The sequence below is a fragment of the Dendrobates tinctorius genome, unplaced genomic scaffold, assembly GCF_039654945.1.
Source record: "Dendrobates tinctorius isolate UK_male_01 unplaced genomic scaffold, ASM3965494v1 ptg000261l, whole genome shotgun sequence".
Taxonomy (NCBI): Eukaryota; Metazoa; Chordata; class Amphibia; order Anura; family Dendrobatidae; genus Dendrobates; species Dendrobates tinctorius.
In genome coordinates, this window is record NW_027361928.1 from 553,321 (window position 1) to 697,499 (window position 144,179).

At 56.2% G+C, this 144,179-nt stretch overlaps 2 protein-coding genes across 2 annotated transcripts; both read left to right on the forward strand.

Annotated features, from left to right (window-relative positions):
• The first annotated feature begins 32,290 nt into the window (after window positions 1-32,290).
• On the forward strand, window positions 32,291-54,900 carry TRAIP (TRAF interacting protein). The gene is made up of 15 exons (XM_073558874.1): window positions 32,291-32,511; window positions 37,233-37,290; window positions 37,360-37,443; window positions 37,545-37,584; window positions 38,009-38,136; window positions 39,242-39,336; window positions 39,404-39,517; window positions 50,110-50,197; window positions 50,520-50,609; window positions 50,772-50,860; window positions 50,936-51,091; window positions 51,729-51,780; window positions 51,854-51,979; window positions 54,127-54,177; window positions 54,340-54,900. Exons 1-15 carry the CDS (start codon window positions 32,414-32,416, stop codon window positions 54,451-54,453), a joined length of 1,383 nt encoding a protein of 460 aa, XP_073414975.1. The 5' UTR covers window positions 32,291-32,413; the 3' UTR covers window positions 54,454-54,900.
• Window positions 54,901-55,027: 127 nt separating this feature from the next.
• Window positions 55,028-110,141, forward strand: CDHR4 (cadherin related family member 4). Its single transcript, XM_073558873.1, is given in 20 exon segments — window positions 55,028-56,070; window positions 57,220-57,356; window positions 57,358-57,414; window positions 58,903-59,065; window positions 59,520-59,611; window positions 69,807-69,899; window positions 70,028-70,131; window positions 70,231-70,361; window positions 70,434-70,617; window positions 71,393-71,543; window positions 84,645-84,747; window positions 84,935-85,147; window positions 88,841-88,986; window positions 95,599-95,743; window positions 98,065-98,279; window positions 98,395-98,534; window positions 99,540-99,596; window positions 99,687-99,783; window positions 109,731-109,758; window positions 109,837-110,141. Coding segments are annotated over 20 exon segments (2,379 nt in total). The 5' UTR covers window positions 55,028-56,003; the 3' UTR covers window positions 109,893-110,141.
• The last annotated feature ends 34,038 nt before the right edge of the window (window positions 110,142-144,179 follow it).

Genomic DNA, 144,179 nt, shown 5'->3' on the forward strand with positions numbered 1-144,179 from the left:
CTCCCCACAGAGCCAGCGTCCCCACAGAGCCAGCCTCCCCACAGACCCAGCCTCCCCACAGACCCAGCCTCCCCACAGACCCAGCCTCCCCCCACAGAGCCAGCGTCCCCACAGAGCCAGCCTCCCCACAGACCCAGCCTCCCCCCACAGAGCCAGCCTCCCCACAGAGCCAGCCTCCCCACAGAGCCAGCCTCCCCACAGAGCCAGCCTCCCCACACTGCCAGCCTCCCCACACTGCCAGCCTCCCCACAGAGCCAGCCTCCCCACAGACCCAGCCTCCCCACAGACCCAGCCTCCCCACAGACCCAGCCTCCCCACAGACCCAGCGTCCCCACAGACCCAGCCTCCCCCCACAGAGCCAGCCTCCCCACAGAGCCAGCCTCCCCACAGACCCAGCCTCCCCCCACTGAGCCAGCCTCCCCACAGACCCAGCCTCCCCACAGAGCCAGCCTCCCCACAGACCCAGCCTCCCCACAGACCCAGCCTCCCCACACTGCCAGCCTCCCCACAGACCCAGCGTCCCCACAGAGCCAGCGTCCCCCCACAGAGCCAGCCTCCCCACAGAGCCAGCCTCCCCCCACAGAGCCAGCCTCCCCACAGATCCAGCCTCCCCACAGAGCCAGCCTCCCCACAGACCCAGCCTCCCCACAGACCCAGCCTCCCCACACTGCCAGCCTCCCCACACTGCCAGCCTCCCCACAGACCCAGCGTCCCCACAGAGCCAGCGTCCCCCCACAGAGCCAGCCTCCCCACAGAGCCAGCCTCCCCCCACAGAGCCAGCCTCCCCACAGACCCAGCCTCCCCCCACAGAGCCAGCCTCACCACAGAGCCAGCGTCCCCCCACAGAGCCAGCGTCCCCCCACAGAGCCAGCGTCCCCCCACAGAGCCAGCCTCCCCACAGACCCAGCCTCCCCACAGAGCCAGCGTCCCCACAGAGCCAGCGTCCCCCCACAGAGCCAGCGTCCCCACAGAGCCAGCCTCCCCACAGACCCAGCCTCCCCCCACAGACCCAGCCTCCCCCCACAGAGCCAGCCTCCCCCCACAGAGCCAGCCTCCCCACAGAGCCAGCGTCCCCCCACAGAGCCAGCCTCCCCACAGAGTCAGCCTCCCCACAGAGCCAGCGTCCCCCCACATAGCCAGCGTCCCCCCACAGAGCCAGCCTCCCCACAGACCCAGCCTCCCCACAGACCCAGCCTCCCCACAGAGCCAGCGTCCCCACAGAGCCAGCGTCCCCCCACAGAGCCAGCGTCCCCACAGAGCCAGCCTCCCCACAGACCCAGCCTCCCCCCACAGAGCCAGCCTCCCCACAGACCCAGCCTCCCCCCACAGAGCCAGCCTCCCCCCACAGAGCCAGCGTCCCCCCACAGAGCCAGCCTCCCCACAGAGCCAGCCTCCCCCCACAGAGCCAGCCTCCCCACAGAGCCAGCCTCCCCACAGAGCCAGCGTCCCCCCACAGAGCCAGCCTCCCCACAGAGCCAGCGTCCCCACAGACCCAGCCTCCCCCCACAGAGCCAGCGTCCCCACAGACCCAGCCTCCCCCCACAGAGCCAGCCTCCCCACAGAGCCAGCGTCCCCCCACAGAGCCAGCCACCCCACAGAGCCAGCCTCCCCACAGAGCCAGCGTCCCCCCACAGAGCCAGCGTCCCCCCACAGAGCCAGCCTCCCCACAGAGCCAGCGTCCCCACAGACCCAGCCTCCCCCCACAGAGCCAGCCTCCCCACAGAGCCAGCCTCCCCACAGACCCAGCCTCCCCACACAGCCAGCCTCCCCACAGAGCCAGCCTCCCCACAGAGCCAGCCTCCCCACACTGCCAGCCTCCCCACACTGCCAGCCTCCCCACACTGCCAGCCTCCCCCCACAGAGCCAGCGTCCCCACAGACCCAGCCTCCCCACAGAGCCAGCCTCCCCACAGAGCCAGCGTCCCCACAGAGCCAGCCTCCCCACAGACCCAGCCTCCCCACAGACCCAGCCTCCCCACAGACCCAGCCTCCCCCCACAGAGCCAGCGTCCCCACAGAGCCAGCCTCCCCACAGACCCAGCCTCCCCCCACAGAGCCAGCCTCCCCACAGAGCCAGCCTCCCCACAGAGCCAGCCTCCCCACACTGCCAGCCTCCCCACAGAGCCAGCCTCCCCACAGAGCCAGCGTCCCCACAGACCCAGCCTCCCCACAGAGCCAGCCTCCCCACACTGCCAGCCTCCTCACAGAGCCAGCCTCCCCACAGACCCAGCCTCCCCACAGAGCCAGCCTCCCCACACTGCCAGCCTCCTCACAGAGCCAGCCTCCCCACACTGCCAGCCTCCCCACAGAGCCAGCCTCCCCACACTGCCAGCCTCCCCACACTGCCAGCCTCCCCACACTGCCAGCCTCCCCACACTGCCAGCCTCCCCCCACAGAGCCAGCCTCCCCACAGAGCCAGCCTCCCCACAGAGCCAGCCTCCCCACAGACCCAGCCTCCCCCCACAGAGCCAGCCTCCCCACAGAGCCAGCGTCCCCACAGAGCCAGCCTCCCCACAGACCCAGCCTCCCCACAGACCCAGCCTCCCCACAGACCCAGCCTCCCCACAGACCCAGCGTCCCCACAGACCCAGCCTCCCCCCACAGAGCCAGCGTCCCCACAGAGCCAGCCTCCCCACAGACCCAGCCTCCCCCCACAGAGCCAGCCTCCCCACAGAGCCAGCCTCCCCACACTGCCAGCCTCCCCACAGAGCCAGCCTCCCCACACTGCCAGCCTCCCCACACTGCCAGCCTCCCCACAGAGCCAGCCTCCCCACAGAGCCAGCCTCCCCACAGACCCAGCCTCCCCACAGACCCAGCGTCCCCACAGACCCAGCCTCCCCCCACAGAGCCAGCGTCCCCACAGAGCCAGCCTCCCCACAGACCCAGCCTCCCCCCACAGAGCCAGCCTCCCCACAGACCCAGCCTCCCCACAGAGCCAGCCTCCCCACAGAGCCAGCCTCCCCACAGACCCAGCCTCCCCACACTGCCAGCCTCCCCACAGACCCAGCGTCCCCACAGAGCCAGCGTCCCCCCACAGAGCCAGCCTCCCCACAGAGCCAGCCTCCCCCCACAGAGCCAGCCTCCCCACAGACCCAGCCTCCCCCCACAGAGCCAGCCTCACCACAGAGCCAGCGTCCCCCCACAGAGCCAGCCTCCCCACAGAGCCAGCGTCCCCCCACAGAGCCAGCGTCCCCCCACAGAGCCAGCCTCCCCACAGACCCAGCCTCCCCACAGAGCCAGCGTCCCCACAGAGCCAGCGTCCCCCCACAGAGCCAGCGTCCCCACAGAGCCAGCCTCCCCACAGACCCAGCCTCCCCCCACAGACCCAGCCTCCCCCCACAGAGCCAGCCTCCCCCCACAGAGCCAGCCTCCCCACAGAGCCAGCGTCCCCCCACAGAGCCAGCCTCCCCACAGAGTCAGCCTCCCCACAGAGCCAGCGTCCCCCCACATAGCCAGCGTCCCCCCACAGAGCCAGCCTCCCCACAGACCCAGCCTCCCCACAGACCCAGCCTCCCCACAGAGCCAGCGTCCCCACAGACCCAGCGTCCCCACAGAGCCAGCGTCCCCCCACAGAGCCAGCGTCCCCACAGAGCCAGCCTCCCCACAGACCCAGCCTCCCCCCACAGAGCCAGCCTCCCCACAGACCCAGCCTCCCCCCACAGAGCCAGCCTCCCCACAGAGCCAGCGTCCCCCCACAGAGCCAGCCTCCCCACAGAGCCAGCCTCCCCACAGAGCCAGCGTCCCCCCACAGAGCCAGCCTCCCCACAGAGCCAGCGTCCCCACAGACCCAGCCTCCCCCCACAGAGCCAGCGTCCCCACAGACCCAGCCTCCCCCCACAGAGCCAGCCTCCCCACAGAGCCAGCGTCCCCCCACAGAGCCAGCCTCCCCACAGAGCCAGCGTCCCCCCACAGAGCCAGCCTCCCCACAGAGCCAGCGTCCCCCCACAGAGCCAGCGTCCCCCCACAGAGCCAGCGTCCCCACAGACCCAGCCTCCCCCCACAGAGCCAGCCTCCCCACAGAGCCAGCCTCCCCACAGACCCAGCCTCCCCACACAGCCAGCCTCCCCACAGAGCCAGCCTCCCCACAGAGCCAGCCTCCCCACACTGCCAGCCTCCCCACACTGCCAGCCTCCCCACACTGCCAGCCTCCCCCCACAGAGCCAGCGTCCCCACAGACCCAGCCTCCCCACAGAGCCAGCCTCCCCACAGAGCCAGCGTCCCCACAGAGCCAGCCTCCCCACAGACCCAGCCTCCCCACAGACCCAGCCTCCCCACAGACCCAGCGTCCCCACAGACCCAGCCTCCCCCCACAGAGCCAGCGTCCCCACAGAGCCAGCCTCCCCACAGACCCAGCCTCCCCCCACAGAGCCAGCCTCCCCACAGAGCCAGCCTCCCCACACTGCCAGCCTCCCCACAGAGCCAGCCTCCCCACACTGCCAGCCTCCCCACACTGCCAGCCTCCCCACAGAGCCAGCCTCCCCACAGAGCCAGCGTCCCCACAGACCCAGCCTCCCCACAGAGCCAGCCTCCCCACACTGCCAGCCTCCTCACAGAGCCAGCCTCCCCACAGACCCAGCGTCCCCACAGACCCAGCCTCCCCCCACAGAGCCAGCGTCCCCACAGAGCCAGCCTCCCCACAGACCCAGCCTCCCCCCACAGACCCAGCCTCCCCCCACAGAGCCAGCCTCCCCACAGAGCCAGCCTCCCCACACTGCCAGCCTCCCCACAGAGCCAGCCTCCCCACACTGCCAGCCTCCCCACACTGCCAGCCTCCCCACAGAGCCAGCCTCCCCACAGACCCAGCCTCCCCACAGACCCAGCCTCCCCACAGACCCAGCCTCCCCACAGACCCAGCCTCCCCCCACAGAGCCAGCGTCCCCACAGAGCCAGCCTCCCCACAGACCCAGCCTCCCCCCACAGAGCCAGCCTCCCCACAGACCCAGCCTCCCCACAGAGCCAGCCTCCCCACAGACCCAGCCTCCCCACACTGCCAGCCTCCCCACAGACCCAGCGTCCCCACAGAGCCAGCGTCCCCCCACAGAGCCAGCCTCCCCACAGAGCCAGCCTCCCCCCACAGAGCCAGCCTCCCCACAGACCCAGCCTCCCCACAGAGCCAGCCTCCCCACAGACCCAGCCTCCCCACAGACCCAGCCTCCCCACAGACCCAGCGTCCCCACAGAGCCAGCGTCCCCCCACAGAGCCAGCCTCCCCACAGAGCCAGCCTCCCCCCACAGAGCCAGCCTCCCCACAGACCCAGCCTCCCCCCACAGAGCCAGCCTCACCACAGAGCCAGCGTCCCCCCACAGAGCCAGCCTCCCCACAGAGCCAGCCTCCCCACAGAGCCAGCGTCCCCCCACAGAGCCAGCGTCCCCCCACAGAGCCAGCCTCCCCACAGAGCCAGCCTCCCCACAGAGCCAGCGTCCCCACAGAGCCAGCGTCCCCCCACAGAGCCAGCGTCCCCACAGAGCCAGCCTCCCCACAGAGCCAGCCTCCCCCCACAGAGCCAGCCTCCCCCCACAGAGCCAGCCTCCCCCCACAGAGCCAGCCTCCCCACAGAGCCAGCGTCCCCCCACAGAGCCAGCCTCCCCACAGAGTCAGCCTCCCCACAGAGCCAGCGTCCCCCCACATAGCCAGCGTCCCCCCACAGAGCCAGCCTCCCCACAGACCCAGCCTCCCCACAGACCCAGCCTCCCCACAGAGCCAGCGTCCCCACAGACCCAGCGTCCCCACAGAGCCAGCGTCCCCCCACAGAGCCAGCGTCCCCACAGAGCCAGCCTCCCCACAGACCCAGCCTCCCCCCACAGAGCCAGCCTCCCCACAGACCCAGCCTCCCCCCACAGAGCCAGCCTCCCCACAGAGCCAGCGTCCCCCCACAGAGCCAGCCTCCCCACAGAGCCAGCCTCCCCACAGAGCCAGCGTCCCCCCACAGAGCCAGCCTCCCCACAGAGCCAGCGTCCCCACAGACCCAGCCTCCCCCCACAGAGCCAGCGTCCCCACAGACCCAGCCTCCCCCCACAGAGCCAGCCTCCCCACAGAGCCAGCGTCCCCCCACAGAGCCAGCCTCCCCACAGAGCCAGCCTCCCCACAGAGCCAGCGTCCCCCCACAGAGCCAGCGTCCCCCCACAGAGCCAGCCTCCCCACAGAGCCAGCGTCCCCACAGACCCAGCCTCCCCCCACAGAGCCAGCCTCCCCACAGAGCCAGCCTCCCCACAGACCCAGCCTCCCCACACAGCCAGCCTCCCCACAGAGCCAGCCTCCCCACAGAGCCAGCCTCCCCACAGAGCCAGCCTCCCCACACTGCCAGCCTCCCCACACTGCCAGCCTCCCCCCACAGAGCCAGCGTCCCCACAGACCCAGCCTCCCCACAGAGCCAGCCTCCCCACAGAGCCAGCGTCCCCACAGAGCCAGCCTCCCCACAGACCCAGCCTCCCCACAGACCCAGCCTCCCCACAGACCCAGCCTCCCCACAGACCCAGCCTCCCCCCACAGAGCCAGCGTCCCCACAGAGCCAGCCTCCCCACAGACCCAGCCTCCCCCCACAGAGCCAGCCTCCCCACAGAGCCAGCCTCCCCACACTGCCAGCCTCCCCACACTGCCAGCCTCCCCACACTGCCAGCCTCCCCACACAGCCAGCCTCCCCACAGAGCCAGCCTCCCCACAGAGCCAGCGTCCCCACAGACCCAGCCTCCCCACAGAGCCAGCCTCCCCACACTGCCAGCCTCCTCACAGAGCCAGCCTCCCCACAGACCCAGCCTCCCCACAGAGCCAGCCTCCCCACACTGCCAGCCTCCTCACAGAGCCAGCCTCCCCACACTGCCAGCCTCCCCACAGAGCCAGCCTCCCCACACTGCCAGCCTCCCCACACTGCCAGCCTCCCCACACTGCCAGCCTCCCCCCACAGAGCCAGCCTCCCCACAGAGCCAGCCTCCCCACAGACCCAGCCTCCCCCCACAGAGCCAGCCTCCCCACAGAGCCAGCGTCCCCACAGAGCCAGCCTCCCCACAGACCCAGCCTCCCCACAGACCCAGCCTCCCCACAGACCCAGCGTCCCCACAGACCCAGCCTCCCCCCCACAGAGCCAGCGTCCCCACAGAGCCAGCCTCCCCACAGACCCAGCCTCCCCCCACAGAGCCAGCCTCCCCACAGAGCCAGCCTCCCCACACTGCCAGCCTCCCCACAGAGCCAGCCTCCCCACACTGCCAGCCTCCCCACACTGCCAGCCTCCCCACAGAGCCAGCCTCCCCACAGACCCAGCCTCCCCACAGACCCAGCCTCCCCACAGACCCAGCGTCCCCACAGACCCAGCCTCCCCCCACAGAGCCAGCGTCCCCACAGAGCCAGCCTCCCCACAGACCCAGCCTCCCCCCACAGAGCCAGCCTCCCCACAGACCCAGCCTCCCCACAGAGCCAGCCTCCCCACAGACCCAGCCTCCCCACAGACCCAGCCTCCCCACACTGCCAGCCTCCCCACAGACCCAGCGTCCCCACAGAGCCAGCGTCCCCCCACAGAGCCAGCCTCCCCACAGAGCCAGCCTCCCCCCACAGAGCCAGCCTCCCCACAGACCCAGCCTCCCCCCACAGAGCCAGCCTCACCACAGAGCCAGCGTCCCCCCACAGAGCCAGCCTCCCCACAGAGCCAGCCTCCCCACAGAGCCAGCGTCCCCCCACAGAGCCAGCGTCCCCCCACAGAGCCAGCCTCCCCACAGACCCAGCCTCCCCACAGAGCCAGCGTCCCCACACAGAGCCAGCGTCCCCCCACAGAGCCAGCGTCCCCACAGAGCCAGCCTCCCCACAGACCCAGCCTCCCCCCACAGAGCCAGCCTCCCCCCACAGAGCCAGCCTCCCCCCACAGAGCCAGCCTCCCCACAGAGCCAGCGTCCCCCCACAGAGCCAGCCTCCCCACAGAGTCAGCCTCCCCACAGAGCCAGCGTCCCCCCACATAGCCAGCGTCCCCCCACAGAGCCAGCCTCCCCACAGACCCAGCCTCCCCACAGACCCAGCCTCCCCACAGAGCCAGCGTCCCCACAGACCCAGCGTCCCCCCACAGAGCCAGCCTCCCCACAGAGCCAGCCTCCCCACAGACCCAGCCTCCCCACAGAGCCAGCGTCCCCACAGAGCCAGCGTCCCCCCACAGAGCCAGCCTCCCCACAGAGCCAGCCTCCCCACAGACCCAGCCTCCCCCCACAGAGCCAGCCTCCCCCCACAGAGCCAGCCTCCCCCCACAGAGCCAGCCTCCCCACAGAGCCAGCGTCCCCCCACAGAGCCAGCCTCCCCACAGAGTCAGCCTCCCCACAGAGCCAGCGTCCCCCCACATAGCCAGCGTCCCCCCACAGAGCCAGCCTCCCCACAGACCCAGCCTCCCCACAGACCCAGCCTCCCCACAGAGCCAGCGTCCCCACAGACCCAGCGTCCCCACAGAGCCAGCGTCCCCCCACAGAGCCAGCGTCCCCACAGAGCCAGCCTCCCCACAGACCCAGCCTCCCCCCACAGAGCCAGCCTCCCCACAGACCCAGCCTCCCCCCACAGAGCCAGCCTCCCCACAGAGCCAGCGTCCCCCCACAGAGCCAGCCTCCCCACAGAGCCAGCCTCCCCACAGAGCCAGCCTCCCCCCACAGAGCCAGCCTCCCCACAGAGCCAGCGTCCCCACAGACCCAGCCTCCCCCCACAGAGCCAGCGTCCCCACAGACCCAGCCTCCCCCCACAGAGCCAGCCTCCCCACAGAGCCAGCGTCCCCCCACAGAGCCAGCCTCCCCACAGAGCCAGCCTCCCCACAGAGCCAGCGTCCCCCCACAGAGCCAGCGTCCCCCCACAGAGCCAGCCTCCCCACAGAGCCAGCGTCCCCACAGAGCCAGCCTCCCCCCACAGAGCCAGCCTCCCCACAGAGCCAGCCTCCCCACAGAGCCAGCCTCCCCACACAGCCAGCCTCCCCACAGAGCCAGCCTCCCCACAGAGCCAGCCTCCCCACACTGCCAGCCTCCCCACACTGCCAGCCTCCCCACAGACCCAGCCTCCCCCCACAGAGCCAGCGTCCCCACAGACCCAGCCTCCCCACAGAGCCAGCCTCCCCACAGAGCCAGCGTCCCCACAGAGCCAGCCTCCCCACAGACCCAGCCTCCCCACAGACCCAGCCTCCCCACAGACCCAGCGTCCCCACAGACCCAGCCTCCCCCCACAGAGCCAGCGTCCCCACAGAGCCAGCCTCCCCACAGACCCAGCCTCCCCCCACAGAGCCAGCCTCCCCACAGAGCCAGCCTCCCCACAGAGCCAGCCTCCCCACACTGCCATCCTCCCCACACTGCCAGCCTCCCCACAGAGCCAGCGTCCCCACAGACCCAGCCTCCCCACAGAGCCAGCCTCCCCACACTGCCAGCCTCCTCACAGAGCCAGCCTCCCCACAGAGCCAGCCTCCCCACACTGCCAGCCTCCTCACAGAGCCAGCCTCCCCACACTGCCAGCCTCCCCACAGAGCCAGCCTCCCCACACTGCCAGCCTCCCCACACTGCCAGCCTCCCCACACTGCCAGCCTCCCCCCACAGAGCCAGCCTCCCCACAGAGCCAGCCTCCCCACAGACCCAGCCTCCCCCCACAGAGCCAGCCTCCCCACAGAGCCAGCGTCCCCCCACAGAGCCAGCCTCCCCACAGAGCCAGCCTCCCCACACTGCCAGCCTCCCCACAGAGCCAGCCTCCCCACAGAGCCAGCGTCCCCACAGACCCAGCCTCCCCACAGAGCCAGCCTCCCCCCACAGAGCCAGCCTCCCCCCACAGAGCCAGCCTCCCCACAGAGCCAGCGTCCCCCCACAGAGCCAGCCTCCCCACAGAGCCAGCCTCCCCACACTGCCAGCCTCCCCACAGAGCCAGCCTCCCCACAGAGCCAGCGTCCCCACAGACCCAGCCTCCCCCCACAGAGCCAGCCTCCCCACAGAGCCAGCCTCCCCACACTGCCAGCCTCCCCACACTGCCAGCCTCCCCACAGAGCCAGCCTCCCCACACTGCCAGCCTCCCCACAGAGCCAGCCTCCCCACAGACCCAGCCTCCCCACAGAGCCAGCCTCCCCACACTGCCAGCCTCCTCACAGAGCCAGCCTCCCCACAGACCCAGCCTCCCCACACTGCCAGCCTCCTCACAGAGCCAGCCTCCCCACACTGCCAGCCTCCCCACAGAGCCAGCCTCCCCACAGAGCCAGCCTCCCCACACTGCCAGCCTCCCCACACTGCCAGCCTCCCCCCACAGAGCCAGCCTCCCCCCACAGACCCAGCCTCCCCCCACAGAGCCAGCCTCCCCCCACAGAGCCAGCCTCCCCATACTGCCAGCCTCCCCCCACAGAGCCAGCCTCCCCCCACAGAGCCAGCCTCCCCACAGAGCCAGCCTCCCCACACTGCCAGCCTCCCCACAGAGCCAGCCTCCCCACAGAGCCAGCGTCCCCACAGACCCAGCGTCCCCACAGAGCCAGCCTCCCCACACTGCCAGCCTCCTCACAGAGCCAGCCTCCCCACAGACCCAGCCTCCCCACAGAGCCAGCCTCCCCACACTGCCAGCCTCCTCACAGAGCCAGCCTCCCCACACTGCCAGCCTCCTCACAGAGCCAGCCTCCCCACACTGCCAGCCTCCCCACACTGCCAGCCTCCCCACACTGCCAGCCTCCCCACACTGCCAGCCTCCCCCCACAGAGCCAGCCTCCCCACAGAGCCAGCCTCCCCACAGACCCAGCCTCCCCCCACAGAGCCAGCCTCCCCACAGAGCCAGCCTCCCCCCACAGAGCCAGCCTCCCCACACTGCCAGCCTCCCCACAGAGCCAGCCTCCCCACAGACCCAGCCTCCCCCCACAGAGCCAGCCTCCCCACACTGCCAGCCTCCCCACAGAGCCAGCCTCCCCACAGAGCCAGCCTCCCCACAGACCCAGCCTCCCCACACTGCCAGCCTCCTCACAGAGCCAGCCTCCCCACAGAGCCAGCCTCCCCACACTGCCAGCCTCCCCACAGAGCCAGCCTCCCCACAGAGCCAGCCTCCCCACACTGCCAGCCTCCTCACAGAGCCAGCCTCCCCACACTGCCAGCCTCCCCACACTGCCAGCCTCCCCCCACAGAGCCAGCCTCCCCACAGAGCCAGCCTCCCCACAGAGCCAGCCTCCCCAGACTCAGCCTCCCCACAGAGCCAGCCTCCCCACAGAGCCAGCCTCCCCACAGAGCCAGCCTCCCCACACTGCCAGCCTCCCCACACTGCCAGCCTCCCCACACTGCCAGCCTCCCCACACTGCCAGCCTCCTCACAGAGCCAGCCTCCCCACAGACCCAGCCTCCCCACAGAGCCAGCCTCCCCACACTGCCAGCCTCCCCACACTGCCAGCCTCCTCACAGAGCCAGCCTCCCCACACTGCCAGCCTCCCCACAGAGCCAGCCTCCCCACACTGCCAGCCTCCCCACACTGCCAGCCTCCCCACACTGCCAGCCTCCCCACAGAGCCAGCCTCCCCCCACAGAGCCAGCCTCCCCCCACAGAGCCAGCCTCCCCACAGACCCAGCCTCCCCACAGAGCCAGCCTCCCCACAGAGCCAGCCTCCCCACAGAGCCAGCCTCCCCACAGAGCCAGCCTCCCCCCACAGAGCCAGCCTCCCCCCACAGAGCCAGCCTCCCCACACTGCCAGCCTCCCCAGAGCCAACCTCCCCACACAGCCAGCCTCCCCACAGAGCCAACGTCCCCACAGAGCCAGCCTCCCCACAGAGCCAGCCTCCCCACAGAGCCAGCCTCCCCACAGAGCCAGCCTCCCCACAGAGCCAGCCTCCCCACACTGCCAGCCTCCCCACAGACCCAGCCTCCCCACAGAGCCAGCCTCCCCACAGACCCAGCCTCCCCACAGACCCAGCCTCCCCACACTGCCAGCCTCCCCACAGACCCAGCGTCCCCACAGAGCCAGCGTCCCCCCACAGAGCCAGCCTCCCCACAGAGCCAGCCTCCCCCCACAGAGCCAGCCTCCCCACAGACCCAGCCTCCCCACAGAGCCAGCCTCCCCACAGACCCAGCCTCCCCACAGACCCAGCCTCCCCACAGACCCAGCGTCCCCACAGAGCCAGCGTCCCCCCACAGAGCCAGCCTCCCCACAGAGCCAGCCTCCCCCCACAGAGCCAGCCTCCCCACAGACCCAGCCTCCCCCCACAGAGCCAGCCTCACCACAGAGCCAGCGTCCCCCCACAGAGCCAGCCTCCCCACAGAGCCAGCCTCCCCACAGAGCCAGCGTCCCCCCACAGAGCCAGCGTCCCCCCACAGAGCCAGCCTCCCCACAGAGCCAGCCTCCCCACAGAGCCAGCGTCCCCACAGAGCCAGCGTCCCCCCACAGAGCCAGCGTCCCCACAGAGCCAGCCTCCCCACAGAGCCAGCCTCCCCCCACAGAGCCAGCCTCCCCCCACAGAGCCAGCCTCCCCCCACAGAGCCAGCCTCCCCACAGAGCCAGCGTCCCCCCACAGAGCCAGCCTCCCCACAGAGTCAGCCTCCCCACAGAGCCAGCGTCCCCCCACATAGCCAGCGTCCCCCCACAGAGCCAGCCTCCCCACAGACCCAGCCTCCCCACAGACCCAGCCTCCCCACAGAGCCAGCGTCCCCACAGACCCAGCGTCCCCACAGAGCCAGCGTCCCCCCACAGAGCCAGCGTCCCCACAGAGCCAGCCTCCCCACAGACCCAGCCTCCCCCCACAGAGCCAGCCTCCCCACAGACCCAGCCTCCCCCCACAGAGCCAGCCTCCCCACAGAGCCAGCGTCCCCCCACAGAGCCAGCCTCCCCACAGAGCCAGCCTCCCCACAGAGCCAGCGTCCCCCCACAGAGCCAGCCTCCCCACAGAGCCAGCGTCCCCACAGACCCAGCCTCCCCCCACAGAGCCAGCGTCCCCACAGACCCAGCCTCCCCCCACAGAGCCAGCCTCCCCACAGAGCCAGCGTCCCCCCACAGAGCCAGCCTCCCCACAGAGCCAGCCTCCCCACAGAGCCAGCGTCCCCCCACAGAGCCAGCGTCCCCCCACAGAGCCAGCCTCCCCACAGAGCCAGCGTCCCCACAGACCCAGCCTCCCCCCACAGAGCCAGCCTCCCCACAGAGCCAGCCTCCCCACACAGCCAGCCTCCCCACAGAGCCAGCCTCCCCACAGAGCCAGCCTCCCCACAGAGCCAGCCTCCCCACACTGCCAGCCTCCCCACACTGCCAGCCTCCCCACACTGCCAGCCTCCCCCCACAGAGCCAGCGTCCCCACAGACCCAGCCTCCCCACAGAGCCAGCCTCCCCACAGAGCCAGCGTCCCCACAGAGCCAGCCTCCCCACAGACCCAGCCTCCCCACAGACCCAGCCTCCCCACAGACCCAGCCTCCCCACAGACCCAGCCTCCCCCCACAGAGCCAGCGTCCCCACAGAGCCAGCCTCCCCACAGACCCAGCCTCCCCCCACAGAGCCAGCCTCCCCACAGAGCCAGCCTCCCCACACTGCCAGCCTCCCCACACTGCCAGCCTCCCCACACTGCCAGCCTCCCCACACAGCCAGCCTCCCCACAGAGCCAGCCTCCCCACAGAGCCAGCGTCCCCACAGACCCAGCCTCCCCACAGAGCCAGCCTCCCCACACTGCCAGCCTCCTCACAGAGCCAGCCTCCCCACAGACCCAGCCTCCCCACAGAGCCAGCCTCCCCACACTGCCAGCCTCCTCACAGAGCCAGCCTCCCCACACTGCCAGCCTCCCCACAGAGCCAGCCTCCCCACACTGCCAGCCTCCCCACACTGCCAGCCTCCCCACACTGCCAGCCTCCCCCCACAGAGCCAGCCTCCCCACAGAGCCAGCCTCCCCACAGACCCAGCCTCCCCCCACAGAGCCAGCCTCCCCACAGAGCCAGCGTCCCCACAGAGCCAGCCTCCCCACAGACCCAGCCTCCCCACAGACCCAGCCTCCCCACAGACCCAGCGTCCCCACAGACCCAGCCTCCCCCCACAGAGCCAGCGTCCCCACAGAGCCAGCCTCCCCACAGACCCAGCCTCCCCCCACAGAGCCAGCCTCCCCACAGAGCCAGCCTCCCCACACTGCCAGCCTCCCCACAGAGCCAGCCTCCCCACACTGCCAGCCTCCCCACACTGCCAGCCTCCCCACAGAGCCAGCCTCCCCACAGACCCAGCCTCCCCACAGACCCAGCCTCCCCACAGACCCAGCGTCCCCACAGACCCAGCCTCCCCCCACAGAGCCAGCGTCCCCACAGAGCCAGCCTCCCCACAGACCCAGCCTCCCCCCACAGAGCCAGCCTCCCCACAGACCCAGCCTCCCCACAGAGCCAGCCTCCCCACAGACCCAGCCTCCCCACAGACCCAGCCTCCCCACACTGCCAGCCTCCCCACAGACCCAGCGTCCCCACAGAGCCAGCGTCCCCCCACAGAGCCAGCCTCCCCACAGAGCCAGCCTCCCCCCACAGAGCCAGCCTCCCCACAGACCCAGCCTCCCCCCACAGAGCCAGCCTCACCACAGAGCCAGCGTCCCCCCACAGAGCCAGCCTCCCCACAGAGCCAGCCTCCCCACAGAGCCAGCGTCCCCCCACAGAGCCAGCGTCCCCCCACAGAGCCAGCCTCCCCACAGACCCAGCCTCCCCACAGAGCCAGCGTCCCCACAGAGCCAGCGTCCCCCCACAGAGCCAGCGTCCCCACAGAGCCAGCCTCCCCACAGACCCAGCCTCCCCCCACAGAGCCAGCCTCCCCCCACAGAGCCAGCCTCCCCCCACAGAGCCAGCCTCCCCACAGAGCCAGCGTCCCCCCACAGAGCCAGCCTCCCCACAGAGTCAGCCTCCCCACAGAGCCAGCGTCCCCCCACATAGCCAGCGTCCCCCCACAGAGCCAGCCTCCCCACAGACCCAGCCTCCCCACAGACCCAGCCTCCCCACAGAGCCAGCGTCCCCACAGACCCAGCGTCCCCCCACAGAGCCAGCCTCCCCACAGAGCCAGCCTCCCCACAGACCCAGCCTCCCCACAGAGCCAGCGTCCCCACAGAGCCAGCGTCCCCCCACAGAGCCAGCCTCCCCACAGAGCCAGCCTCCCCACAGACCCAGCCTCCCCCCACAGAGCCAGCCTCCCCCCACAGAGCCAGCCTCCCCCCACAGAGCCAGCCTCCCCACAGAGCCAGCGTCCCCCCACAGAGCCAGCCTCCCCACAGAGTCAGCCTCCCCACAGAGCCAGCGTCCCCCCACATAGCCAGCGTCCCCCCACAGAGCCAGCCTCCCCACAGACCCAGCCTCCCCACAGACCCAGCCTCCCCACAGAGCCAGCGTCCCCACAGACCCAGCGTCCCCACAGAGCCAGCGTCCCCCCACAGAGCCAGCGTCCCCACAGAGCCAGCCTCCCCACAGACCCAGCCTCCCCCCACAGAGCCAGCCTCCCCACAGACCCAGCCTCCCCCCACAGAGCCAGCCTCCCCACAGAGCCAGCGTCCCCCCACAGAGCCAGCCTCCCCACAGAGCCAGCCTCCCCACAGAGCCAGCCTCCCCCCACAGAGCCAGCCTCCCCACAGAGCCAGCGTCCCCACAGACCCAGCCTCCCCCCACAGAGCCAGCGTCCCCACAGACCCAGCCTCCCCCCACAGAGCCAGCCTCCCCACAGAGCCAGCGTCCCCCCACAGAGCCAGCCTCCCCACAGAGCCAGCCTCCCCACAGAGCCAGCGTCCCCCCACAGAGCCAGCGTCCCCCCACAGAGCCAGCCTCCCCACAGAGCCAGCGTCCCCACAGAGCCAGCCTCCCCCCACAGAGCCAGCCTCCCCACAGAGCCAGCCTCCCCACAGAGCCAGCCTCCCCACAGAGCCAGCCTCCCCACACAGCCAGCCTCCCCACAGAGCCAGCCTCCCCACAGAGCCAGCCTCCCCACACTGCCAGCCTCCCCACACTGCCAGCCTCCCCACAGACCCAGCCTCCCCCCACAGAGCCAGCGTCCCCACAGACCCAGCCTCCCCACAGAGCCAGCCTCCCCACAGAGCCAGCGTCCCCACAGAGCCAGCCTCCCCACAGACCCAGCCTCCCCACAGACCCAGCCTCCCCACAGACCCAGCCTCCCCACAGACCCAGCGTCCCCACAGACCCAGCCTCCCCCCACAGAGCCAGCGTCCCCACAGAGCCAGCCTCCCCACAGACCCAGCCTCCCCCCACAGAGCCAGCCTCCCCACAGAGCCAGCCTCCCCACAGAGCCAGCCTCCCCACACTGCCATCCTCCCCACACTGCCAGCCTCCCCACAGAGCCAGCGTCCCCACAGACCCAGCCTCCCCACAGAGCCAGCCTCCCCACACTGCCAGCCTCCTCACAGAGCCAGCCTCCCCACAGAGCCAGCCTCCCCACACTGCCAGCCTCCTCACAGAGCCAGCCTCCCCACACTGCCAGCCTCCCCACAGAGCCAGCCTCCCCACACTGCCAGCCTCCCCACACTGCCAGCCTCCCCACACTGCCAGCCTCCCCCCACAGAGCCAGCCTCCCCACAGAGCCAGCCTCCCCACAGACCCAGCCTCCCCCCACAGAGCCAGCCTCCCCACAGAGCCAGCGTCCCCCCACAGAGCCAGCCTCCCCACAGAGCCAGCCTCCCCACACTGCCAGCCTCCCCACAGAGCCAGCCTCCCCACAGAGCCAGCGTCCCCACAGACCCAGCCTCCCCACAGAGCCAGCCTCCCCCCACAGAGCCAGCCTCCCCCCACAGAGCCAGCCTCCCCACAGAGCCAGCGTCCCCCCACAGAGCCAGCCTCCCCACAGAGCCAGCCTCCCCACACTGCCAGCCTCCCCACAGAGCCAGCCTCCCCACAGAGCCAGCGTCCCCACAGACCCAGCCTCCCCCCACAGAGCCAGCCTCCCCACAGAGCCAGCCTCCCCACACTGCCAGCCTCCCCACACTGCCAGCCTCCCCACAGAGCCAGCCTCCCCACACTGCCAGCCTCCCCACAGAGCCAGCCTCCCCACAGACCCAGCCTCCCCACAGAGCCAGCCTCCCCACACTGCCAGCCTCCTCACAGAGCCAGCCTCCCCACAGACCCAGCCTCCCCACACTGCCAGCCTCCTCACAGAGCCAGCCTCCCCACACTGCCAGCCTCCCCACAGAGCCAGCCTCCCCACAGAGCCAGCCTCCCCACACTGCCAGCCTCCCCACACTGCCAGCCTCCCCCCACAGAGCCAGCCTCCCCCCACAGACCCAGCCTCCCCCCACAGAGCCAGCCTCCCCCCACAGACCCAGCCTCCCCATACTGCCAGCCTCCCCCCACAGAGCCAGCCTCCCCCCACAGAGCCAGCCTCCCCACAGAGCCAGCCTCCCCACACTGCCAGCCTCCCCACAGAGCCAGCCTCCCCACAGAGCCAGCGTCCCCACAGACCCAGCGTCCCCACAGAGCCAGCCTCCCCACACTGCCAGCCTCCTCACAGAGCCAGCCTCCCCACAGACCCAGCCTCCCCACAGAGCCAGCCTCCCCACACTGCCAGCCTCCTCACAGAGCCAGCCTCCCCACACTGCCAGCCTCCTCACAGAGCCAGCCTCCCCACACTGCCAGCCTCCCCACACTGCCAGCCTCCCCACACTGCCAGCCTCCCCACACTGCCAGCCTCCCCCCACAGAGCCAGCCTCCCCACAGAGCCAGCCTCCCCACAGACCCAGCCTCCCCCCACAGAGCCAGCCTCCCCACAGAGCCAGCCTCCCCCCACAGAGCCAGCCTCCCCACACTGCCAGCCTCCCCACAGAGCCAGCCTCCCCACAGACCCAGCCTCCCCCCACAGAGCCAGCCTCCCCACACTGCCAGCCTCCCCACAGAGCCAGCCTCCCCACAGAGCCAGCCTCCCCACAGACCCAGCCTCCCCACACTGCCAGCCTCCTCACAGAGCCAGCCTCCCCACAGAGCCAGCCTCCCCACACTGCCAGCCTCCCCACAGAGCCAGCCTCCCCACAGGGCCAGCCTCCCCACACTGCCAGCCTCCTCACAGAGCCAGCCTCCCCACACTGCCAGCCTCCCCACACTGCCAGCCTCCCCACACTGCCAGCCTCCCCCCACAGAGCCAGCCTCCCCACAGAGCCAGCCTCCCCACAGAGCCAGCCTCCCCAGACTCAGCCTCCCCACAGAGCCAGCCTCCCCACAGAGCCAGCCTCCCCACAGAGCCAGCCTCCCCACACTGCCAGCCTCCCCACACTGCCAGCCTCCCCACACTGCCAGCCTCCCCACACTGCCAGCCTCCTCACAGAGCCAGCCTCCCCACAGACCCAGCCTCCCCACAGAGCCAGCCTCCCCACACTGCCAGCCTCCCCACACTGCCAGCCTCCTCACAGAGCCAGCCTCCCCACACTGCCAGCCTCCCCACAGAGCCAGCCTCCCCACACTGCCAGCCTCCCCACACTGCCAGCCTCCCCACACTGCCAGCCTCCCCACAGAGCCAGCCTCCCCCCACAGAGCCAGCCTCCCCCCACAGAGCCAGCCTCCCCACAGACCCAGCCTCCCCACAGAGCCAGCCTCCCCACAGAGCCAGCCTCCCCACAGAGCCAGCCTCCCCACAGAGCCAGCCTCCCCCCACAGAGCCAGCCTCCCCCCACAGAGCCAGCCTCCCCACACTGCCAGCCTCCCCAGAGCCAACCTCCCCACACAGCCAGCCTCCCCACAGAGCCAACGTCCCCACAGAGCCAGCCTCCCCACAGAGCCAGCCTCCCCACAGAGCCAGCCTCCCCACAGAGCCAGCCTCCCCACAGAGCCAGCCTCCCCACACTGCCAGCCTCCCCACAGACCCAGCCTCCCCACAGAGCCAGCCTCCCCACAGACCCAGCCTCCCCACAGACCCAGCCTCCCCACACTGCCAGCCTCCCCACAGACCCAGCGTCCCCACAGAGCCAGCGTCCCCCCACAGAGCCAGCCTCCCCACAGAGCCAGCCTCCCCCCACAGAGCCAGCCTCCCCACAGACCCAGCCTCCCCACAGAGCCAGCCTCCCCACAGACCCAGCCTCCCCACAGACCCAGCCTCCCCACAGACCCAGCGTCCCCACAGAGCCAGCGTCCCCCCACAGAGCCAGCCTCCCCACAGAGCCAGCCTCCCCCCACAGAGCCAGCCTCCCCACAGACCCAGCCTCCCCCCACAGAGCCAGCCTCACCACAGAGCCAGCGTCCCCCCACAGAGCCAGCCTCCCCACAGAGCCAGCCTCCCCACAGAGCCAGCGTCCCCCCACAGAGCCAGCGTCCCCCCACAGAGCCAGCCTCCCCACAGAGCCAGCCTCCCCACAGAGCCAGCGTCCCCACAGAGCCAGCGTCCCCCCACAGAGCCAGCGTCCCCACAGAGCCAGCCTCCCCACAGAGCCAGCCTCCCCCCACAGAGCCAGCCTCCCCCCACAGAGCCAGCCTCCCCCCACAGAGCCAGCCTCCCCACAGAGCCAGCGTCCCCCCACAGAGCCAGCCTCCCCACAGAGTCAGCCTCCCCACAGAGCCAGCGTCCCCCCACATAGCCAGCGTCCCCCCACAGAGCCAGCCTCCCCACAGACCCAGCCTCCCCACAGACCCAGCCTCCCCACAGAGCCAGCGTCCCCACAGACCCAGCGTCCCCACAGAGCCAGCGTCCCCCCACAGAGCCAGCGTCCCCACAGAGCCAGCCTCCCCACAGACCCAGCCTCCCCCCACAGAGCCAGCCTCCCCACAGACCCAGCCTCCCCCCACAGAGCCAGCCTCCCCACAGAGCCAGCGTCCCCCCACAGAGCCAGCCTCCCCACAGAGCCAGCCTCCCCACAGAGCCAGCGTCCCCCCACAGAGCCAGCCTCCCCACAGAGCCAGCGTCCCCACAGACCCAGCCTCCCCCCACAGAGCCAGCGTCCCCACAGACCCAGCCTCCCCCCACAGAGCCAGCCTCCCCACAGAGCCAGCGTCCCCCCACAGAGCCAGCCTCCCCACAGAGCCAGCCTCCCCACAGAGCCAGCGTCCCCCCACAGAGCCAGCGTCCCCCCACAGAGCCAGCCTCCCCACAGAGCCAGCGTCCCCACAGACCCAGCCTCCCCCCACAGAGCCAGCCTCCCCACAGAGCCAGCCTCCCCACACAGCCAGCCTCCCCACAGAGCCAGCCTCCCCACAGAGCCAGCCTCCCCACAGAGCCAGCCTCCCCACACTGCCAGCCTCCCCACACTGCCAGCCTCCCCACACTGCCAGCCTCCCCCCACAGAGCCAGCGTCCCCACAGACCCAGCCTCCCCACAGAGCCAGCCTCCCCACAGAGCCAGCGTCCCCACAGAGCCAGCGTCCCCACAGAGCCAGCCTCCCCACAGACCCAGCCTCCCCACAGACCCAGCCTCCCCACAGACCCAGCCTCCCCCCACAGAGCCAGCGTCCCCACAGAGCCAGCCTCCCCACAGACCCAGCCTCCCCCCACAGAGCCAGCCTCCCCACAGAGCCAGCCTCCCCACACTGCCAGCCTCCCCACACTGCCAGCCTCCCCACACTGCCAGCCTCCCCACACAGCCAGCCTCCCCACAGAGCCAGCCTCCCCACAGAGCCAGCGTCCCCACAGACCCAGCCTCCCCACAGAGCCAGCCTCCCCACACTGCCAGCCTCCTCACAGAGCCAGCCTCCCCACAGACCCAGCCTCCCCACAGAGCCAGCCTCCCCACACTGCCAGCCTCCTCACAGAGCCAGCCTCCCCACACTGCCAGCCTCCCCACAGAGCCAGCCTCCCCACACTGCCAGCCTCCCCACACTGCCAGCCTCCCCACACTGCCAGCCTCCCCCCACAGAGCCAGCCTCCCCACAGAGCCAGCCTCCCCACAGACCCAGCCTCCCCCCACAGAGCCAGCCTCCCCACAGAGCCAGCGTCCCCACAGAGCCAGCCTCCCCACAGACCCAGCCTCCCCACAGACCCAGCCTCCCCACAGACCCAGCGTCCCCACAGACCCAGCCTCCCCCCACAGAGCCAGCGTCCCCACAGAGCCAGCCTCCCCACAGACCCAGCCTCCCCCCACAGAGCCAGCCTCCCCACAGAGCCAGCCTCCCCACACTGCCAGCCTCCCCACAGAGCCAGCCTCCCCACACTGCCAGCCTCCCCACACTGCCAGCCTCCCCACAGAGCCAGCCTCCCCACAGACCCAGCCTCCCCACAGACCCAGCCTCCCCACAGACCCAGCGTCCCCACAGACCCAGCCTCCCCCCACAGAGCCAGCGTCCCCACAGAGCCAGCCTCCCCACAGACCCAGCCTCCCCCCACAGAGCCAGCCTCCCCACAGACCCAGCCTCCCCACAGAGCCAGCCTCCCCACAGACCCAGCCTCCCCACAGACCCAGCCTCCCCACACTGCCAGCCTCCCCACAGACCCAGCGTCCCCACAGAGCCAGCGTCCCCCCACAGAGCCAGCCTCCCCACAGAGCCAGCCTCCCCCCACAGAGCCAGCCTCCCCACAGACCCAGCCTCCCCCCACAGAGCCAGCCTCACCACAGAGCCAGCGTCCCCCCACAGAGCCAGCCTCCCCACAGAGCCAGCCTCCCCACAGAGCCAGCGTCCCCCCACAGAGCCAGCGTCCCCCCACAGAGCCAGCCTCCCCACAGACCCAGCCTCCCCACAGAGCCAGCGTCCCCACAGAGCCAGCGTCCCCCCACAGAGCCAGCGTCCCCACAGAGCCAGCCTCCCCACAGACCCAGCCTCCCCCCACAGAGCCAGCCTCCCCCCACAGAGCCAGCCTCCCCCCACAGAGCCAGCCTCCCCACAGAGCCAGCGTCCCCCCACAGAGCCAGCCTCCCCACAGAGTCAGCCTCCCCACAGAGCCAGCGTCCCCCCACATAGCCAGCGTCCCCCCACAGAGCCAGCCTCCCCACAGACCCAGCCTCCCCACAGACCCAGCCTCCCCACAGAGCCAGCGTCCCCACAGACCCAGCGTCCCCCCACAGAGCCAGCCTCCCCACAGAGCCAGCCTCCCCACAGACCCAGCCTCCCCACAGAGCCAGCGTCCCCACAGAGCCAGCGTCCCCCCACAGAGCCAGCCTCCCCACAGAGCCAGCCTCCCCACAGACCCAGCCTCCCCCCACAGAGCCAGCCTCCCCCCACAGAGCCAGCCTCCCCCCACAGAGCCAGCCTCCCCACAGAGCCAGCGTCCCCCCACAGAGCCAGCCTCCCCACAGAGTCAGCCTCCCCACAGAGCCAGCGTCCCCCCACATAGCCAGCGTCCCCCCACAGAGCCAGCCTCCCCACAGACCCAGCCTCCCCACAGACCCAGCCTCCCCACAGAGCCAGCGTCCCCACAGAGCCAGCGTCCCCCCACAGAGCCAGCGTCCCCACAGAGCCAGCCTCCCCACAGACCCAGCCTCCCCCCACAGAGCCAGCCTCCCCACAGACCCAGCCTCCCCCCACAGAGCCAGCCTCCCCACAGAGCCAGCGTCCCCCCACAGAGCCAGCCTCCCCACAGAGCCAGCCTCCCCCCACAGAGCCAGCCTCCCCACAGAGCCAGCGTCCCCACAGACCCAGCCTCCCCCCACAGAGCCAGCGTCCCCACAGACCCAGCCTCCCCCCACAGAGCCAGCCTCCCCACAGAGCCAGCGTCCCCCCACAGAGCCAGCCTCCCCACAGAGCCAGCCTCCCCACAGAGCCAGCGTCCCCCCACAGAGCCAGCGTCCCCCCACAGAGCCAGCCTCCCCACAGAGCCAGCGTCCCCACAGACCCAGCCTCCCCCCACAGAGCCAGCCTCCCCACAGAGCCAGCCTCCCCACAGAGCCAGCCTCCCCACAGAGCCAGCCTCCCCACAGAGCCAGCCTCCCCACACAGCCAGCCTCCCCACAGAGCCAGCCTCCCCACAGAGCCAGCCTCCCCACACTGCCAGCCTCCCCACACTGCCAGCCTCCCCACAGACCCAGCCTCCCCCCACAGAGCCAGCGTCCCCACAGACCCAGCCTCCCCACAGAGCCAGCCTCCCCACAGAGCCAGCGTCCCCACAGAGCCAGCGTCCCCACAGAGCCAGCCTCCCCACAGACCCAGCCTCCCCACAGACCCAGCCTCCCCACAGACCCAGCGTCCCCACAGACCCAGCCTCCCCCCACAGAGCCAGCGTCCCCACAGAGCCAGCCTCCCCACAGACCCAGCCTCCCCCCACAGAGCCAGCCTCCCCACAGAGCCAGCCTCCCCACACTGCCAGCCTCCCCACAGAGCCAGCCTCCCCACACTGCCATCCTCCCCACACTGCCAGCCTCCCCACAGAGCCAGCGTCCCCACAGACCCAGCCTCCCCACAGAGCCAGCCTCCCCACACTGCCAGCCTCCTCACAGAGCCAGCCTCCCCACAGAGCCAGCCTCCCCACACTGCCAGCCTCCTCACAGAGCCAGCCTCCCCACACTGCCAGCCTCCCCACAGAGCCAGCCTCCCCACACTGCCAGCCTCCCCACACTGCCAGCCTCCCCACACTGCCAGCCTCCCCCCACAGAGCCAGCCTCCCCACAGAGCCAGCCTCCCCACAGACCCAGCCTCCCCCCACAGAGCCAGCCTCCCCACAGAGCCAGCGTCCCCCCACAGAGCCAGCCTCCCCACAGAGCCAGCCTCCCCACACTGCCAGCCTCCCCACAGAGCCAGCCTCCCCACAGAGCCAGCGTCCCCACAGACCCAGCCTCCCCACAGAGCCAGCCTCCCCCCACAGAGCCAGCCTCCCCCCACAGAGCCAGCCTCCCCACAGAGCCAGCGTCCCCCCACAGAGCCAGCCTCCCCACAGAGCCAGCCTCCCCACACTGCCAGCCTCCCCACAGAGCCAGCCTCCCCACAGAGCCAGCGTCCCCACAGACCCAGCCTCCCCCCACAGAGCCAGCCTCCCCACAGAGCCAGCCTCCCCACACTGCCAGCCTCCCCACACTGCCAGCCTCCCCACAGAGCCAGCCTCCCCACACTGCCAGCCTCCCCACAGAGCCAGCCTCCCCACAGACCCAGCCTCCCCACAGAGCCAGCCTCCCCACACTGCCAGCCTCCTCACAGAGCCAGCCTCCCCACAGACCCAGCCTCCCCACAGAGCCAGCCTCCCCACACTGCCAGCCTCCTCACAGAGCCAGCCTCCCCACACTGCCAGCCTCCCCACAGAGCCAGCCTCCCCACAGAGCCAGCCTCCCCACACTGCCAGCCTCCCCACACTGCCAGCCTCCCCCCACAGAGCCAGCCTCCCCCCACAGACCCAGCCTCCCCCCACAGAGCCAGCCTCCCCCCACAGAGCCAGCCTCCCCATACTGCCAGCCTCCCCCCACAGAGCCAGCCTCCCCCCACAGAGCCAGCCTCCCCACAGAGCCAGCCTCCCCACACTGCCAGCCTCCCCACAGAGCCAGCCTCCCCACAGAGCCAGCGTCCCCACAGACCCAGCGTCCCCACAGAGCCAGCCTCCCCACACTGCCAGCCTCCTCACAGAGCCAGCCTCCCCACAGACCCAGCCTCCCCACAGAGCCAGCCTCCCCACACTGCCAGCCTCCTCACAGAGCCAGCCTCCCCACACTGCCAGCCTCCTCACAGAGCCAGCCTCCCCACACTGCCAGCCTCCCCACACTGCCAGCCTCCCCACACTGCCAGCCTCCCCACACTGCCAGCCTCCCCCCACAGAGCCAGCCTCCCCACAGAGCCAGCCTCCCCACAGACCCAGCCTCCCCCCACAGAGCCAGCCTCCCCACAGAGCCAGCCTCCCCCCACAGAGCCAGCCTCCCCACACTGCCAGCCTCCCCACAGAGCCAGCCTCCCCACAGACCCAGCCTCCCCCCACAGAGCCAGCCTCCCCACACTGCCAGCCTCCCCACAGAGCCAGCCTCCCCACAGAGCCAGCCTCCCCACAGACCCAGCCTCCCCACACTGCCAGCCTCCTCACAGAGCCAGCCTCCCCACAGAGCCAGCCTCCCCACACTGCCAGCCTCCCCACAGAGCCAGCCTCCCCACAGAGCCAGCCTCCCCACACTGCCAGCCTCCTCACAGAGCCAGCCTCCCCACACTGCCAGCCTCCCCACACTGCCAGCCTCCCCACACTGCCAGCCTCCCCCCACAGAGCCAGCCTCCCCACAGAGCCAGCCTCCCCACAGAGCCAGCCTCCCCAGACTCAGCCTCCCCACAGAGCCAGCCTCCCCACAGAGCCAGCCTCCCCACAGAGCCAGCCTCCCCACACTGCCAGCCTCCCCACACTGCCAGCCTCCCCACACTGCCAGCCTCCTCACAGAGCCAGCCTCCCCACAGACCCAGCCTCCCCACAGAGCCAGCCTCCCCACACTGCCAGCCTCCCCACACTGCCAGCCTCCTCACAGAGCCAGCCTCCCCACACTGCCAGCCTCCCCACAGAGCCAGCCTCCCCACACTGCCAGCCTCCCCACACTGCCAGCCTCCCCACACTGCCAGCCTCCCCACAGAGCCAGCCTCCCCCCACAGAGCCAGCCTCCCCCCACAGAGCCAGCCTCCCCACAGACCCAGCCTCCCCACAGAGCCAGCCTCCCCACAGAGCCAGCCTCCCCCCACAGAGCCAGCCTCCCCACACTGCCAGCCTCCCCAGAGCCAACCTCCCCACACAGCCAGCCTCCCCACAGAGCCAACGTCCCCACAGAGCCAGCCTCCCCACAGAGCCAGCCTCCCCACAGAGCCAGCCTCCCCACAGAGCCAGCCTCCCCACACTGCCAGCCTCCCCACAGAGCCAGCCTCCCCACAGAGCCAGCGTCCCCACAGACCCAGCGTCCCCACAGAGCCAGCCTCCCCACAGACCCAGCGTCCCCAGACTCAGCCTCCCCACACTGCCAGCGTCCCCACACTGCCAGCCTCCCCACAGAGCCAGCCTCCCCACACTGCCAGCCTCCCCACACTGCCAGCCTCCCCACAGAGCCAGCCTCCCCACAGAGCCAGCATCCCCACAGAGCCAGCGTCCCCACAGAGCCAGCCTCCCCACAGAGCCAGCAACCCCACAGAGCCAGCGTCCCCACAGAGCCAGCGTCCCCACAGAGCCAGCGTCCCCACAGAGCCAACCTCCCCACACTGCCAGCCTCCCCACAGACCCAGCCTCCCCACAGAGCCAGCCTCCCCACAGAGCCAGCCTCCCCACAGACCCAGCCTCTCCACAGAGCCAGCCTCCCCACAGAGCCAGCCTCCCCACAGAGAAAACGTCCCCACACTGCCAGCCTCCCCACAGAGCCAGCGTCCCCACACTGCCAGCCTCCCCACAGAGCCAGCGTCCCCACACTGCCAGCCTCCCCACAGAGCCAATGTCCCCAGAGCCAACGTCCCCACAGAGCCAGCGTCTCCACAGAGCCAACCTCCCCACACAGCCATCCTCCCCACAGAGCCAACGTCCCCACAGAGCCAGCGTCCCCACAGAGCCAGCGTCCCCACAGAGCCAACCTCCCCACAAAGCCAGCCTCCCCACAGAGCCAACGTCCCCAGAGCCAACGTCCCCACAGAGCCAGCCTCCCCACAGAGCCAGCCTCCCCACAGAGCCAGCCTCCCCACAGAGCCAGCATCCCCACACTGCCAACCTCCCCACAGAGCCAGCACCCCCACAGAGCCAACCTCCCCACAGAGCCAGCGTCCCCACAGAGCCAGCCTCCCCACAGAGCCAGCGTCCCCACAGACCCAGCCTCCCCACAGACCCAGCCTCCTCACAGAGCCAGTGTCCCCACAGAGCCAACGTCCTCACAGAGCCAGCGTCCCCACAGAGCCAGCGTCCCCACAGAGCCAGCCTCCCCACAGAGCCAGCCTCCCCACACTGCCAGCCTCCCCACAGAGCCAGCCTCCCCACAGAGCCAGCCTCCCCACAGAGCCAGCCTCCCCACAGACCCAGCATCCCCACAGACCCAGCATCCCCACAGACCCAGCGTCCCCACAGAGCCAGCCTCCCCACAGAGCCAGCCTCCCCACAGAGAAAACGTCCCCACACTGCCAGCCTCCCCACAGAGCCAGCGTCCCCACACTGCCAGCCTCCCCACAGAGCCAGCGTCCCCACACTGCCAGCCTCCCCACAGAGCCAATGTCCCCAGAGCCAACGTCACCACAGAGCCAGCGTCCCCACAGAGCCAACCTCCCCACACAGCCAGCCTCCCCACAGAGCCAACGTCCCCACAGAGCCAACGTCCCCACACAGCCAGCCTCCCCAGAGCCAACGTCCCCACAGAGCCAACGTCCCCACAGAGCCAGCGTCCCCACAGAGCCAACCTCCCCACAGAGCCAACCTCCCCACAGAGCCAGCGTCCCCACAGAGCCAACGTCCCCAGAGCCAACGTCCCCACAGAGCCAGCCTCCCCACAGAGCCAACCTCCCCACAGAGCCAGCGTCCCCACAGAGCCAGCGTCCCCACAGAGCCAACGTCCCCAGAGCCAACGTCCCCACAGAGCCAGCCTCCCCACAGAGCCAGCGTCCCCACAGAGCCAGCCTCCCCACAGAGCCAACGTCCCCACACTGCCAGCCTCCCCACAGAGCCAGCATCCCCACACTGCCAACCTCCCCATAGAGCCAGCGCCCCCACAGAGCCAACCTCCCCACAGAGCCAGCGTCCCCACAGAGCCAGCGTCCCCACAGAGCCAGCCTCCCCACAGAGCCAGCCTCCCCACAGAGCCAGCCTCCCCACAGAGCCAGCGTCCCCACAGACCCAGCCTCCCCACAGAGCCAGCCTCCCCACAGAGCCAGCCTCCCCACAGAGCCAGCTCTCCCCACAGATCCAACGTCCCCACAGAGCCAGCCTCCCCACAGAGCCAGCCTCCCCACACTGCCAGCCTCCCCACAGAGCCAGCGTCCCCACAGAGCCAACCTCCCCACAGACCCAGCGTCCCCACAGAGCCAACGTCCCCACAGAGCCAGCATCCCCACACTGCCAACCTCCCCACAGAGCCAGCGTCCCCACAGAGCCAGCGTCCCCACAGAGCCAGCGTCCCCACAGAGCCAGTGTCCCCACAGAGCCAGCCTCCCCACAGAGCCAGTGTCCCCACAGAGCCAACGTCCCCACAGAGCCAACGTCCCCACAGAGCCAGCCTCCCCACAGATCCAACGTCCCCACAGAGCCAGTGTCCCCACAGAGCCAGCGTCCCCACACTGCCAGCCTCCCCACAGAGCCAGCATCCCAACACTGCCAACCTCCCCACAGACCCAGCGTCCCCACAGATCCAACCTCCCCACAGAGCCAGCGTCCCCACAGAGCCAGCGTCCCCACAGAGCCAGCCTCCCCACAGAGCCAGCGTCCCCACAGAGCCAGCCTCCCCACAGAGCCAGCCTCCCCACAGAGCCAACCTCCCCACAGAGCCAACCTCCCCACAGAGCCAGCCTCCCCACAGACCCAGCCTCCCCACAGACCCAGCCTCCCCACAGAGCCAACGTCCCCACAGAGCCAACGTCCCCACAGAGCCAGCATCCCCACAGAACCAGTGTCCCCACAGAGCCAACCTCCCCACACTGCCAGCCTCCCCACACTTCCAGTGGGTCGCCCTCGCACACCTAGGGCAGCGGGGTACTCGGTACCGGGCCGGTGTCACGGTGGGAATGTGTCACAGCAGCGGTGACCCGGTCCGTGGCCCTGGGCTCCCAATATCAATGGCGGTGTTGTTAATGGTGTTAAAGTTTATATGAATAGTTTGTGACGCCACCCGTAGTGTTTGGCAAGATGTTGAGCCAACGCTGCATACAGATCCGCTGGGACTGATGGTGTGGTGCAACAAAGATGGTATAGCTCCCCACAGGTGGAGCTGTAGTCCCAGGGCAGTGTAGGTGCAATGGATGAGGAGAGGCGCAGAATGGTATGGAGGCTGGTACCCAGATGTAGTGGTGCGGGAATAACTGGAGGACACCAGAGTATGCGGTTCCAAAGCTTTACTCACTGTTTGCAGTTCACACAACTGCCTGCCTCCATACCGTGTTCTCCAGGTCAGGGCTCCAGCCAACCTCCAGGCAGGATAGGATTCTCCCCTCCACACTCCGCCAACATGTACCTTACTGAACGACTCCTCCAATGCGCCTTTAGGTGCGAAGCACTCCAGTACTTAGTTTCCCAGGAATGCCTCTCTCTAGGTGTTCCTAGTCTCTACTTGTATGACAGACAGCTGTAGCCTGCTTCGGGGACTCCTCACTGCGTCCCGGCTCTCTATTCCGTTGCTGTTGTGTCCCAAGGCGTTAGCGGCTCACTACTCCTCCGGTGTCTGTTGCCGGACATAAAGATCCAATCAACCTCGGGGACCGGGCCCCGGCCTTTGCGCTCTCTGGACTGGAAGGGTTCTCTCTCTTTCTCAACCTGCTTCCCAGCGTCCTTCTATTCTCCTTCGTTCCGATCTGTTCTATCTTTCTTATGGAAGGTTAGGTTATCAATCTTATCAGTCTCTTTCTCTGGTCTTTCTCTTGCCAGCAGCCCAGATCACTGGGACCTGCTGCAGCACGTCCCTCAGACACCCATCTTCTCTCTCCTCTAACCAACTAACCCATAACTCCCTCTTTTATATCATCTCACTCCACCCGCCTCCCAGCACCTCTCGTGTTACGAAGCAGGGTTCCATGAGGGGTGCTCTGCTAACCCCCAGCCTGAAGCTGTTAGGTGGCCCCACTGACCTATCCTGTGTGTGGAATGCAGGTGTGGAGCGTGGTCAGGAGTTCCCACCTTACCTGGATGGTGGGGCACTACACGTTAGGAGAAGGTGCAGTACCTCTGTGACGACTGAAGCCTCAGGGGCGCCATACCAGCGTCCCCACAGAACCAGCCTCCCCACAGAGCCAGCCTCCCCACAGAGCCAGCCTCCCCACAGAGCCAGCCTCATGCCTACGTTACGGGGTGGTGTACATGAGTGGCAGGCTGCTCTCCCACAGTACACATAATTGATGCCACGTGTGCGTCTCCTGACGGGCGGCCGGTGTCTCACAATCAGTGATTGATGGCCGCCGCAGTGGACAGTGACAAATAGCCGGAGAGCATCAAAGCCTCATCATCCTCCAGGCAGAGGCCGCCATCACCGCAGGATGAAAGGGAAGACCCTCCCCCCTGTGGCCCTTCAGCCTGACCCCTGGGGAGACCCCAAGGCACAGAATCAGGGGGCACACTGACATCCAGTGGAGGTGACGGGTACTGCGAGCAGTGTCACCTGACCCCATCCAGTTCAGCCTATATTCCGTCAGAATAAATCCCCAGATCTCCGTCCTTCTAAAGAACCTAATCACTGTCAGATACAATCTTGTTACGCTCCAGGAAGACATCCAGGCCTCTCCTGAACCCCTCGGCTGAGTTCGCCATCACCACCTCCTCAGGCAGGGAATTCCAGATTCTCACTGCCCTAACAGTAAAGAATCCTCTTCTATGTTGGTGGAGAATCCTTCTCCCCTCCAGATGCAGAGAATGCCCCCTTGTGACCGTCACCTTCCTTGGTATAAACAGATCCTCGGAGAGATATTTGTATTGTCCCCTTATATACTTATACATGGTTATTAGATCGCCCCTCAGTCGTCTTTTTTCTAGACTAAATAATCCTAATTTTGCTAATCTCTCTGGGTATTGTAGTCCCCCCATCCCCTTTATCAATTTTGTTGCCCTCCTTTGTACCCTCTCTAGTTCCATTATATCCTTCCTGAGCACCGGTGCCCAAAACTGTACACAGTCCTCCATGTGCGGTCTAACCAGGGATTTGTACAGAGGCAGTATAATGCTCTCATCATGTGTATCCAGATCTCTTTTAGTGCACCCCATGATCCTGTTTGCCTTGGCAGCCGCTGCCTGGCACTGGCTGCTCCAGGTAAGTTTATCAGTAACTAGGATCCCCAAGTCCTTCTCCAGGTCAGATTTCCCCAGTGGTTCCCCGTTCAGTGTGTAATGGTGATATTGACTCCTTCTTCCCATGTGTATAACCTTACATTTATCATTGTTATACCCCATCCGCCACCTTTCCGCCCAAGTTCCCAACTTATCCAGATCCATCTGTAGCAGAATACTATCTTCTCTTGTATTGACTGCTTTATATAGTTGTGTATCATCTGCAAATATCGATATTTTACTGTGTAAACCTTCTACCAGATGGTTAATAAATATGAAGATCAGAGGTCCCAACACCGACCCCTGCAGTCCCCACTGGTCACAGCGACCCAGTTAGAGAATATCCCATTTATAACCCCCCTCTGCTTTCTGTCACTCACAGGATTGAAATAAAAACGGTGGCGACAGACGAGGGGGCGGCGAGAGAAGAGACTATGGCGCCTTCTCCCCTCCCCATGACTACTCCTGTCAGGGTCCGCTCATCACGGCCCCTCTGACAACTCCTCCTGTCAGGGTCCGCTCATCACGGCCCCTCTGACAACTCCTCCTGTCAGGGTCCGCTCATCACCGCCCCTCTGACAACTCCTCCTGTCAGGGTCCGCTCATCACCGCCCCTCTGACAACTCCTCCTGTCAGGGTCCGCTCATCACCGCACCTCTGACAACTCCTCCTGTCAGGGTCCCCTCATCACCGCCCCTCTGACAACTCCTCCTGTCAGGGTCCCCTCATCACCGCCCCTCTGACAACTCCTCCTGTCAGGGTCCGCTCATCACCGCCCCTCTGACAACTCCTCCTGTCAGGGTCCGCTCATCACCGCCCCTCTGACAACTCCTCCTGTCAGGGTCCCCTCATCACTGCCCCTTTGACAACTCCTCCTGTCAGGGTCCGCTCATCACCGCCCCTCTGACAACTCTTCCTGTCAGGGTCCGCTCATCACCGCCCCTCTGACAACTCCTCCTGTCAGGGTCCGCTCATCACCGCCCCTCTGACAACTCCTCCTGTCAGGGTCCGCTCATCACCGCCCCTCTGACAACTCCTCCTGTCAGGGTCCGCTCATCACCGCCCCTCTGACAACTCCTCCTGTCAGGGTCCGCTCATCACCGCCCCTCTGACAACTCCTCCTGTCAGGGTCCGCTCATCACCGCCCCTCTGACAACTCCTCCTGTCAGGGTCCGCTCATCACCGCCCCTCTGACAACTCCTCCTGTCAGGGTCCCCTCATCACTGCCCCTTTGACAACTCCTCCTGTCAGGGTCCGCTCATCACCGCCCCTCTGACAACTCTTCCTGTCAGGGTCCGCTCATCACCGCCCCTCTGACAACTCCTCCTGTCAGGGTCCGCTCATCACCGCCCCTCTGACAACTCCTCCTGTCAGGGTCCGCTCATCACCGCCCCTCTGACAACTCTTCCTGTCAGGGTCCGCTCATCACCGCCCCTCTGACAACTCCTCCTGTCAGGGTCCGCTCATCACCGCCCCTCTGACAACTCCTCCTGTCAGGGTCCGCTCATCACCGCCCCTCTGACAACTCCTCCTGTCAGGGTCCGCTCATCACCGCCCCTCTGACAACTCCTCCTGTCAGGGTCCGCAGACTCGGTGCTCTCTGGGCTGATGACGTCACACGCCACGCTCCGTTCTCGGTTAATCTTCCCGCCGGTCGCAGCCCCGTGACGTCATGACGTCGCCCTGCGCAGCCAATCAGGAGCCGCGTCTCTGGTGACGTCAGTGACCGCGGTAAACACGAGTCTGTGGCGGTGATGCCGCTCCGCGCTCAGTGCTCCATCTGCTCCGACTTCCTGGATCACCTCAGCGATGTGGCGGCCATCCACTGCGGGCACACCTTCCACCAGCGCTGGTGAGCGTCCCCCCCGGATACTGTGTGCGCCCGGAATACCGTCCCCCCTGTATACTGTGTGCGCCCGGAATACCGTCCCCCCCGTATACTGTGTGCGCTCGGAATAGCGCCCCCCCCCCCTGTATACTGTGTGCGCCAGGAATAGCGTCCCCCCTGTATACTGTGTGCGCCCAGAATAGCGTCCCCCCCCGTGTATACTGTGTGCGCTCGGAATAGCGCCCCCCCCCCCTGTATACTGTGTGCCCCCGGAATACCGCCCCCCCCCCTGTATACTGTGTGCGCCCGGAATAGCGCCCCCCCCCCTGTATACTGTGTGCCCCCGGAATAGCATCCCCTCCCCCCCTGTATACTGTGTGCCCCCGGAATACCGTCCCCCCCGTATACTGTGTGCGCTCGGAATAGCGCCCCCCCCCCCCTGTATACTGTGTGCGCCAGGAATAGCGTCCCCCCTGTATACTGTGTGCGCCCAGAATAGCGTCCCCCCCCGTGTATACTGTGTGCGCTCGGAATAGCGCCCCCCCCCCCTGTATACTGTGTGCCCCCGGAATACCGCCCCCCCCCCTGTATACTGTGTGCGCCCGGAATAGCGCCCCCCCCCCTGTATACTGTGTGCGCCCGGAATACCGTCCCCCCTGTATACTGTGTGCGCCCAGAATAGCGTCCCCCCCCGTGTATACTGTGTGCGCTCGGAATAGCGCCCCCCCCCCCTGTATACTGTGTGCCCCCGGAATACCGCCCCCCCCCCTGTATACTGTGTGCGCCCGGAATAGCGCCCCCCCGGATACTGTGTGCCCCCGGAATACCGTCCCCCCCCCTGTATACTGTGTGCCCCCGGAATAGCATCCCCTCCCCCCCTGTATACTGTGTGCGCCAGGAATAGCGTCCCCCCTGTATACTGTGTGCCCCCGGAATACCGTCCCCCCTGTATACTGTGTGCCCCCGGAATACCGTCCCCCCTGTATACTGTGTGCCCCCGGAATACCGTCCCCCCTGTATACTGTGTGCCCCCGGAATACCGTCCCCCCTGTATACTGTGTGCCCCCGGAATACCGCCCCCCCCCCTGTATACTGTGTGCCCCCGGAATACCGCCCCCCCCCCTGTATACTGTGTGCGCCCGGAATACCGTCCCCCCTGTATACTGTGTGCGCCCAGAATAGCGTCCCCCCCCGTGTATACTGTGTGCGCTCGGAATAGCGCCCCCCCCCCCTGTATACTGTGTGCCCCCGGAATACCGCCCCCCCCCCTGTATACTGTGTGCGCCCGGAATAGCGCCCCCCCCCCTGTATACTGTGTGCCCCCGGAATAGCATCCCCTCCCCCCCTGTATACTGTGTGCCCCCGGAATACCGTCCCCCCCGTATACTGTGTGCGCTCGGAATAGCGCCCCCCCCCCCCTGTATACTGTGTGCGCCAGGAATAGCGTCCCCCCTGTATACTGTGTGCGCCCAGAATAGCGTCCCCCCCCGTGTATACTGTGTGCGCTCGGAATAGCGCCCCCCCCCCCTGTATACTGTGTGCCCCCGGAATACCGCCCCCCCCCCTGTATACTGTGTGCGCCCGGAATAGCGCCCCCCCCCCTGTATACTGTGTGCGCCCGGAATACCGTCCCCCCTGTATACTGTGTGCGCCCAGAATAGCGTCCCCCCCCGTGTATACTGTGTGCGCTCGGAATAGCGCCCCCCCCCCCCTGTATACTGTGTGCCCCCGGAATACCGCCCCCCCCCCTGTATACTGTGTGCGCCCGGAATAGCGCCCCCCCGGATACTGTGTGCCCCCGGAATACCGTCCCCCCCCCTGTATACTGTGTGCCCCCGGAATAGCATCCCCTCCCCCCCTGTATACTGTGTGCGCCAGGAATAGCGTCCCCCCTGTATACTGTGTGCCCCCGGAATACCGTCCCCCCTGTATACTGTGTGCCCCCGGAATACCGTCCCCCCTGTATACTGTGTGCCCCCGGAATACCGTCCCCCCTGTATACTGTGTGCCCCCGGAATACCGTCCCCCCTGTATACTGTGTGCCCCCGGAATACCGCCCCCCCCCCTGTATACTGTGTGCCCCCGGAATACCGCCCCCCCCCCCTGTATACTGTGTGCGCCCGGAATACCGTCCCCCCTGTATACTGTGTGCGCCCAGAATAGCGTCCCCCCCCGTGTATACTGTGTGCGCTCGGAATAGCGCCCCCCCCCCCTGTATACTGTGTGCCCCCGGAATACCGCCCCCCCCCCTGTATACTGTGTGCGCCCGGAATAGCGCCCCCCCGGATACTGTGTGCCCCCGGAATACCGTCCCCCCCCCTGTATACTGTGTGCCCCCGGAATAGCATCCCCTCCCCCCCTGTATACTGTGTGCGCCAGGAATAGCGTCCCCCCTGTATACTGTGTGCCCCCGGAATACCGTCCCCCCTGTATACTGTGTGCCCCCGGAATACCGTCCCCCCTGTATACTGTGTGCGCCCGGAATAGCGTCCCCCCCCCCCCTGTATACTGTGTGCCCCCGGAATACCGTCCCCCCTGTATACTGTGTGCGCCCGGAATAGCGTCTCCCCCCCCCCCCCTGTATACTGTGTGCGCCCGGAATAGCGTCCCCCCCCCCCCTGTATACTGTGTGCGCCCGGAATAGCGTCCCCCCCCCCTGTATACTGTGTGCGCCCGGAATAGCGTCCCCCCCCCCCTGTATACTGTGTGCGCCCGGAATAGCGTCCCCCCCCCCCCTGTATACTGTGTGCGCCCGGAATAGCGTCCCCCCCCCCCCCTGTATACTGTGTGCGCCCGGAATAGCGTCCCCCCCCCGTGTATACTGTGTGCGCCCGGAATAGCGTCCCCCCCCCCCCCCCGTATACTGTGTGCGCCCGGAATAGCGTCCCCCCCCCCTGTATACTGTGTGCGCCCGGAATAGCGTCCCCCCCGTGTATACTGTGTGCGCCCGGAATAGCGTCCCCCCCGTGTATACTGTGTGCGCCCGGAATAGCGTCCCCCCCGTGTATACTGTGTGCGCCCGGAATAGCGTCCCCCCCGTGTATACTGTGTGCGCCCGGAATAGCGTCCCCCCCGTGTATACTGTGTGCGCCCGGAATAGCGTCCCCCCCGTGTATACTGTGTGCGCCCGGAATAGCGTCCCCCCCGTGTATACTGTGTGCGTTCGGAATAGCGTCCCCCCCCCCGTATACTGTGTGCCCCCGGAATAGCGTCCCCCCCTGCATACTGTGTGCACCCGGAATAGCGTCCCCCCCTGCATACTGTGTGCACCCGGAATAGCGTCCCCCCCTGCATACTGTGTGCGCCCGGAATAGCGTTCCCCCCCCCCGTATACTGTGTGCGCCCGGAATAGCGTCCCCCCCTGTATATTGTGTGCCCCGGAATGGCGTCCCCCCTCCCTATATATTGTGCGCGCCCAGAATAGCGTCTCCCCCCCCCCCCCTGTATACTGTGCGCGCCGGAATAGCGTCTTCCCCCCCCCCCCCCCCCTGTATAGTGTGCGCCCGGAATAACGTCCCCCCCCCTGTATACTGTGTGCGCCCAGAATAGCGTCCCCCCCCCCCCCCGTATACTGTGTGCGCCCGGAATAGCGTCCCCCCCCGTATACTGTGTGCGCCCGGAATAGCGTCCCCCCCGTATACTGTGCGCGCCCAGAATAGCGTTCCCCCCCGTATATTGTGTGCCCCCGGAATAGCGTCCCCCCCTGTATACTGTGTGCGCCAGGAATAGCGTCCCCCCCCCTGTATACTGTGTGCGCCCGGAATAGCGTCCCCCCCCGTATACTGTGCGCGCCCAGAATAGCGTTCCCCCCCGTATACTGTGCGCGCCCAGAATAGCGTTCCCCCCCGTATATTGTGTGCCCCTGGAATAGGGTCCCCCCCTGTATACTGTGTGCGCCCGGAATAGCGTCCCCCCATATACTGTGCCCCCCCGGAATAGCGTCCCCCCCCCTGTATATTGTGCGCGCCCAGAATAGCGTCCCCCCCTGTGTACTGTGTGCGTCCGGAATAGCGTCCCCCCCCCCTCCCCCCTGTATACTGTGCGCGCCCAGAATAGCGTCCCCCCCCTCTGTATATTGTGTGCCCCGGAATAGCGTCCCCCCTTATATATTGTGCGCGCCCAGAATAGCGTCTCCCCCCCCCTCCCCTGTATACTGTGCGCGCCGGAATAGCGTCTCCCCCCCCCCCCCCCCTGTATACTGTGCGCGCCCGGAATAGCGTCCCCCCTTATATATTGTGCGCGCCCAGAATAGCGTCTCCCCCCCCCCCCCCCCTGTATACTGTGCGCGCCGGAATAGCGTCTCCCCCCCCCTCTGTATACTGTGCGCGCCCGGAATAGCGTCCCCCCCCCCCCTGTATACTGTGTGCCCCCGGAATAGCGTCCCCCCCTATATACTGTGCGCGCCCGAAATATCATCCCCCCGTATACTGTGCGCGCCCGGAATACCGTCCCCCCCTGTATACTGTGTTCCCGTCATACCGTCCCCCCCCCCTGTATACTGTGTGCGCCAGGAATAGCGTCCCCCCCCTGTATACTGTGTGCGCCAGGAATAGCGTTCCCCCCCCTTTATATTGTGTGCGCCAGGAATAGCGTCCCCCCCCTGTATACTGTGTGCGCCAGGAATAGCGTCTCCCCCCCGCCTGTATACTGTGCGCCAGGAATAACATCCCCCCCCCCGTGTGACGTGTGCTCCCGGGGTATATCTCCCCCCTCATGCGGGTCTGGGGCTCTTCCTCTCTCCTCAGCCTGGAGCAGTGGTTCTCCTCTGCCCCGCACCGGACGTGTCCTCAGTGCCGCATCCAGGTGAGTCCCGTCCTCCTCGCTCCCAGTGCTGCCCCTGGTGGCCGCCATTGGTAACGTGCTGTCTCGCAGGTCAGTAAGCGGCAGATCATCCAGAAGCTTTTCTTTGATGTCGGATTGGAAGAAGACGTGACCCTTGACCCCGAGTCCCTGAAGGTGCGCCGCCCCCCCCCCCCCCCCTGCTCCAGCATGTGTGTGTGTATATATATGGGAGGTGTGCGCAGTGTAACGGTCTCATCTCCTTCCTCACTTTACAGAATGAAGTGGATCGGATAAAGGCGAGTCTCCACCTGAGAGGTGGGTCCTGCGGGGGGGGGCACTGACGCTTCAGATGTGGGTGACCGTGGGTCTCTTCTGGAGGGCGCTCTACAGTGACCCAGGGGGCAGCAGCACAGGAGGCCGGGGTGGGCAGGAGCCCCTGTGTGAGGCTTAATCCATCCCAAGGGCCGACAAGCTGGTGATAATGAAAATTCGGGGGCTGCGAGGAGGGAGGCGGGGCGGAGACTGAAGTGGGGGGGGGGGCAGAGGCGGCGGAGGGGGCTGTGGCGGCATCTCTTCTCAGTCCAGGTGTAACCACCACCCACTAGCGCAGCCTCCGATCAGATTAGGGGTCCGGAGGTTACAGCCGATCACCCAGTGAGGCCGCTGCTCAACCACGGAAGGTTTCTGCACACAAGTGTAGAACTTGGTCATTCAGGGGTTAACAATGTTGCTCTTGCAGAGAAGGAAAAGCGGGAAAGTCACAAGCTGGTGGACTACCTGCGGGAAATGCTGGAGATCCGGAACGTCACCATAGAAAGTCTCCAGAGGAAGGTGGACGAGCTGGAGATGCTGTGCGCCTCCCTGAAGGTACCGGGGCAGCGGCCCCCTCCTCCTCACCCTCTGCCAGGACATGGCAATGTCATTGTCCTCGATTTCCCCCCCCCGCTCTGCCTCCTTGACCCCCCCCCCCCCCTGCTCTGCCTCCTCGCCTCTTATTATTAATAATACAATATTTCAATGGCACGAGTGATTACAGAGAGTAGTGGTCGGGGGAGAAACCTCCACCACCAACTAGCATTAGCCGCAGGAAAACCCCATCCACCGTATAAACAGAAAGAAGGGAGTCTAAATCCATGTGTAAGAAAATATCCCAACTCTTTTATTAGATACATTACATTAAGACCTGGTCAATGTACAGTGATATGGCGGAGTGTAAAGCTGAGAGACCAAGGTGCAACACTAGTGCAGTACTGTAGACAGTAGGGAATATCAGACTTGTACAGAGAGAGCCAGTGCCGCAGTATAAATGAGGCCCCACAGACAAAGATAGGTAGAGGCGTGATAAACCCCCTAGTGAGGTGTACAAATGACCAAGTGATCCCTCATCTATCCGTCAGAGGGTCATAACTGTCACAAACGTCCGCACACTGTGCCCCGACGCGCGTTTCACGTGGGCTTCATCCAGGGCGGATGTGACGTCACTTCTGGTCTCTAACCCGGAAGCATGCGCCGCAATGAGCAGTATAGGGGACACCTGGGGCAGCGCAATATAAGGAGGACATGGAGACAGTGAACATTGCAACAGCCCCCGGAAGAAGCCCACGCGAAACGCGCGTCGGGGCACAGTGTGCAGACGTTTGTGACAGTTATGACCCTCTGACGGATAGATGAGGGATCACTTGGTCATTTGTACACCTCACTAGGGGGTTTATCACGCCTCTACCTATCTTTGTCTGTGGGGCCTCATTTATACTGCGGCACTGGCTCTCTCTGTACAAGTCTGATATTCCCTACTGTCTACAGTACTGCACTAGTGTTGCACCTTGGTCTCTCAGCTTTACACTCCGCCATATCACTGTACATTGATCAGGTGTTAATGTAATGTATCTAATAAAAGAGTTGGGATATTTTCTTACAGATGGATTTGGATTCCCTTCCTCCCTTTCTGTTTATTCGCCTCTTATTATTGTAGCGACAGATGAATTTCTTTGACCTGCAACAATCAGAGACAAAAGCTGCGAAGGAAGAGGCGCGACGCCTGCGGAACAAGCTGCAGCAGCTGCAGAGGTGGGTGTGACCATGGGCGGGGCTTCTTGTCAGCAGTGCCAGCCAATCACCTGTCTGTCTGTCACAGCATCGAAGTTCTGCTGCAATCTCAGCGACCAGAGGTGGAGACCATGATCCGAGACATCGGCTCCGGAGCCGCCGCTGTGGAGCAACTCGCCATATACTGCGTGTCACTAAAGAAGTGAGTGCAGCTCTGGGGTATGATGCAGGAGGTAACTCAGGATCAGTCATGTAATGTATGTACACAGTGACTGCACCAGCAGAATAGTGAGTGCAGCTCTGGGGTATGATGCAGGAGGTAACTCAGGATCAGTCATGTAATGTATGTACACAGTGACTGCACCAGCAGAATAGTGAGTGCAGCTCTGGGGTATAATACAGGAGGTAACTCAGGATCAGTAATGTATGTACACAGTGACTGCACCAGCAGAATAGTGAGTGCAGCTCTGGGGTATAATACAGGATGTAACTCAGGATCAGTAATGTAATGTATGTACACAGAGACTGCACCAGCAGAATAGTGAGTGCAGCTCTGGAGTATAATACAGGATGTAACTCAGGATCAGTAATGTATGTACACAGTGACTGCACCAGCAGAATAGTGAGTGCAGCTCTGGAGTATAATACAGGATGTAACTCAGGATCAGTAATGTAATGTATGTACACAGTGACTGCACCAGCAGAATAGTGAGTGCAGCTCTGGAGTATAATACAGCATGTAACTCAGGATCAGTAATGTAATGTATGTGCACAGTGACTGCACCAGCAGAATAGTGAGTGCAGCTCTGGAGTGTAATACAGGATGTAACTCAGGATCAGTAATGTAATGTATGTACACAGTGACTGCACCAGCAGAATAGTGAGTGCAGCTCTGGAGTATAATACAGGATGTAACTCAGGATCAGTAATGTAATGTGTGTACACAGTGACTGCACCAGCAGAATAGTGAGTGCAGCTCTGGGGTATAATACAGGATGTAACTCAGGATCAGTAATGTAATGTATGTACACAGTGACTGCACCAGCAGAATAGTGAGTGCAGCTCTGGGGTATAATACAGGATGTAACTCAGGATCAGTAATGTAATGTATGTACACAGTGACTGCACCAGCAGAATAGTGAGTGCAGCTCTGGAGTATAATACAGGATGTAACTCAGGATCAGTAATGTAATGTGTGTACACAGTGACTGCACCAGCAGAATAGTGAGTGCAGCTCTGGGGTATAATACAGGATGTAACTCAGGATCAGTAATGTAATGTATGTACACAGTGACTGCACCAGCAGAATAGTGAGTGCAGCTCTGGGGTATAATACAGGATGTAACTCAGGATCAGTAATGTAATGTATGTACACAGTGACTGCACCAGCAGAATAGTGAGTGCAGCTCTGGAGTGTAATACAGGATGTAACTCAGGATCAGTAATGTAATGTATGTACACAGTGACTGCACCAGCAGAATAGTGAGTGCAGCTCTGGAGTATAATACAGGATGTAACTCAGGATCAGTAATGTAATGTGTGTACACAGTGACTGCACCAGCAGAATAGTGAGTGCAGCTCTGGGGTATAATACAGGATGTAACTCAGGATCAGTAATGTAATGTATGTACACAGTGACTGCACCAGCAGAATAGTGAGTGCAGCTCTGGGGTATAATACAGGATGTAACTCAGGATCAGTAATGTAATGTATGTACACAGTGACTGCACCAGCAGAATAGTGAGTGCAGCTCTGGAGTATAATACAGGATGTAACTCAGGATCAGTAATGTATGTACACAGTGACTGCACCAGCAGAATAGTGAGTGCAGCTCTGGAGTATAATATAGGAGGTAACTCAGGATCAGTAATGTATGTACACTGTGACTGCACCAGCAGAATAGTGAGTGCAGCTCTGGAGTATAATACAGGAGGTAACTCAGGATCAGTAATGTAATGTATGTACACAGTGACTGCACCAGCAGAATAGTGAGTGCAGCTCTGGAGTATAATACAGGATGTAACTCAGGATCAGTAATGTATGTACACAGTGACTGCACCAGCAGAATAGTGAGTGCAGCTCTGGAGTATAATACAGGATGTAACTCAGGATCAGTAATGTAATGTATGTACACAGTGACTGCACCAGCAGAATAGTGAGTGCAGCTCTGGAGTATAATACAGGATGTAACTCAGGATCAGTAATGTATGTACACAGTGACTGCACCAGCAGAATAGTGAGTGCAGCTCTGGAGTATAATACAGGATGTAACTCAGGATCAGTAATGTAATGTATGTACACAGAGACTGCACCAGCAGAATAGTGAGTGCAGCTCTGGAGTATAATACAGGATGTAACTCAGGATCAGTAATGTAATGTATGTACACAGTGACTGCACCAGCAGAATAGTGAGTGCAGCTCTGGAGTATAATACAGGAGGTAACTCAGGATCAGTAATGTATGTACACAGTGACTGCACCAGCAGAATAGTGAGTGCAGCTCTGGAGTATAATACAGGATGTAACTCAGGATCAGTAATGTAATGTATGTACACAGTGACTGCACCAGCAGAATAGTGAGTGCAGCTCTGGAGTATAATACAGGATGTAACTCAGGATCAGTAATGTAATGTATGTACACAGTGACTGCACCAGCAGAATAGTGAGTGCAGCTCTGGAGTATAATACAGGATGTAACTCAGGATCAGTAATGTAATGTATGTACACAGTGACTGCACCAGCAGAATAGTGAGTGCAGCTCTGGAGTATAATACAGGATGTAACTCAGGATCAGTAATGTAATGTATGTACACAGTGACTGCACCAGCAGAATAGTGAGTGCAGCTCTGGAGTATAATACAGGATGTAACTCAGGATCAGTAATGTGATGTATGTACACAGTGACTGCACCAGCAGAATAGTGAGTGCAGCTCTGGGGTATAATACAGGATGTAACTCAGGATCAGTAATGTAATGTATGTACACAGTGACTGCACCAGCAGAATAGTGAGTGCAGCTCTGGGGTATAATACAGGATGTAACTCAGGATCAGTAATGTAATGTATGTACATAGTGACTGCACCAGCAGAATAGTGAGCGCAGCTCTGGAGTATAATACAGGATGTAACTCAGTATCAGTAATGGGTTTTTTTGTTTTTTTTATCAGATAGTTTTTATTCACATTTTCATTATAACAAACAAGTGAAAAACAACTGGATCACCATCCATTTCCCCCCCCCCCCCCCCCAACACCCCACACCCCCATCCCGGTCCACAAAAGAAATAAGAAAATTATACACAAAAAGCACAAATCTTATGAAAATATAAAATACATGCACATAGACACAGTGGATAACAGTGTCGACCAAGATCAGCTATTAGATGAATAGGTTTGCTGCCGGCAGACCCGGGGTGTCCAGCAAACCAGCCCAAATTTGCTCAAAAGTACTCGGTCGTCCCCTCTTAAGGTATATGGCTTTTTCTCTATAGAGTATATAGTGTAATTTATTGATATATTCTGTCCGAGATGGCACCTTATCTGAAATCCAATGGTCTGCTATCAGCTTCCTAGCAGCATAAAGCATTCTGGCAACTGCGGTTTGAAGGTATTCATCTCCCCCCACATAACCCAAGACACAGACAACGGGGTCTCGCGGGATATCCTGTCCTGTAGTCACATGGATCAAATTAAGGACCAGAATCCAAAATACCTGCAGGCAGGGGCACGTCCACAACATATGTAAGATATCAGCATTCTCGAGCGCACATTCAGGGCACTGCGAATCCCTCCTCATCCCCATATCAAATAACCATTTAGGGGTTCTATAAACTCTATAAAGAATATACAATTGGGACAAACGATTGGGTTCGCTAAGAGACAGCCTGGGGACCATCTGCAGAATAGATTCCCATTGATCCCCTGAAATGGCGCCCAACTGTTGCTCCCACATGGCCAGCGCTCCTATCGGATGCTTCACCAAAACCCCTGAAAGAAGTCCACCGTACACAAACGCGATTCAACCCCTAGTGGATGCCTGCAGCCCGAGCCTGCTGACTATTCATTTGGTCCTGCACTGTGTAGGCATGCCGCAACTGCAGATACTGGAAGAACATAGAGTGTTGGAGCGGAAAATCCCGTCTCAGTGTGTCAAACCCCATCCTCCACTAACTGCGACAGCCACCAGATACCTATTCGCCTCCATTGCGCAAAACCTTTAAGCGACCTCATTTGTGGCAAATACAGGGTATCCCAAATAGGGGAGTGTTTTGTGAAACCCGTGATTCCTCTTAACTGTTTAATTTTATCCCACACTTTAATCATGAGAAGGACCGTAGGATATCTAGACGCCCAAGGTCTAAATCTGCCCGCTTCTATATTGGATAACAGCGACCCCTGACCCACAAGAGACCGGAAAATCACCAGGCCCCCCGCTGTCTCCGCTGGGAAGCCCTCCATTCCCCCCGCCATGTGCTGACATTGAGAGGAGAGAAAGTAGAGCCACGGATTGGGCAGCGCCAGCCCCCCCTCCTCTTTAGATTTTTGTAAATGTTCCAATTTGATCCTTGCACCCTTCTTTAACCAAATGAGTTCTCTAAATATCGCATTAGTTTTGTAAAACCTATTTTGAGGGAGCCAGACTGGGGCGTTGTGAAGAACATACAGAAGCTGCGGCATGATCGCCATTTTCAGTTCACTCTCCCCTCCACAGAAAGATGCAGCTTAGCGCAGGCCGTAACCTTCCCCTTAATCCTGGCCATCAGTGGCGAGAGATTCAAATACTCAAAATCCATCAGTTTATTAGATATCATAATACCCAGAAGTCGTTACAGCCGGCACCTGTGACGTTAATTGGGATCGGATCTAAAGGGAGAACCGCAGATTTTTCCCAGTTAATAACTAGTCCCGAGACAGCTCCAAAAGAATTCAGGAGCAGCCAAGAACATAAGCAAGTCATCAGCATACAGTGCTACCTTCTCCTGTCCTCCAGATCTGAACCCCTCGATGCCCTTCTCATATCTTATTCTGGAGGCCAGAGGCTCTATCGCTAAAGCAAAGAGTAGCGGGGACAGAGGGCAGCCCTGCCTCGTACCTCTATAAAGAGGAAAAGGGTCAGACAGTGATACATTTGCTCGTATTCGAGCCTTCGGTTTGGAATATAGGAGCCTGATCCAGCTAATAAAACCGGGACCAAACCCCATACAGCGAAGTGTAGCCCAGAGGTAGGTCCACTCTACACTGTCCAATGCCTTGGCGGCATCCAGAGACAGGACCACCCCCCCCCCCCCCCCACGCATTATCCGCCCTCACCTGCATGTTCAAATACAGTCGCCTAATATTTATGGCCGTAGACTTACGAGGCATGAAACCCGTCTGATCCGAATGTACTAACGATTCCACCACCTTCGAAAGTCGAGTGGCCAAAACCTTCGCCAGGAGCTTAATGTCCACCGTCAGGAGGGAAATGGGTCTATATGACGCCGGGAGTGTCGGGTCTTTGTCCTTTTTTGGCAGCACAGTAATAATAGCTTCCTGCATAGAAGACGGGAGAGCTCCAGAACTGAGACTATCATTGAATACAGCCAGCAAGGTAGGGAGTAGTACAGATTCATACTTTTTGTACACCTCAACCGGTAATCCATCCACCCCCGGCGCCTTACCATTGGACATAGATCCCAAAGCCTCTTCAAGCTCCCCCAAGTCCAGCGGCTCATCAAGCATACGTCTCGCCTCGTCAGTCAGACATGGGAGTTTAGCTTCCCCAAAAAGCTGTCAAGGTCTTCAGTCGAGGCCCTGGTGTGTGAGGAGTATAACTCGGTATAAAAAGTCTCCAAAATTCTCAAAATACCCAGTGCAGGATCAGTAATGTATGTACACAGTGACTGCACCAGCAGAATAGTGAGTGCAGCTCTGGGGTATAATACAGGATGTAACTCAGGACCAGTAATGTATGTACACAGTGACTGCACCAGCAGATTAGTGAGTGCAGCTCTGGAGTATAATACAGGAGGTAACTCAGGATCAGTAATGTATGTACACAGTGACTGCACCAGCAGAATAGTGAGTGCAGCTCTGGGGTATAATACAGGATGTAACTCAGGATCAGTAATGTAATGTATGTACACAGTGACTGCACCAGCAGATTAGTGAGTGCAGCTCTGGAGTATAATACAGGATGTAACTCAGGATCAGTAATGTAATGTATGTACACAGTGACTGCACCAGCAGAATAGTGAGTGCAGCTCTGGGGTATAATACAGGATGTAACTCAGGATCAGTAATGTAATGTATGTACACAGTGACTGCACCAGCAGAATAGTGAGTGCAGCTCTGGAGTATAATACAGGATGTAACTCAGGATCAGTAATGTAATGTATGTACACAGTGACTGCACCAGCAGAATAGTGAGTGCAGCTCTGGGGTATAATACAGGATGTAACTCAGGATCAGTAATGTAATGTATGTACACAGTGACTGCACCAGCAGATTAGTGAGTGCAGCTCTGGGGTATAATACAGGATGTAACTCAGGATCAGTAATGTATGTACACAGTGACTGCACCAGCAGAATAGTGAGTGCAGCTCTGGGGTATAATACAGGATGTAACTCAGGATCAGTAATGTAATGTATGTACACAGTGACTGCACCAGCAGAATAGTGAGTGCAGCTCTGGAGTATAATACAGGATGTAACTCAGGATCAGTAATGTAATGTATGTACACAGTGACTGCACCAGCAGAATAGTGAGTGCAGCTCTGGGGTATAATACAGGATGTAACTCAGGATCAGTAATGTAATGTATGTACACAGTGACTGCACCAGCAGATTAGTGAGTGCAGCTCTGGGGTATAATACAGGATGTAACTCAGGATCAGTAATGTATGTACACAGTGACTGCACCAGCAGAATAGTGAGTGCAGCTCTGGGGTATAGTACAGGATGTAACTCAGGATCAGTAATGTAATGTATGTACACAGTGACTGCACCAGCAGAATAGTGAGTGCAGCTCTGGGGTATAATACAGGATGTAACTCAGGACCAGTAATGTATGTACACAGTGACTGCACCAGCAGAATAGTGAGTGCAGCTCTGGGGTATAATACAGGATGTAACTCAGGATCAGTAATGTATGTACACAGTGACTGCACCAGCAGAATAGTGAGTGCAGCTCTGGAGTATAATACAGGATGTAACTCAGGATCAGTAATGTAATGTATGTACACAGTGACTGCACCAGCAGAATAGTGAGTGCAGCTCTGGGGTATAATACAGGATGTAACTCAGGATCAGTAATGTAATGTCTGTACACAGTGACTGCACCAGCAGAATAGTGCGTGCAGCTCTGGAGTATAATACAGGATGTAACTCAGGATCAGTAATGTATGTACACAGTGACTGCACCAGCAGAATAGTGAGTGCAGCTCTGGAGTATAATACAGGATGTAACTCAGGATCAGTAATGTAATGTATGTACACAGTGACTGCACCAGCAGAATAGTGAGTGCAGCTCTGGGGTATAATACAGGATGTAACTCAGGATCAGTAATGTAATGTATGTACACAGTGACTGCACCAGCAGATTAGTGAGTGCAGCTCTGGGGTATAATACAGGATGTAACTCAGGATCAGTAATGTATGTACACAGTGACTGCACCAGCAGAATAGTGAGTGCAGCTCTGGGGTATAATACAGGATGTAACTCAGGATCAGTAATGTAATGTATGTACACAGTGACTGCACCAGCAGAATAGTGAGTGCAGCTCTGGAGTATAATACAGGATGTAACTCAGGATCAGTAATGTAATGTATGTACACAGTGACTGCACCAGCAGAATAGTGAGTGCAGCTCTGGGGTATAATACAGGATGTAACTCAGGATCAGTAATGTAATGTATGTACACAGTGACTGCACCAGCAGATTAGTGAGTGCAGCTCTGGGGTATAATACAGGATGTAACTCAGGATCAGTAATGTATGTACACAGTGACTGCACCAGCAGAATAGTGAGTGCAGCTCTGGGGTATAGTACAGGATGTAACTCAGGATCAGTAATGTAATGTATGTACACAGTGACTGCACCAGCAGAATAGTGAGTGCAGCTCTGGGGTATAATACAGGATGTAACTCAGGACCAGTAATGTATGTACACAGTGACTGCACCAGCAGAATAGTGAGTGCAGCTCTGGGGTATAATACAGGATGTAACTCAGGATCAGTAATGTATGTACACAGTGACTGCACCAGCAGAATAGTGAGTGCAGCTCTGGAGTATAATACAGGATGTAACTCAGGATCAGTAATGTAATGTATGTACACAGTGACTGCACCAGCAGAATAGTGAGTGCAGCTCTGGGGTATAATACAGGATGTAACTCAGGATCAGTAATGTAATGTCTGTACACAGTGACTGCACCAGCAGAATAGTGCGTGCAGCTCTGGAGTATAATACAGGATGTAACTCAGGATCAGTAATGTATGTACACAGTGACTGCACCAGCAGAATAGTGAGTGCAGCTCTGGAGTATAATACAGGATGTAACTCAGGATCAGTAATGTAATGTATGTACACAGTGACTGCACCAGCAGAATAGTGAGTGCAGCTCTGGAGTATAATACAGGATGTAACTCAGGATCTGTAATGTAATGTATGTACACAGTGACTGCACCAGCAGAATAGTGAGTGCAGCTCTGGGGTATAATACAGGAGGTAACTCAGGATCAGTAATGTATGTACACAGTGACTGCACCAGCAGAATAGTGAGTGCAGCTCTGGGGTATAATACAGGATGTAACTCAGGATCAGTAATGTATGTACACAGTGACTGCACCAGCAGAATAGTGAGTGCAGCTCTAGAGTATAATACAGGATGTAACTCAGGATCAGTAATGTATGTACACAGTGACTGCACCAGCAGAATAGTGAGTGCAGCTCTGGAGTATAATACAGGATGTAACTCAGGATCAGTAATGTATGTACACAGTGACTGCACCAGCAGAATAGTGAGTGCAGCTCTGGGGTATAATACAGGATGTAACTCAGGATCAGTAATGTAACGTATGTACACAGTGAGTGCACCAGCAGAATAGTGAGTGCAGCTCTGGAGTATAATACAGGATGTAACTCAGGATCAGTAATGTATGTACACAGTGAGTGCACCAGCAGAATAGTGAGTGCAGCTCTGGGGTATAATACAGGATGTAACTCAGGATCAGTAATGTATGTACACAGTGAGTGCACCAGCAGAATAGTGAGTGCAGCTCTGGAGTATAATACAGGATGTAACTCAGGATCAGTAATGTATGTACACAGTGAGTGCACCAGCAGAATAGTGAGTGCAGCTCTGGAGTATAATACAGGATGTAACTCAGGATCAGTAATGTATGTACACAGTGAGTGCACCAGCAGAATAGTGAGTGCAGCTCTAGAGTATAATACAGGATGTAACTCAGGATCAGTAATGTATTTACACAGTGACTGCACCAGCAGAATAGTGAGTGCAGCTCTGGGGTATATACTGTGACTGCACCAGCAGAATAGTGAGTGCAGCTCTGGGGTATAATACAGGATGTAACTCAGGATCAGTAATGTAACGTATGTACACAGTGAGTGCACCAGCAGAATAGTGAGTGCAGCTCTGGAGTATAATACAGGAGGTAACTCAGGATCAGTAATGTAATGTATGTACACAGTGACTGCACCAGCAGAATAGTGAGTGCAGCTCTGGGGTATAATACAGGATGTAACTCAGGATCAGTAATGTAACGTATGTACACAGTGAGTGCACCAGCAGAATAGTGAGTGCAGCTCTGGAGTATAATACAGGAGGTAACTCAGGATCAGTAATGCAATGTATGTACACAGTGACTGCACCAGCAGAATAGTGAGTGCAGCTCTGGGGTATATACAGTGATTGCACCAGCAGAATAGTGAGTGCAGCTCTGGGGTATATACAGTGACTGCACCAGCAGAATAGTGAGTGCAGCTCTGGGGTATATACAGTGACTGCACCAGCAGAATAGTGAGTGCAGCTCTGGGGTATAATACAGGAGGTAACTCAGGATCAGTAATGTATGTACACAGTGACTGCACCAGCAGAATAGTGAGTGCAGCTCTGGGGTATAATACAGGATGTAACTCAGGATCAGTAATGTAATGTATGTACACAGTGACTGCACCAGCAGAATAGTGAGTGCAGCTCTGGGGTATAATACAGGATGTAACTCAGGATCAGTAATGTAATGTATCTACACAGTGACTGCACCAGCAGAATAGTGAGTGCAGCTCTGGGGTATAATACAGGATGTAACTCAGGATCAGTAATGTAATGTATGTACACAGTGACTGCACCAGCAGAATAGTGAGCGCAGCTCTGGAGTATAATACAGGATAAGTGATGCCCAGTAACGTTCAGGTGTTTCTGTGGATCGGGCGGTCGTTTTCGAGGTGGGCTCCTGGTGGGTCAGATCTTTTCGTCTCTGGTACGGGCTGATGGTGCGCTCTTGCCTGCGCAGGTTGGTGGTCGTATCTGTGATTGAGGGCCGGATGCGTTATATCAACAGTTTACCTTTCCTCCCTCTCTGACCCCGGCTGTATCTCTGGGGTCTGCTGCTCGGGGGGGCGGTCGCGGGGTCAGCAGAGACTCGTTAATATAAATAATTTGTTTTAGTGCAGGATGAGGCTGCCGGGGATTAGAAGCTGATGGGGCTGAGCTGCTGCTTGCTGTCTGGGGGGCTGCAGTGGTTGTGGACCCCCCCTCACCTACTGCTTTTAACCTCTTGTATTCCTTCTGTTTTCAGGGAGTATGAGAATCTGAAAGACATGCGGAAATCGTCCTCTGAGATGATGGAGAAGCTGAAGAAAGAGCTGTTCTCCTCCAATCACAAGGTCTGGTGGGGCAGGGAGAGGGGCTGTGCTCATGGGGTCTGGAGGGGGCTTCTCTATACCTCAGCTGTCAGGGTGTCGCCTGCACAGTGTGTGCTACATGCCGTTCTCTGGGGTGTCGGGTGGGGGGGGTCTCTGTCTCACACGCGGGGCACTCTGCACACTACTAATCGCAGGCTTGGGCTTTTTCTTCCATATCTCTTCATGTATTAATGCGCTGGTGACTCTGTTGAGGGTCCAGCACTCAGCCATGACACCCCGGTACCAAGCTGTGCCTGCAGAGCTGGCGCTCGCTGAATATCGCCTGGTTTCTTCCCCCTCTTAGGTCCAGATGGCGGAGCACGAGCTGGCCAGGACGCGGGACGAGCTCGGGGTTGCACAGAAAGAGCTAGAGAATGCAGACAGGGAAATCCTGGTGAGATCTGGCCCTCAGGGGTCGTTACTAGTGGGCAGTGCTGCCACCTGGTGGCCGTTGTGGGGGGGTGCAGGTCTGGTTCTGTGTAATGGGGTCCACATCAGGGGAGGGAGGGGGGATGTTTCTGCGGCTTCTGCTGTCACAATCATGTCACTGTCTCAGAGTCTGAAGAAGAAGGTGGAGTTCCTGCAGAAGACGCTGAGCTCGCCGACCGCCACCAACGAGGCCATCAGCCGGCTGATATGTGAGAGGTGAGGAGACCCTCCGCGTACGGGCCGGGTCCACCACGTACTGTGCTCATGACGCCATGCTCCCTTCCCCCATAGTCCTGCGCCCATCGGTCTGCAGCGGCCGAGGCTCCGTCCTCCGATGATGGGCGATGACATTAACCTGGAGCTGAGATTTGACGTCAGCACCCCGGAGCCGACCGCACAGAAGGCCGCCATCGCTCCATGGAAGAAGATCAAGCTGGACAAGAGCATGTAAGAAGGAAGCAGACATGACGCTTGTGGGGGGTCTGTTCCTGAGCGTGGCTCCTCCACATCAGTGGGTCAGGAAGTTCATTGCCAGAGGCGTGGAGGGTCCATGGAGCAGTGAGGGTGGACGCACCCTGGGGGGGGTGGTGGTAATATGGGGCTGGCTCGGCAATACACGGCCATCTGTCTGATGCTGGTGGCCATTGCTGCACATCTGTCCTCTGCGTTCATCACCGGATGTGGCGAGGTACAGTGCCGTAATGGGGGTCCTTTTCTGAGGAATAGTCGGCACATAATCCCCCCGATGACCAGTTGCAGTCCATACAAATGCTAATGTACAGGTGGGGTCTCCCCCCGAGCGTCGGTGCTGGGGTCTATAACCCCCCCCCCCAAGCGTCGGTGCTGGAGTCTCCCCCCGAGCGTCGGTGCTGGCCACTGCTCTTCATTTCTTCTCGGTCTAGTGATGGGTGTTTCCGGGATTAATGGAGTCGCTGCTAACTACTCCTCGCATTCACACCTGTGAATGACGCCCCGATCACAGGTGGCAGGGGCTCCGATGTCACACGGGGCCACGGAGGGTTCTCGGCTCAGGCGGCTCATCCGTGTCGCGGCTGTCACTTGACTGCAGTGTCTTTTCCTACAGGCCGCCTGACAGCCAGAATAAGAGCGCTCTGCAGGACGCTAGAGGGTTATTGGTAAGCGTCCGCTCCAGGCGTTAACACCGCGGTGACTCTCATCCTCCCGCGTGACGCTGTCTGTTCTCCTTAGAGCTTTGCTGGGAGAATGAATGCAGCGACTGACGAGGAGGAGGAGCTGCCGCCATTTATAAAGAATTCTCTGCTGCACAAGAAACCAATGAGGGGTCTGATGAGTGCGCGGCCAAGCGAGGGCATCGTGAGTACCGCCGGTTACGTGGGGGCGGCTGAGCGCGGGCGTCGTGAGTACAACCTGGCACGTGGGGGCGGCTGAGCGCAGGCATTGTGAGTACCGCCGGGCACGTGGGGGCGGCTGAGCGAGGGCGTCGTGAGTACAACCTGGCACGTGGGGGCGGCTGAGCGCAGGCATTGTGAGTACCGCCGGGCACGTGGGGGCGGCTGAGCGAGGGCATCGTGAGTACAACCTGCCACGTGGGGGCGGCTGAGCGCGGGCATTGTGAGTACCGCCGGGCACGTGGGGGCGGCTGAGCGAGGGTGTCGTGAGTACAACCGGGCACGTGGGGGCGGCTGAGCGAGGGCGTCGTGAGTACAACCTGGCACGTGGGGGCAGCTGAGCGCAGGCATTGAGTACCGCCAGGCACGTGGGGGCGGCTGAGCGCGTTCGTCGTGAGTACCGCCGGGCACATGGGGGCGGCTGAGCGCGGGCATCGTGAGTACCGCCGGGCACGTGGGAGCGGCTGAGCGCGGGCATCGTGAGTACCGCCGGGCACGTGGGGGCGGCTGAGCGTGGGCATCGTAAGTACAACCAGGCACGTGGGGGCGGCTGAGCGTGGGCATTGTAACGCCGGGCCCGTGGGGGGCGGCTGAGCGTGGGCGTCGTGAGTACAACCGGGCCTGTGGGGGGCGGCTGACCGTGGGCATCGTGAGTACAACCAGGCACGTGGGGGCGGCTGAGCGTGGGCATTGTAACGCCGGGCCCGTGGGGGGCGGCTGAGCGTGGGCGTCGTGAGTACAACCGGGCACGTGGGGGGCGGCCGAGCGCGGGCGTCGTGAGTACAACCGGGCCCGTGGGGGGCGGCTGAGCGCGGGCGTCGTGAGTACAACCGGGCCCGTGGGGGCGGCTGAGCGCGGGCGTCGTGAGTACAACCGGGCCCGTGGGGGCGGCTGAGCGCGGGCGTCGTGAGTACAACCGGGCCCGTGGGGGCGGCTGAGCGCGGGCGTCGTGAGTACAACCGGGCCCGTGGGGGCGGCTGAGCGCGGGCGTCGTGAGTACAACCGGGCCCGTGGGGGCGGCTGAGCGCGGGCGTCGTGAGTACAACCGGGCCCGTGGGGGCGGCTGAGCGCGGGCGTCGTGAGTACAACCGGGCCCGTGGGGGCGGCTGAGCGCGGGCGTCGTGAGTACAACCGGGCCCGTGGGGGCGGCTGAGCGCGGGCGTCGTGAGTACAACCGGGCACGTGGGGGCGGCTGAGCGCGGGCGTCGTGAGTACAACCGGGCACGTGGGGGCGGCTGAGCGCGGGCGTCGTGAGTACAACCGGGCACGTGGGGGCGGCTGAGCGCGGGCGTCGTGAGTACAACCGGGCACGTGGGGGCGGCTGAGCGCGGGCGTCGTGAGTACAACCGGGCACGTGGGGGCGGCTGAGCGCGGGCGTCGTGAGTACAACCGGGCACGTGGGGGCGGCTGAGCGCGGGCGTCGTGAGTACAACCGGGCCCGTGGGGGGCGGCCGAGCGCGGGCGTCGTGAGTACAACCGGGCACGTGGGGGCGGCTGAACGCGGGCGTCGTGAGTACAACCGGGCACGTGGGGGCGGCTGAGCGCGGGCGTCGTGAGTACAACCGGGCACGTGGGGGCGGCTGAGCGCGGGCGTCGTGAGTACAACCGGGCACGTGGGGGCGGCTGAGCGCGGGCGTCGTGAGTACAACCGGGCACGTGGGGGCGGCTGAGCGCGGGCGTCGTGAGTACAACCGGGCCCGTGGGGGGCGGCCGAGCGCTGGCGTCGTGAGTACAACCGGGCACGTGGGGGGCGGCCGAGCGCGGGCGTCGTGAGTACAACCGGGCACGTGGGGGGCGGCCGAGCGCGGGCGTCGTGAGTACAACCGGGCACGTGGGGGGCGGCCGAGCGCGGGCGTCGTGAGTACAACCGGGCACGTGGGGGGCGGCCGAGCGCGGGCGTCGTGAGTACAACCGGGCACGTGGGGGGCGGCCGAGCGCGGGCGTCGTGAGTACAACCGGGCACGTGGGGGGCGGCCGAGTGCGGGCGTCAGGGCATATGGGGGTGGCAGGCACCTTGTCCATTACACCCGGATGGTGCCATTTATAATGTGTCCCGTGCAGATCTGGGCCGTTGGTGGCCATATTGTGTTGAGTCGTGTCTTTTCCTTCTAGGTCAGGACCGGATTCGATGGGTTGGGCGGACGCTCAAAGTTCATCCAGACGGTATCCTTTAGTGACCCACCGCCACTATTGTGCCGCCTCCAGCTCGTGGTCATCCGGTGTGACTCCAGATTCGGTCCGCGCTGTCTGCTCGTGTTGTCAGGGGATGTCTCTATTATTAATCTACTACTGATAAAAAAAATTTCTTTAACCCTTTGCTGTCAGAGCAACGTCATTGACATCCGGCCTCTGCCCCCTAAGGTAAAGCGGAAGAAGGTGTCCAAGCCGCCGGCCCCCAGCTCCGCCGCTCAGCCGCGACTGGAAGATTACTTAAAGTAAATGATGCCGGAGGAGGAGCCCCGACCTCCACGTGCCTATAGAGGCCACTACTGCAGCAAAGTGCGAAGATCCCGCGGGAAGGCTGGGCCAGCAGTCGAGGCGGCTCATGTGGCTTTCCACATCCTTAATCTGCTCTCTTATTGGACGACTGAAGGACTAATGTTTAGTGATGGTGGATAATGTCCCTGCAGGCTGGTACTGTCCATACGCTGGCCTCTGACCCCAGTGCCTGTGCGGCGGCCCCTCTCCCTCCTTGGTGCGGCGGCCCGCTCATCCCCTTCTATGAATGCCCCATCAGATTGGACAGCATGGTCGCCCCTGGGGTGCATACCCTCGTGTTATGGGTGGGGGGATCGGTGTACTTTGGGGGTCTCTCATTTTATCGTTGCTGACGACTTTGTGACGTCTCGTGTTCAGTTTTCTAATAAATGCTTGATGTGACGAGGACACTGAGGGTGATGTCGCTGCTTGGGATTTGTCCCACCACTGGCCCCTGCAGTTGGCGGCCGGGGTCACTGGGGGCTCGAGATTCCTGATGAAGAATATGAGCAGGACCACTTCTGTCATCTGTGGGGGCTGAAGCTTACTGCTGGTGAGTGAAAACTGCGGTTAGAAAGTGAAAGAACTGGGAGCGCAGGTGGTCTTCTCTTCCATCCTCCCAGTGGATGGCCATGGAACGAGGAGGTGGAATAAGATTCTGCAGGTGAACAACTGGCTACGTCGATGGTGCCGTCAGCAACGATTTGGATTACAGAGTGAATTACCTATACGATGTAATTTCCAATGTCCCCTGTGGGAGGCGCTGATGTGACATTTACTGCTCGGGACCCCTACAGACTACAGCTGAGGAGGGGGTCCGCATAATGTGATCAGAAAGGCCTGGCTGATAACAGCGAGTCATGGAGAATAGCAGCCGCCTCCTGCAATACACAAGCGCGGGAACAGGAGATGCTCTCCAGTACCAACACCTGGATACTGCGCTTTTCCAGATCCCTCTATGGGACCCCAACCCTCCAGAGCAGTCTCTGGGACCCCCTCTCCCCTCCAGAGCAGTCTCTGGGACCCCCTCTCCCCTCCAGAGCAGTCTCTGGGACCCCCTCTCCCCTCCAGAGCAGTCTCTGGGACCCCCTCTCCCCTCCAGAGCAGTCTCTGGGACCCCCCTCTCCCCTCCAGAGCAGTCTCTGGGACCCCCTCTCCCCTCCAGAGCAGTCTCTGGGACCCCCTCTCCCCTCCAGAGCAGTCTCTGGGACCCCCTCTCCCCTCCAGAGCAGTCTCTGGGACCCCCTCTCCCCTCCAGAGCAGTCTCTGGGACCCCCTCTCCCCTCCAGAGCAGTCTCTGGGACCCCCTCTCCAGAACCAGCGCTGTTGCTCTGTCTCTGTATGGAGTCCGGCAGGGGTGTTGCAGCCGCTCCCTGCACATTTTGTGTTTATTGCCCAGAGCTCCCGGGACAACAGGTTGAGCAGAGCCGAGTGTTGTTAGTTACCTGAGAAGGCACTACTACCCTCATCAGTCACAGCAGACACTGCAAGCGAGGAGAACCCAGAAGATCATGGGGCGCGTCCATCTGATGCTGCCGCTCGCTGCCCTCTGCTTCATCCACTCTGTGCGCAGCCAGGGTAAGAGATAGCGGGGCCGTACGTATAGACTCGAGGGGGGGGGGAGCGGGGCCGTGTGTATAGACGGGGGGGGGGGGGGGGTTGGGAGCGGGGCCGTGTGTATAGACGGGGGGGGGGGGGGTTGGGAGCGGGGCCGTGTGTATAGACGGGGGGGGGGGGGGGGGGGGGAGCGGGGCCGTGTGTATAGACGGGGGGGGGGGGGGGGGGGGAGCGGGGCCGTGTGTATAGACGGGGGGGGGGGGGGAGCGGGGCCGTGTGTATAGACGGGGGGGGGGGGGAGCGGGGCCGTGTGTATGGGGGGGGGGGGGGGGAGCGGGGCCGTGTGTATAGACGGGGGGGGGGGGGGGGAGCGGGGCCGTGTGTATAGACGGGGGGGGGGGGGGGAGCGGGGCCGTGTGTATAGACGGGGGGAGCGGGGCCGTGTGTATAGACGGGGGGGGGGGGGGGGAGCGGGGCCGTGCGTATAGACGGGGGGGGGGGAGCGGGGCCGTGCGTATAGACGGGGGGGGGGGGGAGCGGGGCCGTGCGTATAGACGGGGGGGGGGGGGGGAGCGGGACCGTGCGTATAGGGGGGGGGGGGGGGGGGGGAGCGGGACCGTGCGTATAGACGGGGGGGGGGGGGGGGGAGCGGGACCGTGCGTATAGGGGGGGGGACGGGGGGGGACCCGTGCGTATAGGGGGGGGGGAGCGGGACCGTGCGTATAGACGGGGGGGGAAGCGGGACCGTGCGTATAGACCCGGGGGGGGGGCTGGACGGGGTACTGTGCGCGTAGAGCCGAGGTCCTGTGCCTCAGGAGAAGGCGGCTCCCACCCAGCACTACATGGCGGCATTTATGAGGGCACTGTCATGCTGCTGCTGTTGAGCAGCGTTGTCTTGGCCCTATGTGGCGGGAGTAAGCGCCGCCGTCATGGGGATTTCCATATTTTCCTTTCGGCTGTAGTTGCCTATAAACAGACTTTACACAAGGTGGAGACGGCAGCCAGGACGGAACCTCCATTCTTTACACTGCAGCATCATCCACAGAACTAGTCTGAAGCTTCCCACCAAACCACAGAAACAACCTGTGACCCATGATGCCAGGCACCCCACAGTGGGCGGGGCTTCTTACATGAATGGGCGGAGACTGATCATTGTTCCTTACCTTTCAGCGGAGTTCCCAGATCTCCCCAATACTGTGGATCTGCCCGAGAGCTCGGCCCCCGGCGCCCTGGTCCACAGCTTCACCCTGGTTAACTGCAGCAGCAGCAACCCCACCGTCACCATCAGCAGAGTCTCCCCCTCCGCCCACCTACTTCAACAGCCCGAGCCAGACGAGAGCCGGGACCGATGCATACGACCTAAAGGTGACCGTATATACCGGGCAGGAGAGGTGGCGCTGTGCTCCATCTGTGTATGCAGGGGCAGGAGAGGTGGCGCTGTGCTCCATCTGTGTATACAGGGGCAGGAGAGGTGGCGCTGTGCTGCATCTGTGTATACAGGGGCAGGAGAGGTGGCGCTGTGCTCCATCTGTGTATACAGGGGCAGGAGAGGTGGCGCTGTGCTGCATCTGTGTATGCAGGGGCAGGAGAGGTGGCGCTGTGCTGCATCTGTGTATACAGGGACAGGAGAGGTGGCTCTGTGCTGCATCTGTGTATGCAGGGGCAGGAGAGGTGGCGCTGTGCTGCATCTGTATGCAGGGGCAGGAGAGGTGGCGCTGTGCTGCATCTGTGTATGCAGGGGCAGGAGAGGTGGCGCTGTGCTGCATCTGTGTATACAGGGGCAGGAGAGGTGGCTCTGTGCTGCATCTGTGTATGCAGGGGCAGGAGAGGTGGCGCTGTGCTGCATCTGTATGCAGGGGCAGGAGAGGTGGCGCTGTGCTGCATCTGTGTATGCAGGGGCAGGAGAGGTGGCGCTGTGCTCCATCTGTGTATGCAGGGGCAGGAGAGGTGGCGCTGTGCTGCATCTGTGTATGCAGGGGCAGGAGAGGGTGGCGCTGTGCTGCATCTGTATGCAGGGGCAGGAGAGGTGGCGCTGTGCTCCATCTGTGTATACAGGGGCAGGAGAGGTGGCGCTGTGCTGCATCTGTGTATGCAGGGGCAGGAGAGGTGGCGCTGTGCTGCATCTGTGTATACAGGGGCAGGAGAGGTGACGCTGTGCTGCATCTGTGTATGCAGGGGCAGGAGAGGTGGCGCTGTGCTGCATCTGTGTATGCAGGGGCAGGAGAGGTGACGCTGTGCTGCATCTGTATGCAGGGGCAGGAGAGGTGGCGCTGTGCTCCATCTGTGTATACAGGGGCAGGAGAGGTGGCGCTGTGCTGCATCTGTGTATGCAGGGGCAGGAGAGGTGGCGCTGTGCTGCATCTGTGTATACAGGGGCAGGAGAGGTGACGCTGTGCTGCATCTGTGTATGCAGGGGCAGGAGAGGTGGCGCTGTGCTGCATCTGTGTATGCAGGGGCAGGAGAGGTGTCGCTGTGCTGCATCTGTGTATGCAGGGGCAGGAGAGGTGGCGCTGTGCTGCATCTGTGTATGCAGGGGCAGGTGAGGTGGCGCTGTGCTGCATCTGTGTATGCAGGGGCAGGAGAGGTGGCGCTGTGCTGCATCTGTGTATGCAGGGGCAGGAGAGGTGGCGCTGTGCTGCATCTGTGTATGCAGGGGCAGGAGAGGTGGCGCTGTGCTGTATCTGTGTATGCAGGGGCAGGAGAGGTGGCGCTGTGCTGTATCTGTGTATGCAGGGGCAGCACAGGTGCAGATACGGATGAGACAACCACTCCCAACCTGCGCAGGTCACACACAGGTAAGCGCTGCTGCCCTCCTCTGCGGTGTTAACCCCTCGCGCCCTGTGTCTCCGGCAGATCACTCTCAGCAGCTCGGCGGCTCTGAACGCAGACGTGGTGAACGCCTACACCCTGGAGATCACTGCGCAGTGCGGCAATGACACGGCCACCGCTCAGATCTTTCTCCAGATCATTGATGACATCCCAGAGCCGCAGTGTGATCCGCTGTTCTCCAGCCAAGGTAGGAAGAAGCGGAGCGGGATGATGGGGGTGATGGTCCTGCTGTGGGCACAGTGATGTGGCATCTCGTCTCACCGCCCCCGGCAGCTCCGCTGCTTTCTCTGCAACCTGTCAGTGAATGGAGACACAAGTTGCTCTGATCCAATGCCTCCCACAGCTGAGGGTTTGTTACAGTTTCATTGTGGACGATCATCACACAGCAATCTCTCTGGTATAGGACTCCAGCTCTGACCTGCACTGATACATTGTAACAGATCCGCAGCCGTGGGATCAGGACAAGGCCAGTGTAAGTGGATATTAATGACAGCAACCAGAGATCCTGAGGGGTGAGGAGGAAGTGTTGGTCGGCCCCGGGGCGGTGGTCCCCACATCCGGCAGAAGGTGGGATGTTATGGTGCCTCCTCCGCATGCGGTGCAGGGTGACATCACTGATCGCGTGCTGCTCTCTCCCGCAGTCGGAGACGCAGTGCAGGTGTATTCCAACGTTCCCGCCTCCAGCATCATATATACCGTCGTTCTACGGCAGCCAAAAAATAATCCGGTGACGGTAAGTGACTGCACCATGACAGCCGCCAACTCCCACACTACTGCACTGACCCCCAGAGGTCACAGAGACCGCCGGATTTAAAGGGATACACTGTAATAGTGTGTACGGGTGTAATACCGCAATATTTGACCACCATGTATACTGTAAACAAAGTCAGGCGCCGTATCTAAAAACACATGTGACATGCACAAATGTGAACAAGTCGGTAGGACAGTGTTCACACCACCCACTGACTGAAACACAACAAGAAAGCACAGAATGACAAATTTGCAAAAATACTCTGCAGTCAAAAATATGACAATCAGCAAGTGCTGGATAACAAATACAGGGTATTTAGTCGATACGTTTTTTGCAAAAAATGTATACCAAGCTGCTCCACCTCGTCACGGTAACCCTTAATGGAGCAGTCCCTATCTAATGTATTTAAAACCTGAACATATGAACAGTGTCTAAATGGACAGGATTCAGACATATCTATCAGCTCTGCTCCAGGAGGGGCCGCACTATGTGCTGTCATGCTTCATACACAGAAAGGAAGCTGCTGCACCCTCCTCCCCCTCACACAGAAGCTGCAGCTCCCTCCTTCCCTCCCCCTCAGACACACAATCTGCAGTTCCCCCACCTCCCCTCATACACAGAAGCTGCAGCTCCCTCCTTCCCTCCCCCTCAGACACAGAAGCTGCAGCTCCCTCCTCCTCCTCACACAGAAGCTGCAGCTCTCTCCTACACCCCCTCAGACTCAGAAGCTGCAGCTCCCTCCTCCCCCTCAGACACAGAAGCTGCATCTCCCTCCTACCCCGCCCCTCAAACACAGAAGCTGCAGCTCCCCCCTCCCCTCACACGGAAGCTGCAGCTCCCCCCTCCCCTCACACGGAAGCTGCAGCTCCCCCCTCCCCTCACACGGAAGCTGCAGCTCCCCCCTCCCCTCACACGGAAGCTGCAGCTCCCCCCTCCCCTCACACGGAAGCTGCAGCTCCCCCCTCCCCTCACACGGAAGCTGCAGCTCCCTGCTGCAGCTCCCTCCTGCCTCTCTCCTCACACGGAAGCTGCAGCTCCCTGCTGCAGCTCCCGCCTGCCCCTCTCCTCACACGGAAGCTGCAGCTTCCTCCTCCCCCCGCCTCTCAGACACGGAAGCTGCAGCTTCCTCCTCCCCCGCCCCTCAGACACGGAAGCTGCAGCTCCCTCCACCGCCCCTCAGACACGGAAGCTGCAGCTCCCTCCTCCCCCGCCCCTCAGACACGGAAGCTGCAGCTCCCTCCTCCCCCGCCCCTCAGACACGGAAGCCGCAGCTCCCTCCTCCCCCGCCCCTCAGACACGGAAGCCGCAGCTCCCTCCTCCCCCGCCCCTCAGACACGGAAGCTGCAGCTCCCTCCTCCCCCGCCCCTCAGACACGGAAGCTGCAGCTCCCTCCTCCCCCCGCCCCTCAGACACGGAAGCTGCAGCTCCCTCCTCCCCCCGCCCCTCAGACACGGAAGCTGCAGCTCCCTCCTCCCCCCGCCCCTCAGACACGGAAGCTGCAGCTCCCTCCTCCCCCCGCCCCTCAGACACGGAAGCTGCAGCTCCCTCCTCCCCCCGCCCCTCAGACACGGAAGCTGCAGCTCCCTCTTACCCCTTTTTTTCACAAACCATTCACTGAAAAAGTACAAAACATAAAAGGCCTCACAGAAAAAAAATATAGCCATACTTGCAATATATCCAGACGCAAATGCGCAACAGGATGCAGTAAATCCCCATGATAAAGGTGGGGGAAGCACAGGTGCAAAATACTAACAAAATAAGGGGTTTTCCTTAATGATTGTCCTGTTTTTAGCCTTATCCCATCACCTCTGACCAGCTTCTCTGCCCCTGCTGAAGAAAAGCCTCCTGCCAGCCCCCATGCTCGCTGTGTCCTCTACATGGCATGTAGAAGAAGGGGGGCTGCTCAGATGAGAGCAAAGGAGAACTTTTTGGCTGAAATGCTATGTGTGGATGAAAACTAACACTGCACATTGCCCTGAAATTACCATCCCCACCGTCACACATGGTGGAGGCAACATTATGCTGTGGGGAGCCTTATATTCAGCGGGGGGGCAGGGAAGCTGGTCAGAGGTGATGGGAACATAGATGAAGGTAAATGCAGGATGATCCTGTAGGAAAACCTGCTAGACGCTGCAGAAAATGTGAAACTGGGAGATAGGTTCACCTTTCAGCGGGACAACGACCTTCAGCATCCTGCCAGAGCCACAATGGGGGGTTTAGATCAGAGCATATTCCTGTGTGTGAACGGCGCAGTCACCGTCCAGACCCAAATCACAACACGTGAAAATCACTGATCACAGATGTCTCCATCCAATGTGTCACTGACTGAGCGCGAGAGGGCAAAGGAGGGGCAAAATGTCACCTCTAGATGTGCAAAGCTGGAGACACCCCAATAGACTGCAGAGAAAGGTGGAGAGGCAGACCTCAAAAGACTGCAGAGAAAGGTGGAGAGACAGACCCCAAAACACTGCAGAGAAAGGTGGAGAGAGACAGACCCCAATAGACTGCAGAGAAAGGTGGAGAGGCAGACCTCAAAACACTGCAGAGAAAGGTGGAGAGAGACAGACCCCAAAAGACTGCAGAGAAAGGTGGGAGAGACAGACACCAAAACACCGCAGAGAAAGGAGGGAGAGACAGACCCCAAAACACTGCAGAGAAAGGTGGAGAGACAGACCCCAAAAGACTGCAGAGAAAGGTGGAGAGAGACAGACCCCAAAACACTGCAGAGAAAGGTGGAGAGAGACAGACCCCAAAAGACTGCAGAGAAAGCTGGGAGAGACAGACCCCAAAACACTGCAGAGAAAGGTGGAGAGACAGACCCCAAAAGACTGCATAGAAAGGTGGAGAGACAGACCCCAAAACACTGCAGAGAAAGGTGGAGAGACAGACCCTAAAAGACTGCAGAGAAAGGTGAGAGAGACAAACCCTAAAAGACTGCAGAGAAAGCTGGAGAGACAGACCCCAAAACACTGCAGAGAAAGGTGGAGAGACTGACCCCAAAAGACTGCAGAGAAAGGTGGAGAGACAGACCCCAAAAGACTGCAGAGAAAGGTGGAGAGACAGACCCCAAAAGACTGCAGAGAAAGGTGGGAGAGACAGACCCCAAAAGACTGCAGAGAAAGGTGGAGAGACAGACCCCAAAAGACTGCAGAGAAAGGTGGGAGAGACAGACCCCAAAAGACTGCAGAGAAAGGTGGGAGAGACAGACCCCAAAAGACTGCAGAGAAAGGTGGAGAGACAGACCCCAAAAGACTGCAGAGAAAGGTGGGAGAGACAGACCCCAAAAGACTGCAGAGAAAGGTGGGAGAGACAGACCCCAAAAGACTGCAGAGAAAGGTGGGAGAGACAGACCCCAAAAGACTGCAGAGAAAGGTGGGAGAGACAGACCCCAAAAGACTGCAGAGAAAGGTGGGAGAGACAGACCCCAAAAGACTGCAGAGAAAGGTGGCGAGACAGACCCCAAAAGACTGAAGAGAAAGGTGGGAGAGACAGACCCCAAAAGACTGCAGAGAAAGGTGGCGAGACAGACCCCAAAAGACTGAAGAGAAAGGTGGGAGAGACAGACCCCAAAAGACTGAAGAGAAAGGTGGGAGAGACAGACCCCAAAAGACTGAAGAGAAAGGTGGCGAGACAGACCCCAAAAGACTGAAGAGAAAGGTGGGAGAGACAGACCCCAAAAGACTGAAGAGAAAGGTGGGAGAGACAGACCCCAAAAGACTGCAGAGAAAGGTGGGAGAGACAGACCCCAAAAGACTGCAGAGAAAGGTGGAGAGAGACAGACCCCAAAACACCGCAGAGAAAGGTGGAGAGACAGAACCCAAAACACCGCAGAGAAAGGAGGGAGAGACAGACCCCAAAAGACTGCAGAGAAAGGTGGAGAGACAGAACCCAAAACACCGCAGAGAAAGGAGGGAGAGACAGACCCCAAAAGACTGCAGAGAAAGGTGGAGAGAGACAGACCCCAAAAGACTGCAGAGAAAGGTGGAGAGACAGACCCCAAAAGACTGCAGAGAAAGGTGGAGAGACAGACCCCAAAAGACTGCAGAGAAAGGTGGAGAGACAGAACCCAAAACACCGCAGAGAAAGGAGGGAGAGAGACAGACCCCAAAACACTGCAGAGAAAGGTGGAGAGAGACAGAACCCAAAACACCGCAGAGAAAGGTGGAGAGAGACAGACCCCAAAACACTGCAGAGAAAGGTGGAGAGACAGACCCCAAAAGACTGCAGAGAAAGGAGGGAGAGACAGACCCCAAAAGACTGCAGAGAAAGGTGGAGAGACAGACCCCAAAAGACTGCAGAGAAAGGTGGGAGAGACAGACCCCAAAAGACTGCAGAGAAAGGTGGGAGAGACAGACCCCAAAAGACTGCAGAGAAAGGTGGAGAGAGACAGACCCCAAAACACCGCAGAGAAAGGTGGAGAGACAGACCCCAAAACACCGCAGAGAAAGGTGGAGAGACAGACCCCAAAAGACTGCAGAGAAAGGTGGAGAGAGACAGACCCCAAAACACCGCAGAGAAAGGTGGAGAGACAGACCCCAAAACACCGCAGAGAAAGGTGGAGAGACAGACCCCAAAACACCGCAGAGAAAGGTGGAGAGACAGACCCCAAAACACCGCAGAGAAAGGTGGAGAGACAGACCCCAAAAGACTGCAGAGAAAGGTGGAGAGACAGACCCCAAAACACTGCAGAGAAAGGTGGAGAGACAGACCCCAAAACACTGCAGAGAAAGGTGGAGAGACAGACCCCAAAAGACTGCAGAGAAAGGTGGAGAGACAGACCCCAAGACACTGCAGAGAAAGGTGGAGAGACAGACCCCAAAAGACTGCAGAGAAAGGTGGAGAGACAGAACCCAAAAAACTGCAGAGAAAGGTGGAGAGACAGACCCCAAAAGACTGCAGAGAAAGGTGGAGAGACAGACCCCAAAAGACTGCAGAGAAAGGTGGAGAGAGACAGACCCCAAAACACCGCAGAGAAAGGTGGAGAGAGACAGACCCCAAAACACCGCAGAGAAAGGTGGAGAGACAGACCCCAAAACACCGCAGAGAAAGGTGGAGAGACAGACCCCAAGACACTGCAGAGAAAGGTGGAGAGACAGACCCCAAGACACTGCAGAGAAAGGTGGAGAGACAGACCCCAAAAGACTGCAGAGAAAGGTGGAGAGACAGACCCCAAAAAACTGCAGAGGTGGAGAGACAGACCCCAAAACACTGCAGAGAAAGGTGGAGAGACAGACCCCAAGACACTGCAGAGAAAGGTGGAGAGACAGACCCCAAAAAACTGCAGAGAAAGGTGGAGAGACAGACCCCAAAAGACTGCAGAGAAAGGTGGAGAGACAGAACCCAAAAAACTGCAGAGAAAGGTGGAGAGAGACAGACCCCAAAACACTGCAGAGAAAGGTGGAGAGAGACAGACCCCAAAAGACTGCAGAGAAAGGTGGAGAGACAGACCCCAAAAGACTGCAGAGAAAGGTGGAGAGACAGACCCCAAAAGACTGCAGAGAAAGGTGGAGAGACAGAACCCAAAAAACTGCAGAGAAAGGTGGAGAGACAGACCCCAAAAGACTGCAGAGAAAGGTGGAGAGACAGACCCCAAAAGACTGCAGAGAAAGGTGGAGAGACAGAACCCAAAAAACTGCAGAGAAAGGTGGAGAGACAGACCCCAAAAGACTGCAGAGAAAGGTGGAGAGACAGACCCCAAAACACTGCAGAGAAAGGTGGAGAGACAGAACCCAAAAAACTGCAGAGAAAGGTGGAGAGACAGACCCCAAAAGACTGCAGAGAAAGGTGGAGAGACAGACCCCAAAAGACTGCAGAGAAAGGTGGAGAGACAGAACCCAAAAAAACTGCAGAGAAAGGTGGAGAGACAGACCCCAAAAGACTGCAGAGAAAGGTGGAGAGACAGACCCCAAAAGACTGCAGAGAAAGGTGGAGAGACAGACCCCAAAAGACTGCAGAGAAAGGTGGAGAGACAGACCCCAAAAGACTGCAGAGAAAGGTGGAGAGACAGAACCCAAAAAACTGCAGAGAAAGGTGGAGAGACAGACCCCAAAAGACTGCAGAGAAAGGTGGAGAGACAGACCCCAAAAGACTGCAGAGAAAGGTGGAGAGAGACAGACCCCAAAAGACTGCAGAGAAAGGTGGAGAGAGACAGACCCCAAAAGACTGCAGAGAAAGGTGGAGAGACAGAACCCAAAAAACTGCAGAGAAAGGTGGAGAGAGACAGACCCCAAAACACTGCAGAGAAAGGTGGAGAGAGACAGACCCCAAAACACCGCAGAGAAAGGTGGAGAGAGACAGACCCCAAAAGACCGCAGAGAAAGGTGGAGAGAGACAGACCCCAAAAAACTGCAGAGAAAGGTGGAGAGAGACAGAACCCAAAAAACTGCAGAGAAAGGTGGAGAGACAGACCCCAAAAGACCGCAGAGAAAGGTGGAGAGACAGACCCCAAAACACTGCAGAGAAAGGTGGAGAGACAGAACCCAAAAAACTGCAGAGAAAGGTGGAGAGACAGACCCCAAAAGACTGCAGAGAAAGGTGGAGAGACAGACCCCAAAAGACTGCAGAGAAAGGTGGAGAGACAGAACCCAAAAAAACTGCAGAGAAAGGTGGAGAGACAGACCCCAAAAGACTGCAGAGAAAGGTGGAGAGACAGACCCCAAAAGACTGCAGAGAAAGGTGGAGAGACAGACCCCAAAAGACTGCAGAGAAAGGTGGAGAGACAGACCCCAAAAGACTGCAGAGAAAGGTGGAGAGACAGAACCCAAAAAACTGCAGAGAAAGGTGGAGAGACAGACCCCAAAAGACTGCAGAGAAAGGTGGAGAGACAGACCCCAAAAGACTGCAGAGAAAGGTGGAGAGAGACAGACCCCAAAAGACTGCAGAGAAAGGTGGAGAGAGACAGACCCCAAAAGACTGCAGAGAAAGGTGGAGAGACAGAACCCAAAAAACTGCAGAGAAAGGTGGAGAGAGACAGACCCCAAAACACTGCAGAGAAAGGTGGAGAGAGACAGACCCCAAAACACCGCAGAGAAAGGTGGAGAGAGACAGACCCCAAAAGACCGCAGAGAAAGGTGGAGAGAGACAGACCCCAAAAAACTGCAGAGAAAGGTGGAGAGAGACAGAACCCAAAAAACTGCAGAGAAAGGTGGAGAGACAGACCCCAAAAGACCGCAGAGAAAGGTGGAGAGACAGACCCCAAAAGACTGCAGAGAAAGGTGGAGAGACAGAACCCAAAACACCGCAGAGAAAGGTGGAGAGACAGAACCCAAAACACCGCAGAGAAAGGTGGAGAGACAGACCCCAAAAGACTGCAGAGAAAGGTGGAGAGACAGACCCCAAAAGACTGCAGAGAAAGGTGGAGAGACAGACCCCAAAAGACTGAAGAGAAAGGTGGGAGAGACAGACCCCAAAAGACTGCAGAGAAAGGTGGGAGAGACAGACCCCAAAAGACTGCAGAGAAAGGTGGAGAGACAGAACCCAAAACACCGCAGAGAAAGGAGGGAGAGACAGAACCCAAAAGACTGCAGAGAAAGGTGGGAGAGACAGACCCCAAAAGACTGCAGAGAAAGGTGGGAGAGACAGAACCCAAAAGACTGCAGAGAAAGGTGGGAGAGACAGAACCCAAAAGACTGCAGAGAAAGGTGGAGAGACAGACCCCAAAACACTGCAGAGAAAGGTGGGAGAGACAGAACCCAAAACACTGCAGAGAAAGGTGGAGAGACAGACCCCAAAAGACTGCAGAGAAAGGTGGAGAGACAGAACCCAAAAGACTGCAGAGAAAGGTGGGAGAGACAGACCCCAAAAGACTGGAGAGAAAGGTGGGAGAGACAGAACCCAAAACACTGCAGAGAAAGGTGGAGAGACAGAACCCAAAAGACTGCAGAGAAAGGTGGAGAGACAGAACCCAAAAGACTGCAGAGAAAGGTGGGAGAGACAGACCCCAAAAGACTGCAGAGAAAGGTGGGAGAGACAGAACCCAAAACACTGCAGAGAAAGGTGGAGAGAGACAGACCCCAAAAGACTGCAGAGAAAGGTGGAGAGACAGACCCCAAAAGACTGCAGAGAAAGGTGGGAGAGACAGACCCCAAAAGACTGCAGAGAAAGGTGGAGAGACAGAACCCAAAACACCGCAGAGAAAGGTGGAGAGACAGACCCCAAAACACCGCAGAGAAAGGTGGAGAGAGACAGAACCCAAAACACCGCAGAGAAAGGTGGAGAGACAGACCCCAAAAGACTGCAGAGAAAGGTGGAGAGACAGACCCCAAAAAACTGCAGAGAAAGGTGGAGAGACAGACCCCAAAAGACTGAAGAGAAAGGTGGAGAGACAGACCCCAAGACACTGCAGAGAAAGGTGGAGAGACAGACCCCAAAAGACTGCAGAGAAAGGTGGAGAGACAGAACCCAAAAAACTGCAGAGAAAGGTGGAGAGACAGACCCCAAAAGACTGCAGAGAAAGGTGGAGAGACAGACCCCAAAAGACTGCAGAGAAAGGTGGAGAGACAGACCCCAAAAGACTGCAGAGAAAGGTGGAGAGACAGAACCCAAAAAACTGCAGAGAAAGGTGGAGAGACAGACCCCAAAAGACTGCAGAGAAAGGTGGAGAGACAGACCCCAAAAGACTGCAGAGAAAGGTGGAGAGACAGACCTCAAAAGACTGAAGAGAAAGGTGGAGAGACAGAACCCAAAACACCGCAGAGAAAGGTGGAGAGACAGACCCCAAAAGACTGAAGAGAAAGGTGGAGAGACAGAACCCAAAACACCGCAGAGAAAGTTGGAGAGACAGACCCCAAAAGACTGCAGAGAAAGGTGGAGAGACAGACCCCAAAACACCACAGAGAAAGTTGGAGAGACAGACCCCAAAAGACTGCAGAGAAAGGTGGAGAGACAGAACCCAAAACACCGCAGAGAAAGGTGGAGAGAGACAGACCCCAAAACACCGCAGAGAAAGGTGGAGAGACAGACCCCAAAAGACTGCAGAGAAAGGTGGAGAGAGACAGACCCCAAAACACCGCAGAGAAAGGTGGAGAGACAGACCCCAAAACACTGCAGAGAAAGGTGGAGAGAGACAGACCCCAAAACACCGCAGAGAAAGGTGGAGAGACAGACCCCAAAAGACTGCAGAGAAAGGTGGAGAGACAGACCCCAAAACACCACAGAGAAAGTTGGAGAGACAGACCCCAAAAGACTGCAGAGAAAGGTGGAGAGACAGAACCCAAAACACCGCAGAGAAAGGTGGAGACAGACCCCAAAAGACTGCAGAGAAAGGTGGAGAGACAGACCCCAAGACACTGCAGAGAAAGGTGGAGAGAGACAGACCCCAAAAGACTGCAGAGAAAGGTGGAGAGAGACAGACCCCAAAAGAATGCAGAGAAAGGTGGAGAGAGACAGACCCCAAAAGACTGCAGAGAAAGGTGGAGAGAGACAGACCCCAAAAGACTGCAGAGAAAGGTGGAGAGACAGACCCCAAAAGACTGCAGAGAAAGGTGGAGAGAGACAGACCCCAAAACACTGAAGAGAAAGGTGGAGAGACAGACCCCAAAAGACTGCAGAGAAAGGTGGAGAGAGACAGACCCCAAAAGACTGCAGAGAAAGGTGGAGAGAGACAGACCCCAAAAGACTGCAGAGAAAGGTGGAGAGAGACAGACCCCAAAAGACTGCAGAGAAAGGTGGAGAGACAGACCCCAAAACACTGCAGAGAAAGGTGGAGAGAGACAGACCCCAAAAGACTGCAGAGAAAGGTGGAGAGAGACAGACCCCAAAAGACTGCAGAGAAAGGTGGAGAGAGACAGACCCCAAAAGACTGCAGAGAAAGGTGGAGAGAGACAGACCCCAAAAGACTGCAGAGAAAGGTGGAGAGAGACAGACCCCAAAAGACTGCAGAGAAAGGTGGAGAGACAGACCCCAAAAGACTGCAGAGAAAGGTGGAGAGAGACAGACCCCAAAAGACTGCAGAGAAAGGAGGGAGAGACAGACCCCAAAACACTGCAGAGAAAGGAGGGAGAGACAGACCCCAAAACACTGCAGAGAAAGGTGGAGAGACAGACCCCCAAACGACTGCCGCTGTGATTGCCGAGTAAGGTGGTCCTCCACAGTCCTGACCCGGGGGTGAATACTTTTGCTCGGCAGTGTCCGGCTTTCTTTCTTCCGCTGTGACTTGTGGTGTCTCCTCTGCCTCCAGTATAAGGTGACGTTGCCCAGTCCATCGCCCTTCACCATCTCGGCGAGTGGAAACGTCTTTGCGCCGGCCTCGGGATTCAGCAATACGGCAGCGGTGAGTACAGCGCCCCCTGCTGTGGACCTGGCGCCATTGTGACTGATTTCCTCACCAGAGCCTGAGACCGGACGGTGACCCGGAGACGCCGTGAACATGTCGCCACTCATCCGCCGCTTCCTCCACAGACCTATCGGCTGCAGATCATGGTGATCGACCGCCTGGGGAACACGTGTAACGGGACGCTCACCGTCACTGTGCTCACCGTCTACAACAACCCCGTCAACTTCACGTGAGTGCGGCAGAGGGACAGGCGGGTGGCACCGAGCTCACACCGTGCCCGCGGGTCTGGCACCCCGGAGGCCGCTGCTGACACTGCGCTGCCTCTCAGGTCCTCGTCTGTATCTGCCACCATCCAGGAGAATGGCGGCCCCAACCAGATGGTGACCACGGTGAAGGCGCAGGGCAGCAGCGTCCTGTACGAGCTGACGACGCCCAGCGCCGCCTTCTACGTGGAGTCAGGTACCCGCCGTGCCTCCATTATTACGTGCCGCCATCTACAGCTCGTGTCCTCACCATCTTCTCTGCCCGCAGCATCCGGGACCATCAGGACGACATACAACCTGGACCTGGACAAGAACCACTCCCTGCTCAGCACCGTCCTGCTGGTCCGAGCCTACGACCGCTACCAGAGGAGCAACAGCGCCACGGTCACCGTGACCATCACCGTGCTCGATGTCAACGACATCGCCCCACAGTGCAGCCCGGCCATCGTTGTGTAAGAGACGTGCTATTGTGCACTGAACAAGCAGGTTCAGGGAGGAAGTACTGTGCACTGAGCAAGCAGGGGGCAGGCAGGTAGTACTGTGCACTGAGCAAGCAGGGGGCAGGCAGGTAGTACTGTGCACTGAGCAAGCAGGGGGCAGGCAGGTAGTACTGTGCACTGAGCAAGCAGGGGGCAGGCAGGTAGTACTGTGCACTGAGCAAGCAGGGGGCAGGCAGGTAGTACTGTGCACTGAGCAAGCAGGAGGCGGGGAGGTAGTACTGTGCACTGAGCAAGCAAGGGGCAGAGAGGTAGTACTGTGCACTGAGCGGGCAGGGAGGTAGTACTGTGCACTGAGCAAGCAGGGGCAGGGAGGTAGTACTGTGCACTGAGCAAGCAATGGGCAGGGAGGTAGTACTGTGCACTGAGCAAGCAATGGGCAGGGAGGTAGTACTGTGCACTGAGCGGGCAGGGAGGTAGTACTGTGCACTGAGCAAGCAGGGCCAGGGAGGTAGTACTGTGCACTGAGCAAGCAGGGGCAGGGAGGTAGTACTGTGCAGTGAGCGAGCAGGGGGCAGGCAGGTAGTACTGTGCAGTGAGCAAGCAGGGGGCAGGCAGGTAGTACTGTGCACTGAGCGGGCAGAGGGCAGGTAGTACTGTGCACTGAGCGAGCAGGGGCCAGGGAGGTAGTACTGTGCACTGAGCGAGCAGGGGGCAGGGAAGTAGTACTGTGCAGTATTGGCTCCTCTGTAGCTGAACCCCAATAATTCTGGTTGTGCTCTGCTGTCAGGAACGTTTATCCCCAGAGCCAGCCCGTCCTCTTCACCATCGAGGATTTTACCTGCACAGATCCGGATTATAACAGCACCGCGCTCAGCTACTCCATCACCCCCAATGTCAACTCACTGTATTCCTTCCGAATGCAGGGATCCTCGCTCCAGGTAATATCCAGCCTCAGCCAGCAGTGCCGGAATCATCTACTGCTCTCTGTTATCAGGCATTTCACATATCATATGTGACTGATATCAGCCCCTCTTATAACGCTCCAGTACTGATATAACCTCCAGACATTACTCCATATGTGACTGATATCAGCCCCTCTTATAACGCTCCAGTACTGATATAACCCCAGACATTACACCATATGTGACTGATATCAGCCCCTCTTATAACGCTCCAGCACTGATATAACCCCCAGACATTACTCCATATGTGACTGATATCAGCCCCTCTTATAACGCTCCAGTACTGATATAACCCCAGACATTACACCATATGTGACTGATATCAGCCCCTCTTATAACGCTCCAGTACTGATATAACCCCCAGACATTACACCATATGTGACTGATATCAGCCGCTCTTATAACGCTCCAGTACTGATATAACCCCCAGACATTACACCATATGTGACTGATATCAGCCGCTCTTATAACGCTCCAGTACTGATATAACCCCCAGACATTACACCATATGTGACTGATATCAGCCGCTCTTATAACGCTCCAGTACTGATATAACCCCCAGACATTACACCAGTAATGCCAGTTGTCACCATATGTGACTGATATCAGCCCCTCTTATAACGCTCCAGTACTGATATAACCCCCAGACATTACATCATATGTGACTGATATCAGCTCCTCTTATAACGCTCCAGTACTGATATAACCTCCAGACATTACACCAGGGCTGTGGAGTCGGAGTTTGAGTCGGTATAAAATGGAGCGACTCCGACTCCTAAAATATATAATAAATCGGGTGCAGTAATTCAATGCAGGATGTGCTGAATATTTTTTCATAGGAGTTTGGGAAAGTTATGAAATGTCCTATAAATGACTGTTCTATTCCTGATCTAAGGCTACATTCACACACAGCGTTTTTCCTGCGTTTTTTGAGGATACGTTTTCAGCTGCAAAAGCTGATCATCTTTTTAAAAAACTGCATCACCTGAAAGGATTTTGAGCTCATAGATAATGTTTTCAATAGCAAAAGCAGATTAGAAATCTGCTCTATCTATATATCCATTTATCCATATCTGTCTATCCATATCGTATCTGTACCAAAAAGAATGAAAACCGGGTAGTACACCAATATATATTCTGTTCTATCTAAATATCTTGATTATCGGATCATAAAAATGATTAAATGTCTGAGGTTCACATTGTACTACAATAAATTTTTCACTTAAATATAAGCAATATGTGTGGGAGTCGGAGTCGTGGAGTTGGAGTCGGTGTAAGGGAAATTGAGGAGTCGGAGTTGGAGTCGCAGGTTTGGCTTACCGACTCCACAGCCCTGCATTACACCATATGTGACTGATATCAGCCCCTCTTATAACGCTCCAGTGCTGATATAACCTCCAGACATTACACCATATGTGACTGATATCAGTCCCTCTTATAACGCTCCAGTACTGATATAACCCCCAGACATTACACCATATGTGACTGATATCAGCCGCTCTTATAACGCTCCAGTACTGATATAACCCCCAGACATTACACCATATGTGACTGATATCAGCCGCTCTTATAACGCTCCAGTACTGATATAACCCCCAGACATTACACCATATGTGACTGATATCAGCCCCTCTTATAACGCTCCAGTACTGATATAACCCCCAGACATTACATCATATGACTGATATCAGCCCCTGTTATAACGCTCCAGTACTGATATAACCCCCAGACATTACACCATATGTGACTGATATCAGCCCCTCTTATAATGCTCCAGTACTGATATAACCTCCAGACATTACACCATATGTGACTGATATCAGCCCCTCTTATAACGCTCCAGTACTGATATAACCTCCAGACATTACACCATATGTGACTGATATCAGCCCCTCTTATAACGTTCCAGTACTGATATAACCTCCAGACATTACACCATATGTGACTGATATCAGCCCCTCTTATAATGCTCCAGTACTGATATAACCTCCAGACATTACATCATATGTGACTGATATCAGCCCCTCTTATAACGCTCCAGTACAGATATAACCTCCAGACATTACACCATATGTGACTGATATCAGCCCCTCTTATAACGCTCCAGTACTGATATAACCCCCTGACATTACATCATATGTGACCGATATCAGCCCCTGTTATAACGCTCCAGTGCTGATATGACCTCCAGACATTACACCATATGTGACTGATATCAGCCACTCTTATAACGCTCCAGTACTGATATAACCCCCAGACATTACACCATATGTGACTGATATGAGCCCCTCTTATAACACTCCAGCACTGATATAACCTCCAGACATTACACCATATGTGACTGATATCAGCCCCTCTTATAACGCTCCAGTACTGATATAACCCCCAGACATTACATCATATGACTGATATCAGCCCCTCTTATAACGCTCCAGTACTGATATAACCTCCAGACATTACACCATATGTGACTGATATCAGCCCCTCTTATAACGCTCCAGTACTGATATAACCCCCAGACATTACACCATATGTGACTGATATCAGCCCCTCTTATAACGCTCCAGTACTGATATAACCCCCAGACATTACACCATATGTGACTGATATCAGCCCCTCTTATAACGCTCCAGTACTGATATAACCCCCAGACATTACATCATATGACTGATATCAGCCCCTGTTATAACGCTCCAGTACTGATATAACCTCCAGACATTACACCATATGTGACTGATATCAGCCCCTCTTATAATGCTCCAGTACTGATATAACCTCCAGACATTACATCATATGTGACTGATATCAGCCCCTCTTATAACGCTCCAGTACAGATATAACCTCCAGACATTACACCATATGTGACTGATATCAGCCCCTCTTATAACACTCCAGCACTGATATAACCTCCAGACATTACACCATATGTGACTGATATCAGCCCCTCTTATAACGCTCCAGTACTGATATAACCCCCAGACATTACATCATATGACTGATATCAGCCCCTCTTATAACGCTCCAGTACTGATATAACCTCCAGACATTACACCATATGTGACTGATATCAGCCCCTCTTATAATGCTCCAGTACTGATATAACCTCCAGACATTACATCATGTGACTGATATCAGCCCCTCTTATAACGCTCCAGTACTGATATAACCCCCTGACATTACATCATATGTGACCGATATCAGCCCCTGTTATAACGCTCCAGTACTGATATGACCTCCAGACATTACATCATATGTGACTGATATCAGCCCCTCTTATAACACTCCAGTACTGATATAACCTACAGACATTACTCCATATGTGACTGATATCAGCCCCTCTTATAACACTCCTGTACTGATATAACCTACAGACATTACATCATATGACTGATATCAGCCCCTCTTATAATGCTCCAGTACTGATATAACCTCCAGACATTACATCATGTGACTGATATCAGCCCCTCTTATAACGCTCCAGTACTGATATAACCCCCTGACATTACATCATATGTGACCGATATCAGCCCCTGTTATAACGCTCCAGTGCTGATATGACCCCCAGACATTACGCCATATGTGACTGATATCAGCCCCTCTTATAACGCTCCAGTACTGATATAACCTACAGACATTACTCCATATGTGACTGATATCACCCCCTCTTATAACGCTCCAGCACTGATATAACCCCCAGACATTACATCATATGACTGATATCAGCTCCTCTTATAATGCTCCAGTACTGATATAACCTCCAGACATTACATCATATGACTGATATCAGTCCCTCTTATAGCGCTCCGGTACTGATATAACCTCCAGACATTACACCATATGTGACTGATATCAGCCCCTCTTATAACGCTCCAGTACTGATATAACCTCCAGACATTACACCATATGTGACTGATATCAGCCCCTCTTATAGCGCTCCAGTACTGATATAACCCCCAGACATTACATCATATGACTGATATCAGCCCCTGTTATAACGCTCCAGTACTGATATAACCCCCAGACATTACACCATATGTGACTGATATCAGCCCCTCTTATAATGCTCCAGTACTGATATAACCTCCAGACATTACACCATATGTGACTGATATCAGCCCCTCTTATAACGCTCCAGTACTGATATAACCTCCAGACATTACACCATATGTGACTGATATCAGCCCCTCTTATAACGTTCCAGTACTGATATAACCTCCAGACATTACACCATATGTGACTGATATCAGCCCCTCTTATAATGCTCCAGTACTGATATAACCTCCAGACATTACATCATATGTGACTGATATCAGCCCCTCTTATAACGCTCCAGTACAGATATAACCTCCAGACATTACACCATATGTGACTGATATCAGCCCCTCTTATAACGCTCCAGTACTGATATAACCCCCTGACATTACATCATATGTGACCGATATCAGCCCCTGTTATAACGCTCCAGTGCTGATATGACCTCCAGACATTACACCATATGTGACTGATATCAGCCACTCTTATAACGCTCCAGTACTGATATAACCCCCAGACATTACACCATATGTGACTGATATGAGCCCCTCTTATAACACTCCAGCACTGATATAACCTCCAGACATTACACCATATGTGACTGATATCAGCCCCTCTTATAACGCTCCAGTACTGATATAACCCCCAGACATTACATCATATGACTGATATCAGCCCCTCTTATAACGCTCCAGTACTGATATAACCTCCAGACATTACACCATATGTGACTGATATCAGCCCCTCTTATAACGCTCCAGTACTGATATAACCCCCAGACATTACACCATATGTGACTGATATCAGCCCCTCTTATAACGCTCCAGTACTGATATAACCCCCAGACATTACACCATATGTGACTGATATCAGCCCCTCTTATAACGCTCCAGTACTGATATAACCCCCAGACATTACATCATATGACTGATATCAGCCCCTGTTATAACGCTCCAGTACTGATATAACCTCCAGACATTACACCATATGTGACTGATATCAGCCCCTCTTATAATGCTCCAGTACTGATATAACCTCCAGACATTACATCATATGTGACTGATATCAGCCCCTCTTATAACGCTCCAGTACAGATATAACCTCCAGACATTACACCATATGTGACTGATATCAGCCCCTCTTATAACACTCCAGCACTGATATAACCTCCAGACATTACACCATATGTGACTGATATCAGCCCCTCTTATAACGCTCCAGTACTGATATAACCCCCAGACATTACATCATATGACTGATATCAGCCCCTCTTATAACGCTCCAGTACTGATATAACCTCCAGACATTACACCATATGTGACTGATATCAGCCCCTCTTATAATGCTCCAGTACTGATATAACCTCCAGACATTACATCATGTGACTGATATCAGCCCCTCTTATAACGCTCCAGTACTGATATAACCCCCTGACATTACATCATATGTGACCGATATCAGCCCCTGTTATAACGCTCCAGTACTGATATGACCTCCAGACATTACATCATATGTGACTGATATCAGCCCCTCTTATAACACTCCAGTACTGATATAACCTACAGACATTACTCCATATGTGACTGATATCAGCCCCTCTTATAACACTCCTGTACTGATATAACCTACAGACATTACATCATATGACTGATATCAGCCCCTCTTATAATGCTCCAGTACTGATATAACCTCCAGACATTACATCATGTGACTGATATCAGCCCCTCTTATAACGCTCCAGTACTGATATAACCCCCTGACATTACATCATATGTGACCGATATCAGCCCCTGTTATAACGCTCCAGTGCTGATATGACCCCCAGACATTACGCCATATGTGACTGATATCAGCCCCTCTTATAACGCTCCAGTACTGATATAACCTACAGACATTACTCCATATGTGACTGATATCACCCCCTCTTATAACGCTCCAGCACTGATATAACCCCCAGACATTACATCATATGACTGATATCAGCTCCTCTTATAATGCTCCAGTACTGATATAACCTCCAGACATTACATCATATGACTGATATCAGTCCCTCTTATAGCGCTCCGGTACTGATATAACCTCCAGACATTACACCATATGTGACTGATATCAGCCCCTCTTATAACGCTCCAGTACTGATATAACCTCCAGACATTACACCATATGTGACTGATATCAGCCCCTCTTATAGCGCTCCAGTACTGATATAACCCCCAGACATTACACCATATGTGACTTATATCAGCCCCTCTTATAACGCTCCAGTACTGATATAACCTCCAGACATTACACTATATGTGACTGATATCAGCCCCTCTTATAGCGCTCCAGTACTGATATATCCTCCAGACATTACACCATATGTGACTGATATCAGCCCCTCTTATAACGCTCCAGTACTGATATAACCCCCAGACATTACACCATATGTGACTTATATCAGCCCCTCTTATAATGCTCCAGTGCTGATATAACCTCCAGACATTACACTATATGTGACTGATATCAGCCCCTCTTATAACGCTCCAGTACTGATATAACCTCCAGACATTACACCATATGTGACTGATATCAGCCCCTCTTATAACGCTCCAGTACTGATATAACCCCCAGACATTACAGCATATGTGACTGATATCAGCCCCTATTATAACGCTCCAGTACTGATATAACCCCCAGACATTACATCATATGTGACTGATATCAGCCCCTCTTATAACGCTCCAGTACTGATATAACCCCCAGACATTACACCATATGTGACTTATATCAGCCCCTCTTATAACGCTCCAGTACTGATATAACCTCCAGACATTACGCCATATGTGACTGATATCAGCCCCTCTTATAACGCTCCAGTACTGATATAACCCCAGACATTACGCCATATGTGACTGATATCAGCCCCTCTTATAACGCTCCAGTACTGATATAACCCCCAGACATTACACCATATGTGACTGTTATCAGCCCCTCTTATAACGCTCCAGTACTGATATAACCCCCAGACATTACACCATATGTGACTGTTATCAGCCCCTCTTATAACGCTCCAGTACTGATATAACCCCAGACATTACGCCATATGTGACTGATATCAGCCCCTCTTATAACGCTCCAGTACTGATATAACCCCCAGACATTACAGCATATGTGACTGAAATCAGCCCCTCTTATAACGCTCCAGTACTGATATAACCCCCAGACATTACACCATATGTGACTGTTATCAGCCCCTCTTATAACGCTCCAGTACTGATATAACCTCCAGACATTACACCATATGTGACTGATATCAGCCCCTCTTATAACGCTCCAGTACTGATATAACCCCCAGACATTACATCATATGACTGATATCAGCCCCTCTTATAACGCTCCAGTACTGATATAACCCCCAGACATTACGCCATATGTGACTGATATCAGCCCCTCTTATAACGGTCCAGTACTGATATAACCTCCAGATATTATGCCATATGTGACTGATATCAGCCCCTCTTATAACGCTCCAGTACTGATATAACCCCCAGACATTACACCATATGTGACTGAAATCAGCCCCTCTTATAACGCTCCAGTACTGATATAACCCCCAGACATTACACCATATGTGACTGTTATCAGCCCCTCTTATAACGCTCCAGTACTGATATAACCTCCAGACATTACACCATATGTGACTGATATCAGCCCCTCTTATAACGCTCCAGTACTGATATAACCCCCAGACATTACATCATATGACTGATATCAGCCCCTCTTATAACGCTCCAGTACTGATATAACCCCCAGACATTACGCCATATGTGACTGATATCAGCCCCTCTTATAACGGTCCAGTACTGATATAACCTCCAGATATTATGCCATATGTGACTGATATCAGCCCCTCTTATAACGCTCCAGTACTGATATAACCCCCAGACATTACATCATATGACTGATATCAGCCCCTCTTATAACGCTCCAGTACTGATATAACCCCCAGACATTACGCCATATGTGACTGATATCAGCCCCTCTTATAACGCTCCAGTACTGATATAACCTCCAGATATTACGCCATATGTGACTGATATCAGCCCCTCTTATAACGCTCCAGTACTGATATAACCTCCAGATATTACGCCATATGTGACTGATATCAGCCCCTCTTATAACGCTCCAGTACTGATATAACCCCCAGACATTACACTATATGTGACTGATATCAGCCCCTCTTATAACGCTCCAGTACTGATATAACCCCCAGACATTACATCATATGTGACTGATATCAGCCCCTCTTATAACGCTCCAGTACTGATATAAACTCCAGACATTACGCCATATGTGACTGATATCAGCCCCTCTTATAACGCTCCAGTACTGATATAACCCCCAGACATTACACCATATGTGACTGATATCAGCCCCTCTTATAACGCTCCAGTGCTGATATAACCTCCAGACATTACACCATATGTGACTGATATCAGCCCCTCTTATAACGCTCCAGTACTGATATAACCTCCAGACATTACATCATATGTGACTGATATCAGCCCCTCTTATAACGCTCCAGTACTGATATAACCTCCAGACATTACACCATATGTGACTGATATCAGCCCCTCTTATAACGCTCCAGTACTGATATAACCTCCAGACATTACGCCATATGTGACTGATATCAGCCCCTCTTATAACGCTCCAGTACTGATATAACCTCCAGACATTACATCATATGTGACTGATATCAGCCCCTCTTATAACGCTCCAGTACTGATATAACCCCCAGACATTACACCATATGTGACTGATATCAGCCCCTCTTATAACGCTCCAGTACTGATATAACCTCCAGACATTACGCCATATGTGACTGATATCAGCCCCTCTTATAACGCTCCAGTACTGATATAACCTCCAGACATTACGCCATATGTGACTGATATCAGCCCCTCTTATAACGCTCCAGTACTGATATAACCCCCAGACATTACACCATATGTGACTGATATCAGCCCCTCTTATAACGGTCCAGTACTGATATAACCTCCAGACATTACGCCATATGTGACTGATATCAGCCCCTCTTATAGCGCTCCAGTACTGATATAACCTCCAGATATTACGCCATATGTGACTGATATCAGCCCCTCTTATAACGCTCCAGTACTGATATAACCTCCAGGTATTACGCCATATGTGACTGATATCAGCCCCTCTTATAACGCTCCAGTACTGATATAACCCCCAGACATTACACTATATGTGACTGATATCAGCCCCTCTTATAACGCTCCAGTACTGATATAACCCCCAGACATTACATCATATGTGACTGATATCAGCCCCTCTTATAACGCTCCAGTACTGATATAACCCCCAGACATTACATCATATGTGACTGATATCAGCCCCTCTTATAACGCTCCAGTACTGATATAACCTCCAGACATTACACCATATGTGACTGATATCAGCCCCTCTTATAATGCTCCAGTACTGATATAACCTCCAGACATTACATCATATGTGACTGATAGCAGCCTCTTATAGCGCTCCAGTACTGATATAACCTCCAGACATTACACCATATGTGACTGATATCAGCCCCTCTTATAGCGCTCCAGTACTGATATAACCCCCAGACATTACACCATATGTGACTGATATCAGCCCCTCTTATAACGGTCCAGTACTGATATAACCTCCAGACATTACGCCATATGTGACTGATATCAGCCCCTCTTATAGCGCTCCAGTACTGATATAACCTCCAGATATTACGCCATATGTGACTGATATCAGCCCCTCTTATAACGCTCCAGTACTGATATAACCTCCAGGTATTACGCCATATGTGACTGATATCAGCCCCTCTTATAACGCTCCAGTACTGATATAACCCCCAGACATTACATCATATGTGACTGATATCAGCCCCTCTTATAACGCTCCAGTACTGATATAACCTCCAGACATTACACCATATGTGACTAATATCAGCCCCTCTTATAACGCTCCAGCACTGATATAACCTCCAGACATTACACCATATGTGACTGATATCAGCCCCTCTTATAACGCTCCAGCACTGATATAACCCCCAGACATTACACCATATGTGACTGATATCAGCCCCTCTTATAACGCTCCAGCACTGATATAACCCCCAGACATTACACCATATGTGACTGATATCAGCCCCTCTTATAACGCTCCAGCACTGATATAACCCCCAGACATTACACCATATGTGACTGATATCAGCCCCTCTTATAACGCTCCAGTACTTATATAACCCCCAGACATTACATCATATGTGACTGATATCAGCCCCTCTTATAACTTTCCAGTACTGATATAACCTCCAGACATTACATCATATGTGACTGATATCAGCCCCTCTTATAACGTTCCAGTACTGATATAACCTCCAGACATTACATCATATGTGACTGATATCAGCCCCTCTTATAACTTTCCAGTACTGATATAACCTCCAGACATTACATCATATGTGACTGATATCAGCCCCTCTTATAACGCTCCAGTACTGATATAACCTCCAGACATTACATCATATGTGACTGATATCAGCCCCTCTTATAACGTTCCAGTACTGATATAACCCCCAGACATTACATCATATGTGACTGATATCAGCCCCTCTTATAACGCTCCAGTACTGATATAACCTCCAGACATTACATCATATGTGACTGATATCAGCCCCTCTTATAAAGCTCCAGTACTGATATAACCCCCAGACATTACACCATATGTGACTGATATCAGCCCTTCTTATAACGCTCCAGCACTGATATAACCCCCAGACATTATACCATATGTGACTGATATCAGCCCCTCTTATAACGCTCCAGTGCTGATATAACCTCCAGACATTACACCATATGTGACTGATATCAGCCCCTCTTATAACGCTCCAGTGCTGATATAACCTCCAGACATTATACCATATGTGACTGATATCAGCCCCTCTTATAACGCTCCAGTGCTGATATAACCTCCAGACATTACACCATATGTGACTGATATCAGCCCCTCTTATAACGCTCCAGTACTGATATAACCTCCAGACATTACACCATATGTGACTGATATCAGCCCCTCTTATAACGCTCCAGTACTGATATAACCTCCATACATTACATCATATGTGACTGATATCAGCCCCTCTTATAACGCTCCACTACTGATATAACCCCCAGACATTACACCATATGTGACTGATATCAGCCCCTCTTATAACGCTCCAGTACTGATATAACCTCCAGACATTACATCATATGTGACCGATATCAGCCCTTCTTATAACGCTCCAGCACTGATATAACCCCCAGACATTATACCATATGTGACTGATATCAGCCCCTCTTATAACGCTCCAGCACTGATATAACCTCCATACATTACATCATATGTGACTGATATCAGCCCCTCTTATAACGCTCCAGCACTGATATAACCCCCAGACATTACACCATATGTGACTGATATCAGCCCCTCTTATAACGCTCCAGTACTGATATAACCTCCATACATTACATCATATGTGACTGATATCAGCCCCTCTTATAACGCTCCAGCACTGATATAACCCCCAGACATTACACCATATGTGACTGATATCAGCCCCTCTTATAACGCTCCAGTACTGATATAACCTCCAGACATTACACCATATGTGACTGATATCAGCCCCTCTTATAACGCTCCAGTACTGATATAACCTCCATACATTACATCATATGTGACTGATATCAGCCCCTCTTCTAACGCTCCAGTACTGATATAACCCCCAGACATTACACCATATGTGACTGATATCAGCCCTTCTTATAACGCTCCAGCACTGATATAACCCCCAGACATTATACCATATGTGACTGATATCAGCCCCTCTTATAACGCTCCAGTACTGATATAACCTCCATACATTACATCGTATGTGACTGATATCAGCCCCTCTTATAACGCTCCAGTACTGATATAACCTCCATACATTACATCATATGTGACTGATATCAGCCCCTCTTATAACGCTCCAGCACTGATATAACCTCCATACATTACATCATATGTGACTGATATCAGCCCCTCTTATAACGCTCCAGCACTGATATAACCCCCAGACATTACACCATATGTGACTGATATCAGCCCCTCTTATAACGCTCCAGTACTGATATAACCTCCATACATTACATCATATGTGACTGATATCAGCCCCTCTTATAACGCTCCAGCACTGATATAACCTCCAGACATTACATCATATGTGACTGATATCAGCCCCTCTTATAACGCTCCAGTACTGATATAACCTCCATACATTACATCATATGTGACTGATATCAGCCCCTCTTATAACGCTCCAGCACTGATATAACCTCCATACATTACATCATATGTGACTGATATCAGCCCCTCTTATAACGCTCCAGCACTGATATAACCCCCAGACATTACACCATATGTGACTGATATCAGCCCCTCTTATAACGCTCCAGTACTGATATAACCTCCATACATTACATCATATGTGACTGATATCAGCCCCTCTTATAACGCTCCAGCACTGATATAACCCCCAGACATTACACCATATGTGACTGATATCAGCCCCTCTTATAACGCTCCAGTACTGATATAACCCCCAGACATTATACCATATGTGACTGATATCAGCCCCTCTTATAACGCTCCAGTACTGATATAACCTCCATACATTACATCATATGTGACTGATATCAGCCCCTCTTATAACGCTCCAGCACTGATATAACCCCCAGACATTACACCATATGTGACTGATATCAGCCCCTCTTATAACGCTCCAGTACTGATATAACCCCCAGACATTACACCATATGTGACTGATATCAGCCCCTCTTATAACGCTCCAGTACTGATATAACCTCCAGACATTACATCATATGTGACTATCAGCCCTTCTTATAACGCTCCAGTACTGATATCAGCCTCTTATTACGCTCCGGGGGCCCCCTGTAACCTCAGCCTTCTCTGCAGATTAATAGCTCTCTGAACTACGACTCCTATCAGATGGCGAGTGTGAACTTCCAGTTTGCGGCCTCGGTGGTGGTGACGGACAGCGGGGCGCCCCGTCTGAGCAGTGAGTGACGCGCGTGGAGGTGGAGGAGGTCGGAGCCTGTATCATGTTTGTGGATTTTGGGTACCTCCTCCCTTTAGTGTCTTGTCGGGGGGATCCTTCTCCCGGATCTAGGACGCCCCCATGTGACACATCCGGGGATCCGGTGTGGGTGCTGGTTTGCCGGTGACCTGGTGTCTTTGCTTTGCAGCCAGTATTCCGGTCTTCATCACGGTGACTGCGGTTAATGACTTCCCGCCGGTCTGCGTTGGGCCGTTCTCCTTCACCGTTAATGAGAACACCGGGTTTGGGATCGTCGTGGGTCAGATAAACGCCACTGATGCCGACTACCCATTCAACAGCGTGCAGTTCTCCATCGAAGGGGGTCCAAATCCCCCCATCTTCTATGTCATCCCGGGAACCGGTAAGACGCACATCACCACCCCCCCAGATTATCAGCAAGGTTGGGGCACACGCCAGCAGCAGCCCCCCGAGGTCGGAGGTTATCGGGGGGGGAGGAGGCTCCATATAAAACTAAATGGCTACAGCTGGCACTGGGAGTATGGGGGTGTCATGTGCTGGGATTATTGAGGGGGTGTCATGTGCTGGGATTATTGAGGGGGTGTCATGTGCCGGGATTATTGAGGGGGTGTCATGTGCCGGGATTATTGAGGGGGTGTCATGTGCTGGGATTATTGAGGGGGTGTCATGTGCTGGGATTATTGAGGGGGTGTCATGTGCCGGGATTATTGAGGGGGTGTCATGTGCCGGGATTATTGAGGGGGTGTCATGTGCCGGGATTATTGAGGGGGTGTCATGTGCCGGGATTATTGAGGGGGTGTCATGTGCCGGGATTATTGAGGGGGTGTCATGTGCCAGGATTATTGAGGGGGTGTCATGTGCCGGGATTATTGAGGGGGTGTCATGTGCCGGGATTATTGAGGGGGTGTCATGTGCTGGGATTGAGGGGGAGTCATGTGCCGGGATTATATAGGGGGAGTCAAGGGCCGGGGTTATTGAGGGGGGTGTCATGTGCTGGGATTATTGAGGGGGGTGTCATATGCCGGGATTATTGAGGGGGGGTGTCATGTGCTGGGATTATTGAGGGGGGTGTCATATGCCGGGATTATTGATGGGGGTGTCATATGCCGGGATTATTGAGGGGGTGTCATGTGCCGGGATTATTGAGGGGGTGTCATGTGCCGGGATTATTGAGGGGGTGTCATGTGCCGGGATTATTGAGGGGGTGTCATGTGCCAGGATTATTGAGGGGGTGTCATGTGCCGGGATTATTGAGGGGGTGTCATGTGCCGGGATTATTGAGGGGGTGTCATGTGCTGGGATTGAGGGGGAGTCATGTGCCGGGATTATATAGGGGGAGTCAAGGGCCGGGGTTATTGAGGGGGGTGTCATGTGCTGGGATTATTGAGGGGGGTGTCATATGCCGGGATTATTGAGGGGGGGTGTCATGTGCTGGGATTATTGAGGGGGGTGTCATATGCCGGGATTATTGATGGGGGTGTCATATGCCGGGATTATTGAGGGGGGTGTCATATGCCGGGATTATTGAGGGGGGTGTCATATGCCGGGATTATTGAGGGGGGAGTCAAGGGCCGGGATTATTGAGGGGGGTCTCATGGGCCAGGATTATATAGGGGGGAGTCAAGGGCCTGGATTATTGAGGGTGTGTCATGTGCTGGGATTATTGAGGGGGTGTCATATGCCGGGATTATTGAGGGGTGTCATGGGCCAGGATTATATAGGGGGGTGTCATGTGCCGGGATTATTGAGGGGGTGTCACGTGCTGGGATTATTGAGGGGGTGTCACGTGCTGGGATTATTGAGGGGGTGTCATGTGCTGGGATTATTGAGGGGGTGTCATGTGCTGGGATTATTGAGGGGGTGTCATGTGCTGGGATTATTGAGGGGGGAGTCATGTGCCGGGATTATTGAGGGGGTGTCATGGGCCAGGATTATATAGGGGGGAGTCAAGGGCCGGGGTTATTGAGGGGGTGTCATGTGCCGGGATTATTGAGGGGGGTGTCATGTGCCGGGATTATTGAGGGGGGTGTCATATGCCGGGATTATTGAGGGGGGTGTCATATGCCGGTGTTATTGAGGGGGGTGTCATATGCCGGGATTATTGAGGGGGGTGTCATATGCCGGGATTATTGAGGGGGGAGTCAAGGGCCGGGATTATTGAGGGGGGTGTCATGGGCCGGGATTATATAGGGGGGAGTCAAGGGCCGGGATTATATAGGGGGGAGTCAAGGGCCGGGATTATATAGGGGGGAGTCAAGGGCCGGGATTATTGAGGGGGGAGTCAAGGGCCGGGATTATTGAGGGGGGTGTCATGGGCCGGGATTATTGAGGGGATGTCATATGCTGGGATTAATGAGGTGTGTCATGGGCCGGGATTATATAGGGGGGAGTCAAGGGCCGGGATTATATAGGGGGGTGTCATGGGTCGGGATTATATAGGGGGGTGTCATATGCCGGGATTGTTGAGGGGGGGAATCAAGGGCCGGGATTGAGGGGGAGTCATGTGCTGTGATTATATAGGGGGGTGTCATGTGCCGGGATTATTGAGGGGGTGTCAAGGGCCAGGATTATATAGGAAGGAGTCAAGGGCCGGGGTTATTGAGGGGGGTGTCATGTGCTGGGATTATTGAGGGGGAGTCATGTGCTGGGATTGTTGAGGGGAGTCATGTGCTGGGATTATTGAGGGGGTGTCATATGCTGGGATTATTGAGGGATGTCATGGGCCGGGATTATATAGGGGGGTGTCATATGGCGGGATTATTGAGGGGGGTGTCATATGGCGGGATTATTGAGGGGGGTGTCATATGCCGGGATTATTGAGGGGGGTGTCATATGCCGGGATTATTGAGTGGGGTGTCATATGCCGGGATTATTGAGGGGGTGTCATGTGCTGGGATTATTGAGGGGGTGTCATATGCTGGGATTATTGAGGGATGTCATGGGCCGGGATTATATAGGGGGGTGTCATATGCCGGGATTATTGAGGGGGGTGTCATATGCCGGGATTATTGAGGGGGGTGTCATATGCCGGGATTGAGGGGGTGTCATGGGCCAGGGTTATATAGGGGGGAGTCAAGGGCCGGGATTATATAGGGGGGTGTCATGTGCCGGGATTATATAGGGGGTGTCATATGCCGGGATTGTTGAGGGGGAGTCATGTGCTGGGATTATATAGGGGGGTGTCATGTGCCGGGATTATTGAGGGGATGTCATATGCCGGGATTGTTGAGGGGGAGTCATGTGCTGGGATTATATAGGGGGGTGTCATGTGCCGGGATTATTGAGGGGATGTCATATGCTGGGATTAATGAGGTGTGTCATGGGCCAGGATTATATAGGGGGGAGTCAAGGGCCGTGATTATATAGGGGGGTGTCATGTGCCGGGATTATTGAGGGGGTGTCATATGCCGGGATTGTTGAGGGGGAGTCATGTGCTGGGATTATATTGAGGGGTGTCAGGTGCCGGGATTATTGAGGGGTGTCATGGGCCGGGATTATATATGGGGGTGTCGTGTTGGGTGTGATGGATTCGCTCACTCGGCTGCCCACAGAGGTAGGCGCAGGAATGTTTCTCTTTTGAATCTTCTACTGGTTTATAAGAAAGGTGCAGCATAAACCGGTGCAAAGTTCAGCACAATAAACAACGGCCTTTCTAGCATAACGTGAAAACAAAAGATAACGTATAGCACAGTCTGTGGCTGCGGGGGTCCGCCTGCTCAGGGGAAACTACACTTTACCATAAACACCGGTCCCGAGCTCTTGTCTCCAGGCACACAGAACGCTGAATGATGCAGAAGGCTGACTATTTACCAACCAGGCCCCACCCACCCTGGGGAGGAGATATGGTTAACGGCCTCCCAACCACTCTTCAGATGTCTACCAAAACCCAGACCTTAACATGGCCGATTAACCCCTCTCAGCACTGAGTGTGATGGCACATTTTTTCAGGTTCATGTCACTTCAGTGACACCTATCTCCCCTTCAGTATTTTACCAATGACCTTGTCACAAGGGATTAGTGGGGTGTCATGTGTTGGGATTATGAGGGGGTGTCATGTACCTTCCCTCCATTCCAGGAGAGCTGAAGCTGCTCGGACCCCTGGACTTTGAGACCACAAGCAGCTACTCCCTGAAGATAAAGGTGGTCGACCTCAACAATGACATTGTCCCGGATCCTGAAAAACAGAAAACTGCTTTTTGCAGCGTCACAGTCAGTGTATCGGTAAGAGGCCACCACCACCTGACCACTCGATCGCATTGCCCCTGCCTCCCTGTAAATGTAAGGTTATACACATGGGAAGAAGGAATCAATATCACCATTACACACTGAACGGGAAACCACTGGGTAAATCTGACCTGGAGAAGGACTTGGGTATTCTAGTTACTGATAAACTTACCCGGAGCAGCCAGTGTCAGGCAGCAGCTGCCAAGGCAAACAGGATCATGGGGGGCATGAAAAGAGGTCTGGATCCACATGATGAGAGCATTATACTGCCTCTGTACAAATCCCTGGTTAGACCGCACATGGAGGACTGTGTACTGTTTTGGGCACCGGTGCTCAGGAAGGATATAATGGAACTAGAGTGAGAACAAAGGAGGGCAACAAAATTAATAAAGGGGATGGGGGAACTACAATACCCAGAGATTAGCAAAATTAGGATTATTTAGTCTAGAAAAAAGACGACTGAGGGGCGATCTAATAACCATGTATAAGTATATAAGGGGACAATACAAATATCTCTCCGAGGATCTGTTTATACCAAGGAAGGTGATGGTCACAAGGGGGTATTCTCTGCGTCTGGAGGAGAGAAGGTTTCTCCACCAACATAGAAGAGGATTCTTTACTGTTAGGGCAGTGAGAATCTGGAATTCCCTGCCTGAGGAGGTGGTGATGGCGAACTCAGCCAAGTGGTTCAAGAGAGGCCTGGATGTCTTCCTGGAGCGTAACAAGATTGTATCTTACAGTGATTAGGTTCTTTAGAAGGACGTAGATCTGGGGATTTATTCTGACGGTATATAGGCTGAACTGGATGGACACATGGCTTTTTTCGGCCTTGCTAACTATTTTACTATGCCTGCGCTGACCCCCACCCGCCTTCCCAAGCTGTTCTTCTGACCGGAAATGGTGTCACTCGGTGACAGCAGCAGGTGAGGGCCACATCTGCTCTCCTGGACAGACACTAGCTTTCACCCAGAGCTGCAGTCCTCTGATAGTCTGATAGACTTCCCTGCATCCTTCCATGCATTCGCCTTTGCATCCGCTTCTGGGTTCGTCCCTTTGTATCTCCATGTGTCCTGCCCTCCGTCCTTTCCTGCGTCCCGCCCTCCGTCCTTTCCTGCGTCCCGCCCTCCCGTCCTTTCCTGCGTCCCGCCCTCCGTCCTTTCCTGCGTCCCGCCCTCCGTCCTTTCCTGCGTCCCGCCCTCCGTCCTTTCCTGCGTCCCGCCCTCCGTCCTTTCCTGCGTCCCGCCCTCCGTCCTTTCCTGCGTCCCGCCCTCCGTCCTTTCCTGCGTCCGCCCTCCGTCCTTTCTTGCGTCCCGCCCTCCGTCCTTTCCTGTGTCCCGCCCTCCGTCATTTCCTGCCCTCCGTCCTTTCCTGCGTCCTGCCCTCCGTCCTCCTGCGGCCCGCCCTCCGTCCTTTCCTGCGGCCCGCCCTCCGTCCTTTCCTGCGGCCCGCCCTCCGTCCTTTCCTGCGGCCCGCCCTCCGTCCTTTCCTGCGGCCCGCCCTCCGTCCTTTCCTGCGGCCCGCCCTCCGTCCTTTCCTGCGGCCCGCCCTCCGTCCTTTCCTGCGGCCCGCCCTCCGTCCTTTCCTGCGGCCCGCCCTCCGTCCTTTCCTGCGGCCCGCCCTCCGTCCTTTCCTGCGGCCCGCCCTCCGTCCTTTCCTGCGGCCCGCCCTCCGTCCTTTCCTGCGGCCCGCCCTCCGTCCTTTCCTGCCCTCCGTCCTTTCCTGCGGCCCGCCCTCCGTCCTTTCCTGCGTCCCGCCCTCCGTCCTTTCCTGCGTCCCGCCCTCCGTCCTTTCCTGCGTCCCGCCCTCCGTCCTTTCCTGCGTCCCGCCCTCCGTCCTTTCCTGCGTCCCGCCCTCCGTCCTTTCCTGCGTCCCGCCCTCCGTCCTTTCCTGCGTCCCGCCCTCCGTCCTTTCCTGCGTCCCGCCCTCCGTCCTTTCCTGCGTCCCGCCCTCCGTCCTTTCCTGCGTCCCGCCCTCCGTCCTTTCCTGCGTCCCGCCCTCCGTCCTTTCCTGCGTCCCGCCCTCCGTCCTTTCCTGCGTCCCGCCCTCCGTCCTTTCCTGCGTCCTGCCCTCCGTCCTTTCCTGCCCTCCGTCCTGTCCTGCGTCCTGCCCCCCGTCCTTTCCTGCGTCCTGCCCTCCGTCCTTTCCTGCGTCCCGCCCTCCGTCCTCTCCTGCGTCCCGCCCTCCGTCCTTTCCTGCGTCCCGCCCTCCGTCCTTTCCTGCGTCCCGCCCTCCGTCCTTTCCTGCGTCCTGCCCTCCGTCCTTTCCTGCCCTCCGTCCTTTCCTGCGTCCCGCCCTCCGTCCTTTCCTGCGTCCCGCCCTCCGTCCTTTCCTGCGTCCCGCCCTCCGTCCTTTCCTGCGTCCCGCCCTCCGTCCTCTCCCGCGGCCCGCCCTCCGTCCTGCCCTCCGTCCTCTCCTGCGTCCTGCCCTCCGTCCTCTCCTGCGTCCTGCCCTCCGTCCTCCCCTGCGTCCTGCCCTCCGTCCTCCCCTGCGTCCTGCCCTCCGTCCTCCCCTGCGTCCTGCCCTCCGTCCTCCCCTGCGTCCTGCCCTCCGTCCTCCCCTGCGTCCTGCCCTCCGTCCTCCCCTGCGTCCTGCCCTCCGTCCTCCCCTGCGTCCTGCCCTCCGTCCTCCCCTGCGTCCTGCCCTCCGTCCTCCCCTGCGTCCTGCCCTCCGTCCTCTCCTGCGTCCTGCCCTCCGTCCTCTCCTGCGTCCTGCCCTCCGTCCTCTCCTGCGTCCTGCCCTCCGTCCTCTCCTGCGTCCTGCCCTCCGTCCTCTCCTGCGTCCTGCCCTCCGTCCTCTCCTGCGTCCTGCCCTCCGTCCTCTCCTGCGTCCTGCCCTCCGTCCTCTCCTGCGTCCTGCCCTCCGTCCTCTCCTGCGTCCTGCCCTCCGTCCTCTCCTGCGTCCTGCCCTCCGTCCTCTCCTGCGTCCTGCCCTCCGTCCTCTCCTGCGTCCTGCCCTCCGTCCTCTCCTGCGTCCTGCCCTCCGTCCTCTCCTGCGTCCTGCCCTCCGTCCTGTCCTGCGTCCTGCCCTCCGTCCTCTCCTCCGTCCTGCCCTCCTCCCTCCGTCCTGCCCTCCGTCCTCCGTCCTGCCCTCCGTCCTTTCCTGCGTCCTGCCCTCCGTACTCTCCTGCGTCCTGCCCTCCGTCCTCTCCTGCGTCCTGCCCTCCGTCCTCCGTCCTGCCCTCCTCCCTCCGTCCTGCGTCCTGCCCTCCGTCCTCCGTCCTGCCCTCCGTCCTCTCCTGCGTCCTGCCCTCCGTCCTCTCCTGCGTCCTGCCCTCCGTCCTCTCCTGCGTCCTGCCCTCCGTCCTCTCCTGCGTCCTGCCCTCCGTCCTCTCCTGCGTCCTGCCCTCCGTCCTCTCCTGCGTCCTGCCCTCCGTCCTCTCCTGCGTCCTGCCCTCCGTCCTCTCCTGCGTCCTGCCCTCCGTCCTCTCCTGCGTCCTGCCCTCCGTCCTCTCCTGCGTCCTGCCCTCCGTCCTCTCCTGCGTCCTGCCCTCCGTCCTCTCCTGCGTCCTGCCCTCCGTCCTCTCCTGCGTCCTGCCCTCCGTCCTCTCCTGCGTCCTGCCCTCCGTCCTCTCCTGCGTCCTGCCCTCCGTCCTCTCCTGCGTCCTGCCCTCCGTCCTCTCCTGCGTCCTGCCCTCCGTCCTCTCATGCGTCCTGCCCTCCGTCCTCTCCTGCGTCCTGCCCTCCGTCCTCTCCTGCGTCCTGCCCTCCGTCCTCTCCTGCGTCCTGCCCTCCGTCCTCTCCTGCGTCCTGCCCTCCGTCCTCTCCTGCGTCCTGCCCTCCGTCCTGTCCTGCGTCCTGCTCTCCGTCCTCTCCTCCGTCCTGCCCTCCTCCCTCCGTCCCGTCCTCCGTCCTGCCCTCCGTCCTTTCCTGCGTCCTGCCCTCCGTACTCTCCTGCGTCCTGCCCTCCGTCCTCTCCTGCGTCCTGCCCTCCGTCCTCTCCTGCGTCCTGCCCTCCGTCCTCCGTCCTGCCCTCCTCCCTCCGTCCTGCGTCCTGCCCTCCGTCCTCCGTCCTGCCCTCCGTCCTCTCCTGCGTCCTGCCCTCCGTCCTCTCCTGCGTCCTGCCCTCCGTCCTCTCCTGCGTCCTGCCCTCCGTCCTCTCCTGCGTCCTGCCCTCCGTCCTCTCCTGCGTCCTGCCCTCCGTCCTCTCCTGCGTCCTGCCCTCCGTCCTCTCCTGCGTCCTGCCCTCCGTCCTCTCCTGCTTCCTGCCCTCCGTCCTCTCCTGCGTCCTGCCCTACGTCCTCTCCTGCGTCCTGCCCTCCGTCCTCTCCTGCGTCCTGCCCTCCGTCCTCTCCTGCGTCCTGCCCTCCGTCCTCCCCTCCGTCCTCCCCTCCGTCCTCCCCTCCGTCCTCCCCTCCGTCCTCCCCTCCGTCCTTCCCTGCGTCCTGCCCTCCGTCCTCCCCTCCGTCCTCTCCTGCGTCCTCCCCTCCGTCCTCTCCTGCGTCCTGCCCTCCGTCCTTCCCTGCGTCCTGCTCTCCGTCCTGCCCTCCGTCCTGCCCTCCGTCCTCCCCTGCGTCCTGCCCTCCGTCCTCTCCTGCGTCCTGCCCTCCGTCCTCCCCTGCGTCCTGCCCTCCGTCCTCCCCTGCGTCCTGCCCTCCGTCCTCTCCTGCGTCCTGCCCTCCGTCCTCTCCTGCGTCCTGCCCTCCGTCCTCTCCTGCGTCCTGCCCTCCGTCCTCTCCTGCGTCCTGCCCTCCGTCCTCTCCTGCGTCCTGCCCTCCGTCCTCTCCTGCGTCCTGCCCTCCGTCCTCTCCTGCGTCCTGCCCTCCGTCCTCTCCTGCGTCCTGCCCTCCGTCCTCTCCTGCGTCCTGCCCTCCTCCCTCCGTCCTGCGTCCTGCCCTCCGTCCTCCGTTCTGCCCTCCGTCCTTTCCTGCGTCCTGCCCTCCGTCCTCTCCTGCGTCCTGCCCTCCGTCCTCTCCTGCGTCCTGCCCTCCGTCCTCCGTCCTGCCCTCCTCCCTCCGTCCTGCGTCCTGCCCTCCGTCCTCCGTCCTGCCCTCCGTCCTCTCCTCCGTCCTGCCCTCCGTCCTCTCCTGCGTCCTGCCCTCCGTCCTCTCCTGCGTCCTGCCCTCCGTCCTCTCCTGCGTCCTGCCCTCCGTCCTCTCCTGCGTCCTGCCCTCCGTCCTCTCCTGCGTCCTGCCCTCCGTCCTCTCCTGCGTCCTGCCCTCCGTCCTCTCCTGCGTCCTGCCCTCCGTCCTCTCCTGCGTCCTGCCCTCCGTCCTCTCCTGCGTCCTGCCCTCCGTCCTCTCCTGCGTCCTGCCCTCCGTCCTCTCCTGCGTCCTCTCCTGCGTCCTGCCCTCCGTCCTGCCCTCCGTCCTGCCCTCCGTCCTGCCCTCCGTCCTGCCCTCCGTCCTCCCCTCCGTCCTGCCCTCCGTCCTGCCCTCCGTCCTGCCCTCCGTCCTGCCCTCCGTCCTGCCCTCCGTCCTCTCCTGCGTCCTCCCCTCCGTCCTCTCCTGCGTCCTCCCCTCCGTCCTCTCCTGCGTCCTGCCCTCCGTCCTTCCCTGCGTCCTGCCCTCCGTCCTTCCCTGCGTCCTGCCCTCCGTCCTCTCCTGCGTCCTGCCCTCCGTCCTCTCCTGCGTCCTGCCCTCCGTCCTCTCCTGCGTCCTGCCCTCCGTCCTCTCCTGCGTCCTGCCCTCCGTCCTCTCCTGCGTCCTGCCCTCCGTCCTCTCCTGCGTCCTGCCCTCCGTCCTCTCCTGCGTCCTGCCCTCCGTCCTCTCCTGCGTCCTGCCCTCCGTCCTCTCCTGCGTCCTGCCCTCCGTCCTCTCCTGCGTCCTGCCCTCCGTCCTCTCCTGCGTCCTGCCCTCCGTCCTGCCCTCCGTCCTGCCCTCCGTCCTGCCCTCCGTCCTCCCCTCCGTCCTCCCCTCCGTCCTGCCCTCCGTCCTGCCCTCCGTCCTGCCCTCCGTCCTTCCCTCCGTCCTGCCCTCCGTCCTCCCCTCCGTCCTCTCCTGCGTCCTCCCCTCCGTCCTCTCCTGCGTCCTGCCCTCCGTCCTTCCCTGCGTCCTGCCCTCCGTCCTTCCCTGCGTCCTGCCCTCCGTCCTCTCCTGCGTCCTGCCCTCCGTCCTCTCCTGCGTCCTGCCCTCCGTCCTCTCCTGCGTCCTGCCCTCCGTCCTCTCCTGCGTCCTGCCCTGCGTCCTGCCCTCCGTCCTCTCCTGCGTCCTGCCCTCCGTCCTCTCCTGCGTCCTGCCCTCCGTCCTCTCCTGCGTCCTGCCCTCCGTCCTCTCCTGCGTCCTGCCCTGCGTCCTGCCCTCCGTCCTCTCCTGCGTCCTGCCCTCCGTCCTCTCCTGCGTCCTGCCCTCCGTCCTCTCCTGCGTCCTGCCCTCCGTCCTCTCCTCCGTCCTGCCCTCCGTCCTCTCCTCCGTCCTGCCCTCCGTCCTCTCCTCCGTCCTGCCCTCCGTCCTTTCCTGCGTTGTCCCTGGCGTCGTCCCACTCGCGTCCGTCCCTGCACTGTGCAGAGTGTGACCGTATTTGGTGATGGCAATCAAATGTCATCAGAAAGCACAGGCTGCTGGGAGTTGTAGTTCGTCAGTAGCTGGAGGAGTGAGCAGCGGTATTGTCCTATTTGCGCCATCTTGTGATGACTGCAGACTCGTTACCCCGGCGTCTATCTTCTGCCTTCCAGGACTACAATGACAACCCCCCGGTCTGCAGCCCGCCATTTTCTATCACCACCATCTACTCCACGCTGCTGACCACAACCCCATTTCTGACATTAAGCTGCAGCGACAAAGATGTGACGTCCGTGCTGACCTATAACATCGTGGGAGGTGAGCAATGCAGCGGCGCGCTTGAGCGGGGTCCTGTGGCTGGAGTCCTGTGCAGTGGGCGGGGTCATATGCTGTGGGTGAGGTCATGTGCTGTGGGCGGGGTCCTGTGGCTGGAGTCCTGTGCAGTGGGCGGGGTCACATGCTGTTGGTGAGGTTATGTGCTGTGGGCGGGGCCCTGTGGCTGGAATCCTGTGCAGTGGGCGGGGTCACATGCTGTGGGTGAGGTCATGTGCTGTGGGCGGGGTCCTGTGGCTGGAGTCCTGTGCTGTGGGCGGGGTCACATGCTGTGGGAGAGGTCATGTGCTGTGGGCGGGGTCCTGTGGCTGGAGTCCTGTGCAGTGGGCGGGGTCACATGCTGTGGGTGAGGTCATGTGCTGTGGGCGGGGTCCTGTGGCTGGAGTCCTGTGCAGTGGGCGGGGTCACATGCTGTGGGTGAGGTCATGTGCTGTGGGCGGGGTCCTGTGGCTGGAGTCCTGTGCAGTGGGCGGGGTCACATGCTGTGGGTGAGGTCATGTGCTGTGGGCGGGGTCCTGTGGCTGGAGTCCTGTGCAGTGGGCGGGGTCACATGCTGTGGGTGAGGTCATGTACTGTGGGCGGGGTTCTGTGGCTGGAGTCCTGTGCAGTGGGCGGGGTCACATGCTGTGGGTGAGGTCATGTGCTGTGGGCGGGGTCCTGTGGCTGGAATCCTGTGCAGTGGGCGGGGTCACATGCTGTGGGTGAGGTCATGTGCTGTGGGCGGGGTCCTGTGGCTGGAGTCCTGTGCTGTGGGCGGGGTCACATGCTGTGGGTGAGGTCATGTGCTGTGGGCGGGGTCCTGTGGCTGGAGTCCTGTGCAGTGGGCGGGGTCACATGCTGTGGGAGAGGTCATGTGCTGTGGGCGGGGTCCTGTGGCTGGAATCCTGTGCAGTGGGCGGGGTCACATGCTGTGGGAGAGGTCATGTGCTGTGGGCGGGGTCCTGCGGCTGGAGTCCTGTGCAGTGGGTGTGGTCACATGCTGTGGGTGAGGTCATGTGCTGTGGGCGGGGTCCTGTGGCTGGAGTCCTGTGCAGTGGGCGGGGTCACATGCTGTGGGAGAGGTCATGTGCTGTGGGCGGGGTCCTGTGGCTGGAGTCCTGTGCAGTGGGCGGGGTCACATGCTGTGGGTGAGGTCATGTACTGTGGGCGGGGTCTTGTGGCTGGAGTCCTGTGCAGTGGGCGGGGTCACATGCTGTGGGTGAGGTCATGTGCTGTGGGCGGGGTCCTGTGGCTGGAGTCCTGTGCAGTGGGCGGGGTCACATGCTGTGGGTGAGGTCATGTGCTGTGGGCGGGGTCCTGTGGCTGGAGTCCTGTGCTGTGGGCGGGGGTCACATGCTGTGGGAGAGGTCATGTGCTGTGGGCGGGGCCCTGTGGCTGGAGTCCTGTGCAGTGGGCGGGGTCACATGCTGTGGGTGAGGTCATGTGCTGTGGGCGGGGTCCTGTGGCTGGAGTCCTGTGCAGTGGGCGGGGTCACATGCTGTGGGTGAGGTCATGTGCTGTGGGCGGGGTCCTGTGGCTGGAGTCCTGTGCAGTGGGCGGGGTCATATGCTGTGGGAGGTGTCATGTGCTGTGGGCGGGGTCCTGTGGCTAGAGTCCTGTGCAGTGGGCGGGGTCACATGCTGTGGGAGAGGTCATGTGCTGTGGGCGGGGTCCTGTGGCTGGAGTCCTGTGCAGTGGGCGGGGTCACATGCTGTGGGCGGGGTCCTGTGGCTGGAGTCCTGTGCAGTGGGCGTGGTCACATGCTGTGGGTGAGGTCATGTGCTGTGGGCGGGGTCCTGTGGCTGCAGTCCTGTGCAGTGGGCGGGGTCACATGCTGTGGGAGAGGTCATGTGCTGTGGGCGGGGTCCTGTGACTGGAGTCCTGTGTAGTGGGCGGGGTCACATGCTGTGGGAGAGGTCATGTGCTGTGGGCGGGGTCCTGTGGCTGGAGTCCTGTGCAGTGGGCGGGGTCACATGCTGTGGGCGGGGTCCTGTGGCTGGAGTCCTGTGCAGTGGGCGTGGTCACATGCTGTGGGTGAGGTCATGTGCTGTGGGCGGGGTCCTGTGGCTGCAGTCCTGTGCAGTGGGCGGGGTCACATGCTGTGGGAGAGGTCATGTGCTGTGGGAGGGGTCCTGTGACTGGAGTCCTGTGCAGTGGGCGGGGTCACATGCTGTGGGAGAGGTCATGTGCTGTGGGAGGGGTCCTGTGACTGGAGTCCTGTGCAGTGGGCGGGGTCACATGCTGTGGGAGAGGTCATGTGCTGTGGGCGGGGTCCTGTGGCTGGAGTCCTGTGCAGTGGGTGGAGTCTCAGGTGCGTCTGTCCGCAGGTAACATTAACAGCCGCTTCCGCATGGTCGGTCCCTCTCTGCTGCACAACGGCTTCTCCTTTAACGCTGACGGCCTGATGGATCCGCAGACCTATGAGCTGCTCGTTCAGGTGACGGACAGCGTGGCCGCTCCGCAGTTCAGCACCACAGCGACTGTGTTTGTGACCGTCATCCCCTGGACCACGACAAAGGCGACGACCACCAAAACCACCGTGGTGAGAGGATGCAGGGGGGTGATATGTGATCAGCATGGGGCTCCAGGACCCATCATGGCATGGGGGCTGATGGGGGACACGGAGCAGCAGGCGCCATGTTTTATCTTCATTCCAGACACCAGAGAAGCAAACGATAATCGTCAATAAGACCCTGGAATACTGGCAGCCAGACGTCTGGTTCATGGTGGTCCTGACGATCACCGGCATCCTCTTCCTGTCCGCCATCGCATTACTGACCTGGGTGCTGTGCCAAAGGTGCGTGCTCTGCCTTCACGGTGACGACGTCGCTGGCCTCCACATGTCGTGTAGTGCGGCGGTGACGTCGCTGGCCTCCACATGTCGTGTAGTGCGGCGGTGACGTCGCTGGCCTCCACATGTCGTGTAGTGCGGCGGTGACATCGCTGACCTCCACATGTCGTGTAGTGCGGCGGTGACATCGCTGCCCTCCACATGTCGTGTAGTGCGGCGGTGACGTCGCTGCCCTCCACATGTCGTGTAGTGCGGCGGTGACGTCGCTGACCTCCACATGTCGTGTAGTGCGGCGGTGACATCGCTGGCCTCCACATGTCGTGTAGTGCGGCAGTGACGTCGCTGGCCTCCACATGTCGTGTAGTGCGGCGGTGGCGTCGCTGGCCTCCACATGTCGTGTAGTGCGGCGGTGGCGTCGCTGGCCTCCACATGTCGTGTAGTGTGGCGGTGACGTCGCTGACCTCCACATGTCGTGTAGTGCGGCGGTGACGTCGCTGACCTCCACATGTCGTGTAGTGCGGCGGTGACGTCGCTGACCTCCACATGTCGTGTAGTGCGGCGGTGACGTCGCTGACCTCCACATGTCGTGTAGTGCGGTGGTGACGTCGCTGACCTCCACATGTCGTGTAGTGCGGCGGTGACGTCGCTGGCCTCCACATGTCGTGTAGTGCGGCGGTAACGTCGCTGACCTCCACATGTCGTGTAGTGCGGCGGTGACGTCGCTGGCCTCCACATGTCGTGTAGTGCGGCGGTAACGTCGCTGACCTTCACATGTCGTGTAGTGCGGCGGTGACGTCGCTGACCTCCACATGTCGTGTAGTGCGGTGGTGACGTCGCTGACCTCCACATGTCGTGTAGTGCGGCGGTGACGTCGCTGGCCTCCACATGTCGTGTAGTGCGGCGGTAACGTCGCTGACCTCCACATGTCGTGTAGTGCGGCGGTGACGTCGCTGGCCTCCACATGTCGTGTAGTGCGGCGGTGACATCACTCATCAGATTGTCATTTTCTAGATCCTCGTTCTGTGCACAAGGCACCAAGGACTTGTCGCAGCCGCTGCTACCAGTCAGGTGAGCGCTCAGAACAGTCGCCTCCCCCGATCCCATGTGACCAGAAGGGGTGGAGCTGTGACTACCTCCCACTTTTGTTTTGGCTGATAGCTCAGATGCAAGAAATGAAGCCGTTGCTGAAGCCCCAAATCCTCATCCACCTTCTAAGGAGAAGAAGGACATCGCCCCAGTGAGCCCCCTGAGCCTGGTATGAAAGCGGCTAAAAGGCTGATAACTCCGGAACATGGAGGCCATGGCTCTGCAGGGTGATGGGGGTGTAGGTGTTGTAGGGTCGGTGGGCCGGACTGGGGGGTGGTCCCTCTTACCGCGCAGAGACGTAACAGAGACACGATGGAGGCAAGTGTCGGGTACAACAGGTCCAAGTTTATTCTCTTGCCGTCCGCCTGACGGCCTCCGAAGTACACCGCACTTCAATTCACTTCACTTATCGGCCCCCCGTTTCCAGGGCCGCTTCCTGCACACCGTACTTTACACCGGGGACGTACATATACGCACCGTCTCCTCTTCACTCTTCGACGCTCCTGTCAGATCCGTCACTGTGGCCGCCTTAGGCCCGTAAACCAACAGCACTTCTACTGATCAGTCGTCTCTCTCTCAATACGGTATGCTTTACCTCGGTGCCTCGTCTATACTGCGGTACTCTTGTGTCAGGACCACCCCCCTGACTTTCTCTCTCCTCAGTCCCCCTGGTTTAGTTTTCCTCACAGTGCACAAACTGTCGTAGTCCTCCTGTGTACTGGAGCTCCCCCTGGGGACTGGAACTTTCTGGAACCCTCCTGTCAAATTTATATCATTCCTGGTTCCCTGTAACTCCGCGCCCCATGACCAATGGTTTCCTAAGCTGATGTCAAGTCCTTTGCTCACACTCCTCCCTGCCCTCTACTGGTCAACCCAAGGTACTGCATGTCCACTACACTTTCTCAGCTGTTTCCCCACTGTAGTAACTGACACCTGTCTAAACTGTGCAAACCTTCCTTTCGCTATTCTGACAAGTCTGTCTGTCCATCACGTCACCTTCCCTACACTCCCCCTTCCTTTGTCTATTGTCGTCCTCGACAGTCGTAATCCCTGCCTTCGTCGTTCTGAAGCTTCACCTACACTCTGTTGTCGGACCAATTGTTGGGCCAAACCCACTACCCGCGGGGGCCGAACCATACTGGGAGCACCATGCTATGAGCAGCCTACTGCTACTCACCAGCGCGCACGCCACATGACAACGTCTTTCAAATTGGGCTAGGTACACCCATATTCTCTCTATAGTGTGTACCTTCCCCTACTCTCCCCTTCTGTCACCTTCCACTGTCCGGTACGCCATGATCGAGGCCACACACCTACCAGATCATTGCCGGCGTCCACCTTCCTACTTCTGGGGTGTCCGTGGTGGCAGGGACCTGACCTAGGACGACTGTCTTTCTCGTGTCTTCCATCTCTTTGCCTTTCTTTTGGTTGTACGTCATGGTTGGCGTCTCGGTCTCCCAGACCTTCTCCACATATAGACCCCTTTGGATCTCACACTTCCCTTTGGTCGCTCAGACCTTCTCTTACTCGGACCTGTTGCATTTACTTGTGCATATTATACAACAAAACGACTTTACAATATCACAAGTTCCCAATTTTTTCTTTTTTTTTTTTTTTCATTTTCCTTTGCTTTTAAAACCAACATATAATATAACATTGCATATCTTCTTTTACCCCCCTCCTTGGACATGGACACTCCCTCTCCTCTTCGTATCCCCGGTCTGTCAGGCAAACATATTTACGAATAGTCTCCTATAAAAGGAACATAGACCAAAAGAAAGAAAGAAAAAGGAAATAGAAACAACAGTTAAACCACAACAACAAAAACATTTTGTTTTTGTTTTTTTTCTTAACCATAACTGTCCATATGACCTGCACAACGGTGCATCGAACTCCCGACAGTCTAACCCACTTTGAGTGGTCAGAAGTGAGGGGCCCCACAGCGGTGGAGCTCCTGGGATACCGAGGGTGTCCACACAAGTCCTCTTTACGGGGGTTCACATCCTTCAGTCTCCGCCAGTACGGCCACCGCGCAGTAGCCGCGGGGACAGAACTTTGTAGTACGTCACCAAGTCCCCCTCGTGCAGAGCCCGGCCATGACGAATAGAGGCCACATTAAGATAAACCTTCTGGCCGGTCTCATCCCGAATAAAGCCGTATCCTTTGGCGATGTTGGTATACACCAGCCGTCCCATAGGTCTCTTAGCCGCCATACCTGCCTATCCCTTTTCATGGAGCAGGTTCCATATCTCCTGCTCCCGGGCCTTCTTTTTCTTAATAACCTCCGCGACCCAGATGGAGGGTACAGCGCAGGCTCTGGAGTCCGGTGGGCGGGGCAGAGGCGGCCGATGATGTCAGCGGCCTAGCAGCCGCTGGGGCCGGGTGGTGGATGGGAGCAGCCGTGTTCCCGGAAGATTGGGCCACAGGGCCTGTCACACAGGCCGCAGCCGGCACAGCAGCTGCGGCCGCAGGGTAGGCCGCACCTGAATTATCATCCGGAGCTGGGGCAGCGGCCGCCTTTCAAGATGCGGTCGCTAGCGGCAGAGGGAATGCAACAGTGTCTTCCACGGTCAGACTCCGCACCGGCGCCACCGGGTGGAGTGGTTCAGGACCAGAAGTGGAGGCCCTGCTCAGTTCTGCGTATATGGTAGGGCCCTCCTTGGCCAGGCTTTCGGGGACATAGGATGCCGCAGCTGAATGGTGGGGGCCGCTTGCGGATCCACTGTCGGGGCCGGGGGAACTCTCACCTTCCCCGGCGCCGTGGCCTCCGTCACTTCATCACGTGGCTCTTCCCACAGTCTCCTGTTGTGAGTTCATTCTCTGGTTCACCAGTTGTGAGTTCTCCTTCCAGACTCCCTCTGGTGGTAACGGGAGGTAGTGACGCTGGTTTGATCGGTGGAGATCTGCCACCTGAGAATGAGGATGACGATTGGATCTCAGGAGTCTGATTGGATTTAAGACAGCCGACGCCCTATTCAGTTGCTGGTGATTCCTTCTGCTTGTCAGCTCTTGGTTCTCAGCCCTGTTCCAGTCAGCTCAAGCTAAGTTTCTCTGTTAATGTTCACACTTGATTTTGTTGTTCTATTCAGTTTTTTGTGTGGTCAGCCAGCCCCGGCTGGGCCTGTGCTGAATTTCCACTCTTACTTATCTGTATTTGCCAATTTGCTTTTTGTCCCTTATTAGATTGGTCTCTTTTTGCTCTGTCTCAGAATATTTCAGAGTGCTGATATAGTGGGAGAAGTCTAGTTACTTCAGGGATAATTTTGTTATCAGAAGTGTTGGACAATATTTTTGTAGGGTTTTTTGCAGGTTGCAGACAGTGTCTGTCCTTTACTCTCCTTTCTAGTTAGTTTGGGCCCCATCATTTGCTCAGCCTATTTTCCTGCCTGTGTTTGTGTTTTCATCTTGTTTCACCGTCAATACATGTGTGGGGGCTGTCTATTCCTTTTATGGTCTGCTCTGGGGCAGTTAGTTTTCCCTTTTCTTGCTTTAGACTTATTTAGTCCTCCGGCCGTGACGAGGCGTCTAGGTTCATTGTAGGCACGCTCCACGGCTACTGCTAGTTGTGTGGTAGGATCAGGGATCTGCATAGTTACCAACCTCTCTGGTTTTTCTGGGCTTAGCATGTTTAGGTTTTTTCCTCCTCGGTGACCCATTCATAACAGAATCACCAGCCATACCGCAGATTCTAGGGTACTCAAAAGCAGGAAAAAGTTGTTAAAAAAAAAAAAAAAAAGTGTCAGAATTTTTTTTATATATACTTTTTTCCTCTTTTTTCTCTGGGGCCGTAGGAGGATTTTTTTTTTTCTTTTTCCTAATGGAGATTAAGCAATTGTCTGATCGTGTGGAGCAGCTCGCTGCTGAAGTGCAGGGAATTTCCACCTACCTCATTCAGTCACATGCTGCTGAACCTAAGATTCCTACTCCTGATATGTTTTCTGGGGATCGGTCTAAATTTCTGAATTTTAAGAATAATTGTAAATTATTTCTTTCCTTGAAGCCTAACTCATCGGGGAGCTCTGTGCAGCAGGTTAAAATTGTCATCTCCTTGCTGCGCGGCGATCCCCAGGATTGGGCTTTTTCTCTGACACCTGAAAATCCTATTCTGACTAATGTGGATGCATTTTTTTCAAGCCTTGGGGTTGTTGTATGATGAACCTAATGCTGTTGATCAGGCTGAGAGAGCCCTGTTGGCATTAAACCAGGGTCCGGATCCTGCAGAGTTATACTGTCAAAAATTCCGAAAGTGGGCGGTCCTTACTACATGGAATGATAGTAAATCACTTATGAAAATGCCTCTATAATCAAGAAGTAAATACCATAAACAATGACATAAATCACAATGTCCCCCCTGAAAAAATGAATGAACCAGGGCTGAGGACCAGTTGGTATTAAAAGATGTATTTTTATTAACAAAGAATTAAAAATGTTCAACTAGAGAGATGTACATATCAATGAAGGGACGTTATAAACCCTTAGGTTTTTCACATCTATCAACCACCCAAATGATAAACCATTATCAAAATAGTAATAAGTAAAAATTGCTGCACATCACTTATCCTATAAAAACATCCACATAAATGCGAATACTTTATAATGTGTTATGATAAATATCAATGAATCAACTAATAAGATAAGGGCTCTCAAAAATATCACTACTGCAACATGCCAAAAAACGCCAGTAATCTGGACTGTGCCAATTCCCATAAATGTGTGTCAGCAGGGCGTATATAATTACCATCTGTATGGCAGTATCTTCCTTTATTCGCGGTATATCAAACCGCTCTCACTATATGAACAGCGATTACCACCCTCTTTTGTGGTGTAGAACACCGCTTAGAAAAAAGGGCCGGAATCAGCCTAATATGCATGGTGATCAGCATAAGATGTGAACCTATAAACCGGCATTGTTGCAGCAATCATATAACAATGAAAAGAATAATGATATGGAGCAAGGCAGCCATTACCAGTGATCGACAAGGTAATAATCTTATTCGCATCAAGCACGGGGATGAATGGAAGACGGCGTTTAATACTCCGGAGGGACATTTTGAGTACCTGGTGATGCCTTTTGGGCTCACTAATGCCCCTTCTGTCTTCCAGTGCTTCATGAAAGATATTTTCCGAGACTTTGTGGATAAGTTTTTGATCATCTATCTGGATGATATTTTGATCTTTTCTAGTGATTGGGATTCTCATGTGGAACATGTCCAGACTGTTTTTCCGGATTTTGAGGGAGAATTCCCTGTTTGTTAAGGGATCGAAATGTCTCTTTGGGGTACAGAGGATTTCATTTTTGGGATTTATTTTGTCTCCGTCAACTATTGAAATGGACCCGGCCAAGGTACAGGCCATTTATGATTGGGTTCAGCCCACTTCTTTGAAGGCCCTCCAGAAGTTTTTGGGTTTTGCTAATTTTTATCGTAAATTTATAGCTAATTTTTCTGGTATTGTCAAACCACTGACTGATCTGACCAAGAAGGGCGCTGATGTGCTGAATTGGTCTCCTGAGGCTGTCTCAGCATTTCAGGAGCTTAAGCGGAGATTTACTTCAGCTCCAGTTTTACGGCAACCTGATGTCTCACTTCCATTTCAGGTGGAGGTGGACGCTTCTGAGATTGGTGCAGGAGCCGTTTGGTCCCAAAAAGACCCTGTGACTTCTAAGATGAATCCCTGTGCCTATGACGTGGGGAATCGGGAATTGTTGGCCATGAAATGGGCATTTGAGGAGTGGAGACATTGGTTGGAGGGAGCTAGACATCAAGTCGTGGTCCTCACTGATCACAAGAATTTGATTTATCTGGAGTCGGCCAAACGCTTGAATCCTAGACAGGCTAGATGCGCCTTGTTTTTCACGCGTTTTGATTTTGTGGTCTCTTTTCTTCCGGGCACTAAGAATGTTAAGGCAGACGCCCTCTCTAGGAGTTTCTTTGTGGATTCTCTTAGTGTGACCGAGCCTACTACCATCCTAGGTGAGGGGGTAGTTCTTTCTGCCATTTCGCCCGATTTGAGACGCGCCCTGGAGGAATTTCAGGAGGATAAACCTGAGCGTTGCCCTATGGGAAAATTGTATATTCCTGACCAGTGGAGGAAGAGAGTGATGTCTGAAGTCCATTGCTCCGCATTGGCTGGTCATCCAGGTATTTTTGGTACCAGAGATTTGGTGAGTCGGTCCTTTTGGTGGCCTGCCTTATCTCGTGACGTCAGGAATTTTGTACAGTCCTGTGGGACTTGTCCTCGGTCTAAACCCTGTTCTCGTTCTACTGGGTTGCTGATGCCCCTGCCGGTGCCCAAGAGGCCATGGACCCATATCTCAATGGATTTTATTTCTGATCTTCCTGTCTCTCAGAGAATGACTGTTATCTGGGTGATTTGTGATAGATTTTCGAAGATGGTCCATCTTGTACCACTCCCAATGTTGCCATCTTCCGCTGAGTTGGTGCCCTTGTTTTTACAACAGGTGGTTCGGTTACATGGGATTCCTGAGAACATTGTGTCCGACAGAGGAGTCCAGTTTGTTTCCAGATTCTAGAAAGCCTTTTGTGCCAATCTGGGAATTCAGTTATCCATCTCCTCCGCGTTTCATCCCCAGACCAATGGGCAGACTGAGAGAACAAACCAGACCTTGGAGTCTTATTTGAGATGTTTTATATCTGCTGATCAGGATGACTGGGTCTCATTTTTGCCCTTGGTCGAATTCGCACTGAACAATAGAGCTAGTTCTGCCACTTTGATGTCACCCTTTTTCTGTAATTTTGGGTTTCATCCTCGATTCTCTTCAGGGCAAGTGGAATCTTCGTCCTGCCCGGGTGTGGACACTGTGGTTAAGAGAATGCAGCAGATATGGGACCAAGTGGTGGATAAGTTGACACTCTCTCAGGTAAAGGCCCAGCGATTTTCCAACAGGCGTAGGACCATTGGTCCCCGGTTTAAAGTGGGTGATATGGTTTGGTTGTCGTCTAAGAATATTCCTATGAAGGTTGCATCTCCTAAATTTAAGCCAAGATTTAATGGTCCTTATAAGATTTTGGAGATTCTTAATCCTGTTTCTTTTCGATTGGCTCTTCCAGTTACGTTCAAGATCCATAACGTATTTCACAAATCTCTGTTGAGGTTTGTTGAGCCAGTGGTTCCTGTGGCAGCACCTCCTGACCCTGTGTTGGTCGAAGGCAATGTGGAATATGAGAGAGAGAAAATACTGGATTCTCGTTTGGTTAGACGGAGACTCCAGTATTTGGTCAAATGGAAGGGTTATGGTCAGGAGGATAATTCTTAGGTCTCTGCCTCCGATATTCATGCCAATAGATTGGTTCATGCTTTTCACCGAACCCATCCTGATCGGGCTGGTGGCGTGGATGAGGGTTCAGTGACCCCTCCTCAAGGGGGGGGTACTGTTGTGAGTTCATTCTCTGGTTCACCAGTTGCGAGTTCTCCTTCCAGACTCCCTCTGGTGGTAACAGGAGGTAGTGAGGCTGATTTGATCGGTGGAGATCTGCCACCTGAGAATGAGGATGACGATTGGATCTCAGGAGTCTCAGATTGGATTTAAGACAGCCGACGCCCTACTCTGATGCTGGTGATTCCTTCTGGCTTGTCAGGTCTTGGTTCTCAGCTCTGTTCCAGTCATCTAAAGCTAAGTTTTTCTGCTAATGTTCACACTTGATTTTGTTGGTCTATTCAGTTTTTTGTGTGGTCTGTCAGCCCCGGCTGGGCTGTGCTGAATTTCCACTCTTATTTATCAGTATTTTGCCAATTGGCTTTTTGTCCCTTACTAGTTTGGCCTCTTTTTGCTCTGTCTCGGAATATTTCAGAATGCTGATATAGTGGGAGAAGTCTAGTGACTTCAGGGTTAATTTTGCTATCAGAAGTGTTGGACATTATTTGTGTTGGGTTTTTTGCAGGTTGCAGACAGTGTCTTTCCTTTCCTGTCTAGTTAGTTTCGGCCCCATCATTTGCTCAGCCAATTTTCCTCCATGTGTTTGTGTTTTCCTCTTGTTTCACCGACAATACATGTGGGGGCTATCTATTCCTTTTGGGTCTGCTCTGGGGCAGTTAGTTTTCCCTTTTCTTGCTTTAGGCTTATTTAGTCCTCCGGCCGTGACGAGGCGTCTAGGAACATCGTAGGTACGCTCCACGGCTGCTGCTAGTTGTGTGGTAAGATCAGGGATCTGCAATCTGCATAGTTACCAGCCTCTTTGGTTTTTCTGGGCTTAGCATGTTTAGGTTTTTTCCTCCTCGCTGACCCATTCATAACAGTCTCCGCTCTTCACCCCGCCATCCGGCGGGGCTAGCCTCCAGGCTCAGGGGCTCCGCAGGGAGGCTCTCCACTGGTAACTTCGGCGGCTGTTCCGCACAGGCTCCGCTTCTCCAATCAACAAACAGCTGCCTGTCCGTGGCTCTGAGGGGGACGTTTTCTGATGAAAAATCATACCGTCCGTTGGGCAGCAGTCGAATGGCGCCAAGCAGCCGCAGCCAAGCTTTTCCCCTGTGCCACTCCCTCTGCTGGGTGGGGCGTTCGCAGGCCTCTCCACCCATCTGCCAGGGTCCAGTATGTGGGAGCGTCGGCCTCCGGGTACACACCGCTTCCCCCTGGGGTACGTTAGTGGGGGTCCCAGTCCATTCAGAACAACTGCAAACACCCGGACCTCTCCTCTGCGCTGAAGCAGCACCGCCATCTTGCTCCGGACCTGGTACCGTCCCGGATCCTCTGCTGGCAACGCAGGTCCGCCACAGCGCTCCCAATTTATAATCCACGGGTGTTTGTAATCCACACAGTGCAGTCCCAAGTCCGTTCCCAGTCCTCAGAGGCAGGCCTGCCGCAGAAGATAGCGTATTAGCGGCGTTGATCCTGCCGACTACGCCAAGTGTAGGGTCGGTGGGCCGGGGGGTGGTCCCTCTCACCGCACAGAGACGTAACAGACACGATGGAGGCAAGTGTCGGGTACAACAGGTCCAAGTTTATTTCCCGCCGTCCACCTGACGGCCTTCGAAGTACACCGCACTTCACTTCTCGGCCCCCCGTTTCCAGGGCCGCTTCCCGCACACCGTACTTTACACCGGGGACGTAAATACACGCACCGTCCCCTCTTCACTCTTCGACGCTCCTGTCAGATCCGTCACTGTGGCCGCCTTAGGTCCGTAAACCAACAGCACTTCTACTGACCAGTCGTCTCTCCCTCAGTACGGTATGCTTTACCTCAGTGCCTTGTCTATACTGCGGTACTTTGTGTCAGGACCACCCCCCTGACTTTCTTCTCAGTCCCCCTGGCTTGGTTTTCCTCAGAGTGCACAAACTGTCGTAGTCCTCCTGTGTACTGGAGCTCCCTCTGGGGACTGGAACTTTCTGGAACCCTCCTGTCAAATTTATATCATTCCCGGTTCCCTGTAACTCCGCCCCCATGACCAATGGTTTCCTAAGCTGATGTCAAGTCCTTTGCTCACACTCCTCCCTGCCATCTAATGGTCAACCCAAGGTACTGCACGTCCACTACACTTAGCTGTTTCCCCACTGTAGTAACTGACACCTACCTACACTGTGCAAACCTTCCTTTCTCTATTCTGACACGTCCGTCCATCAGGTCACCTTCCCTACACTGTTATGGGGGAGGAGCCTGCTGTAGACTGCAAGGGAGGGGCCCGTAGCTGACGGACGGCGGCGGAGGGGCCCGTAGCTGACGGACGGCGGGGGAGGGGCCCGTAGCTGACGGACGGCGGGGGAGGGGCCCGTAGCTGACGGACGGCGGGGGAGGGGCCCGTAGCTGACGGACGGCGGGGGAGGGGCCCGTAGCTGACGGACGGCGGGGGAGGGGCCCGTAGCTGACGGATGGCGGGGGAGGGGCCCGTAGCTGACGGACGGCGGGGGAGTGGCCCGTAGCTGACGGACGGCGGGGGAGGGGCCTGTAGCTGACGGATGGCGGGGAGGGGCCTGTAGCTGACGGACGGCGGGGGAGGGGCCTGTAGCTGACGGACGGCGGGGGAGGGGCCTGTAGCTGACGGATGGCGGGGGAGGGGCCTGTAGCTGACGGATGGCGGGGGAGGGGCCTGTAGCTGACGGATGGCGGGGGAGGGGCCTGTAGCAGTTATTCGGCGGTGACTTTTCCTTCTGTTCTCTTCCAGCAGTTTGATGGTCGAGCACAAGATCCAGGTACGGTTTTGTTCTTCTTTTTCTCCTGACATGTTTGTTGACTCCGCTTTCCACGTAACACGTGTGATTTCTTTGCAGTTTCCGGTCGTGAATATCTCTTTAACAGCCACACCGGGGAAAGACGCTGGTTATGATGGACATTACCGCTGTCGGTGCTCATTACAGCTCAGGGATGAGGATGGAAGTTTTTGATTGGAGTTTGTGATTTTCCACTTGTGCAATTTCAGAGATTTTCTGCTTGTAGTACTGAACACATCCTGCAGGTGTCATTGGAGATCAAAGCATGGAAACAGTGACACCTGGAGGACACGCGCTGAACTGACGCCAGAGAGCATAAAATCCTCTGTATATATCCAAATAAAAGTGAAACTCTGTGCCTCATGCATCCCCCGTGGGCTCTGTGCTTCGTGCGTCCCCCGCGGGCTCTGTGCTTCGTGCGTCCCCCGCGGGCTCTGTGCCTCGTGCGTCCCCCCCTGCGGGCTCTGTGCCTCGTGCGTCCCCCGTGGGCTCTGTGCCTCGTGCGTCCCCCCCCCTGCGGGCTCTGTGCCTCGTGCGTCCCCCCCTGCGGGCTCTGTGCCTCGTGCGTCCCCCTGCGGGCTCTGTGCCTCGTGCGTCCCCCCCTGCGGGCTCTGTGCCTCGTGCGTCCCCCGTGGGCTCTGTGCCTCGTGCGTCCCCCCTGCGGGCTCTGTGCCTCGTGCGTCCCCCCCCGCGGGCTCTGTGCCTCGTGCGTCCCTGGTTTACCCCCTCCTGGGGCCGCCCCGCACGTCCCACTGGTGTCGGGGATTATATGGGATTCTCTGGAGATGACGAAGGACATGGACTGTTACCATCTGTGACTGCTTCGGATAAAGGAGGTGGTCGCTGTCTCTTACAGGCCTCCAGACTCCGGCAGCATCCAGTTACCGCCAGCAGGGTACAGGCACTGTGAGGATGCAGCGCCACATGCCAGTGACTGCCCACAGTCAGCTGCACGCTCCCAATGCTGCCCCAGCCGGGTGCCTCAGCTGAGGGAAAGTGCTGGAATGAGAGTGAGAAGCCCGGCGGTCCAGGGGGCGCAGAGGACAGGACTACGGATAAAAAGTGCTCATTTATTAGGATAAAATTAGTCCACAACGCGTTTCGACAGACAGAACGGTCTTCATCAGGTGTTAATAACAGGAAGTAAAAGGGGAGGCACATTTAAAGGGGCGGCGTCCAATGAAAAAACCGGAACAATAAAATCACAGCACACGAATAAAATGCTAATGACAGCCAAAAATAAGTAAAATAACACATTAAAAAATAATTCAAAGTGAATATATAGACGAAAACAATGAGCTATGGACTGCACTAAAAGGAGAAGCAACCTCAATTTGTTTTTTTCGATGGTAAGGTTTAACCCCTCTGGGGCCAAAGTGTCCAGTTTAAAGATCCCGAATCTCTCCCTTGTTATCAGGTTATGGTAACGGTCGCCCCCTCGTCTGGGGTATGGTCTGTAGTCATGAGGTTTACTGAGCCCAAGTGCTGGGAGAGGCGGCCGCAGCGTCCGTGGCGGATGTGTTGGCGATGGTTCTTGCGCCTGTCGTGCATCGTCTGCATTGTGCGGCCGACGTTCTGCAGCTCACATTCGATAAGGCAGATCACATGACTGACACGACAATTAGCTTTATAGCTGTTGCCTGTAGATTTCAAGGATTGCGCCCCATTCTGCAGCAGAGACATTTTGAGGCCCTGCACGCAAAGCAGCCTGGACTGGGAGGACCCGGAGTGGTCAGCGTGGGAGAGGGTCTCACCGTTGTGTTGCTGGGGGCAGCAAGGTTACACAGCGTCCGGTTTTTCCTGAAGATGGTGATTGGTTGGGTTGGTATATGGGCTGACAGCACGGGATCCCCTTTTAAAATGAACCAATCCTTTTGGAGAAGGTTACGTCTAAATCCACGAGATTTACTAACGGGGGTAGAGAGGCGCCGTTTCGCTAGATCAGGACATTTGTCCAATGAGTGGATTTTACCTCCTCTCCGTACACTGTGAGAACACGCTGGCTCCAGTGAAGGCGTCGTGCGCTCATTTCTTCGGATAACCTTCCATAGCGAACCGATGTCCGTATCGTTAGTACAGTTCTTACGGCCCCTCCAGTACTGCCCCCTGTAGGAGATGTTTGTAATCCACTTCGGGGGGTAGCCACTCGTGAAGCGAAGAGCACTGGTGACATCTGCCTTCTTGAAATGCGTAGAAGTGGAAAATCGACCAAGAGGGTCAACATTCATCATGAGATCCAAATATTGGATAGCTGTGTTAGATATGTTTGTGGAGAACTTGAGACCCCTGGAAGTGAAATTCAAGGATTGAGCAAATTCTAGCGCTTCAGACTCAGAACCGGTCCATATTCTAAAAAGGTCATCGATATAGCGTCGTTATAAGGCCACCTTGCCAACCGCCAGTGGGGACTGCGCGATAAGGGTAGACTCGAATGCCCCCATGAATAGGTTGGCATAACTGGGGGCAAATCTCGTCCCCATCGCGCAGCCCCTCACTTGGTGGCAGCAAGTCCTCTCAAAAGAAAAGACATTATTAATGAGAACAAACTTAATTGCCTTTATCAAAAATTCCCTCTGCGTGAAAGGTGGAAGGTCATCGGTGGAAAGGAATTGATGAGCCGCTTCCAAGCCCTGATCGCAGGCAATATTTGTGTAGAAGGCCTGCACAGTCAAAGTTAGTAAAAAACAGTGGGCCATGTTGGGTAAGGAGGGGAGCAGATCAATCAGGGGGATGAATGCTTCAGGTATGAGGCCACATATGTTGGTAAAAACAAATCTAGATAATGGGAAAGGTTACACGTAATGGGATTAATGCCTGAAATAATAGGGCGGCCAGGGGGGCTGATGGGGTCTTTATGGATCTTGGGTAGAAAGTAGAAAAATGGTAGTTTGATCCTAGAAATATTTAGGAATTTAAATTCCATCAAGTTTGAATTCCAAGAGACCTAGCGTGTTTGATAAATGGGATGTAATCAGAAGAAGTGGAGGGTGAAGGGCCATGTGCACGCTGGCCGTAGAGTCATTCAGGTGTCAGAACCCCTCCGGGGTGCACCGCTCTCTGTCCATAACTACCCCCCCCCCCCCGGCTGCAGTTTTTATAATTATGCCCTTGTTAGATTTTAACGTTTTGACCGCTGTTCTTTCCGTGGGGCTCAAACTAGCGGATTTTTTTAAACACCCGGGGGAGAAAGAATGTAGTTGTTTGAGTATAAGCTGTTGGAAAGTTTGACCGCGTGGGCCCTTGTGACGGGCAGGATACAAGTTACCTGAGCTTGTTTTGGGGTTGCCATGTGCATAGAGGTCAGCCTCTACTACAGATGGTCCAGGGGGCGGCTTCTTTTTAGCCTGAATAAGAAAATGGCGCTGTGCCGTAATTTTCCTAAAGAGCTCATTCAGGTCAAGGTAAAGGTTGAAGGCGTTGAGGGGAGCACCTGGGCAAAAGGGAAGGCCGCGTTCAGGGAGTGATGTTCCTGATTCTGAAAGGGTGTAGTTTGACAGATTAAAATATTCGCTTTCTCCTTTACAGCTCCTGAGTTAGTGTTGCTTTCGGGTTTGGTGTTGGACTTCGTTTTCCCCATGCCTCTACACCCTCGCCTTCTCTTTTCCTTTTTATTTTTGAGGAGGGGCCTGAGGCTACCCGAAAAAACTGAGTGATCTTGGTGTTTCCAGATACGCCTGGTGAAGTGGTCATAAACCGATCAGAGCTGGAGGGTTTCAATAGCAAAGGAAATCCTGATGAGTCCACCAAGTTGTTATTAACCCCGTGGTTTCTACTGTTCCAACAATAGGTAATGGAGGAATAGCTGTACTTAAAGTGGAGGGAAGGGCCAAGAATGAGAGGGAGTTGGTGGAGGATTGGGAAGAGGGAAAGTCATCAGGAACAGTGAACTGGGAAACACCACCAAAGCCATCCATCACGACCGAAGACGAAGGATCTGGGATATTATTAAAAAACTCGAGGGGTGGTTCAGGGGGATCAACAATGATAGGAGAGTCATGGATAGGTTCAGCAATGAGAGGGTCCTCCAATGCTTCACCCACTTGGGTGACCAGTGAAGGGACCAATGAACCAGTCTAAGCAGTGGGGCCAGAAGTGGCCAAACTGGACTTGCCCAGATTAGACCTCACATGGTTAGTACTCCCCTTAAGGGGGTCCTTGTGCTGTTGGTAGACCAAATTCTGCAGTTTATTCTTGAAAATACTGGGGAGAACACTCTAAAGGCCCCGTTACATTTAGCGATCCCGACAACAATATGACGCGGTCAGGATCGCTGGTGCATCGCTAAGTGGTCACTAGTGAGCTGCCACACAGGCAGATCTCACCAGCGACATCGCAGGGGTCGGGGGTCGCTACTTACCTGTCAGACGGCAGCTCTTTTGACGACTTCCTCCCGCGTACACGGAGTCGCTCGTCGGCGCCAGCAGGAAGCCGACGACGAGAAGTGGACCATCCCGTTCTCGCACGATCAGCGAAAGCCAGCGAGGAGCCGGTTGGAGATAAGCGTCAGATGTAGCGAGATCGCTGTTGCGTCACAAAATCGGTGATGCTTTAGTGATCTCGCTGGCGATCTCGCTATGTGTGAAAGGGGCTTTAGTATTTCCATTGGTGGGATTCTTAATGACAGTGATTGCAGGTGTGGGAGATGTTAGGGCTAAATCATTGGCGTGAGGAACCGTGGCAGGCCCCTCAACCTGACTACTCCCCCTATCCCTTAAATACTTCGCCGCCTTCTTTTTAATAAGATCATCCTCGAATTTTGTTAATCTATTAAGTAGTTTCCCATCCAACTTCTGAAAATCTATGGCAGTGAAGGAGCGCTGCAATTCAGGCTTTAAGTGCGCCGAGTTCAGAAATCGCAGCGTTGGCTGGAGCCTTCCATCCGGGCTGTATGATGGCCCATGCTGCAGGGAACGCCGGGGCATTTCGAACAGATGACTGTTGGGCGATCACCAATCCTTTTGGGACAAGGCCCTCTAAAATATATGGCTGCTAAAAAAGGACATCAATGTGGTTGGTGATCTCAACCTTCCTAAAATTCTCAAGGGCAGAGAATAATTTAACAAGGTCTTTCCTATCATTATTATTGGGAATGTCAGGGGCCGAGGGCACAGGTCCGGGCCGCGTCCCAAGAGCCTGGGCAACCATTTCCGCTCTAAAAGACTCGGGCTTAGAGTTGACATACTCCATATTAAGTGATTAAAAAGGATCAAAATAGAGAGAAATCAATGAGGTAATGCAACGAAATAATGCAATGAAAATCACTGCAAACACCTATAAATAAAAAATAATAAAATATCCATATATTTATATATTACCTAGCAGAGCAAGAACCAAATGGATTGAGAATCATAGTAGTAATATAATTCCAGTATGTAATGCATCCGGGGTGGAATCCAGGCGATGTCAGTCACATCAGACAGGGCGATGCCCGCTGTTAGTTGGTTAATTGAGCCTCAGTTATGAAAGGAAAAAACAAAAAATTGAACGTGAAACGCGTTGTGGACTAATAATATCCTAATAAAGGAGCAATTTTTATACTTAATCCTGTCCTTTGCGCCCCCTTGGACCGGGCTTTTTACTTTCATTCCATAATCACAGAATATCACGATAACCAAAGCCTAAGCGTGGCATACAGGGGCCCCAGACCCTCGTCACACTGCCCATGGGGCCCATCCATCACATACAAGAAAACAACCCGCACTCAGGGTGTCCAGGCCATCAGCAGACACCACCCCGGACCCAGGAAATGTCTGCGCGCTCCCCCCCACTACTTGTGACAGTGAGGATCATAAGACAGCCAGCCTGTGGCATGTCACAATATAGTCCGGACGCGGCCAGCCTGTGGCATGTCACAATATAGTCCGGACGCGGCCAGCCTGTGACATGTCACAATATAGTCCGGACGCGGCCAGCCTGTGGCATGTCACAATATAGTCCGGACGCGGCCAGCCTGTGGCATGTCACAATATAGTCCGGACGCGGCCAGCCTGTGGCATGTCACAATATAGTCCGGACGCGGCCAGCCTGCGGCATGTTACGATATAGTCCGGACGCGGCCAGCCTGTGACATGTTACGATATAGTCCGGACGCGGCCAGCCTGCGGCATGTTACGATATAGTCCGGACGCGGCCAGCCTGTGACATGTTACGATATAGTCCGGACGCGGCCAGCCTGTGGCATGTTACGATATAGTCCGGACGCGGCCAGCCTGTGGCATGTTACGATATAGTCCGGACGCGGCCAGCCTGTGGCATGTTACGATATAGTCCGGACGCGGCCAGCCTGTGGCATGTTACGATATAGTCCGGACGCGGCCAGCCTGCGGCATGTTACGATATAGTCCGGACGCGGCCAGCCTGTGACATGTCACAATATAGTCCGGACGCGGCCAGCCTGCGGCATGTTACGATATAGTCCGGACGCGGCCAGCCTGCGGCATGTTACGATATAGTCCGGACGCGGCCAGCCTGCGGCATGTTACGATATAGTCCGGACGCGGCCAGCCTGCGGCATGTTACGATATAGTCCGGACGCGGCCAGCCTGCGGCATGTTACGATATAGTCCGGACGCGGCCAGCCTGTGACATGTTACGATATAGTCCGGACGCGGCCAGCCTGCGGCATGTTACGATATAGTCCGGACGCGGCCAGCCTGTGGCATGTTACGATATAGTCCGGACGCGGCCAGCCTGCGGCATGTTACGATATAGTCCGGACGCGGCCAGCCTGCGGCATGTTACGATATAGTCCGGACGCGGCCAGCCTGTGGCATGTTACGATATAGTCCGGACGCGGCCAGCCTGTGACATGTCACGATATAGTCCGGACGCGGCCAGCCTGCGGCATGTTACGATATAGTCCGGACGCGGCCAGCCTGCGGCATGTTACGATATAGTCCGGACGCGGCCAGCCTGTGACATGTTACGATATAGTCCGGACGCGGCCAGCCTGTGGCATGTCACGATATAGTCCGGACGCGGCCAGCCTGTGACATGTCACGATATAGTCCGGACGCGGCCAGCCTGCGGCATGTTACGATATAGTCCGGACGCGGCCAGCCTGTGGCATGTTACGATATAGTCCGGACGCGGCCAGCCTGTGGCATGTTACGATATAGTCCGGACGCGGCCAGCCTGTGACATGTCACGATATAGTCCGGACGCGGCCAGCCTGCGGCATGTTACGATATAGTCCGGACGCGGCCAGCCTGCGGCATGTTACGATATAGTCCGGACGCGGCCAGCCTGTGACATGTTACGATATAGTCCGGACGCGGCCAGCCTGTGGCATGTTACGATATAGTCCGGACGCGGCCAGCCTGTGACATGTTACGATATAGTCCGGACGCGGCCAGCCTGTGGCATGTCACGATATAGTCCGGACGCGGCCAGCCTGCGGCATGTTACGATATAGTCCGGACGCGGCCAGCCTGTGGCATGTCACGATATAGTCCGGACGCGGCCAGCCTGTGGCATGTCACAATATAGTCCGGACGCGGCCAGCCTGCGGCATGTTACGATATAGTCCGGACGCGGCCAGCCTGTGGCATGTCACAATATAGTCCGGACGCGGCCAGCCTGCGGCATGTTACGATATAGTCCGGACGCGGCCAGCCTGTGGCATGTCACAATATAGTCCGGACGCGGCCAGCCTGTGGCATGTCACAATATAGTCCGGACGCGGCCAGCCTGTGGCATGTTACGATATAGTCCGGACGCGGCCAGCCTGTGGCATGTCACAATATAGTCCGGACGCGGCCAGCCTGTGGCATGTCACAATATAGTCCGGACGCGGCCAGCCTGTGGCATGTTACGATATAGTCCGGACGCGGCCAGCCTGTGGCATGTCACAATATAGTCCGGACGCGGCCAGCCTGCGGCATGTTACGATATAGTCCGGACGCGGCCAGCCTGTGGCATGTCACAATATAGTCCGGACGCGGCCAGCCTGCGGCTTGTTACGATATAGTCCGGACGCGGCCAGCCTGTGGCATGTCACGATATAGTCCGGACGCGGCCAGCCTGTGGCATGTTACGATATAGTCCGGACGTGGCCAGCCTGTGGCATGTTACGATATAGTCCGGACGCGGCCAGCCTGTGACATGTTACGATATAGTCCGGACGTGGCCAGCCTGTGACATGTTACGATATAGTCCGGACGCGGCCAGCCTGTGGCATGTTACGATATAGTCCGGACGCGGCCAGCCTGTGGCATGTTACGATATAGTCCGGACGCGGCCAGCCTGTGGCATGTTACGATATAGTCCGGACGCGGCCAGCCTGTGGCATGTTACGATATAGTCCGGACGCGGCCAGCCTGTGACATGTTACGATATAGTCCGGACGCGGCCAGCCTGTGGCATGTTACGATATAGTCCGGACGCGGCCAGCCTGTGGCATGTTACGATATAGTCCGGACGCGGCCAGCCTGTGGCATGTTACGATATAGTCCGGACGCGGCCAGCCTGTGACATGTTACGATATAGTCCGGACGCGGCCAGCCTGTGACATGTTACGATATAGTCCGGACGCGGCCAGCCTGTGACATGTTACGATATAGTCCGGACGCGGCCAGCCTGTGACATGTTACGATATAGTCCGGACGCGGCCAGCCTGTGGCATGTTACGATATAGTCCGGACGCGGCCAGCCTGGGGCATGTTACGATATAGTCCGGACGCGGCCAGCCTGCGACATGTTACGATATAGTCCGGACGCGGCCAGCCTGCGGCATGTTACGATATAGTCCGGACGCGGCCAGCCTGTGGCATGTTACGATATAGTCCGGACGCGGCCAGCCTGTGGCATGTTACGATATAGTCCGGACGCGGCCAGCCTGTGGCATGTTACGATATAGTCCGGACGCGGCCAGCCTGTGACATGTTACGATATAGTCCGGACGCGGCCAGCCTGTGACATGTTACGATATAGTCCGGACGCGGCCAGCCTGTGACATGTTACGATATAGTCCGGACGCGGCCAGCCTGTGACATGTTACGATATAGTCCGGACGCGGCCAGCCTGTGACATGTTACGATATAGTCCGGACGCGGCCAGCCTGTGACATGTTACGATATAGTCCGGACGCGGCCAGCCTGTGACATGTTACGATATAGTCCGGACGCGGCCAGCCTGTGACATGTTACGATATAGTCCGGACGCGGCCAGCCTGTGGCATGTTACGATATAGTCCGGACGCGGCCAGCCTGTGACATGTTACGATATAGTCCGGACGCGGCCAGCCTGTGGCATGTTACGATATAGTCCGGACGCGGCCAGCCTGTGACATGTTACGATATAGTCCGGACGCGGCCAGCCTGTGACATGTTACGATATAGTCCGGACGCGGCCAGCCTGTGACATGTTACGATATAGTCCGGACGCGGCCAGCCTGTGGCATGTTACGATATAGTCCGGACGCGGCCAGCCTGTGGCATGTTACGATATAGTCCGGACGCGGCCAGCCTGTGGCATGTTACGATATAGTCCGGACGTGGCCAGCCTGTGGCATGTTACGATATAGTCCGGACGCGGCCAGCCTGTGGCATGTTACGATATAGTCCGGACGCGGCCAGCCTGCGGCATGTTACGATATAGTCCGGACGCGGCCAGCCTGTGACATGTTACGATATAGTCCGGACGCGGCCAGCCTGTGGCATGTTACGATATAGTCCGGACGCGGCCAGCCTGTGACATGTTACGATATAGTCCGGACGCGGCCAGCCTGTGGCATGTTACGATATAGTCCGGACGCGGCCAGCCTGTGACATGTTACGATATAGTCCGGACGCGGCCAGCCTGTGGCATGTTACGATATAGTCCGGACGCGGCCAGCCTGTGGCATGTTACGATATAGTCCGGACGCGGCCAGCCTGTGACATGTTACGATATAGTCCGGACGCGGCCAGCCTGTGGCATGTTACGATATAGTCCGGACGCGGCCAGCCTGTGACATGTTACGATATAGTCCGGACGCGGCCAGCCTGTGGCATGTTACGATATAGTCCGGACGCGGCCAGCCTGGGGCATGTTACGATATAGTCCGGACGTGGCCAGCCTGTGGCATGTTACGATATAGTCCGGACGCGGCCAGCCTGTGACATGTTACGATATAGTCCGGACGTGGCCAGCCTGTGGCATGTTACGATATAGTCCGGACGCGGCCAGCCTGTGGCATGTTACGATATAGTCCGGACGCGGCCAGCCTGTGGCATGTTACGATATAGTCCGGACGCGGCCAGCCTGTGACATGTTACGATATAGTCCGGACGCGGCCAGCCTGTGGCATGTTACGATATAGTCCGGACGCGGCCAGCCTGTGACATGTTACGATATAGTCCGGACGCGGCCAGCCTGTGACATGTTACGATATAGTCCGGACGCGGCCAGCCTGTGACATGTTACGATATAGTCCGGACGCGGCCAGCCTGTGACATGTTACGATATAGTCCGGACGCGGCCAGCCTGTGGCATGTTACGATATAGTCCGGACGCGGCCAGCCTGTGACATGTTACGATATAGTCCGGACGCGGCCAGCCTGTGGCATGTTACGATATAGTCCGGACGCGGCCAGCCTGTGGCATGTTACGATATAGTCCGGACGCGGCCAGCCTGTGGCATGTTACGATATAGTCCGGACGCGGCCAGCCTGTGGCATGTTACGATATAGTCCGGACGTGGCCAGCCTGTGGCATGTTACGATATAGTCCGGACGCGGCCAGCCTGTGGCATGTTACGATATAGTCCGGACGCGGCCAGCCTGTGGCATGTTACGATATAGTCCGGACGCGGCCAGCCTGTGGCATGTTACGATATAGTCCGGACGCGGCCAGCCTGTGGCATGTTACGATATAGTCCGGACGCGGCCAGCCTGTGGCATGTTACGATATAGTCCGGACGCGGCCAGCCTGTGGCATGTTACGATATAGTCCGGACGCGGCCAGCCTGGGGCATGTTACGATATAGTCCGGACGTGGCCAGCCTGTGGCATGTTACGATATAGTCCGGACGCGGCCAGCCTGTGGCATGTTACGATATAGTCCGGACGCGGCCAGCCTGTGACATGTTACGATATAGTCCGGACGCGGCCAGCCTGTGACATGTTACGATATAGTCCGGACGCGGCCAGCCTGTGGCATGTTACGATATAGTCCGGACGCGGCCAGCCTGTGGCATGTTACGATATAGTCCGGACGCGGCCAGCCTGGGGCATGTTACGATATAGTCCGGACGCGGCCAGCCTGTGGCATGTTACGATATAGTCCGGACACTCAAAGTCACAGCAGGCTTCCGAGTTCTCACACCACATGCACTGCGCACTTTTAGGATTCTCTCTTGCTGGTGGCAAGTATGTGATTTATATACTACTGGCCACATTCCGACTAGACGTGCCCGGCCTCGCTCAGTTACTTTTCATTCAGTGAGGCCACACGTCTAGTCAGCACGTGACCACATGTGTGGAAATTACCGGCACGAGAGAATCCTGACAGCGTGCAGCGCATGGTACAGCAACTGTAATGTCAGCACAGACTATATACATTTGTATCAGATGAACCTACAACTAGCGCTATGTCCATAGCAACAACTCTCAACATCTGCCATTGTTATCAGTCATCATCAGGCTCCGGACCATACAGGGACCACAGCACTGAGGAGATGCGGTCACCATCACAGAGAAACCTTTCCATCCAGGTACCTGAGAGATGACGTCTCTGGAGTCGTTCTTCATGTTGTTCAGACGCCATGATGAGTTTTTTCTTTCACAGCCAGAACTCGTCTCTCCAGACTTCCATCGTCTCCGGTCTTCTGCAGCACATCCCCACATGACGCCCTTAAAGATGTGGGGCTGTTATATACTGTATGGAGCACTATGTGGGGCCATTATACTGTATGGAGGACTATGTGGGACCATTATACTGTATGGTGGACTATGTGGGACCATTATACTGTATGGTGGACTATGTGGGGCTGTTATATACTGTATGGAGCACTATGTGGGGCCATTATACTGTATGGAGGACTATGTGGGACCATTATACTGTATGGTGGACTATGTGGGGTGGTTATACTGTATGGAGGACTATGTGGGGCGGTTATACTGTATGGTGGACTATGTGATACCATTATACTGTATGGAGGACTATGTGGGGCCATTATACTGTATGGAGGACTATGTGGGACCATTATACTGTATGGTGGACTATGTGGGGCGGTTATACTGTATGGAGGACTATGTGGGACCATTATACTGTATGGTGGACTATGTGGGGCTGTTATATACTGTATGGAGCACTATGTGGGGCCATTATACTGTATGGAGGACTATGTGGGACCATTATACTGTATGGTGGACTATGTGGGGTGGTTATACTGTATGGAGGACTATGTGGGGCGGTTATACTGTATGGTGGACTATGTGATACCATTATACTGTATGGAGGACTATGTGGGGCCATTATACTGTATGGAGGACTATGTGGGACCATTATACTGTATGGGGGACTATGTGGGGTGGTTATACTGTATGGAGGACTATGTGGGGCGGTTATACTGTATGGTGGACTATGTGATACCATTATACTGTATGGAGGACTATGTGGGGCCATTATACTGTATGGAGGACTATGTGGGACCATTATACTGTATGGGGGACTATGTGGGGCAGTTATACTGTATGGAGGACTATGTGGGGCAGTTATACTGTATGGAGGACTATGTGATACCATTATACTGTATGGAGGACTATGTGGGGCCATTATACTGTATGGAGGACTATGTGGGACCATTATACTGTATGGGGGACTATGTGATACCATTATACTGTATGGTGGACTATGTGGGGTGGTTATACTGTATGGAGGACTATGTGGGGCGGTTATACTGTATGGTGGACTATGTGGGGCCATTATACTGTATGGAGGACTATGTGGGACCATTATACTGTATGGAGCACTATGTGGGACCATTATACTGTATGGGGGACTATGTGATACCATTATACTGTATGGTGGACTATGTGGGGTGGTTATACTGTATGGAGGACTATGTGGGGCGGTTATACTGTATGGTGGACTATGTGGGGCCATTATACTGTATGGAGGACTATGTGGGACCATTATACTGTATGGGGGACTATGTGATACCATTATACTGTATGGAGGACTATGTGGGGTGGTTATACTGTATGGAGGACTATGTGGGGCAGTTATACTGTATGGAGGACTATGTGATACCATTATACTGTATGGAGGACTATGTGATACCATTATACTGTATGGTGGACTATGTGATACCATTATACTGTATGGAGGACTATGCAATACCATTATACTGTATGGCGGACTATGTGGGGCCATTATACTGTATGGAGGACTATTTGGGGCCATTATACTGTATGGTGGACTATGTGGGGCCATTATACTGTATGGAGGACTATTTGGGGCCATTATACTGTATGGAGGACTATGTGGGGCGGTTATACTGTATGGTGGACTATGTGGGGCCATTATACTGTATGGTGGACTATGTGGGACCATTATACTGTATGGTGGACTATGTGGGGTGGTTATACTGTATGGAGGACTATGTGGGGCGGTTATACTGTATGGAGGACTATGTGGGACCATTATACTGTATGGTGGACTATGTGGGGTGGTTATACTGTATGGAGCACTATGTGGGGCCATTATACTGTATGGAGGACTATGTGGGACCATTATACTGTATGGTGGACTATGTGGGGTGGTTATACTGTATGGAGGACTATGTGGGGCGGTTATACTGTATGGTGGACTATGTGATACCATTATACTGTATGGAGGACTATGTGGGGCCATTATACTGTATGGAGGACTATGTGGGACCATTATACTGTATGGGGGACTATGTGGGGTGGTTATACTGTATGGAGGACTATGTGGGGCGGTTATACTGTATGGTGGACTATGTGATACCATTATACTGTATGGAGGACTATGTGGGGCCATTATACTGTATGGAGGACTATGTGGGACCATTATACTGTATGGGGGACTATGTGGGGCAGTTATACTGTATGGAGGACTATGTGGGGCAGTTATACTGTATGGAGGACTATGTGATACCATTATACTGTATGGAGGACTATGTGGGGCCATTATACTGTATGGAGGACTATGTGGGACCATTATACTGTATGGGGGACTATGTGATACCATTATACTGTATGGTGGACTATGTGGGGTGGTTATACTGTATGGAGGACTATGTGGGGCGGTTATACTGTATGGTGGACTATGTGGGGCCATTATACTGTATGGAGGACTATGTGGGACCATTATACTGTATGGAGCACTATGTGGGACCATTATACTGTATGGGGGACTATGTGATACCATTATACTGTATGGTGGACTATGTGGGGTGGTTATACTGTATGGAGGACTATGTGGGGCGGTTATACTGTATGGTGGACTATGTGGGGCCATTATACTGTATGGAGGACTATGTGGGACCATTATACTGTATGGGGGACTATGTGATACCATTATACTGTATGGAGGACTATGTGGGGTGGTTATACTGTATGGAGGACTATGTGGGGCAGTTATACTGTATGGAGGACTATGTGATACCATTATACTGTATGGAGGACTATGTGATACCATTATACTGTATGGTGGACTATGTGATACCATTATACTGTATGGAGGACTATGCAATACCATTATACTGTATGGCGGACTATGTGGGGCCATTATACTGTATGGAGGACTATTTGGGGCCATTATACTGTATGGTGGACTATGTGGGGCCATTATACTGTATGGAGGACTATTTGGGGCCATTATACTGTATGGAGGACTATGTGGGGCGGTTATACTGTATGGTGGACTATGTGGGGCCATTATACTGTATGGTGGACTATGTGATACCATTATACTGTATGGTGGACTATGTGGGGCCATTATACTGTATGGAGGACTATGTGGGGCGGTTATACTGTATGGTGGACTATGTGGGGCCATTATACTGTATGGTGGACTATGTGGGGTCATTATACTGTATGGTGGACTATGTGGGGCCATTATACTGTATGGAGGACTATTTGGGGCCATTATACTGTATGGAGGACTATGTGGGGCCATTATACTGTATGGAGGACTATGTGGGGAGGTTATACTGTATGGTGGACTATGTGGGGCCATTATACTGTATGGTGGACTATGTGATACCATTATACTGTATGGTGGACTATGTGGGGCCATTATACTGTATGGAGGACTATGTGGGGTGGTTATACTGTATGGTGGACTATGTGGGGCCATTATACTGTATGGAGGACTATGTGATACCATTATACTGTATGGAGGACTATGTGGGGCCATTATACTGTATGGAACATGACGTGGGGCCGTTATACTGTGTGGAGGACTATGTGATACCATTATACTGTATGGAGGACTATGTGGGGCCATTATACTGTATGGAGGACTATGTGGGGCCATTATACTGTATGGAGGACTATGTGGGGCCATTATACTGTATGGAACATGACGTGGGGCCGTTATACTGTATGGAGCACTATATGAGGCCATTATACTGTACTAGCTGAAGAGCCCGGCGCTGCCCGGGCATAGTAACTAACTGTGGTTAGTTATAGAAAATTATAATTATCCTCCATCCCATAGTCCCGTGCCCATATACCCATCATACATATCCACGATCCCATAGTCCCGTGCCCATATACCCATCATACATATCCTCCATCCCATAGTCGAGTGCCCATATACCCATCACACATCCTGCATCCCATAGTCCCGTGCCCATATACATATCCGCCATCCCATAGTCCCGTGCCCATATACCCGTCATACATATCCTCCATCCCATAGTCCCGTGCCCATATACCCGTCATACATATCCTCCATCCCATAGTCCCGTGCCCATATAGCCATCGCATATCCTCCATCCCATAGTCAACCATTGTGACATCATAATGAGGGGCGCGGCTTGACGCGTACACACTTTTCCCCCCAGTATGTAGATAGGGGCAAAATTGGTGAATTGGAACGCGCGGGGTTAAAATTTCGCCTCACAACATAGCTTAGGACGCTCTCGGGGTCCAGACGTGTGACTGTGCCAAATTTTGTGGCTGTAGCTGCGACGGTGCGGATGCCTATCCCGGACATACACACGTATTGTTAACGTTGTTACTTATGACTGTTGTGTTTGAAACTGTTCAACTGTAAAGCGCTGCGGAATATGTTGGCGCTATATAAATAAAGATTATTATTATTACATACATACACACATACATACACACTTTAAGCTTTATATATTAGATGGAGCACTATGTGATACCCTTATACTGTATGGAGGACTATATGGGGCCGTTATACTGTATGGTGCACTGTGATACCATTATACTGTATGGAGGACTATGTGGGGCCGCTATACTGTATGGAGGACTATATGATACCATTATACTGTATGGAACATGACGTGGGGCCGTTTTACTGTAAGGAGGACTATGTGAGGCCGTTATACCTTATGGTGGACAATGTGCGGCCATTATACTGTAAAGAGAACTATGTGGGGCTGTTATACTGTATGGAGCACTATGTGGGGCCATTATATGCTGTATGGAGCACTATGTGAGGCTGTTATACTGTATGGTGGACTATGTGGGGCCGTTATACTGTATGGTGCACTGTGGGACCATTATACTGTATGGAGGACTATGTGGGGCCGCTATACTGTATGGAGGACTATATGATACCATTATACTGTATGGAACATGACGTGGGGCCGTTTTACTGTAAGGAGGACTATGTGAGGCCGTTATACCTTATGGTGGACAATGTGCGGCCATTATACTGTAAAGAGAACTATGTGGGGCTGTTATACTGTATGGAGCACTATGTGGGGCCATTATATGCTGTATGGAGCACTATGTGAGGCTGTTATACTGTATGGTGGACTATGTGGGGCCGTTATACTGTATGGTGGACTATGTGGGGCCGTTCTACTGTATGGTGGACTATGTGGGGCCGTTCTACTGTATGGAGCACTATGTGAGGCTGTTATACTGTATGGTGGACTATATGGGGCCATTATACTGTATGGTGGACTATGTGGGCCCGTTATATGCTGTATGGTGGACTATGTGGGGCCGTTATACTGTATGGAGCACTATGTGGGGCCGTTATACTGTATGGAGCACTATGTGAGGCCGTTATACTGTATGGTGGACTATGTGGGGCCGTTATACTGTATGGTGGACGATGTGGGGCCGTTATACCTTATGGTGGACAATGTGCGGCCATTATACTGTATAGAGAACTATGTGGGGCTGTTATACTGTATGGTGGACTATGTGGGGCCATTATATGCTGTATGGTGGACTATGTGAGGCTGTTCTACTGTATGGAGCACTATGTGAGGCTGTTATACTGTATGGTGGACTATGTGGGGCCGTTATACTGTATGGTGGACTATGTGGGGCCGTTATACTGTATGGTGGACTATGTGGGGCCGTTATACTGTATGGTGGACTATGTGGGGCCGTTAGTCCACCATACAGTATAACGGCCCCACATAGTCCACCATACAGTATAACGGCCCCACATAGTCCACCATACAGTATATGTGGGGCCGTTATACTGTATGGTGGACTATGTGGGGCTGTTATACTGTATGGTGGACTATGTTATTATTATTATTTATTATAGCGCCATTTATTCCATGGCGCTTTACATGTGAGGAGGGGTATACATAATACATACAAGTAGAGTTGAGCGAAACGGGTCGAAAAATTTCAAAAGTCGCCGACTTTTGGCAAAGTCGGGTTTCATGAAACGAAACCCGACCCTAGGATGAGGTCGGCCACGAGGTCGGCGACTTACGCGCCAAAGTCGCGTTTCAAAAGTTTGTTTTGCGCTCTTTTTCAGCCAATCAGGATCCACGGACACTGTGGGCAACGTGATGACATAGGCACGGGTCACCACCATCTTTCAGAAGGGCATGCAAGTGATTGGCTTGCTTTGGTGGGCGTCACAGGGGGTATAAAAGGGCGTGCACGCCGACCGCCATCTTACTTCTGCCGATCTCAGTATAGGGAGAGGTTGCTGCTGATTCTGTAGGGAGAGCGTTAGGCAGGGAAGAAGAAAAAAAACTGCTTCTGCTGCTAGCGATTTGGCCTGCACAACACACCAGTCACTGTGTGTGCAGTGCAAGGGGAGGCTATATTGTGGTGTATCAGTGGTGTTGGTTGTTGGGCTGCCTTCTAAGGCTTCCTGACAGCTGCATTGCTGTTTACCCACTGCTCCGCAAACTGCTTTTTTAAAAGCAATCCCAATTTTTTTTTTTTTGTTCTGCTGAGGTACTGAGCGTGCATTTTTTCACACCATACAGCGGTGTACACTCCTCACACAGTACCGTGTAACAGCTGTTATCACAGCCACAGTGAAGCTATGTGTCGCTCTGTAAGGATAAGTCGAGGACTTGTTCCGTTCTTACAGACCTACACTCTAGGGAGATTCCTATTCTGCCCAATTCTACATACACCTTGTAGTTTGTGATACACTAGCCAATTTCTGCCTGTGACATAGCGCTCAGATATTCAGTGGGCCTCACACAATCCAAAAGTGTCCAGTGTCCACAAGTGTCTGCAGAAATTCAAAATCTCCCTTATCCTGTAGTCACTTTTGTCACAGCAGTGCCATCGAGCGTGTCACATAGCGCTCAGATATCAGTGGGCCTCACACAATCCAAAAGTGTCCACTGTCCACAAGTGTCTGCAGAAAATCTAAATCTCCCCTGTCCTATAGACACCTTGTACCTTGTTTTACATTACTATATAGTTTGTTGGATTTTGTCTACATTTCTACCAAAAATGAGGAAGGCTGGTGGAAGAGGCCGTGGAATTGGGCGGGGGTTGGCAGCTGGTAATGATGGTGTTGGTGGTGGATCTGATGGTAGTGGCAAGAGCAAAATAGGACCGAATGCAGGAGGTGCTGACCCTGCGTCATCGTCTGGCTACATAAGGCCTCGAACGCTTAGTTTTCTAGGAGTTGGCAAACCGCTTTTAAAGCCAGAGCATCAGGAAAAAGTTTTGTCTTACATTGCTGACTCAGCCTCCAGCTCTATCGCCTCCTCTTCTTCAGTTGTAAAAAGTAAAAGCACTGAGTCGTCATTGGAGGCTCATGTTCATGAACCACACCTTTCCTTGTGTCCTTCACCCCAACCAAGATTGAAGGATGACGCAGGCCATACTACTGATTACTCCATGGAGCTGTTTTCACATACCATGCCTGGATTATCAAGTGAAATGGTGAATTACCCAGGCCAAGATGAATCTGACATGGAGTGCACTGATGCACAGCCGCTGATGGATGATTCTGCTGGTACATTCACTCAGAGCACTACATTGTCCTCGCAGTGTACAGAGCCAGATTCTGACCCTGATGAGACTCAGGTGCCCCTTCCCGCACACTATACCACCATACACGGTGACACAGAGGAAGGTGCACATGACATAGAAGAGGAGGTGATGGATGACCCAGTTGTTGACCCAGATTGGCATCCATTGGGGGAAGAGGGTGCTGCTTCCAATAGCTCAGATGAGGAGCATCCACAGCAGACATCGACATCGCAACAGCTGTTATCTGGCAGGCCCGGAGCACTCCAAAGACAGGTTCCAAACATCAAAAGAGTTGCTGGACAGCTTGTCCAGAGGGTCAAAAGATCACAGCGTGCTAGGCCGCAAAATGTCTGCCAAAGTAGGAAGAGTGCAGTGCGGCACTTTTTTGAACAAAATCCTCATGATCAGGCCAAGGTTATCTGTAAGAAGTGCGCAAAGACCTTTAGCCGAGGGAAAAATCTGAAAAATTTGAATACCAGTTGCATGCTTAGACATTTAACCAGCATGCACTTGCAAGCGTGGACACAACACCAAACCTCAAGTGCCACATGTGCAACTGATCACAACGAAGGTAGTCAGCAACGCTACATTGTTTCCCCCACTGTAAGCCCACCGGTTAGCACAGCAGCAAATGTTGAGGTGTCGTTGCAAGACCACAGCAGTCAGGGAATCCCACTGTTATATCAACGAAAGACTGATTCTAGGCCATCAGAAAGAACACCAACTCCATCACCATCATCAACCCTCTCTCAGTCCGCCCTGTCCACCGCTACTTCCACCATATGCAGCTCTCAAGTCCAGCTCACCCTCCCAGACACTATGAGTAGGTCAAGAAAGTACTCAGTCTCTCATCCGCGTACACTGGGTTTGAACGCCCACATTGCCAAACTAATCTCGTTTGAGATGATGCCCTTTCGGTTGGTGGAAAGCGTAGCTTTCCGCGAACTCATGGCCTATGCAGTACCACGCTATGACCTACCCAGTCGCCAATTCTTCTCTCGCAAAGCCATCCCAGCCCTCCACCATCATGTGAAAGACCGCATTGTCCATGCACTCAAGCAGTCAGTGAGCGGAAAGGTGCACCTCACAACTGATGCATGGTCCAGTCGGCATGGCCAGGGCCGTTACGTGTCCATCACTGCGCACTGGGTTAATGTGGTGGATGCAGGGTCATAGAGTTGTAGAGTTGGAACGGACCTCCTGGGCCATCTGGTCCAACCCCCTGCTCAAAGCAGGATTCGCTAAATCATCCCAGTCAGATGTCTGTCCAGCCTCTGTTTGAAGACTTCCATTGAAGGAGAACTCACCACTTCTCGTGGCAGCCTGTTCCACTCATTGATCACTCTAACTGTCAAAAAGTTTTTTCTAATATCTAGTCTGTGTCTCCTCCCATTCAGTTTCATCCCATTGCTTCTAGTCTTTCCTTGTGCAAATGAGAATAAAGTTGATCCTTCTACAATGTGACAGCCCTTTAGATATTTGTAGACAGCTATTAAGTCTCCTCTCAGTCTTCTCTTTTGCAAACTAAACATTCCCAAATCCTGCAACCTTTCCTCATAAGACAGGGTTTGCAGACCGGTCACCATTCTGGTCGCTCTTTTCTGAACTTGCTCCAGTTTGTTGATGTCTTTTTTAAAATGTGGCGCCCAAAACTGGACACAATATTCCAGATGAGGTCTGACCAAAGAGGAGTAGAGGGAATTAATGACTTCACGTGATCTAGACTGTATGCTTCTGTTAATACATCCTAGAATTGCATGTGCCTTTTTTGCTGCTGCATCACACTGTTGACTCATATTCAGTCTGTGATCTATTAGTATACCCAAGTCTTTTTCACATGTGCTGTCACTTAGGCCTATTTCTCCCATTCTGTATATGCTTTTTTCATTTTTATTGCCCAGATGTAGTACTTTGCATTTTTCCCTGTTAAAAACCATTCTGTTAGTTGCTGCCCGCTTCTCCAGTTTATTTAAATCTTTTTGAATCCTCTCTCTCTCTTCTCTAGTATTAGCTATCCCTCCTAGCTTTGTGTCATCAGCAAATTTAATCAGTTTACCCTCAATTCCTTCATCTAAATCGTTGATAAAGATGTTGAACAATACAGGGCCCAGGACAGAGCCCTGTGGTACCCCACTTGAGACATTCTTCCAACTGGATGTGCAGCCATTTACGACCACTCTTTGGGTCCGATCACTAAGCCAGTTATGAATCCACCTAACAGTTGCCTTGTCCATTCCATACTTAGTCATTTTTTCAATAAGGATTGTATGAGAGACTTTGTCAAATGCTTTGCTGAAGTCAAGATATACTATATCTACAGCATTTCCTTGATCCACCCAATCAGTGATTCCGTCATAGAAGGAAATTAAATTAGTATGACATGACTTATTAGTTACAAACCCATGCTGACTCTGTTTAATCACTTCATTCTTATCCAGGTACTGACATACATGTTGTTTAACAGGGGACAGCGGTGGTGGGACAGTGCTGCCTAGCCCACGGTATAGGAAACAGTTGGCTGTAGGCGTTCGACCCTCCTCCTCCTCCTCCAGAAGCGACAGCTCGTCCACAGAGCGCAGTCGTACGAGCACTCCATCTGCAGCTGCCACTGTTGCACACGATGTGTCCCCCTATCGAGCAGCTAGTGGAAAGCGTCAGCAGGCTGTGTTGCAGGTGATGTGTTTGGGCGACAGACACACCGCCGAGGTGCTGGCCGAGTACTTGAAGCGACAAACTGAGTCATGGCTGGGCAGTGTACATCTTGAGGCAGGCAAGGTAGTTAGTGATAACGGCCGTAATTTTGTGGCAGCCATAGCCCTTTCAAAACTCAGCCACATACCTTGCTTGGCTCACACCTTGAACCTGGTGGTGCAGTGCTTCCTCAAAAATTATCCGGAGTTAACAGCCCTGCTCCAGAAGGTGCGAAGACTGTGCGCGCACATCCGCCGGTCGCCTGTACACTCCGTTCGTATGCAGAAGCTGCAGCGATTGCTCCACCTTCCCAACCACCGCCTCATTATCGACATTGCAACAAGGTGGAACTCCACCCTGCACATGGTGGAGCGGCTGTGCGAGCAGAGGCAGGCCATAATGCATTTGTGGGAGGATACACGGCCAGGCACTTTGAGAGCAGACATGGAGTTGACAGGTGTGCAGTGGTCGAAGCTGAAAGACCTTTGCAAAGTCCTTCAGTGTTTTGAGGAATGCACACGGCTGGTAAGCGCAGACGACGCCATCCTAAGCATGAGCATCCCACTTATGCGTCTGCTGATGCAAACTTTGACGCACCTTAGGGAGCAGGCGTCTGCAGCCAATGTTGATGAGGAGGAAGAGGAGGAGGGAATCCTTGATGACATTCAGCCATTGTCTGCTCAGGGACCTCTCCTGGACGAGGTGGAGGAAGAAGAGGAGGAGGAGGATGATGGGGGTGATTACTTAGGGGAGGAGGATGCATCTCGTGGGGCAAGTGAAAATGTTGGCGTGGCAAGGTCTGGTACAGGGTTTGTGCGTGACTGGAGGGATGTGGATTTGCCAGAAAGTGCTCCTCCACCCAGCACTCGCAGTGCATCATTGACACCGGGAACATTGGCCCACATGTCAGATTATGTCTTGCGGATCCTAAAAAGGGACCCCCGCATTGCCAAAATGATGAACGATGACGACTACTGGTTGGCCAGCATCCTGGATCCACGCTATAAAGGCAAATTCCAAAACATGCCACAGGAGAACCTTGACCTAATATTGGCTAATAAACAAGCAACTCTGGTAAATCGGTTGCTTGAGGCATTCCCAGCACACAGCAGCGGTGATGGTTCTCACACGAGCCGTACGGGCCGGGGGCAGCTTGGCAGAGGTGTTCGTGGTGCACACAGCAGAAGTGGCGTTGGAGACAGGGGTTTCATGACCATGTTGTGGACTGATTTTTCAAGTACCGCTCACACAACTGGTAATACTGCATCGATGGAAAGTGACAGGAGACAGCAGTTGTCAACTATGGTTACAAACTACTTTTCCTCCCATATCGATGTTCTCCCGCACAGGTCATTCCCCTTTGACTATTGGGCCGCTAAACTGGACACCTGGCCTGAATTGGCCCAATATGCCTTACAGGAGCTCGCTTGCCCAGCTGCAAGTGTGCTATCGGAAAGAGTCTTCAGTGCAGCTGGATCAATCCTGACAGGAAAAAGGACCCGTCTGTCAACCCAAAATGTGGATGATCTAACCTTCATTAAAATGAACCACGCATGGGTTTCCAAGGATTTTGTCCCACCTTCCCCTGATGACACATAGGGTGACAGAAAAATGGCTTGCTTTGGTCCACCTCTTCCTGGGACTTCACCTATTTCACCTTTTGCATCAGCTGAATGTCCAACATCAACATATGCCACTTTCTAAAACTCCCTAACTGTGCTGCCTCCCCCCCATGGCCGGGGTCACCACCTAGCGCACGACACCGTGCGAGTGCCGTTGCCCTGGACAGGTGGGTAGGCCGACTCTTGGGCGCGGGCACTGGCACAGGGTCCCTCATAGTGCAATCAAGTGTCTCTGACGGTGGTGGTGCACACCCGCCGTCAGACACACCGCTGTACTATGAGGGGCCCAGTGCCAGTACCGACGCCCACGAGTGGGCCCCCCTTGCTTGGGCAGGGCCCCAGCATTTGCAATCTTTACCTCTCCCTGCTCCTCCGCTGTGTAGTCTGGGCCGTCAAATCCATACTGTGCCTGACACCGTCTGAGCCTGCCTCCTGAGACATATATTTTGAATGTGTATGCTATCCATACATGTTATCCGGGGATACGGTACCCTTTCTAACCTTTGTGCAATCACGTGCAATCCATACTGGGCCTTACACCGTCTGAGCCTGCCTCCTGATGTATAGACATATATTTTGAATGTGTACGCTATCCATACATGTTATCCGGGGATACGGTACCCTTTCTCACCTTTGTGCAATCACGTGCAATCCATACTGGGCCTGACACCGTCTGAGCCTGCCTCCTGATGTATAGACATATATTTTGAATGTGTACGCTATCCATACATGTTATCCGGGGATACGGTACCCTTTCTAACCTTTGTGCAATCCATACTGGGCCTAACACCGTCTGAGCCTGCCTCCTGATGTATAGACATATATTTTGAATGTGTACGCTATCCATACATGTTATCCGGGGATACGGTACCCTTTCTAACCTTTGTGCAATCACGTGCAATCCATACTGGGCCTAACACCGTCTGAGCCTGCCTCCTGAGACATATCTTTTGAATGTGTACGCTATCCATACATGTTATCCGGGGATACGGTACCCTTTCTCACCTTTGTGCAATCACGTGTAATCCATACTGGGCGTGAGAACGGCTGGCGAGCTGTTAAGCAAGCTACAGCACCTGTGGTTTGCACACGTAAGTTTTTCATTTTTTCAGGAATGACGGTTAGGCCTAATTCCGGAACTGCGGTTGACCTGCACTTACTGGGAAATCATCGTTCGCGGGTAATAATTGTAATCAGTGATCCCCATCACTAACGTTGTTCAGCGGTTTATCTTCACCTATAAGCGACAAACGCTGGCCTTTTCAGAGTAGCGCACATGCAGCCACGGACATGTAAGGGCATGACACACCAGTTATTGGCCAATCTCATGTGCCAGAGCCTCACGTGTCCCTCTAGTAAGCCGGACTCGGACCGCGGGGCATGGCGGAGTCTCGTTCGTTAACGGAATTAAGCTTGCAATGTGTGCATCTGTTCTGTAGCTGGCATGGTTGAGGTTTCCCAGGTGGAGTCGAATTTAACCGTAGGCTCCACTCCTGGTGGTGCCCTTCTGGACATTCCTTTAAGGTTCAGCTTTGCAACCATACTGCCCACGTAGAACAAACACTTTGCCTTCATGAACGCTGTTTGGAGGGTCATGACTCATGGGAATAACGCCGCCCAATCAGTTAACCTGCTAGAGAGATCCTTCGTTGCTCCCAAGCATGACATCACACTCCCTAGGAGGAAGGTAATGCCACTGTGGCGACCGTACTCCTGGGGGCGACACAAGTGCACTGATGCCCAGCCACTGCTCGATGAATCTGCTGGTACATTGACCCAGACCACTACATTCCCCTCGCACGCTACCCGGCCTGAATCTGACCCTGATGAAACTCAGGTTACCCTTCCCATATACAGTTCCATCTTACATGGTGACAAAGAGGAAGCTGCAGATGAAAGTGCAGGTTCGGCCCACCCGCCATCAGACACACCACCGTACTATCAGGGGCCCTGTGCCAGTGCTGTCGCCAACGAGTGGGCCCCCCTGCTTGCTCAGGATCACAGCACTTCCAAGGTTGAAATACTGTGCAGTGAGATGGAAGATGGGGATGACGAGGAGTCCAGACTAGTACAGGGATTCCCTAGCGAGGAGACTTATTTCATTGTTTTCAATGTTGGGACAGCAATTTTTGGGGAGCACTATACTCTGGAGAATGATAGATGGAGCCCACCATACACTGGAACATTCCAAAGGTGGACATCAGACACTGGAGCAGCATTTACAGGGCCCATTATACACTAGAGCATTAGAAATGGGGCCCATTATGTTTGGAGCATTATTTGGGCCCATAAGACAGTGGAGCTTCATCCATGGGGACCAACATATACTGTAGCATTATGTGGAGCTCATCATATACTGTTTCAACCATTATATGGGACCAATGATTCTGTATGGAGAAATAGATGGGCCTCGTCATGAGATGTAAAAAGTGAAGTATTTTTCATTGTACTATACCGCTATTTCTCTGCCGTATCGGAGCATGATGAGTTGTGGTATGTGTTAAAGGGGCGCTCTTTCGCCCAGGGCACATGAAAACCTGGAGCCAGCCCTCCCCCCCCCACAACTTTAGCCAAATAACCCCCATTTTTCAGTGCGTAACTTGTATTATGAAGTTAATTAAGGCTGACAAGCTTAAGTAAGAAGAATTGATGCTTTTGGCATTCAAATGGGCACTGTAGGTGTGTTTCCTGTCCTCCTCTCACTGCTGACTTTTATTCCCCATTGACTTACATTGGGTTTCGTGTTTCGGGACGACCCCGACTTTTCCCTATAATCGGACGATCTTGCTCGACCCGACTTTTGGAAAAGTCGGGTTACACGAAACGAAACGCGACCCTAAAAAAACAAAAGTCGCTCAACTCTACATACAAGTACAGTAATCTTAAACAATACAAGTCACGACCGGTCCAGGAGGAGAGAGGACCCTGCCCGCGAGGGCTCACAATCTACAGCGGGATGGGTGATAATACAGTAGGCGAGGGTAGAGCTGGTCATGCAGCGGTTTGGTCGATCGGTGGTTACTGCAGGTTATAGGCTTGTCGGAAGAGGTGGGTCTTCAGGCTCTTTTTGAAGGTTTCGATGGTAGGTGAGAGTCTGATATGTTGTGGTAGAGAGTTCCAGAGTAGGGGTGATGCGCGGGAGAAATCTTGTATGCGATTGTGGGAAGAGGAGATAAGACGGGAGTAGAGAAGGAGATCTTGTGAGGATCGGAGGTTGCATGCAGGAAAGTACCGGGAGACGAGGTCATAGATGTACGGAGGACTCAGGTTGTGGATGGCTTTGTATGTCATGGTTAGGGTTTTGAACTGGAGTCTTTGAGTAATGGGGAGCCAGTGCAGGGGTTGACAGAGGGGAGAGGCCGGGGAATAGCGGGGGGACAGGTGATTAGTCGGGCAGCAGAGTTAAGAATAGATTGGAGGGGTGCGAGAGTGTTAGAGAGGAGGCCACAGAGCAGGAGGTTGCAGTAGTCAAGGCGGGAGATGATGAGGGCATGGACTAGGGTTTTTACAGATTTTTGGTTGAGGAATGTACGGATCCGTGAAATATTTTTGAGTTGAAGTCGGCAGGAAGTGGAAAGGGCTTGGATATGTGGTTTGAAGGCGAGATCAGTGTCAAGGATAACCCTGAGGCAGCGAGCTTGTGGGACTGGAGAGAGTGGGCAGCTGTTTACTTTAATGGCTAGGTCCGTTGGGAGGGGTCACGTGAGATGGGGGAAAGATGATTAATTCTGTTTTGTCCATATTAAGTTTTAGAAATCTAGCGGAGAAGAAGGATGAAATAGTGGACAGACATTGAGGGATTCTGGTTAGCAGGGAGGTGATATCTGGTCCAGAGATGTAGATCTGTGTGTCATCAGCATAGAGGTGATACTGAAAGCCATGAGATTCTATGAGCTGTCTGAGGCCGAAGGTGTAAACGGAGAAGAGCAGGGGCCCTAGGACTGAACCTTGCGGGACTCCGACAGATAGGGGGCGAGGTGAGGAGGTGGTGTGTGAGTGGGAGACGCTGAATGTCCGGTCTGTTAGGTATGATGAGATCCAGGAGAGGGCCAAGTCTGTGATGCCAAGAGATGAGAGGGTCTGTAATAATAGGGAATGGTCCACTGTGTCAAAGGCAGAGGACAGGTCCAGGAGGAGGAGGACAGAGTAGTGTCGCTTGCTCTTGGCGGTTAAGAGGTCATTGGTGACCTTAGTAAGGGCAGTTTCAGTGGAGTGGTGTGACCGGAAGCCAGATTGCAAGTGGTCAAGGAGGGAGCAAGAAGAGAGATGGGAGGACAGTTCAAGATGGACGTGTTGTTCCAGTAGCTTGGGGGCGTAGGGGAGAAGTGATATAGGGCCATAGCTAGATACAGAGGATGGGTCAAGAGAGGGCTTTTTGAGGATAGGTGTGATTGAGACATGTTTAAAGCTTGAGGGGAAAACACCAGTTGTTAGTGATAGGTTGAAGAGATGGGTTAGGGTTGGGATGAAGACTGTGGTGAGGTTTGGGATGAAGTAGGATGTGATCAGGTCAAGTGCACAGGTGGTGAGATGTGATCTTGAGAGTAGAGTGGAGAGTTGATCTTCTGTAATGGTGGAGAAGTTGGTTTTGGAGGTGGAGGGCTGGGAAGTCAGGAGGAAGGGGGGTTGTTGACCAAAACTGTCTCTGATGTTATCAATCTTCTGCTTGAAAAATGAGGCAAAGTCTTCAGCTGAGATGAGTGGGGAGGGAGGAGGTGCTGGGGGACGGAGGAGAGAATTGAAGGTGTTGATTAACTGTTTAGGGTTGTGAGACAGGGAGGATATGAGCGATGAGAAGTAGGTTTGTTTAGCTGTGGCGAGTGTGGTCTTGAAAGTAGTGAGGGACTGTTTGAATGCGATGAAGTGCTCGTTGGAGTGGGATCTTTTCCATCTGTGCTCAGCAGCCGTGGAAGCTCGCCTCAGCTCTTTGGTCAGGCTGGTGTGCCAGGGCTGTCTGTTGATTTTGCGAGTTTTGGTATGTGTAAGTGGGGCAGCAGATTCCAAAGCTACAGCTATTGTGGTGTTATATAGAGCGGCAGCGTCATCCGCATTGTGTAAGGAACTTATATCTGTAAGAGGGAGGAGGGAGTCAGAGAATGAGTGTAGATCAATAAATAATAATAATAATAATCGAGGTGTTGAAGATTTCTGCGAGGGTGTGTGAGTTTATGAGGTGGGGATTGTAGACCTGAGGAGGAGAGGGAAGAGAATGTAAGTAGGTTGTGGTCAGAGAGAGGAAGAGGCCGTTATACTGTATGGCGCACTACGTCAGGGCATTATACTGTATGGAGCACTACGTCAGGGCATTATACTGTATGGAACACTACGTCAGGGCATTATACTGTATGGAGCACTACGTCAGGGCATTATACTGTATGGAGCACTACGTCAGGGCATTATACTGTATGGAGCACTACGCCAGGGCATTATACTGTATGGAACACTACGTCAGGGCATTATACTGTATGGAGCACTACGTCAGGGCATTATACTGTATGGAGCACTACGTCAGGGCATTATACTGTATGGAGCACTACGTCAGGGCATTATACTGTATGGAACACTACGTCAGGGCATTATACTGTATGGAGCACTACGTCAGGGCATTATACTGTATGGAGCACTACGTCAGGGCATTATACTGTATGGAGCACTACGTCAGGGCATTATACTGTATGGAGCACTACGTCAGGGCATGATACTGTATGGAGCACTACGTCAGGGCATTATACTGTATGGAGCACTACGTCAGGGCATGATACTGTATGGAACACTACGTCAGGGCATTATACTGTATGGAGCACTACGTCAGGGCATTATACTGTATGGAGCACTACGTCAGGGCATGATACTGTATGGAGCACTACGTCAGGGCATTATACTGTATGGAGCACTACGTCAGGGCATTATACTGTATGGAACACTACGTCAGGGCATGATACTGTATGGAGCACTACGTCAGGGCATTATACTGTATGGAGCACTACGTCAGGGCATTATACTGTATGGAGCACTACGTCAGGGCATGATACTGTATGGAGCACTACGTCAGGGCATTATACTGTATGGAGCACTACGTCAGGGCATTATACTGTATGGAACACTACGTCAGGGCATTATACTGTATGGAGCACTACGTCAGGGCATTATACTGTATGGAGCACTACGTCAGGGCATTATACTGTATGGAGCACTACGTCAGGGCATTATACTGTATGGAGCACTACGTCAGGGCATTATACTGTATGGAGCACTACGTCAGGGCATGATACTGTATGGAACATGACGTGGGGCATTATACTGTATGGAGCACTACGTCAGGGCATTATACTGTATGGAGCACTACGTCAGGGCATTATACTGTATGGAACACTACGTCAGGGCATTATACTGTATGGAACACTACGTCAGGGCATTATACTGTATGGAGCACTACGTCAGGGCATTATACTGTATGGAGCACTACGTCAGGGCATTATACTTTATGGAGCACTACGTCAGGGCATTATACTGTATGGAGCACTACGTCAGGGCATTATACTGTATGGAGCACTACGTCAGGGCATGATACTGTATGGAACATGACGTGGGGCATTATACTGTATGGAGCACTACGTCAGGGCATTATACTGTATGGAGCACTACGTCAGGGCATTATACTGTATGGAACACTACGTCAGGGCATTATACTGTATGGAGCACTACGTCAGGGCATTATACTGTATGGAACACTACGTCAGGGCATTATACTGTATGGAGCACTACGTCAGGGCATGATACTGTATGGAACATGACGTGGGGCATTATACTGTATGGAGCACTACGTCAGGGCATTATACTGTAGGGAGCACTACGTCAGGGCATTATACTGTATGGAACACTACGTCAGGGCATTATACTGTATGGAGCACTACGTCAGGGCATTATACTGTATGGAGCACTACGTCAGGGCATTATACTGTATGGAGCACTACGTCAGGGCATGATACTGTATGGAACATGACGTGGGGCTGTCATACGGAGAACTATATGAGGCAATAATCTGAATTAAGTATAAAGGGCCTGGTCCTTAAAGAGATTGTCCAGTCAAAACTGATAAGTCTGCAGTCACTCTGTGTGACTACAGACTTGTGAATCACCCCCCCCCTGATTGCATACACTGTGTACTACGGGATCTGCGAATTTTGGAACTGTGACCAGAGGATATATGGGTTAGGCCGGGATCACACATGCAAGAAACTGCCACCGACACTCAGGAGTGGAGCGTGCGGCTCCATGTATTTCTATGTGGCAGCATGCTCCAGTCCGAGTGCCGGCGGCAGTGCCGGGTATTAAGATGTGAGACTCGTCCGAGCCTCTTGCATGTGTGACCCTGGCCTTATACATACTTCCAGCCCGTGGGCCTGGCCTTGCTCTCTATACACTCGTATGGAATGAGGCCGGGAGTAAATACAGGGGCTTCTCACAAAATTAGATTATCATAGAAAAGTGAATTTGTTTCCGTTCTTCAATACAGACAGTGACTCTCCTCTATTCTATAGAGTCATTACACACAGAGTGATCTATGTCACGGGTTGATTTCTGGTAATGTTGATGATTGTGGCTTACAGCCAATGAGAACCCAAAAGTCATTATCTCAGGAAATTAGAATACTTTATAACACCAGCCTGAAAAATGATTGTAAAATCTGAGATGTCGTCCTCCTGAAATGTCTGATCAGTAAATGTGCTCACTACTTGGTCAGGCTCCTCCTGCATCATTTCCTGTATTAATGCGGCGTGGCATGGAGGAGATCAGCCTGTGGCACTGCTGAGGGGTTATGGAAGCCCAGGTTGCTTTGATAGCCGCCTTCAGCTCGTCTGCATTGTTAAGGCCTCGTCACACACAGTGACATCGCTGTGTGTGACGGGGATCAGCGACCGGCCCCCCGCCAGGTATCGCTGATCGCACTCGAACGTCCTGGGACGTTTTTTGATCGTTGGTCTCCCGCTGGCCAGCGCGCATCGCTACGTGTGACAGCGAGAGACCAACGATCAGCGACGCTGCACGCTGGTTTCCAATGTAAACAGCCGGTATCTAAGAGCTGCGCGGCTCTTAGATACCCACTGTTTACCTTGGAAACCAACTTGCTCGCTGGTCCTGATCACTGGTGGGTCTGCCTGTCTTCTGGCGCTGTCTATTGGTCATGAGTGGCTTGACACAAGGAATGCGCTCCATGTCATCCTCTGCCTCTCCACCACACTGCTGGGGATGAGAGCTGTCAATCACGCTCGGCTCTGCTCCGTGTTCTCTGCCCCTCCCCCACACTGACTGCTGGGGATGAGAGCTGTCAGTCACGCTCGGCTCTGCTCCATGTCATCCTCTGCCCCTCCCCCACACTGACTGCCGGGGATGAGAGCTGTCAGTCACGCTCGGCTCTGCTCCATGTCATCCTCTGCCCCTCCCCCAAACTGACTGCTGGGGATGAGAGCTGTCAGTCACGCTCGGCTCTGCTTCATGTCATCCTCTGCCTCTCCCCCACACTGACTGCCGGGGATGAGAGCTGTCAGTCACGCTCGGCTCTGCTCCATGTCATCCTCTGCCTCTCCCCCACACTGACTGCTGGGGATGAGAGCTGTCAGTCATGCTCAGCTCTTCTCCATGTAATCCTCTGTGTTGTGAGTTCATCCTCTGGTTCACCAGTTGTGAGTTCTCCTTCCAGACTCCCTCTGGTGGTAACAGGAGGTAGAGAGGCTGATTTGATCGGTGGAGATCTGCCACCTGAGAATGAGGATGACGATTGGATCTCAGGAGTCTCAGATTGGATTTGACAGCCGACGCCCTATTCAGTTGCTGGTGATTCCTACTGGCTTGTCAGGTCTTGGTTTTCAGCTCTGTTCCAGTCATCTAAAGCTAAGTTGTTCTGCTAATGTTCACACTTGATTTTGTTGGTCTATTTAGTTTTTTGGTGTGGTCAGCCAGCCCTGGCTGGGGGCTGTGCTGAATTTCCACTCTTATTTATCAGTATTTTGCCAATTGGCTTTTTGTCCCTTACTAGTTCAGTCTCTTTTTGCTCTGTCTCAGAATATTTCAGAGTGCTGATATAGTGGGAGAAGTCTAGTGACTTCAGGGTTAATTTTGCTATCAGAAGTGTTGGACATTATTTCTGTAGGGTTTTTTGCAGGTTGCAGACAGTATCTTTCCTTTCCGGTCTAGTTAGTTTGGGCCCCATCATTTGCTCAGCCTATTTTCCTGCCTGTGTTTGTGCCTTCATCTTTTTTCACCATCAATACATGTGTGGGGTCTATCTATTCCTTTGGGGTCTGCTCTGGGGCAGTTTTCCTTTTTCTTACTTTAGGCTTATTCAGTCCTCTGGCCGTGACGAGGCGTCTAGGAACATCGTAGGCACGCTCCATGGCTACTGCTAGTTGTGTGGTAAGATCAGGGATCTGCAATTTGCATAGTTACCAACCTCTCTGGTTTTCTGTGACTTAGCTTGTTTTGCTTTTTTCTCCTCGGTGACCCATTCATAACACCTCTGCCCCTCCCACACACTGACTGCTGGGGATGAGAGCTGTCAGTCATGCTCAGCTCTGCTCCATGTCATCCTCTGCCTCTCCCCCACACTGCTGGGGATGAGAGCTGTCAGTCACGCTTGGCTCTGCTCCATGTCATCCTCTGCCCCTCCCCCACACTGACTGCTGGGGATGAGAGCTGTCAGTCACGCTCGGCTCTGCTCCGTGTCATTCTCTGCCTCTTCCCCACACTGACTGCTGGGGATGAGAGCTTTCAGTCACGCTCGGCTCTGCTTCATGTCATCCTCTGCCTCTCCCCCACACTGACTGCCGGGGATGAGAGCTGTCAGTCACGCTCGGCTCTGCTCCATGTCATCCTCTGCCCCTCCCCCACACTGACTGCTGGGGATGAGAGCTGTCAGTCACGCTCGGCTCTGCTCCATGTCATCCTCTGCCCCTCCCCCAAACTGACTGCTGGGGATGAGAGCTGTCAGTCACGCTCGGCTCTGCTTCATGTCATCCTCTGCCTCTCCCCCACACTGACTGCCGGGGATGAGAGCTGTCAGTCACGCTCGGCTCTGCTCCATGTCATCCTCTGCCTCTCCCCCACACTGACTGCTGGGGATGAGAGCTGTCAGTCATGCTCAGCTCTTCTCCATGTAATCCTCTGTGTTGTGAGTTCATCCTCTGGTTCACCAGTTGTGAGTTCTCCTTCCAGACTCCCTCTGGTGGTAACAGGAGGTAGAGAGGCTGATTTGATCAGTGGAGATCTGCCACCTGAGAATGAGGATGACGATTGGATCTCAGGAGTCTCAGATTGGATTTGACAGCCGACGCCCTATTCAGTTGCTGGTGATTCCTTCTGGCTTGTCAGCTCTTGTTTTTCAGCTCTGTTCCAGTCATCTAAAGCTAAGTTGTTCTGCTAATGTTCACACTTGATTTTGTTGGTCTATTTAGTTTTTTGGTGTGGTCAGCCAGCCCTGGCTGGGGGCTGTGCTGAATTTCCACTCTTATTTATCAGTATTTTGCCAATTGGCTTTTTGTCCCTTACTAGTTCAGTCTCTTTTTGCTCTGTCTCAGAATATTTCAGAGTGCTGATATAGTGGGAGAAGTCTAGTGACTTCAGGGTTAATTTTGCTATCAGAAGTGTTGGACATTATTTCTGTAGGGTTTTTTGCAGGTTGCAGACAGTA

Bases quoted from the DNA above. Each gene is read 5' to 3' on its own strand.
- TRAIP (XM_073558874.1), top strand. From the start codon at position 32,414: ATGCCGCTCCGCGCTCAGTGCTCCATCTGCTCCGACTTCCTGGATCAC. The intron at 39,518-50,109 runs GTGAGTGCAGCT...TTCTGTTTTCAG, and splicing joins TACTGCGTGTCACTAAAGAA to GGAGTATGAGAATCTGAAAG. The intron at 51,980-54,126 runs GTGAGTACCGCC...TTTTCCTTCTAG, and splicing joins CGCGGCCAAGCGAGGGCATC to GTCAGGACCGGATTCGATGG.